Consider the following 144,179-nt stretch of genomic DNA (forward strand, 5'->3'; position numbering starts at 1 on the left):
GTCACAGCTCCACGCTGGATGCCCAACAGAACTGGGTAGTTCTCCCAGTAGAAAGTGGCCCTTGCCCGCAGGGTCTATAACTTCTTTTTCCCTCAGTCTTTCATACCAGCGGATACAGTGCACAGAGGTTCCTGCCTATAACATTTTTTCCTTAGATTATATAACCACCATTTAGTATTAGAAACATACTCCTGAGAGAGGTAAAGAGTATTTAATCCAGGATTTAGTAACAAAAAAAATTGAAAGCTAGAACAAATACACTGATTGACTTAGGTGACCTAGAAAGTTAGAGACAAACTAAGACCAAAAGTCCGGGTCTCTCAAATTTATACCCAAGTGTCCTCCTCCTTCTGTCTCATGGCCACACTTCATCATCTAAGGGTCTACATGCATTGGACTTTATATTAAGTGCTATCAGTTCTCTGTTCTCGAGCAAGGAGCGTTGCAAGCCTGCCCATGGGGAAGAGTCATTTCAGTTGTACTCAACTGCAATGTAAACCCCTAAAGCAGGATCCATGCCTTCCTGTTCTCTTTTTCTGTGACCCCTAGTAACCTGCTGGGAACACAAGGACAACCAATAAAAGATCTGTTCAGTGCGTGTATTATGGGCTTCATCCTGCCAACTAAAGCGTTGAGGAAGGGCATGCCCATTAAATTCAACATACATAACTCAGAAACTTTTTAAAGGGGATTCCTCTGGACTTTCAGAGCAAAAGATTTGAGGACAGACCTTTGATCTATTTTCCTCCCACATCAGCTGACTCTTCACATCTGGTACCATCTTCTCACTTCCCCAAATCTCTGTATATCACATGGAAATATTGGTGTCCGGGTCTCAGTTCCCACCCAAGAGAGGCATCTTTGGGTCTTGCACTTTGCAATTTATAAATGAAAATCTCATAATTGGGTGAAATTGCATACAAATCCACTCAGGCTTGCCAAAATACTTAGAAAACAAAGATGTGGCTGGTTAAAAATATCACCTAACACATTTTCCTGATTAAAAATCAAGTTATTCCCATGCCTTGGCATTTAGGAGGGAGCCATGTTTTTTAGAAAAACATACTTTTTAGAGATGTCTGACACATATTTAATCAACACATACAGCTAAGAGCTTTTATGTTTTGGTGGTCTGGCTGAAGAAGAAAAGGTATAGAATACTGTGTAACTGACTATTTTGAAAACGGGTAAATAAAGCAAAAGGATCAAACATGCATCCTGATTTTCCTATAGAACTTCTGTCACTGTACAACCACATCATAGGTAAGGGGAGCTGCACTTTGTAGATATACAGCCAGGGTTGAGAATCACAATGCAGAAAACCTCCTTCTCAAAAATAACTAATGGGTTAGATCACAATTTCACTGCAGTACTTCAAATGGGTTAAGAAAGTTTAGGATAAGATTGCATCAGCCCTCTGCATTGCTGGAGCCCCTGAGCCTCTGTTTATGTACTGCAATGTGTTGTCGATATATTAGCATTTTCTGTGTGTGCCCACAGAGAAGGGGAAGCACAAGAGTAAATAAGAGCAGAGCCTTGTTTTCGGAGAGCACTGGGAAATGCCCAATTGTTACCAGGGCAGGGAGAGAAACACTAATGGGGCACTTCTAAGTTCTTTCCCTGTGGCGGTCATGGTCATAAAAACACACCACTCAGATCCTCTGCAAAGAACATAATTGACTGACAGATGCAGCTGCTGCTCCCTCACTTCATGCACCCGCTGTTCCCCTCAAGGCCTATCTTCCCCTTCCAGGCCGTCAGTGGCTGAGCGCCACAGCCATTCGCACCTAACTTGAGTCTCCTGTAATGTGTAACTTTGTCTCAAGGACTCTCCATTGGCCTGGCTGAAATCTTCTCAGAACTGTGCTGTAGTCTGAGAACTCCTCCCCAGTCCTGGTTCCTTTACCCTCTCCTTCACAGATGTCGGAACTGCGTTGCAGACGGAAGGATTCCTCGTCCTCTCCTATTCCCTTCTCTTTAAATTTCATGAGCATTACCCCCCAGAACTCTCTTACCCTCCTAATCCCATCTACTTCTTGGAGATCTAAAATTAACACACTCCTATTAGCACATGGGTAAGAATGAGTGCATCAGATATAGTAACTGTTTCCTTGGAAGATAGAAAAATCTGGCTTTGAGAAATAAGATAGGAAAACAAGTAAATTTCTGGAGAAACTAAGGGAAGTCATTTTTCAATCGGTTCAGTAAAGAATTCTTCAACTATGGATAGAGAGAACAGAGCTTCAGGAGATATCCATCTGGGAAATTAAGGAGTGAGTTTAAAAACAAAGAATTAGAGTCACAAGCTCGAGAGAAGAGTATCCTAGGTGAGTTCCTGGCAGGGATGTGGGCTTAGGGTGGGGGACATACATTCAGTCAATAATTAATTCAATAAATAAGTGTCTAGTCTATACTAGATCTTTTAAAAATATTGCTGAAAAGAAAAAAAATATCAATATCCCTTCCCCGTGGAGGTTCAGTGTCATGGTGTATACTAAAGATGACCTGGCTACTTTTCAGTCTGGTGTGCCAGAGTCCTAAATTTTACTTCTCTGACTTTGAGCAGTTGGGATCTTTATTCTCCACTGCACTGTTAAAGCAAAAGCTTGTTCTTCCTTATCTTATAGTATCTTTCTAACCCAGAGCCAACCTTGAACTGAGTCTAAAACAATTTGTTTGCATATCTGCTTTTCCAACTAGCCTTTGAACTTCATGAGGTCTCTAGCCTCCACCATAGTACAAGGTCCAGAGCAGGAATGCAATAAACAAATGTGTACTGAGTAAAAGGCAAGACAGGACATTGAAAGACATAGGTTTCAGGGGCAGAAGTCCTCAACGTGTTTTCCTGGAACCACTTATTGAGTTAGAGAGCCTGAATAAAATGGAGGATCACACAGTCATGTATAGTAATGCCCTCTCTTGAAGAATAATTAATCTGATTAACAAAATAAAGGCTCTGAGAAGTCCTGTAATAAAGAAACGTTTAAATTTGTTTAATCTGGGTCTTCCCTGGTGGCGCAGTGGTTAAGAATCCGCCTGCCAATGCAGGGGACATGGGTTTGATACCTGGTCTGGGAAGATCCCACAAGCCACTGAGCAACTAAGCCCATGCACCACAACTACTGAGCCTATGTGCCATAACTACTGAAGCCCACACGCCTAGAGCCCTGCTCCGCAACAAGAGAAGCCCATGCACTGCCCCCACTCGCCACAACTAGAGAAAGCCCACACACAGCAACGAAGATCCAAAGCAGCCAAAAATAAAATAATAATAATAAATAATTAATTAAATTTGTTTAATCTGTAATTTTGCAAAGTTTACCACTATTACTATTTAGCTGGAACTATGAGTTTAGTAAGCAGCGATGAAGGTGGTCTTTTTTTAGATATGGCCATTTTCTGGTACGAAGTCACCCTTACATTGATATCTTCAGCTTTTTCATGACAATCCTCTGACTGCTCTGTCACATTTCATTGATCAAAATTTTGTTCTAAATTCAAAATTTTCTTTGTTAGCTCTTCTCCTTGACAGATGTACTTCATGGGAGAACAGGACACTATTTGCAAGATTGAACATTCTTACACATTCTTCTCATACACTCTTATACATGAAGAATGTCAAGATGGGGCTGGTCTTCTCAGTCAGTTGAACAGAAGAGAATATGGCTCTATTATTTAGAGTCATATGAGGAAATGTTTTTATCTAACATTTTAGAGTATTTCTTTTTAAAAATTTCATTATACTTTTTAGTAGTCAAGAAGGGAGGTTGACCTGGGAACTTCACGCTCACACAAAATAAACTTGAGTACAAAATTTTAACAAAAAAATGGTATCTTTGAATGTACTCATCTTTCCTGTTTACAACACAAAATTAGATCAAAGTGAGCCCATGCCTGTACACTTTATCAAGACTATGGGCAAGAACAATCACTATAAATTGACAAAGGAGAACAAAGACAATCACCTATTTTCAAAAACTGTGATGTATCTTTTCAATGATATTTCTCATTTGATCCCTTTCTACATTAGGAATAAGGAAAGTAAGAGAGTGTTTCTTAGTGTTTATTAGTAAGAATTAGAAACAAGATAAACCTGGACTCAGTTATCAATTTCACTATTTATTAGTTGCTGCTTAAGTCCTCCAGTTAGTTATGTGAATATTTAGTTGTAAGAATAAAAATTCCTACCTCATATTTTTGCTAAATCTATAGAGATTTTGTCAAATATACTTAGAGATGAAAATGTAAGTACAGATATGAACTATTTTGTTAATATATGGCAATAGTTATTTTATTCTTATTCACTGTCCTATATTTTAAAAGAACAAACTTTTGTCCTCAATTTTTTCTATGGCAATTATCAGAGATAATTGTACATAATCTTTTAAGTATGGGCATATTTTGGTAGACTAATGTAATTTGTCCTACAATATAGTATAGTATAGAGTAGAAGAGTATTCTGTTTAAAAACAATAAATATGGATTACTTTCCATTACAAAATAATGTTGAATTTTTTCAATTACCTGTAAAAGTGTCTAAAGATATCTGGTACCTTATAATCTGATTTTGGACAGCAAGAATTTTGCCTATCAACTATTTCCAAAAGTCTGCCCCAGACTGATGACAAAGCTTTAATTTCATTAACAATAAATAAATTTTCAATTTTGAAAATTTTATAATTTTAATTTGAAACACAGAGAAGAGCACAGAAAATAATATAATATAATATAATAATATAATATACATACATTGGGTATGTATATTATACATACATACATACATACATTGGGTAAATATACATTTACCCAACACATTAGTATTTTGCCATTTTTGTTTCAGATCTGTAAACTAAAATTTCCCTCACCCCCGTTCCTTTTCCCAGCATACTTATTGAGGTAACCATTATCTTTAAGTTGGGAGTTTTTATACATGTAGTGCTTTTGTAAGTCTTCACGAGCAGTATGTATTATTGTTTTTTATATTTCAAAATGTTGGATAAATGGTGGCTTGCCAAACGTACTCTTTTGCAACTTGATCTGTTTCTCAACTTTATATTTTTTAGTTTCTTTATGTTGATCTATACAGACGTTTATTTAATTTAATGCAGTATAAATTATATTAAATGAAGAAACACCATTTATATGTAGCCATTTTCCTACTGCATTTTCCCACATTTTGGACATTACAAACTGTGCTTCAAATGAACATCCTACAACTTCCTCTTTTGCAAATGTGAGAGTCCATTTAAATGAGGAATTACTGTGCTATAGGGAATAGAATCTTCAATTTTACTTGATAGCTAAATTACTTTCCAGATTGCTTCTATCAATTTAAGCTGTCAACCACATGGTTTAAAAATGGTTCCCTACAATCTTGCTAACTTTATATTCTCAGGTCTTTTTATATTTTTTTAAAAGCCATATTTAGTGTAAAAGTTGATATGTCTTGTTGTTTAATTGATAATTTCTTGATGAATGCTGAGGTTAAGTTTGTTTTATTTGTTTCAAGACCTTTCCAGTTTTTTCTGTCACTAGCCAGTTCATAACCTGTGGCAGAGGGCACTGCCAAAGATTCATGCTCCCCTATGCTTTTGTGGACCTGTTGCTGATAAATGATATCATCCAGAAATATTTCTAGGCACCCCTGTCATCTCATTTGGACCAGATGACTTGCTCTTACCAGTGGAATAGGAGCAGAAATGATGTGTTATACCTGGATCAAGGTGGATAAGAAGTGAGTGTGCCTTCTCTACTCTTTTTTCTCTTTTATCTGTTTGCAGAAGTCTCTGAAGCCCTGGGAGATGGAGAGCTTTCCAAGATGGAAGGAATCTGAATCCCTGAGGACCATGTGGAGGAAAGCTGGCCATTAACCAGGAATACTTTCTTTGAACTGTTAAATGAATGGAAAATGAACTTTTGTGTTAATCCAATGAAACTTGGAGGTTTAATTTTAGAGATACTAGCAGCATTGCCTTAAGTAATGCAAATCCTTTACTTGTTTGTTGGGTTGTCCTTTTGTATTAATATTTAATAGTTTTCTTATATTTGATGCATATATAAAGTTTCCAATACCTCCTCCCAATCTGTGGCCTATTTTTCTCCACTCCTAATTACCTCTTGGTGTATAGAAGTGTCAAATTAAAAATAGCCATTTTTGTTAAATTTTTTCCTTTATGGATTGTGCTTTTTTTTTAAAAGAAATCTTTCCCCAGATATGGTAACTATTTTCCTATGTTCATGCAAAAATTTTATCTAAAAATTAAAAAAAAAATTTTCTCAAAACTTTCCAGGCATTTTATTAGTATTTGACGTACACTACAGATCTAATTTCACCTTTTTCTCCCATAGCTAACTGTCCCAAACCATTTATTAAATATCCACTGTTTCCCTACTGATCTCTAATGCCTACTCTAATGCCTTTCTGAGCTGTAATTCATCAAGTTCCCATTTATACTAGAATATAGGACTAGAAGAGTGAGCTGAGAAATTGACCTTTCTTTCCCTCTATGTACATAATATAAATACACCTGCAGAAGGATTTTTAAAAAATCACTGTTTTATAAAAATGAGATTATATTAAATATATTTTATGTATCTTGTTTTTTCTGTTCAACATTACTTCTGGGAATATTTCCAAGTAAATTAGTAGAGCAGTAATTTTTTATTGGTTGAATAATACAAGGGCTCATGATTATGAATAAGTGTTCATAAAATGCTGAAAAAGTGTCCTATAATTTCTTCATCTACTCCTCTATTAATGGATGTAAATATTTTGCTTGTTTTCTTGCAGCTAAAACATGGCTGCAACAAATAGCTTTTTACATATGTCCCTACATGTTTGTACTTATATTTCATTGGGTTAGAGCCCCAGAAGAGGAATGGCCCATCAAAGGATGTGTTTATTTTTAATTTTAGTGTATCTTGCCAGATTGCCTTCCAAGTGGCTGTAACACATCATATTTCCACAGAAAATATATGAAAGTAATATTTCCCCTCATTGTGCCAACAATAGGTCTTATAGATCTTGTTAAATTTTACTAGTCTGGTGGGTATAAAGTGATATCTTTCTGGGTTTTTTGAGCTTTTTTTTTTTTTTTCAAATAACCATTTCTTTCAAGTGTTTCTTGCCCATTTAGATTAACTCCTCTGTGATTTTTTTTTACTCTTAGGCTGTGCTATTGGATACTTTGATTGTCTGTCATTTTCTTGTAAATTTTTGTATCTTTGTATACCATATATACTAATTCTTTAGCATCTACATTACAAATTACATTACAAATATTTTCCCATTATATGGTTGTTACCTCCTGATTTTATTTGTAACATTTTTTGCCATCTAAAAACTTTTAATTTTGAGATTGTTAAACCATTTGGAATTTTCAATATTAAGACGATTTTCTCTCCCCCTATGCTTTACACAGACTCCTCTGGATTGTCCTACAAAGCTATACTCATTTCACATTTTGCCTCTGTGTCTCAATTGTTAATCTGGAAAAAGTACAATAAGCACACAGTTTTTCTTGTGTTTCCATGGACTTTTTGGACAGTCCATGCAGTAATCAAAATTTAAGTCATTGCTTTAAATCTAGAGGTACCTCACTTGAAAACCTGTCTGAACGATTTTTGTTTTAAAGAATATTGAAGATAATTTTCAAATTATAACGAACATACTGCTTAACAAGAAGTTTATCCTATGTTTCCCAACTTTTTGGAGACCTTGTAAAATGTAACCTGATATTCTTTCTTTTATAAGTCCATTTATTTCTATTTATTCCTTCCATTAAATGTGTTACTTAACTTTAGATTCTTAATCTCGTTCTTGCATGTTATTTTTACAGTTTGATCAAATTTTTATTCATTTCATTTTTCACTACCTTGTTGTGGAGTTTCTACTGTGTTTTTACATGTTATCAATGATCAGATTTCCTTTCTCTGTTCATGTAATGAGTCACAAACAGCACAAACATATGTCCAGTGAATTTCAGTTTCCCCTTCAAGATACTCTATTTCCCCCCTGCTTCTCTGCCATCTTAATATCAGAAGAATATTAGAAAACTTTCACTATCCCCTTCCATTTAATGTTCCTTCCTACGTCCATGAGAACTCTGGCATGTTTCACTTCTCCCACCCATTTCCCATTCCACTCCTAATTCCTTGGGGAATTTTGCCATACTTTTATCCTCTGGAACAGTTTTTTTTTTTTTTCAGATAGATATAATAAGTAGATTGAAGAGTGCACATAATTTGCTAAGTAAAACATTGTGACCTGATGTTTTTCAGGAACTCTTTTCTTTTTTACCTTTAAATACAAATTCAAATTTCTCAATTAATATTAATGTTGTATTTTTCCAAGAAATTGTTCGTTTTATTGGTGTTCAAATTTACCAAATATAAAGTTATTCATGTAATTTTCTTTGATTAAAAAAACTCTATTACATATAGTCCACCCCTACACACTTTTATATTGTTTATTCTTGATCACTCTTATCAGAGGTTTGTTGATTTTCGTAGACAATTTTTGGTTTTGTTGATCCTAAATATGTTGTTTTCAATTATATTAAATTTACTCTCGTCAGTATTTGAAATATACTACCAGAGGTCAAGCCGCGGTGCAAGACGTTTTGTTAATGACTCTGTGGTGTGTTGTGAAGGGCAGCCAGATATACTCTTTGCTGTTACAAATGGTCACACCATCACTTCTATTCAAGTCTTGTTGTTACTTTCATTTTTCCCTCCCTTTTATTTTTCTTTCTTTTCTTTTTTTTTCTGAAAGTCTTTCACTCTTCTATCAAAATGTATGCCAAGACTCTCTGAGACCGTTATCAGAATAAAACAGAAAGGTATTTACTTGCCTATTTTTAAAATGGTTGACCCATAGTATCACTAAAAATATAAAACTGATTTGAGGATTGCTACAAGACCGAAATATCCCTAACTAGTTATTTAACTAGGAATTATTTAACTAGATGAACCCATTTTCAATGCATATTGTCAACTTAAAAAAGTACTACTGTTCAGAAATTGATGTGGTCACTTCCCCATCCTCCCATTCTGGAATAAGGTAAGGACTGGAGGCAAAGAACAGTTCTCAAGAGTTAATAGAGGGGGAGGTGCTTCCCTCAACTCTCCTCCAAAGGCAGTCCCCCACCAGCTTCCACGGGGTTACCCATGGGGAGAGATGGCCTTCTTGTACTTCTCCCTGCAGCATGGAGGGTGGTGTGTGGTGCCCCAGGTCCCTGTATATCCTAACTCCCTGTATATCCACAGGAATGATCAATAATATTTAAATGGTCTTCTTAGGGTCCAAGGGGTTTCCATTAACAGTGGTTTACTTGATCTTACTCTATCAGATATGCTGAATGAAGCCAAGTAGATTGTATTTCCTCGTGTATTACCACTTGTGCTTTATAAATGAAACAAACAAACAAATAAACAAAAAACAGTGACTCAGAGATACAAGGCAACATTTTTTTAGCTTTGAGTGCAGAGCCAAGATGCAAAGTCAGATCTCCTGATTCCAGGTGCTGTACTCTTTCCACTATACTTTGCTGCCTTCCTAATAAGAGATACAAGAATTCTATGAGCTTTATCTATTTGTGTGGACCCTGGACTGTAGAAGAGAAGTAGGACAGATGACAGCCAGAGTCGTCTCCTGAGAAATTCTTCTTCAACATTATCTGACGGTGACATAGAGAATGACAGGCATTCCAAAACCACATTTTGGCATGGCCTCGCCTCCTACACTTCCCAGGGAATGAGTTTTTACAGTGAGCCTTAACCACATTCTGTCCTGTCTTTCCATCCTCCTTTTCTCGGTATTCCTTACCTTTATCCTCTAACTTTTCACTCATCAGTCATTTACACTAGAACTGCACTGACCTATAATAGAGAAGCCATTGGGCACATGTAGGTATTTACATGTAAATTAGTTAAAATTAAAAACTCAGTTGCTGGGACTTCCCTCGTGGTGCAGTGGTTAAGAATCCGCCCGCCAATATAGGATACACAAGTTTGATCCCTGGTCCGGGAAGATCCCACATGCCGCGGAGCAACTAAGCCCGTGCGCCACAACTACTGAGTCTGCACTCTAGAAACTGCAAACCACAACTACTGAGCCTGAGTGCCACAACTACTGAAGCCTGTGTGCCCTAGAGCCTGTGTTCCACAACAAGAGAAGCCACCACAATGAGAAGCCTGTGCACCGCAACGAAGAGTAACCCCCCTCACCGCAACTAGAGAAAGCCCGCGCGCAGCAACGAAGACCCAACACAGCCAAAAATAAATAAATAAAATAAAATAAATTCATAAAAACTCAGTTGATCAGTTTTTCTACCCCCATTTCAAGCGTTCAACAGCCACATGTGGCTACTGGGCTACGAGTCAGACAGCACACTATATATAGAACATTTCCATCATCACAGAAAGTTCCATTTATTGGACAGAACTGCACTAAAGTGTAAGTGACTAATGACAGCTTAAAATATTTTTCTTTTAGGGAGACCTATATTTAATTAAGTTCTTTTACTAAATGAATCCAACTCTGATTTTAGTCTGATATTAGTCTTTGTGCAGCCGGGCAGAAGCAGGCTGGCACACAGCTCTGCTCACTCCCAGCCAGAGCTCCATCCAGTATACGTTGCTGTCTCTTCAAGTAAACATTCATATAAAGCAACATCAGACAACTTGAAATCCATATAACAAAGGCAATGCCTTCATCCAAAAGAGAATGGCTTTAAAAAATAATAGGCTGGAAATGAGGACAGATACAAGTTTTGTGGGTCCCTAATCTTATACAATGTGTGGGACTCTCTTTAATGAGAAGAATGCATTAGATATTAAAACAAATATTTATTAAAATTATTATTTATGTTATTAGTTATTAAATTATTATTTTAAAATCATAACTACAATTTGCAAAAACTGACACCGCAAACCAGAAAATACAGAAGAAAGAATTTTATTAATTAACTGCTGACACACATTATAATGTGTGTATAACACATTATATATATATAATATATATAATGTTGGTATATATAACAACTGTTATAATATTACTCTTGTGAGAATGAAAAGAAAATTCAGTGTTTCCACTATTATGAAGACTAAAATTGTTACTCAATAATTATAGTTATTAATATTTTAGAAAACTTTCAGCTTCAAAGCTGAAATGATAATGTCATAAATTTTTAGGGTTCTTGTCAAATCTGGGGAAACTTTATCAGGTTTCCTTTTTCACATACAAGCTGTGGGATTTCTGACATTTAAAGTTTTCTTGTCTAGTGACTTATTTTAAATGCTCACTAAATCGCTAACACTCATTAACCAGTTTGTCATTGATTTTGCTTAGTGGTTTATTAGGAACTTGTGTTATTTTTGCTAATGTCAGGCTCTGGGTCAAACAAAATCACTGAAGGAAAGGCCGAGGTCTTATTTGACACCAAATCTCCCATGTGACAATGACACATGTGCTGTTTATATGTGTAAATTTCTTAAAGGACTAGAATTTATGGCCACCATCTAGCTTCATTTGTAAACTCTGTAGATGATTCTTCAAGACACAGAAATATAAACTTCTCTAGACAGAGCCAGGGTGAGAATTGTTTGCAGTTCTCATTATTTTCCTAAAGAATGAGGCACCCTTCTACATTGTGGGGAAAACAAATAAATCTTCTGATTATATTAAAGCATGGGAACCACTCATAATTAAAAAAATTTTTTTTAAATCTTCCTTTTAACTGAAGCCAATGGAAAGAGACAGAGGTTTGCATGCTAAAACTCAGGCCATCTCCATCTCTTTTGTTGGCCTTTTTCTAATAATTGGAATTTCCTTTGGAAATCATTTATTGTAGGTAGTTTCCCTCCTCCAGAATACTATTCTTAGAACACGCTTATTGGTTGTAATTTCTTGCCAGCTTGCGAGTTATTTATAATGTTTTCCACCATCAAGAATTCCTGTTGTGGTTTATTTTAAATGGACTTATTGCCTAGTCCCACTGGGAAAATTTCATGATGGAATTTATAGCTACTCAATTACTTTTTTCACATGTTTTATATTTGTAAGCCTCCTGGGTGAATAGTATATAGAAGACACGTAGATTTGGCTTCGTTTCTGATTTTTCCTCTGTTCCACTGCAGGACTCTTTCAGCCTACACAGTGGCCAACCTCACCCCCTCCCTCTTTCAACTGTGCTGCAGCCTCATCCATCAGGAATTCGAATAAAAGTAAAACTGGAAAGTTCTCCTTTACCATCAACATTATTCTCAGTTCATTTCAGTCTTATTCCGATTGCAGGTTTGAAGCACCTCAGCTGCGTGGGAGAAAGCAAACTGAACTGGGACTCTTTTAAGACTTGAGCAGATTAGAAATTTTTTCAAGTATGGATTTTCCTTGTCTTAAAAAAACAATCAAAAACACTTTCATCCTTTTGAAAAAACTCTTGCAGATTTTCATACTGAATAATGTTGACGTAAAACAAATAGACTGCCATTTATTTCTCCAGCAAAAAAAAGAAAAGAAAAGAAAAAAAAAGGGTGTTATTCTGGATCAGCATAGTGTTGCAATTCACTGTATGCAACCCTGGCAAGCCACATGCATGTCTTGCAGGACAAGGGAAGAAGTACTCTTTTATAGAGGAGAAAAGGAAGTTGGGAGGACTACTGTAAACAAAGAGTCCGTGGCTTTTCATTGGCTGAATTATTGCCAGGAAAGAAGAGGAGTCATACTTCTTCCTGTTGGGCTCTGCTGTCTTCTCAGGGCCTGAGAGCTCCCCCTTCTGGTCTCCCAACTCTAATTGAAGTTTCTGTTTAATAATTTTTTACAATAATAATAAAAATATGCAACTGCTTTTCAAACTAAGAAAACTTGTGACAACATGGATGGACCTGGAGGGCATTATGCTAAGTAAAATGAGTCAGACAGAGAAAGACAAATGTGTACCTCAATTATATATGGAATCTGAAAAATAAAACCAAAACACCAAAACCAACCAAACAAAAACCCCAAACTCATAGACGCCGTCGGCCGTCTATATCTTTGGGCTCCTCATCTGCAGGTTCAAACAACCACAGCTTGAAAATACTTGAAAAAAAAATCCCAGAATGCTCTAAAAAGCAAAACTTGAATTTGCTGTGTTAGCAACTATTTACACAGCATTTATTGTTATTTTATTTATTTATTTATGTTAACATCTTTATTGTATTATAATTGCTTTACAATGGTGTGTTAGTTTCTGCTGTATAACGAAGTGAGTCAGCTATATGTATACATATATCCCCATATTCCCTCCGTCTTGCGTCTCCCTCTCACCCTCCCTATCTCATCCCTCTAGGTGGTCACAAAGAACCTAGATGATCTCCCTGTGCTATGCGGCTGCTTCTCACTACCTATTTTGCATTTGGTAGTGTATATAGGTCAAAGCCACTCTCTCACTTCGTCCCACTTTACCCCTCCCCCTCCCCATGTCCTCAAGTCCATGCCTGCTTGTTTATTCCTGTCCTGCCCCTAGGTTCTTCAGAACTATTTTTTTTTTTTTAGATTCCATATATATGTGTTAGCATACAGTATTTCTCTTTCTGACCTACTTCACTCTGTATGACAGACTCTAGGCCTATCCACCTCACTACAAATAACTCAATTTTGCTTCTTTTTATGGCTGAGTAATATTCCATTGTATATATGTGCCACATCTTCATTATCCATTCATCTGTCGACGGACACTTAGGTTGCTTCTGTGTCCTGGCTATTGTAAATACAGCTGCAATGAACACTGTGGTACATGACTCTTTTTGAATTATGGTTTTCTCAGGGTATATGCCCAGTAGTGGGATTGCTGGGTCATATGGTAGTTCTATTTTTAGTTTTTTAAAGAACCTCCATACTGTTCTCCATAGTGGCTGTATCAGTTTACATTCCCACCAATGGTGCAAGAGGGTTCCCTTTTCTCCACACCTTTCCAGCATTTATTGTTTGTAGATATTTTGGTGATAGCCGTTCTGACCAGTATGAGGTGATATCTCATTGTAGTTTTGATTTGCATTTCTCTAATGATTAGTGATGTTGAGCATCCTTTCATGTGTTTCTTGGCCATCTGTATATCTTCTTTGGAGAAACATCTATTTAGGTCTTCTGCCCATTTTTGGATTGGGTTGTTTGTTTTTTGATACTGAGCTGCATGAGCTGCTTCTATATTTTGGAGATTAATCCTTTGTCATTTGCTTCGTTTGCAAATATTTCTCCTATTCTGAGGGTTGTCTTTTCATCTTGTCTATGGTTTCCTTTGCTGTGCAAAAGCTTTTAAGTTTCATTAGGTCCCATTTGTTTATTTTTGTTTTTATTTCCATTTCTCTAGGAGGTGGGTCAAAAAGGATCTTGCTGTGATTTATGTCATAAAGTGTTCTATGTTTTCCTCTAAGGGTTTTATAGTGTCTGGCCTTACATTTAGGTCTTTAATCCATTTTGAGTTTATTTTTGTGTGTGATGTTAGGAAGTGAACTAATTTCATTCTTTTACATGTAGATGTCCAGTTTTCCCAGCACCACTTATTGAAGAAGCTGTGTTTCCTCCATTGTATAGCCTTACCTACTTTATCAAAGATAAGGTGACCAGATGTGCATGGGTTTATCTCAGGGCTTTCTATCCTGTTCCATTGATCTATATTTTTGTTTTTGTGCCAGTGCCATACTGTCTTGATTTGTAGTATAGTCTGAAGTCAAGAAGCCTGATTCCTCCAGCTCCAGTTTTCTTTCTCAAGATTGTTTTAGCTATTCAGGGTCTTTTGTGTTTCCATACAAATTGTGAAATTTTTTGTTCTAGCTCTGTGACAAATGCCACTAGTAGTTAGATAGGGATTGCATTGAATCTGTAGACTGCCTTGGGTAGTATAGTCATTTTCACAATGTTGATTCTTCCAATCCGAGAACATGGTATATCTCTCCATCTGTTTGTATTATCTTTAATTTCTTTCATCAGTGTCTTATAGTTTTCTGCATACAGGTCTTTTGTCTCCTTAGGTAGGTTTATTCCTAGGTATTTTAATCATTTTGTTGCAACTGTAAATGGGAGTGTTTCATTCATTTCTGTTTCAGATTTTTCAACATTATTGTGTCAGAATGCAAGAGATTTCTGTGCGTTAGTTTTGTATCCTGCTATTTTACCAAATTCATTGATTAGCTCTAGTAGTTTTCTGGTAGCATCTTTAGTATTCTCTACATATAGTATCATGTCATCTGCAAACAGTGACAGCTTTACTTCTTCTTTTCCAATTTGGATTCCTTTTATTTCCTTTTCTTCTCTGATTGCTGTGGCTAAAACTTCCAAAACTATATTGAATAATAGTGGTGAGAGTGGACAACCTTGTCTTGTTCCTGATCTTAGAGGAAATGGTTTCAGTTTTTCACCATTGAGAACGATGTGGTCTGTGGGTTTGTCATATATGGTCTTTATTATGTTGAGGTAAGTTCCCTCTATGCCTACTTTCTGGAGGGTTTTTATCATAAATGAGTGGTGAATTTTGTCGAAAGCTTTTTCTGCATCTATTGAGATCATATGGTTTTTATCTTTCAATTTGTTAATATGGTTTATCACATTGACTGATTTGCATATATTGAAGAATCCTTGCATTCCTGGGATAAACCCCACTTGATCAGGGTGTATGATCCTTTTAATGAGCTGTTGGATTCTGTTTGCTAGTATTTGGTTGAGGATTTCTGCATCTATATTCATCAGTGATATTGGCCTGTAGTTTTCTTTCTTTGTGACATTTTTGTCTGGTTTTGGTATCAGGGTGATGGTGGCCTCACCTCTTAGAATGTGTTTGGGAGTGTTCCTCCCTGTGCTATATTTTGGAAGAGTTTGGCAAGGATACGTGTTAGCTCTTCTCTAAATGTTTGTTAGAATTCACCTGTGAAACCACCTTGTCCTGAGCTTTTGTTTGTTGGAAGATTTTAAATCACAGTTTCAATTTCAGTGCTTGTGATTGGTCGGTTTATATTTTCTATCTTTTCCTGATTCAGTCTCAGAAGGTAATGCTTTTCTAAGAATTTGTCCATTTCTTCCAGGTAGTCCATTTTATTGGCATATAGTTGCTTGTAGTAATCTCTCATGATCCTTTGTATTTCTGCAGTGTCAGTTACTTCTCCTTTTGCATTTCTAATTCTATTGATTTGAGTCTTCTCCCTTTTTTTCTTGATGAGTCTGACTAATGGTTTATCAATTTTATTTATCTTCTCAAAGAACCAGCTTTTATTTTATTGATCCTTGCTATTGCTTCCTTCATTTCTTTTTCATTTATTTCTGATCTGATCTTTATGATTTCTTTCCTTCTGATAACTTTGGGGCTTTTTTGTTCTTCCTTCTCTAATTGCTTTAGGTGTAAGGTTAGATGGTTTGTTTCAGATGTTTCTTGTTTATTGAGGTAGGATTATATTACTATAAACTTCCCTCTTAGAACTGCTTTTGCTGCATCCCATAGGTTTTGGGTGGTTGTGTTTTCTTTGTCATTTTTTTCTAGGTATTTTTTGTTTCTTCTTGGATTTCTGCAGTGATCTCTTGGTTATTGAATAGTGTATTGTTTAGCCTGCATGTGTTTGTATTTTTTACAGATATTTTCCTGTAGTTGATATCTAGTCTCATAACGTTGTGGTCAGAAAATATACTTGAAACAATTTCAATATTCTTAAATTTACCAGGGCTTGATTTTTTGACCCAAGATATGATCTATCCTGGAGAATGTTCCATGAGCACTTGAGAAAAATGTGTATTCTGTTGTTTTTGGATGGAATGTCCTATAAATATCAATTACGTCTATCTTGTTTAATGTGTCATTTAAAGCCTTTTTTTCCTTATTTATTTTCATTTTGGATGATTTGTCCATTGGTGAAAGTGGGGTGTTTAAAGTCCCTTACTGTTATTGTGTTCCTTTTGATTTCCCCTTTTATGGCTGTTAGCATTTGCCTTATGTACTGATGTGCTCCTACGTTGGGTGCATAAATATTTACAATTGTTATATCTTCTTCTTGGATTGATCCCTTGATCATTATGTTACGTTCTGCTTTGTCTCTTTTAATAGTCTTTATTTTAAAGTCTATTTTGTGTGATATGAGAATTGCTACTCCAGCTTTCTTTTGATTTCCATTTGCATCGAATATGTTTTTCCATCCCCTCACTTTCAGTCTGTATGTGTCTGAAGTGCATCTCTTGTAGACAGCATATATATGGTTCTTGTTTTTGTATCCACTCAGCCAGTCTATGACTTTTGGCTGGAGTGTTTAATCCATTTAAATTTAAGGTAATTATCAATATGTATGTTTCTATTACCATTTTCTTAATTGTTTTGGATTTGTTATTGTAGGTCTTTTCCTTCTCTTGTGTTTCCTGCCTAGAGAAGTTCCTGTAGCTTTTGTTGTAAAGCTGGTTTGGTGGTGCTGAATTCTCTTACCTTTTGCTTGTCTGTAAAGGTTTTAACTTCTCTGTAGAATCTCAGTGAGATCCTTGCTAGGTAGAGTAATCTTGGTTGTAGGTTTTTCCCTTTCATCACTTTAAATATGTCCTGCCACTCCCTTCCAGCTTGCAGTTTCTGCTGAAAGATAGGCTGTTAACCTTATGGGGTATCCCTTGTATGTCATCTGTTGCTTTTCCCTTGCTGCTTTTAATATTTTTTATTTGTATTTAATTTTTGATAGTTTGATTAATATATGTCTTGGCATGTTTCTCTTCGGATTTAACCCATAGGGTACTCTTTGTGCTTCCTGGACTTGATTATTTCCTTTCCCATATTATGGAAGTTTTCAACTATAATCTCTTCAAATATTTTCTCAGTCCCTTTCTTTTTCTCCTCTTCTGGGACCCCTATAATTAAAATGTTGGTGTGTTTAATGTTGTCCCAGAGGTCTCAGAAACTGTCTTCAATTGTTTTCATTCTTTTTTCTTTATTCTGCTCTGTGGTAGTTATTTCCACGATTTTTTTCCTCCAGTTCAGTTATCTGTTATTCTGCTTCAGTTATTTTGCTATTGAATCCTTCTAGAGGATTTTACATTTCATTTATTGTGTTCTCATCATTGTTTTTTTAGTCTTTATTTCTTCTAGGTCCTTGTTATGTGTTTCTTATATTTTCTCTATTCTATTTCCAAGATTTTGGATCATCTTTACTATCATTACTCTGAATTCTTTTTCAGATAGACTGTGTATTTCCTCTTCCTTTGTTTGGTCTGGTGGGTTTTTACCTTGCTCCTTCATCTGCTGTGTGTTTCACTGTCTTCTCACTTTGCTTAACTTACTGTGTTTGGGGTCTCCTTTCTGCAGGCTGCAGGTTTATAGTTCCCATTGTTTTTGGTGTCTGCCCCTAGTGGTTAAGTTTGGTTCAGTGGTTTGTGTCGGCTTCCTGGTGGAGGGAACTGGTGCCTGTGTTCTAGTGGATGAGTCTGGATCTTGTCTTTCTGGTGGGAAGGACCGCATCTGGTGGTGTGTTTTGTGGTGTCTGTGAACTTATTATGATTTTAGGCAGCCCCTTTGCTAATGGGTGGGGTTGTTTTCCTGCCTTGCTAGTTGTTTGGCATGGGGTTTCCAGCAGTGGAGCTTGCTGGTCGTTGAGTGGAGTTGGGTCTTAGCATTGAGACTGAGATCTCTGGGAGAGCTTTCACTGATTGATATTACATGGGGCCAGGAGGTCTCTGGTGGACCAATGTCCTGAACTCGGCTCTCCCACCTAGAGGCTCAGGCCTGACATCCGGCTGGAGCACCAAGAACCTGTCAGCCACACAGCTCAGAAGAAAAGGGAGAAAAGAAAAAAAGAAAGAAAGAAAATAAAGTTATTAAAAAATATTGTTAACATAAAGAAAATAAAAAAGTAAGTAAAAATAAAAGAAACAAGAGAGCAAGCAAACCAATAAACAAATCCACCAATGATAACAAGTGATAAAATCTATACTAAAATAAACGGACAGACAGAACCTAGGACAAGTGGTAAAAGCAAACCTATACAGACAAAATCACTGAAAGAAGCATACCCATACACACTCAAAAGGAGAAAAAGAAAAAAAATATATATATAAAAGGAAGAGAGAAACCAAATCAATAAACAAATCTACCAATGATAATAAGCTCTAAATAGTAAACTAAGATAAACATAAAACTAGAAACAAATTAGATGCAGAAAGCAAACCCCAAGTCTACCGTTGCTTCCAAAGTCCACTGCCTCAGTTTTGGGATGATTTGTTGTCTATTCAGGTATTCTACAGATGTAGGGTACGTCAAGTTGATAGTGGAGATATAATCTGCTGTTCCTGAGGCTGCTGGGAGAAATTTCCCTTTTTCTTCTTTGTTCGCACAGCCCTTGGGGGTTCAGCTTTGTGTTTGGCCCTGGCTCTACATGTAGGTTGCCCTCTGGTGTCTGTTCTTCACCCAGACAGGAGGGTTTTAAAGGAGTGGCTGATCCATGGGCTCTGGCTCACTGAGGCCAGGGAGTGGGAGGGGTACAGGTTATGGGGCCAGCCTGCAGTGGCAGAGGCCAGTTTGACATTGCACCAGCTTGAGGCGTGCTGTGTGTTCTCCCGGGGAATTTGTCCCTGGATCACGTGACCCTGGCAGTAGTGAGCTGCACAGACTCCTGGGAGGGGAGGTGTGGATGGTGACCTGTGCTTGCACACAGGCTTCTTGGTGGCTGTAGCAGCAGCCTTAGTGCTTCATACCTGTCTCTGGTGTCCGCACTGATCGCCTCAGCTCACACCCATCTCTGGAGCTTGTTTAGGCAGTGCTCTGACTCCTCTCTCCTCACACACCCCAAAACAATGGTGTCTTGCCTCTTAGGCAGTTCCAGATTTTTTCCTGGGCTCCCTCCCAGCTAGCTGTGGTGCACTAGCTCCCTTCAGGCTTTGTTCACGCAGCCAACCCCAGTCCTCTCCCTGGGATCTGACCTCTGAAGCGGGAACCTCAGCTCCCAGCCCACACCCGCCCCAGCAGACAAGCCTCTCAAGCTGGTGAGTGCTGGTTGGCACTGATCCTCTGTGCGGGAATCTCTCTGCTTTGCCCTCCGCACCCCTATTGCTGTGCTCTCCTTGGTGGCTCTGAAGCTCTCCCTGCCCACCCCCCGTCTCCACCAGTGAAGGGGCTTCCTAGTGTGTAGAAACTTTTCCTCCTTCACAGCTCCCTTCCAGAGGTGCAGGTCCCATCCATATACTTTTGTCTCTGTTTTTCCTTTTTTCTTTTGCTCTACGCAGGTACATGGGGAGGTTCTTGCCTTTTGGGAAGTCTGAGGTCTTCTGCCAGCGTTCAGTAGGTGTTCTGTAGGAGTTGTTTCACATGTAGATGTCTTTTTGATGTATTTGTGGGGAGGAAGCTGATCTCCATGTCTTACTCCTCTGCCATCTTGAAGGTCCTTCTAGGTTCTTTTTTACCATCATCTTTATTAAATAAATGTGGCATTACAGTAATACAAAAGCTCTATTCTATTTCATAACTAAATTCTTGATCAATTCAAAGAAAATAATCAGCTAAACTGGACGTTTGCCTTTTTGTTAACAAACAGCAAATTTAGTGAACGTTTCCCAGCCTTGACAATGTTTCCCTGGGACTAATTTAATAAACTAGCTTATTAGCCTTAGTCTCTCTTTTCACAGATGTTTGTTGCTAAAGCAGCATGAAGAGTGAGCACTGGGGTTTTCTACTTTGTTCTGTTGTTGGGATTCAACTGAGTTTGAATATCCGAAATAAAAAATCTGTTGTAGTGAATATTTTTATAAGCCTCAGTTGTAGAAGGCTTTCTAAGCATTTCACAAAACCTAAAAGCAATGAAAGAGAAAGAGAAATCAAATTTGACTCATCTAAAATTTAAATTTTTTCTTACTATATACATATGAAAGCACAGATAAGGATGAAATACAAACTGGAAACATACTTGCAATATACATGAAAAACAAAGAATTGATATCCCTATGCAAAGAGCATGTGCAAATTAATGTAATAAAACTAAACCTCCATAGAAAGATTGGCAATGAACATGAAAGACAATGGGCTCCCAAAGAACTGAAAATAGTCAGTTTCACTAATAATAAAAGAAATGCCAATTAAAAATGAAATAGGGAGTTCCCTGGAGGTCCAGTTGTTGGGACCCTGGGCTTCCACTGCTGGGGTCCCGGATTTGATCCCTGGTCAGGAAGCTAGCATCCCACAAGATGTGGGGTGCAGCCAAAAAGAAAAAAGAAAAGAAAGGAAATATACTTTGCAAAGGTAAAAATATGAATAATACCAAATGCTGCAATGTAGAGGACATTGGGAAAAGGGCTCTATTACATATCCTTGATGGGGCTGTGACTTGACATAACCTTTCTGGGAGCAGATAGAAAATATATTTAAGAATGTAAAATATGCAAATTCTTTGATCCAGCAATCCCACTCACATAAATATCTACCTCCCAAATAAACACCTAAATGGCAAAAGATATACCCACATTTATGTTTGTTGAATAATTGTCAATTATAACAGCAGACAGGGAAGATATTAAATTATGACAAACATAAAATTGAGTACTATGTTGCACTACAATTGATGACATATACTTTTATTGTGGTGATGTGAAAAAATATAATAGATATTGCTAAATAAAAAGAATCAGGATATAGAATTACGAGTGGTATTACATGATATAAAGATCTTACAAATATATAATCGTGTAGAAAGGGAGCATATTTATCAAAATGTTTACAGTGATTATCTCTGGGGCTTGAGGTGGTTTTTCACTTACTACTTTGTTCTTTCCTAATATGTTGGATTATTTTTCCCACTGAGAATGAGTTATTTTTCCAAAATAAGAAGCTATACATCTCATATCTGTGAAAATCAACCTACGATGATTTGAATACTAGAGTTTGTTCACAAAGTCTGATTCCTCTTCCTCCTGGGCACATAGCTATACTGCATTTGTCATCCTCCTTTGCAGTTAGGTGTGGTCATGTGACAAATTCTTTCAATAGAATTTGAGTGGAAATGATGTGTACAGCTTCTGGGGAAAAACTTTTAAGAAGAGGGTGTATCACCTCCAAGTTCTTTTCCCCATTCCTCCAGCTGTATATTGATGATAAAAAGTCTCTGGGGGATGAGAGAGCCACAAGACAGAAGCAGCCTGGGCCCATCACTCACCACTTGCAATACTATGCTGAAAAAAAGTGGCTAGAGTGGGCATCCTTGTTTTGTTCCTGATCTTAGAAGAACAGGTTTCAACTTTTTTACCATTGATTGTGATGTTGGCTCTGGGCTTGTTATATATGGCCTTTATTATGTGGAGGTACATTGTCTCTATACCTTCTTTGTTGAGAGTTTTTTTCATAAATGGATATTGAATTTTGTCAAATGCTTTCTCTGCACCTATAGAGATGATCATATGATTTTTGTCCTTCATTTTGTTAACGTTGTGTATCACATTGACTGATTTGTGAATATTGAACCATTCTTGCATCCCTGGAATAAATCCCACTTGATCAAGGTGTATGATATTTTTAATTGAATTCAGTTTGTTGATATTTTGATGAGAATTTTTGCATCCATGTTTATCAGTGATATTGGCCTGTATTTTTTTTTCTTGAGGCTCCTTGTCTGCTTTTCGTAGTATGCTATTTTCTATTATATTAAAATTAATTTAAAAAATCAGAACGGTCAAGTGCTGTTTGCATCTCCAATAGGTATTTCCTCTCTTTTGTCACCACTTACCATACAATGCCCAGCATTTAGGAAGTTTTTAGTTATATGACAATACCAATAAAATGCTGGTCTCAGTTGAGGGTTGCTATTAAAGACGTGAGATATTTTTCAGGTGTGAGAATATACAATTGCTTTAGTGAAAAAGTAAGTCCAAACTTTAGGAAGCACAACTTAAATGTTTATTGATTTTTCAGCTGCATTTTAGCATCACTTTACTTTTTCTACATTTTAGAAAACTCCCTGCAAGACATTCTGAAAATCTCCCATGTGATAATAGATGTCATTTAACACAACTTTCTGTACCTGAGGCAGAATGTGCATCTCTATTAATGAGAAATATTAGTTTTGAATTCCTGAAAATGCATCAAGGTTCATAAAGTACGGAAAGAAGATGTATCACTTAACTTAGACCTTGCGCAGTGGAAAGCTGGCAACATTACAGTTTTGGCATTCCATTTTGTCCAAGGTCCAGATATTATACTTTATTATACACTGTATGTTCTTGACTTCAACAAAACTAGCATGTCTGTCTTTCATTACCCAAAGAAGTGAGTCCTGGGAAATAATGATTAGATTACTCTATGTATATTTTCAAAAGCAAATTGATCAGTGATTTACAATTTTATAATGTTTGCATTGACAGTTTTAATTTAAAAAAATTTTTCAATACCCACAAGTACACATTTAACAAGACTGCTTGTTACAAGAGCATATGGAGGTTGTGCTGATAAGTGTTTTGTAAGTTTTAACCAGCAGCAGACAAACGATGCTGCTGTTGACATAGGTATACTTGTTGCTTTTTACATGGTGTAGTTTTACGTAAGGGAAGAAACAAGTCTTTTGGAATAAGAATTTCTTTTTTTTCTGATAGACTCCAAAGCAACAGATAAGAATGGCACCAGTAAAATTGTATCAGCCATTTCCCTAGAACTTTACAGAACACAAATATCATTATCAATTTTAATTAACAAGATAATTCAAAAGGTGCTTATTTACACTTAACAAGTAGGAAAATGGAAACACTTTTTAAAGTCATTTTGGCATCAACATTTTATACCAGGATTAGAAACAGACCCCCAGAATTCCAACAAAGGAATCATCAGAGACCCTATCACTACTGGGAATGGGAAACACATCTCCTTTGGCACATGTCCTCTTTATTGGATTTTCATTTTTTTACAACAATTCCCTGCATGATATTTTAGTAGCTGCTGGGTTCATTTGGAAGCCTGTAAAGTAACAATGTCAATTAAAGGAATTAAAATCACTCTTCCCTTGGCTCTCATTCCTGCATGAATGAGTTTCATATGTGAATGTAATCCAGACACGGAAATGGTGGAAGCCAGAAAAAATAAGAACCACTGAGAAAGAAAAGTACTGAGAAAAAGCCAAGTCTGAAGGAGAACTGTGCTTGTGATTTTGCTACAAAAATATTTACTGGAACATTTGGACCATTGTCAAAAATATATATATATATTTACCTTTGGGGTCCCAGTAGACATTGACTGATGTCAATGTCAGATTACCTAAGGTTTTCCTTTTAACTGTAGCAACAGACACTACTACTAGGCAAGGTTTTTAACCTGTACTTGTGCATGAACATCTTTGGTGAAGTTCTCAGAATAATATTTTAAATGAATAATATAAATAATATACTAGATTTCTATTGCTGCTATAACTACTTACCACAAACTTAGTGGCTTAAACAGCACAAATTTATTATCCAACAGTTCTGAAGATCAGAAGTCTGATAGAAGTCTTACTGGGCTAAAATTAAGGTGCTAACAGGGCTGTGTTCCTCTTTGGAGTATCTAGGGCAGAATCTGTTTCGTAGCCTCTTCCAGTTGCTAGAGGCCATCCACATTCCTTGGCTCATGGCTCCCTTTTCTCATCTTCCCTTTCCTCATCTTTCAATTTGCCTGCAAAGGCAAATCAAGTTCTTTTCATGTCCCCCTTTTTCACTACTACTGGGAAAGATTCTCTTTTTTTATTTTTATTTATTTATTTTACTTTGTTTTGTTGTTTTTTTCGGTATGCGGGCCTCACTGTTGTGGCCTCTCCAGTTGCGGAGCACAGGCTCAGCGTCCATGGCTCACGGGCCCAGCTGCTCTGCAGCATGTGGGATCTTCGCGGACCGGGGCACGAACCCGTGTCCCCCGCATTGGCAGGCGGACTCTCAACCACTGAGCCACTAGGGAAGTCCGGCATTTCAATTCTTAAACTACTTGAGGAAGCTGAATAATACTAGAAACTTGAATTCAGTCCTAATGAAGTGTTAAAAGCTTTAATAATGTTGATGAAGGTGATACAAACTCTTTGATTCACAAACTCTTAAAGACGGTAGAGGTCCCCTAGAGGTGATCTAATCCAATCCTTCCATTTTTACTAAGGATGGAATTGAGACCCAGGAGAGATGCATTTACTTGATCAGTATCACAAAACTGATTAGTGAAAGAGGAAAAAAGAAACTCCAACTTTCAGAGCAAGAATCTTTTCATATAATAGATCTTGTTCTGAGGACTAGCTCAAAAAGACTAAGCACAATTCTTGAAATTTGTCATTTTCACCTAAATATGTATGTAAATACAGTGTGAATCATTAATTGATTAACTGGTCAATCACTTCATACATATTCACCCATTACTACTCTTAAAAGCTCTCAAAGCTCCACTGAGGAACAGAGATGTGTATTACTTTATTTATAGAGATCCAAGCTCATCAGGGTGGTAAGAAACATACGCATGAAAGATATATAACATCTCAAGGCAATGTATGATAAAATGCCAAATCAGTGAGAGAGAAAAACGTCTCTTGATTGAGAAAAAAAACATATTTACTGTTTTAACTTCTAGCTGAAATTTACCATTCTTTGTAAATATAAACAACAAACCACAGTGGTATGAGCAATTCCAGTGACTCTGTTACCAATAAAAATTACAGATATTTTCATACCTCATCACAGTCATTGCAGTTGTTACTGATACATTGAAAAATCATCTACACTCACCGCTATTTTGAATTTATGGACATTAGTAGACCTGTTCTAGATCTTGTTATTAAATACACATTATTATAGGACAAGTTTGGCTTTTTAATATATTTTTATTACTGATTTCCACATAATTATTTCATCCATAATCCTAATTATGTAGAATAATGGTCCCCAGAGATCCCCAAGCTCTAATCCCCAGAACCTGTGAATATGTTACCTTACAGGGCAAAAAGGACTTTGCAGATGTGATTAAACTTAAGGACCTTGAGGTGGGGAGGGGATCCTGGGTTATCTAGGTGGTCTCCATCTACTCACATGCATTCTTTAAAAAAAGAGAATCTAGGGCTTCCCTGGTGGCGCAGTGGTTGAGAGTCCGCCTGCCGATGCGGGGGACACGGGTTCGTGCCCGTGTCCGCGAAGATCCCACATGCTGCAGAGCGGGCACAGGCTCCGGGCACGGCTCACGGACCTAGCCGCTCCGCGGCATGTGAGATCTTCCCGGACTGGGGCACGAACCCGTGTCCCCTGCATCGGCAAGTGGACTCTCAACCACTGCGCCACCAGGGAAGACCACTTTGCAACTTCTTAAGCAAAGTTTGTTGAACTGAAGTAGATTGAAAACCTACAGTATCTGTTCATCAGCTCAAAGATCATTCATTAGAAATGTTTGGATCATCTCTTGCACTCCATTTTGAGGAGAAATAACTACCCAGTACGGTAGGAACGAAAATGCACCTCCAGTCATAGCAGATGAGGAAATTATAGTAGAAAATAAATTATTTATGATTTTCTTTGCTTTTTGTTCCACATAATTCTAAAAATAATTTTCAAAAGGATTACTGTCATTCATGAAGCAATTTCATTCTTTTTCCAGTATTGTCTTAAGACACTGTTTATAAACATCTCCTGACTTTCTAAGTGTTTTCAGAAGTCTGCCAAACAAGCAGCTTGGAAAAAATTTATTCCAAGTCACTATAGTAGAAGCTCTCAGATTAATTATATATACATATGTAATATATGTAATTTATATAATATAAATATAATTACATATACACAAACACAACACATTTATTTAACAGGATCTTCTATGTTATTCTACCTGTGACATTGAGAGTTTTCTCATAAATGGTACCAATAAATAAAGAATTAGAGAGCTTTTGTAATAGTGACTTGGAAGAAATACTTTCTATGCTGCTTGGCTGGCAGACATTTGGAAATACATAGAAAATCAGGGGATGTTTATAGACAGTATCTCAAGACAATATTACAAAAAGAATAAGTATATATATATACACACTCTCAGTAAGTATATATACTCATTTGTAAATAACTTAGCACACCCATGCGTTTCCCTTTAAATTCAGCATCAAAAAAAGCAGACATATTGCTTGCAGTCTTCACACATGTAGAAATAAAACCTCCAATTTTGACAAACAGGGTCAGAAGATTATTCTCATATCATCCTATGTAGGAGTCATTACAAAAGAAGAAGAGCAAACAAAACCCACTGCAAAAAGAAAAAAAGATACATTTGTTTTATTCAGGGTCATAGACCAATTTTAAGGGTCATATTTTCTTATTGTTCCATCAATTAATAAGATGGCTATTAAAGTCCCCAATTATAATTCTGAATTTTTCTATTTCTCCTTGAAATTATACTAGTTTTTGCTTCATGTATTTTGAAACTCTGTTAGTAAGTACATAAACCTTTAGGATTGTTATGCCCTCTCGATTAACTGACCACTTTTTCATTATGAAATGACTCTCTTTGTCCCTGGTAATATTCTTTGTCAGATTTTTGCTCACTGGCAATCTTTGTATTGGCAGTAGAAAATTCCCTGCCCAAAGGAACAACAATTATTTTGCTGTCTTGGTCCTTGGTTTCAACTTTGTTCAAAAGTATTTATTTACTGAATTCTTGGCATATTAATATAAGATATTCAGGGGATATTTATTCATTAAATAGGATGGATGTCAGAATTTAAGTTTTGAAAACATGGTATAATGTGTCTAGTTCAAATGAAGACTGATTCAAGGACCACTGACCTAACCTCAAAATTTGCCTACAGAAATCTATGGAGTAGTTAGAGACTTAAGGAATCTTAGATCTTTAAAGGACATTAGATATCTAAACCAAGCTGCTTATGTTATATGTGGGACGACTAATGCTCAGAGGAAGGTCAGGGAGGGTAAATTTTCTCTAGTCAATGGGCAGAAAAGATTACAGCAACAAGGGTACTGGAACCACGGTTACCTGACTCAGAATAGAACACTTTGCATTATATCACCCTTTGCCCGTGGTTTTATAATCTCCACACCTTTTCTTCAGTTGCTTGTCTTTGGAGCAGTGGGTAGAATAAAGTAGTATATACTGAGAAAAAAAATTCAAATGAGTTCTGACTTTTCTCAAAATGTTCAGGTCTCAGTGGCTGCTTCTAAAATTTTAAACTTTTATTTGCCCATTCATCTGTAAAAACAATCTTTCAGTTACAATTTCCTCAGACACCACAATTATTTCCAATTTTCACTGTGGCCTGAGTATTTTTTTCCCCCTACTTTTAAGACAGAGGTTTTTTTGTCAAATAACTCCAATGGGCTTGAACATGTTAATTTCTGCTAGAGTACAGATAGACTGAGAACCTATAAGCTGCCAGCAGGGAACATGTATGTTGTTACAAAGATGTTATTAGTATATATGATAAGAATGTTCTGAGCATATCTAAGTCACTGTTATCCTTCATGTTTTCAACAGATAAAGAACCATGTATTTGAATTAGTAATCAAGACTTACTGGGTGGTATAGATGGATTCTACCAATATTCCAATATTCTGATATTGTGGAATGAGGGTTTCTTAGATAGCAATGATTAACAAATGATTTCAGAACATTTGGATGTAATTATCCTTATAAATTTATCTTACACTTCAATATTTGAGAACTTTGAACACAATATTTGAGGTTTCTGAACACAATTAACATTTATTTTATGAGTTCAGTATAATATCTTTATTCTTCCACCCATTCATCTATTAATTTTGCCAGTTAGGGATACTTAATATGCAACAGACATCATGTGAAATACTAGGGATTCACAGATGTATAAACAGCTCTCACCATACTTAGCATCTAATGATCTATCTATATATATATTTAACTTACATGATATATAAGGTGAAGATGTAAATAGTAATTTTGCCAAGTTATGGTTGTTAGAGGGGTATTATTAGTTTTATATAAAATAGTATAGGGACTCCATTGGTGGTGCAGTGGTTAAGAATCCACCTGCCAATTTAGGGAACACGGGTTCGATCCCTGGTCCAGGAAGATCCCACATGCCACGGAGCAACTAAGCCCGTGTGCCACAACTACTGAGCATGTGCTCTAGGGTCTGCAACTACTGAGCCTGCGTGCTGCAACTACTGAAGCCCGTGCGTCCTAGAGCCCGTGTTCCGCAACAGGAGAAGCCACCGCAATGAGAAGCCCGTGCACCACAACAAAGAGTAGACCCTGCTCGCTGCAACTAGAGAAAGCCCGCACGCAGCAACGAAGACCCAACACAGCCAAAAAAAAAAAAAAAAGTATAAAAGCACAGCACAATAGACAAATCTAAATTCTTCTTCTTTCTCAAGGGACTTTGAATGGCTCCTTTATCACAACACAAAATAACACAGCTGAGGGGTCAAAAAGACAAAACCAACTTGATGGTTTACCAATATAAAGCCAGCAACCAATATGTTAGGAGCATATCTGAGGCGATCAAAGCCTTAAACTGTGAGAAATTTAGGTTGGAAGTCCAAGATCAAGGTGCCAACAGGGTGGGGTTCTGGTGAATTCATTTTTTCTGGCTTGTAGGTGGCCGCCTTCTCATTGTGCCCTCGCGTGACCATGGAGACAACTCTGGCATCTCTTATTTCCAATAACACCAGCCCTATGGACTTAGGGTCCCACCCTTATGACCTCATTTAACCTTAATTACCTCCCCAAAGGCCCTATATCCAAATATAGTCACATTGGGAGGTAGGGCTTCAACCTGTGAAGTTTCGGGGGGAGACTATTTAGTCCATAACATCTTCCCACGTATGCAATCTCACATTTATAACTCTTGGTCTTGATAAGCCATCTGCCACAGCAACACTAAATTCCTCAAATTCCCTGAATTTCTAACATTTTTTTCTCCATGTTTTTGATCACGTTTTATTTTTGCTAAGTTCTCCCTGCTTCTCTCTCTGGCAAACCTGCAGGTCGATCTCTTTTCCCAGGCCTTCCCTGACTTTCTGCAGGAAGAATGACTGTGTCTCCTACATAACCTCTCATACGGTACAGCACTATCACGTTAAACTTTAATTTATGGTAGACGCTCAATACATATTCATATTTTTCAACAAATGGATGATACTAACATTTTTACAAAATCTCCCAATATTGCTCACTATGAAGATAGTTCTCCAGGAAGTTATATTCATGGATTATTGTTATGCAATCATTTCTTTTCCCCGCAATTTTAAGGGATATCTAAAGTTAAGGGATAGGTGTTCTTGTCTCATACTTTTGGGCAAAAATTTAATTTAAAGAAATAACTAATTATAAACATTACTGTTATTTTGAAGTCCTGTGACAGCTACGTAATTAGGAAAAACTGTTATGTTGTTTAAAATAAAGAGAAAAAGACAGGTGTGTCTGGGAAACCCAGGACTCCGTAGTGATGTGGAACTCTCTCCAGATGACATATTAATCCATTGCACCAGTCATTCAAATCTGCCTATTTTCTCTCTGGACACAAACTCCATTTGCTATCAGGCCATGGCTCCAGCGTGTGTGATCATGCCCTGTATTCACTGCCTAGCACCCACAGTTAATTGGAACATATTGTCCAGATAACAAAAAAATCTAGTTGCTACACGTCCCACTAATAAAAGGAATTGTCCAGTGACCTTGATAACACCTCATTCTCATAATAATTTAACTGATCCTTTACCTACATGGGTGATAATATTATTGCCTGAAATAGGCAGCCTGAGCTTAGAAAATTTCAATATTAGCTGTGTAGCCTCAGGCAAATTTATTACCCTGTGGTTGTCTCATCTGTAAACGGGGACCAATGGTAGGACCCACCTCTCAGGATCGCTGGCAAGATTAAATGAATACATGTAAAATACTCAGAATAGTGCCTGACATTTAGTAAATACTCAAATGTTAGTTATTATATTTACTATTATTAAAGTATCACTTAGTTGAAATTAGTCCTACTTAAGTATACTCCATTAAATGAGCTTTTAGTCTCAGAATCCCACACGGACATCAAAGATTACAACCAACCAGGTGAGCATATTTCCATATGAGGGGTGCCTTAAAATTCTGTGATCTCTTGAAAATAGAACTTTTCTACTGGTGGAGGTTTATGTACTGTCCAAACTAGATGATCTGATCCAATTGCTTTGGAACATAAAATGAGTAAAGTTAAAAAAAAATGGGGATGGGTAGAGAAAGCCGTGCAGATCACCAAAAACATTCAACCCTGAGTCAATTATTGTTGTTTTCAAGTTGAAGATAATTGTAACAATGCTATTAGGATTTAAGTTTCTTTAGAAAGGACAGTATATAACCATTTCTTAACCCATACACAGTGACGTCACATTTCTAGAAGTACAAGTTACATATAAATAAATTCTATGAATACTAGGATGTTAATTTTCAAGACCTGTAACTGGGGTCTTTTTCATGGGTGTAATCTTGAAGCCTGCAAACTTCCTTGACCATAACCTTGGGAACCGTTCTTGGCTTCTAGGTCCAGTTCAGCAGTGATTTGGTGAGATGTCTGTGACAATCACTGTAGACAGAACTTATCTTTTCTTCTTCCTCCTCTGTCTGTATTGACAAAACAATATTATCAAATAGTTTTACTGGGATGCTCACAAGAACTTGGGAACACTGTACTTCAGCCTAAATGTCAGCAGAATTCCGCGACTTTCCCCACTGCAATTAATGACTACTTGCTCCTTCTAAGCGTTCAAGTTAAATTTGGGGAGTCGACCTTCACTCCTTCTATGCTCATACCTCAGATCCGGTTTATCAGAAATACTGTGGCTCTACAGAAACCCACTACACTGTATAACCTCCACTTCTACTCCTGATCTAAGCCATCATTAACACTGCACCTTGAATTGTTGCAATACTCTTTTTAACTCCTCTCCTAGCTTCCACCCTTGCCCACCTTACGGTCTTGTCTCAACACAGTAGCCAATATGATCCTTTTAAAAGTTGTGGCTACTCTTTTGTTCAAAACCTTTGAGTGGCTCCCTATCTTGCTCAGAGGAAAAGCTTAGTGTTTTACAAAAAGCCTGTGTAATCTTGAGCTTCTCGCTCCTTCACCAGCGTTCCTCACTTATCCCCTCTTCCCTCCTCTGTCGACCTCCCTCTGCCACAAATACTCTTCCTCCCTTTCCCTTTTCACTCAACTGTCACCTCAGTGAGGCTTACCCCATCCTATTTAAACGTGCACAGGCCCACACACACCCAAGCATTTCCTATCCCATACTGTGGTTTTCTCCAGAGCATTTATCTCTGTCTAATACAGAAGTTCCTCAAGTGTGATTCCCATCCCACGTGACACTGATGCTGGGCGTCCAGGCACACTTCAGGCGAATCTTCCTCCCAGACTCTCAATCTTTCCGATGGGAGTAGGGCTAAACCACTGACTTGAGGGACCACCAGATTACAAGAAGTGTTTTGTAAAGTGTTTCTTAAATCTCAGAAGGCTGGGCCCCACCCTTGGAATTTCTGATTGGGTAGGACTGGGGTAGGGTCTGAGATTTACATTTCTAACAATTACATGTTCAAAACCACTGGTTGAATAGAATATATGATATACTTTTTATTAAGTTTGTCCATTTCCTTCCCATTAGAATAAAACTCTATGAGGCAGGGATTTCTTTTTCTTGTTTTCTGCTGTTTCCTCATGCAAAGGACAATACCAGGCACATAGTAGCTGCTCAATAAATACATGTTGACTGACCAAATGAAAACTATTTACCCTAGTGTTACATCAGAAAATTTCTAACTTTCTCCTGTCAGATTTTATATGCAGATGAAAGCTAAAAAATCTTTATAGTTCAATCCCTTTATGCAAGAAAGCATTTTAAAGTAATGGGCCACAAAACAACTGGGATTTCTGCTACATCACAGCTCACTTCTCAGTGGACTCCGTGGTTTCCACAGCATCTTCTCCCCTCCATGTGCTCTCCCAACTGGGAGCAACAGGTAGGGTGTGAAATGAGAGGTGACAGTTTTCTTCCTAGTGGCCAGACATGTTAGGATTTGAATTAAAATTTGCTGAACTGTATTTTACATTTATCTTTTATAACATGAAATATCACCCTAGTCATTTTTCTACTTCAATAAACTTCTATAGAACTATATCAGAGTCCTGGAATTCCAGATGCAAATGTTGAACCCTGCAAATGTTTTAAGAATTCAGCTGTGAAAGATATGAAAATGTTTTTCAGGAGGCATGTTTTTGGGGGGCTTGTTTTTGCAATAATTTAGAACAGTTTATTCTGTCAATATTCATTCTATCGAACTCTATATAAATAACATTACACTTATACAAAGAAAAATAGGAGGACATAAGAGATTATGAGATAATGATTCATTTTCTTTCAAACAGACTGTCAGAACAGGGGTCAGCAAACTTTTCCTTAAAGGGCCAAGTAGTACATATTTTAGACTTGCAGGCCATATAATTCTGCTATCGTGGAAAGCAACCAAACACAAAACATAAATAAATGGCTATTATTTGGTTTCAATAAAACTTTATTTACACAAATGGCCAGCCCATGGACCATAGTTTGCTGACCCCTATGTTAAAAGATTCCCAATATTAGTGGAATGAATGAAATGGACCAGATAATTTAGGTAAATCTGCCAAATTTCTCTCTCTTTATATTCTTATAACTAAAAATAATGACTTTAGAAAAGTGACAATTTTAGCATGCAAAACAGACATTTGGCTCTGTGATAAACTGAATTAGTTAAAAGAATCCTTGTATTTATTTTTTAAACAGCACAAATGCAGGTGACATAGGAAGTCCATAATTCCCACATAACTTATAAACTTAACAACTGAGAGTCTATGTTTTTATAATCTTCTGCATCATTCATAACTATTCACTCTATGGAATCCATTCCATAGCAGCAGAGGAGAACCTTAACTCAAAGCACCAAGTTTCCAGGCATTATTACAAATGTCTTGTTTTCATTCTCTAACACATGCAGTCAAACTGCCTAGGAAGCAAATACCAATTCACCTTAAGCATCAATGAATAAGGAAAAACAGTTGAGCAACCAACATTACTCTTACGTCTAAAACTGATTCTACCTCTTTACCTTATTACATTTCCTTCCATGAACATTTTAACTTTTAATGTAGCTATATTTAATATGAATATAAATTGAAATTTGAACATAATCTCTTTCAGATTCAACAGTTTAGGATGTTCGTATCTGTTTCAGAAGTCCTGAGGAAAACAAAAACATTTCTAGAATATTCTGGCAATCTTTATTAAAAGTTAAATTTAGAATTTTATAGCAAAGTAATATGGTCTGTTTGTCCAAATTATAGATTAAAAAATTCCTTAATTTACGTAGATTAAGATACAAAGCTAATTCCCAATACATTTTATAGAAGTGTGTTCTCATTTTTTGAACAAGCAGGGTTCAAATGGGCATTTTTAGGACCTTGCTCACATCAGCCTTATATACCCAGAGACTACTGAATCCACTAAATGGACAATGAAAACTGGTTGAGGCTGCTGATGAATGCTTCAACAGGAATCTGATACACAGACACAGATTCCATTGTTATAGTCAATGGAACTGAAGTCTTCCTTAAAATATGCTCCTGATAGGCTGAAGATAGAGTAGTGGACTGTTAGTTCTTTAAGCCAAAAATGCATGGATGTTGTACAAAGGCTTCATTCTCTGCCTGTAGTCAGTAACTTGAGGGCCTTCTGTAGATTCTGCACTGCAGTGCTGACATCTTCATACTGCAAAGCACTGCCAGCATATTTGCAGTATTTCTGAGCTCTAGCAAAGTCCTCTGGTGTTAGTCGGATATCTCCTAAGAGAAATACAGAGTAATTAAGATATTTATAAAGAATATAGGAAGCGTTCTTTTAGGCTAGGTAAATGCTTATAGTCAAGATTACAGAAAATGTTTAAGGTTATATTAAAAACTGAAGGTTGTTTTCCCCAATCCCCAGTTGTATTTGAATAGTTTCTTTATGCTTTTAAATTTTTAAATTACTAATATAAACCATACAGATGTCAATACATAACAACTTATATGAGCAAGATTTTCCTACCAGAAGTCATAAACTGGAAGCCTTTATATTTTGGCAAATTAACTGCAAAAAAAATCATATTCTGTATAAAACAAGGAAAACTGCTTTGGTGTGTATGTTAGAATTGCTGAGACTCTCTTCATGGAACAATAAATACACACAGACTAAACCATTCAACCCTCATTTGAACTAGAATATAAATATAACTCAAAAAAAAATTAAATAACAAACTTTATGTTAAAAAATTACATAAGTCATCTAACTCTTTTTAAGCAAGAAAATAGTTTGCATTTTTGTGCTGTCCATATACAAAACTCTAAGGTTTAACTAAGACATATCATTACACTACACAATTTTTAAACATGTAAACAACCCTTACCAATTATTTGTCCAAAATTTTTTCCAGCAAGTTTTCTAGTTACACTATGATTGATAAGGATGAGCCCAACTAAATAATTTGGGTAAAAAAAACACACTGAAAACATTTCATTTAATCTAAGATTTGAATATACTTGAATATATATTTCTAAAGGTGAAATTAAAGCTGACTTTGTGTCTTATCTTTGGAAATAAATACAATTTTCTTTAGAAATTTTTATGAGGACTCTAAGGAGAACTGGTCAGAAGGCTGGGGGCATACAATATAACGAAAAGATAATATATTTCGATTCTGTTTCTAAATGAACATATATTTTGATCCTGTTTATAAGCTTGTAGTTATAAATATAATTACTTTTTTTAGTTGCTTTTAATTTTGCCAGATAGTACAGCATTAAATGAAAACTTTGACATTCCCTAGGCAAGGACTTCAAAGTATTTAGCAATTCCAGGTACTCTGATAAATTCTTATCCAAATTATTATTTTCTAAAAATTTTCAAAAAAGAATACTGAAACAATGTATCCTGAAGTTTCTAGCCCAGTGTAAGTGCTGAATAACTTCAACAAAGGAATATAAAAAAGCTGTCTGTACTTTAAATTCTTTCCCACATTTTAAAAGGAATAAAAGTTCACATAGAATTAAACATTAATTAAATTTCAGATTTTAAGATAATGCACTTATACATCTACGCATAGTAACTAGCCCAGTGTGTTACACATACAAAGCCTTCAAATATTTGTTGAATTAATATTATTAAAGCTTATATTAAGAGTTGGTCCTTACTGTTGTGAATCAGAGATTACACATTCCAATTTTAACAGAACTTATTTTAATTTCCCTGAATTCTGGTCTTGCCTAAACGTAAGAAATACAAATGAATAAACTAGTAAAATGTAATTATATATTTAAAAAACAAAAAACAGTTTCTCCACAGTTCTATTTTTAGTATTTTAGTGACTTGGCATTTCTTACCCATTAAACCTAAAAAACAACTGTCCTGCAGTTCTTTTGACAATTTAGTCAGGCACACTTCTTATTTTTTTTTACTGAAAGATTCATCAATGTTTTTTCAAAGTATATTGAGAGGCTCTAGTCACCTAGATGTATACTATTATCTAGGTGAGTGAGACATATTATCTAGGTGAGTGAGACATCTATGAAAATTAAGTTTACCTTAATACTACTCATTTTGTGCTTTAATAGTCTATTCTTCTATCTCCAGGCAATGTTTAAATATGTAAGACATCTATCCAGAATTTACTGGACTTGCTGGAGGAAAGCCCTAATGCTCAGGACTAATTTTATTTTTTACAGCATCAGCTTTAACACTGTTTTGCTGACATATCACTTATTTATTAATAAGATAAAAATGTGTATAGTAGTAAGAACTCCGTTACTATTTTAGTTTTTATAAACTAAACGTATCTACTAGTGATAAAACTATTTAAAAACACAAATATTGCAATTTTTTATGGTATAACAATTTCAATATTTATAAAATGAATATCTTAGAAAACTATAATTACAGATACATAATATATAGCTTACAGCATGTATGACAAATTATGTAACTATCTTATAAAATGTAATAACTAGATGATAAGAACCAACTTAGATTTAGATGCAAAATGTAATTTACAAATTTATATAGATGTTAAGATTTATTTTTACCAATTAAATATATAAATATTTATAAGTAAATATATATTTATGTAGAATATATAAAAATATTCTATATAAATATATAATATATATAAATATATAAAGAACTTAAAAAGCCATGTCAAATACTTTTGCTATTTTGTAGTATTTCAAGCTTTCTTTCCTTTAAAAATATTACCTATAAGTCATTAATAATAAAACACATGAATTAAAATTTTAAATTAAATAAAAATAAAATCTGCTTCCTAGTTAGGATTCTTTTAAATTAGCATTTAAAAACTAAATAGAGAAAGTAAAAAAGACATAACAAAGGAAAACACATTTCAGGAAGAGAACAACTATTCAATTTCAGTTTATCTGATTTTATATTCAAAATAGTAACTATTACTTAATGCACCTAAATGAAAGCTGTTTTTTTTCCTATCATTAAAATTTACCAGAAGCCATAATCAGAACCAGAGAGAGCACACTGTGGACCTAAAAGGTGTTTAAAGAATTAGAAAAAAGAAAGATCACATACAGCTAATCCAACCGTTAAAAAAAAAAAAAAAGAATTAGAGAAGTTGTCTAATTTAATATAATATCTCTTTTTTGAAATCTGTGCTTATAAGTTCCAGATGCCTTCAAGAAGACTGTCTTTATCACAGAGCTGCTTCTCCCCTTCATAGGGCAGGACAAGAACCGGGCAGAGGAGAGGTACAGCCATCAGTTAAGTTCTCTATTCCGGGGGAAAGAGCCTGGGTCAGCACTGGATCAAAGGTAACATTATTTGGTATAAAGAGAAATCCCTGCATGCTCAGTTGCCAGAAGCATCTATTTCCAAGGTTGATTTATCTAACCTTGGCAGAAGATGGAATACTTAATTGTAAATATTTCCGAAATGGGTCTTTAGAGATTTTTTCCTACTTAACTAGAAATGCATGTGAAGGACCTTGGATAATCTGATCCTAGTGTACTCAATTATCCCCTGACTTAATGGAAAGCATAGGCAAAAATCATGTGGGAATCATCTGATTCCCTGAAGTAAATCTTGGAGGTAAATATAAAGTACAGTACTGATCCCTTAAATCCAGGCATCGCCAGGACACATCACTTAATAATGGCAACAGCAATGATTAGAGGCAGAATATTATTATGTCACGAACCATGCTAAATATTTTTTATATATTCTATTTAATTTTTAAAAAACCTTTAAGAAGTAAGTTGTTATTCGCACTCTAATACTATCAGGTATACACAAGTTAAAAAAGTAAATACTGAACTTCAAATACCTACCTTCCCAATTCCATTCTTCTCTTCAGAGTGAGCCACAAATTCACTATAAAAGTATCTAACCTTTTTTAATATGTGCACAGTATTCCATAGGACAGATGAGCCATAATTTCTCATTAATAGACATTTAAAATTGTTTTCTACTAATACAAGTGATGCTGAAATAAAATACCCTTGTAAATACATTTTGTGCTCATGTCTAAATATTTCTCTAAGATAGATTCCCAAAAGTGGAATAGCTGAGTCAAAAAAAATTTGCAATTCTGACAGTGACAGAATGCTACTGAAGAAGGCTTCACCAATTTATATTCCCATCAACAGCATACAAATCATTCCCTATGTTTATTTCTCTGTTTTTTTCCCCTATTAAGTTTTATTTATTTATTTGCAGGAGCTCTTTATATATGCTCTGAACAGTAATTCTTTATTTTTTTAAGTATTGATTTCCTCCTTGTCTATTAGCTGCATTTTAACAATATAATGGGGAGAGGAAATCTTTTGCTGTATGCAATTTATTACTTTTCATTAGTCTAACCTGTTAAGATACAACCAAATGAGATACAGGAATTGGGGGATAGTATCTAATATATATTTTTTCTAACATCAGTTTTGATGTTTTGTTTTTCTTGCCACACTGTTCCAAATGCCACTTTTGTCATAATTTTAATTCCCATACTGTGTGGCCTGATTTCTGGATTCTTCATTCTGTTTCACTGTTCTGTCTAGTCTGCTTCTGATATTTTCACATCATATTTTAGGGAGAGCTTTTACAGGTACATGGGACTGTAGAGAGGAATCTGGAAAACAAGTTTAACAGAGGAATATAGTATTTACTGGGCAGGTTATCTGTCTACTAATAGACATTTTCCACTATGTTCTTGGGTAATTTGCTAGTTTATTATAGTTTCTTTACTCTTCTTACCTTAGCACTGTGTTCCCCCATGAAACATACACAGACTCTTTTTTTTTTTTTTTTTTTTGCGGTACGCGGGCTTCTCAATGCTGTGGCCTCTCCCGTTGCGGAGCACAGGCTCCGGATGTGCAGGCTCAGCGGCCATGGCTCACAGGCCTAGCCACTCCGTGGCACGTGGGATCTTCCCGGACCGCGGCACAAACCTGTATCCCCTGCATCAGCAGGCGGACTCTCAACCACTGTGCCACCAGGGAAGCCCCATACATATACTCTTAAACTAGGCCTTTCAGGATTCAAAGGCCATTGCAGCTCTTGATTTTAGGTTTTATAACTTATCTGCTTTTAATAAAACCAGGAAAAGTAGAATAAACTTAACGTAACTCATACACTTAAATAAGTCATCTACCTTGCCCCTGCCCACTTCACTTTTGAATTATTTCTATCTTTTGTTTTCTCTAGGTTACTTCCCTAACCCCAGTTGATAAGCTTATACCACCATTTCTTGATTTATCAGTCTTTAGGCTTTATCTACTGACACTCTGCTATGAAAGGTAAAGAATTTATCTCACTATCCTCCTCTCCTGCACTGTCTCCTTCTAAATTTATTAGTGCTTTTAAATTTCTTAGTTGCTTACTTTTGTCTTCCACTTCTCATTCCATCAACTCTAGAAAAAAATCACAACATTTCACTTCTGGACACTCATCCTAATAACAGCTTTCTTTTATTCCACCTTTCAACTTCCAGAAGTATCTCTCTACCTTCACTTGTCAGTGTTGATTTATATTCTGCCCTGAATAAAGTATTCTGTTTGTGATAAGCCTATGCCATTGCAAGGAGAATGTTCTTTGTGTCCAAGTCAAACAAAATCCCTTTTCTTATATTTCATAATTCTATTATTGCTCAAAATCATGGCATATTTCAGTTTGCTTCTTACTTGAAACTACTTGTACAATTTAAAATGTTTTCTTGGATCTTTTCGTTCTTCTTGGGAAAGGAATTCTACAGCTTCTTATCCATTTCTTTCCCATTCCCATTCTTCTTATTCTATGTATTGCATAGAATCCACTTGATTTTTCTTAAAGGAGGGGAGCTCTGATTTTCTGTTCTAATTTTAGAGCAATTGCTTTTCAAGCCTATGGAAAAGCTGTCAATGGACTTTTTCTTTAGGTGACCTAAGATTAATTTCACCAATTCTTATATCTCATATTTCTTTTCTTGGTTATCATTCTTTTCTTGATGGAGTAACTTCTTCTGATAACTTCCTTAGAAATGGTGTATGGTAGGCAAAACTTCAGAATCCTTACATATTTAATAATATTTATTTTGCCTTCATACCTGACAGTTTGGTTGGGTAAAGAATTCCAGGGTTCTAGTTCTAGATGGTAGACTAAGCATACATAATTGACTATTTTTCCTTCTGAAACTATATTAAAATGATAAGGTAAAACAAACGAAATAAAATTCTAAAACTGAAGGAAAAGCAGAGAAAAGACTGTAAAAACTGGAAAGGATAATTGACAAGAGATTTAAAGAAACTTCTAGAAAAGTAGAAATTAAGTGAAGGTATGCTGTTAGATAAAACAGTGTCAAAAAAAATCCCAACTCAGAACATGTAATATAGGAGGCAACTGGGGAGCCTATCCAGAGAAACTTCAGAGAGGGTCTAGCTGTATGAGGAGTGGGACTGGGGGGATCTTTACTGAGTCAGTCTAAAACAATTATCTGCGCTAGTTTCACATCCTTCCCCCCTCTATCAACCTCTGCATACCTGTACACCCTCAGCCTTAATGGCTTTCCATCTCTCACATAAGACCCTAGACAAAAAAGATAGAGAATGTCTCTCTAAAATTGTGGAATTAACTTCCTGGACAGAGCTAGGATGGACAAGGTATGTGTGGTACACCCTTTGCCATCCCTCTCCCAGGAAAGATCTCCTCATCCATGGCTGAGATGCAGGAGGAAGCTGAATGGCCTGTTCCCACTCACAGGGGAGAACAGAAAAATCAAGTGAGAAACAGACCTGCAGACATAGTATCGGGGGAAATTCAATAACATCTACTGAAAATAATCAATCAACATCTTCATTCTAAATATAAAAGGACTAATCTCAGCAGACACATGAAGAAAACTCTGAATAAGAATGACCAAATTAAACAAACAGAACAACCAAGTGGGGGAAAAAAAAAGAAGTTGAAAAGATTAAAAAAAGAGAGAGAATGCCTTTGGATTTAGGTATTTTTGATAATAAGAAACAATCTTGGTTTACTGGAGAATCTAGTGAATAAAGGCATTCAAAGAAATGTGTTTCAAATTACCTAGACATTCAAATACACTGCACTCCTAAGATAAAAGTACAAAACAACGCCCCCAAACAGCAGAAACACTATATCTCATAAAACAGCTGACTTACCCTGGGAAACTGTATTGAAAAGTGCAGGATCAATGGCCGGAATAGTCTGTGGAGTAGGCTGGATAGTGTTACTTGCTACACCTGCAAATCAGAAAACCATAAATGGGTATAAAAGTGTTACACCTCTCAATTACATTCTAGGAAAGTGCTCAAAGGATCATGGAGGAATTTCATTACTTCACTTAATTACTTTCTTGAAACCTTAATGAACTGAAATTTGATATACTTATTTGACGGTGGAGGCTGCTATAGGAAATATGCAGAAAAATACATTTTGAGTGTTTACACACATGTATTGGCCACACATTTCTTATTATGTATTTTGCATTTTCTATCATGTCTAATACTTCAAGTTGCTTCTCAAGTAAAGCTTACCTAATATCTGTAGAAGTAACAGACTCCCTTCCTACCTTTTAATTTCTTAAATAAATAATTAATTTTGGGGACAAGGTGGGCTATAATTATGATTTAGTTTAACTTATGGGATGAGTCCCATTTCATCACTATGAATGAAATTATAAATTATATATTCCAGTTTTCCAGTTTATGTTTCTAAGATAATATTTTTATATATCCAATAAGCAATTAGTTTTGACTTCCTATTAGAACCTGTCATGACTGTCATATTCAGTGGATAACTAGCATTCTTGACTAATACTAAGTAATATACTAGAGTTGAAGATTATTAATCATCTAAAAAATTAACATAAATTGTTGAAACTTCCCAAAAGAGACTTAGGTGATTCAATTAACAAGAAAGCAAATGAACAGGAAAAGTTGATTGCTCTTGATTAATGGACTGCCCTAAGCTAAGAGGTTAAATCTGAATAGGCAATCTGTAGTAACGGTAAAGTAGGACAGACACTAGGACAAGAAGACAGGAACAGAAGAGAGGGAGAAAACAAATTGTGAAGTTTTCAGGGTCACGGATACATAGCCAATGAGAGTTCTAGAGCTATGGTTTCACAAAGGTTGACTGAAGTTCTGAAATATATTCTGCAGCTATGAAGTCTTGAGTGTGAAGGATCTTCTCAATCCCTATCCAAAGGAAAAAAAATGGTTTAAATATATACTATTTTATCTCATTTAATTTTGTCTTAGGACAAACTAGTTTCACTTTACAGGCTTGGTGCTATTAAGTCATGAAAGTCTTACTTTTTAAACTAAAAATTGAACTAACAAAAATTTTAACAGTACAAAGGGGTATGGATGAAAAGTCAAGTACAAATTTTAAATAGTACAAAAAAAAAAAAAAGAGAGGCAGAGAAAAAAAAACGGTGAAAAGCCTGCCTCTCATTCCTATTCCAGGTCACTTGAGGGCTATCACTAGTTTTAGAATACCCTTCTATGCACATACAAACATGTGTGTGTCCAGGCGTGTGTGTGTGTGCAAGGAAATAAATGTACTTTGCTAAGAAATTTGTGTTCTAGCCTAAATCAAAACCCTCCGGACAAACTCCTTTCTCTATGGAGAATGCATTATTTGGTATGTATGTTTTGCCAGTGGTAATATGTCTGCATACTGTACTATTCTGTGCATTTTTCACTTAATATGCCTTAGCAATAATTCCAGATTAAATATATTTAAATCCACCTTTTTTTTTAAGATTTTTTTTTGTGTGTGGACCATTTTAAAATCTTTATTGAATTTGTTAAAACACTGCTTCTGTTTCATGTTTTGGCTTTTTGGCCATGAGGCATGTGGGATCTTAGCTCCCCAACCAGGGATTGACCCTGCACCCCCTGCACTACAAGGCAAAGTCTTAACCCATGGACCGCCAGGGAAGTCCCTAATCCTCCTTGTTGTTTTTAATGGCTACATAGTGTTCCATTCCATGCATGAACCACAATTTATAATGCTATCCATTACTGACGAACATTTATGTTGTTTCCAAACTTTTGTTGCTAAAGCTAATACTACATGAATATTTTTATACACTGTATACATATATATGCATGAATATATTTACAGGAAAAAAATTACAGAAGTATAACTGCAAAGTCAGGAGACATACAAATTTAAACTGACCAATTCAATGTCTATCTTTTGCTTGATTTTGATAAATACTAACAAACTATATTAAACTGTAAACATACGACATAATTCTCCCCATAAAACTTGAACTTTCAAAGGCACATAATTTACATAACATATATATTTTAAAGTTAGAATGCAAGATTTGAGAGGGCTCTTGAGACTACCTGGTGAAGTCCAGTGATTTGAAGCAGCTGAGCATAAAAACACAGGTAGGTGACTATATATATTCTTCACACAGATCTTTAGAAAAGAGGATAAGTTGACAACCATCTCACAATCTGGATATCAGTGCCATTCCTTACTAAGTAATTTGTGCTTCTGCCTAAATTAAAATTCTCCTAACAAACCCTTTTCTCTATGGAGAAGGCATACTTTCTTTGGTCAGCCTCCTGCATTAATTTTTAAATGCTTATTTGTACATCTCCAGATGATTAATTAAGTAGGTAATATTATTTAACAAGAACAAAACAGAATTTACAGAGAAATAATTTACTTACGTAGTAAAATTTTACTTGAGCGATATTAAAAGAACAACACAGGTAATCTGCATTTTATTAAGAACTCTGGTCACAGTCATTCAACCAAGACTTGAACAGACAGCACAGGCTGCTCAACACGCCTCATGCAGCAGTCAGAAGATGCTGCTTCTCATTTGTTCCACGCCCAGGGACCAAGGCCTGTGTTCTTGGCAGCCATCATGACATGTTCCCACTGGGGCCTAGCATACAGGTTCAACTAAGTGCATAAATATCTGTTAAATCAGTAAAGATGGTTTTTAGTTTATGTTATTTATTTTTTGAAATGCCCAAATCTAGTTAATTTTCCTTCTTTCTTGATTTGGAAAGATTTCAACTGTCAGTTATTGAATGGATTGCAGCCCCCTGGACTACAGTATGTTGGAATGATGTCACCATAAAAACATTCCTGGGGGAAAGCAGAACTGTGTTAGAAATTTCTTTCTTTCTATTACTTAACAAAAAGCAATGTTAACAAGTAACTTCTGGTTAATTTTTTAGTGGATGGTTGTTACACAGGCTATTTGATGAGATTAATATATATTCAAGAATTAAATGCTGTATGATTTCTAATTATTAAATTGTTCTCCTGACTATGTGGTGTGGGGATTCTGAAAAGGGAGAAATGGGTGTTAGTTAGAAAACTCTAGAAGATGTTGTAAAAAGTATTAATTAAACAGAACCCTGAAGGTCAGTAGCATTTGAAGAGGCAGAGAAAGAGAAAGACATGCTAACTATGAGGAACACTGTAAGCAAATGTGAGAAGATTGGGTTAAATACACCTCAGAATAGTCATGGAAAATAGCACTGATAGAAATGGTTAGGCCAGAATATTAACCACTTTGAAAGCTGTACAGCAGAATTCAAATGCAGTACTTCTGTCACTTAAAAGAACAACAATAAAAGAGCTAAGCTTTGGATTTACTTATGAGGTGAGCTGCATTTATAATTAAAAGGCTAGCATTAATTCTAAAATAACTCTTTTAATCTATTTAGATTTATCACTGACATCTTCAATATTTACAGACTGTGAAAAGCATGTTTCAAGAGAAAGAAAAAACCATAGGCTGTATTGCCTCTATCTGATATTACACAGTGGTAAAAGCACAAAGAGGTAAACACTTGGCTGTTCAAACAATCTCTATCCCGGCCCTCCTTGCACCCTCTGCTTTTCTGTGGAAGAACTAAAAACTGTATATTAGTACATTCTATTCTTTTCAGCTATCTTAAGGATTTCCCTTTGATAAAAGTGCATCCTGGACCTTTATATGAGAGAAAGTAAATCATTCTTAAAGTGAGTAAAAGGGGAAACATCTGCTATATTTATAAACTAAAAATGTTATTTCACTTTCTATTAGGCAACTATGAACTATTTTTTTTTTTTACTGTTTTAAATATAATAGAAAAAAAAATCTGCCAGCAAAGAGGAGATTCCCATATCTCAAGCCAACCTTAAGAGGAAAAATATTATGAGAAATGTAGGTTTTGATTTGATAGAACTTTAGTTCCTTGGAAGGGAAACAGAAGGGAGGTGCCAAAAACATGAAATCCAAAAGACTTGGATTCAAATTCTAGTACTGTTACTTATTAGGTATGTTTCTATGTGTATTTTTTTTGGATAACTGCTTAATTTCTTTAGTTTGTAAAGTAGGGATAGCAATATCTAATATAGCTCTGTTAGAATAAGTTTATGAAATAGCTATGATAATTATTTAAATGCTAAGTCTATAAGAATGTACACCTGATGCCCTAAAGCAGTTCCAAGGTTTTTAGTTTTATGTCTCACTCTGAAGAACATAAGAGAGTGAAAAAAAAAAATAAGGCTCATGCCAGATTTAAATGGATCAAAATGAACTGTTCATGCCAGAAAACTTCCTAACAGAAATAGAAGACTACCTCCTGATACCTATCTTTATGTGTGGATATTCTGCGCAGGAGTCTATTAGCTTGAACATATGAAACTACTAATATTTTATCACTTTTGTTGTACAAAAAGACACTTTGTTTGGTTCAACCTATTATAACCCTCCTACTACAACCATACTTTCCCTCTCATATATACACACAGTATGCCTACATATAAAATATATGTATATGGGCCTATACCACAACTCTGCCCTAAGATACACTGCCTGAGCAATACCCCTTAGGCAATCTTTTTGTAAGGTCAATGTCCTACCCCAACAGTGACACTTTTCTTGATTCACAAAATGATTTTAAGTGTTCATTAACTTCCTATTAAATACCCTTTCTTTGGCACAGAAATAGGAAGGAACATTAAAAAAAAGGAAGCACAACTAAGGCACGTACCAGGCACCTGTGGAGGACCACGGACACCTAAGGGGACGGCAGGAACCCCCAGCGACCGGGTAGGACGTGGGGCGTGGGGGGTAGTGAAGGGGGAGGAGAAGTGGAGGTGGGAGGGACTGGCGCCCCTGGGGGGGGGGCTGGGGGAGGGGAAGGGATCCCACGCCAGAAGGGGGAAACTGGGGAACCACTGGGAGGGCAGAGGATCAAAAGGGAGCGTGGCCAGGTTTCTCCTGCCCACTTGGGCCCCCAGGAACCTGCTGAGATCCTGGGCCTGATCCTCTGCCCACCGAGGCCCCCTCCAGCCATGCGGGTCCTGACAGAGCGGGAGGGAGGGAAGGGGGAGGAAAAGTAAAGGCTGGACCTCTGGAACCAGCACCCCTGAGGGGTGGCTGGGGGAAGGGAGGAGTTCCTAAACCCAGTGACCCACACACGGTTAGGGGTCCCGTGGGGATGGGGGAGACCCTGGGGAGGAACGGTGGGGGGGGGTACTCAGAGGAACAGAAGGGAATGGGGCCAGAGCTTTCCCTGTCCACTTAGCTACGGGGGAGCCTGCTGGGCTCTTGGGTCTAATCCTCTGCCCTCGGAGCCAACCTCCTGCCGTGCAGAGCCCAAGCCCCACTCCCACACGCTCACCCACGCCCTACCTCCAAACTCCGGAACTCCACACTCCAGAGGCCCTCCTTTGTACATGCTGCCTCTCGCCTTCCCTTCAGGTCCTAAGCAGAGGCCCCGTCCCCAGGGCCTTTTCCAGCTGGGTCCTGAGCCTAGGCCCCGCCCCACGCTCAAACGTCACCCCCCCACCCGCCTAGGCCCCGCCCTGCCCTAAACCCCGCCCCTGCCTAAGTTCTACCCCCGCCTAAATTCTGCCCCATACAAAGGCTTTTTTTTCCTCCTCTTTTAGATTGGGGTTCTGTTTTATCTTGTGGATTCACTGTTGTTGATTCATTTACATTTCTATTTTTCCTAATAAAGCTTTTATTTTTCTAAATTTATTTTATTCTTTATAGTTTGTTATTGTTCTCTCTCTTTGGCTTGTTCCCCTGACCTCCCTTTTTTTTTCTTTCTTTTTTTTTTTTTTTGCTGTGCCATGCAGCTTGCCAGATCTTCACTCCCAGGCTGGAGGTCAGGCCCCAGCTCCTGTGGTGGGGGCTCCAAGTCCAACCCACTGGACTAACAGAGAACCTCAGATCCCAAGAAATATTCATCAGAGTAAGGCCTCCCAGAGGTCCTCCTCTGAACACCAAGACCCAGCTCTATCCAACTGCCTGCAAACTCCAGTGCTGGACGCCTCAGGCCAAACAACCAGTAAGACAGGAATAAAGCCTCACCCATCAAAAAAAATTTTTTTAAATGGAAATGACAAAAAAATATGTTACAGATGAAGAAGCAAGGTAAAAACCTACAAGACCAAATAAATGAAGATGATTAGCCAACCTACCTGAAAAAGAATTCAGAGTAAGCAGAGTAAACATGACCCAAAATCTGGGAAACAGAATGGAGAAAATACAAGAAACATTTAACAAAGATCTAGAAGAACTAAAGAGCAAAACAAACAGTGATGAACAACACAATAACTGAAACTGAAAATACTCTAGAACGAATGAACAGCAGAATAACTGAGGCAGAAGAACGGATAAGTGAGCTGGAAGATAAAATGGTGGAAATAACTGCCAGGGAGCAGAAAAAAGAAAAAAGAATGAAGAGAATTGAGGACAGTCTCAGAGACCTCTGGGACAACACTGAACAAACCAACATTCGAATTATAGGGGTCCCAGAAGAAGAAGAGAAAAAGAAATGGTCTGAGAAAATATTTGAAGAGATTATAGTTGAAAACTTCCCTAGCATGGGAAAGGAGATAGTCAATCAAATCCAGGAAGCGCAGAGAGTGCCATATATGATAAACCCAAAGAGAAACATGCCAGACACATGTTACTCAAACTATCAAAAATTAAATACAAATAAAAAATATTAAAAGCAGCAAGAGTAAAGCAACAAATAACATACAAGGGAATCCCCATAAAGGTAACAGCTGATCTTTCAGGAGAAATTCTGCAAGCCAGAAGGGAGTGGCAGGACATATTTAGAGTGAAGAAAGGGATAAACCTACAACCAAGATTACTCTACCCGGCAAGGATCTCATTCAGATCCGATGGAGAAATTAAAACCTTTACAGCAAGCAAAAGCTAAGAGAATTCAGCACCACCAAACCAGCTTTACAACAAACGCTAAAGGAACTTCTCTAGGCAGGAAACACAAGAGAAGGAAAAGACCTATACTAACAAACCCCCCCAAATTAAGAAAATGGTAATAGGAACATACATATCGATAATTACCTTAAATTGAAATGGATTAAATGCTCCAACCAAAAGACACAGACTGGCTCAATGGATACAAAAACAAGACCCGTATATATGCTGTCTACAAGAGACCCATTTCAGACCTAGGGAACATACAGACAGAAAGTGAGGGGATGGAAAAAGATATTCCATGCAAATGGAAATCAAAAGAAAGCTGGAGTAGCAATTCTCATATCACACAAAATAGACTTTAAAATAAACACTATTACAAGAGACAAAGAAGGACAGTACATAACGATCAAGGGATCAATCCAAGAAGAAGATATAACAATGGTAAATATTTATGCATCCAACATAGGAGCACCTCAATACATAAGGCAAATGCTAACAGCCATAAAAGGGGAAATCGACAGTAACACAATAATAGTAGGGGACTTTAACACACCACTTTCACCAATGGACAGATCATCCAAAATGAAAATAAGGAAACACAAGCTTTAAATGACACATTAAACAAGATGGACTTAATTGATATTTATAGGACATTCCCATCCAAAAGCAACAGAATACACTTTCTTCTCAAGTGCTCATGCAACATTCTCCAGAATAGACCATATCTTGGGTCACAAATCAAACCTTGGTAAATATAAGAAAATTGAAATCATATCAGGTATCTTTTCTGACCACAACCCTATAAGACTAGATAGCAATTACAGGAAAAAATCTGTAAAAAATACAAACACATGGAGGCTAAACAATACACTACTCAATAACGAAGAGATCACTGAAGAAATCAAAGAGGAAATGAAAAAATACCTAGAAATGAATGACAAAGAAAACACAACCACCCAAAACCTATGAGATGCAGCAAAAGCAGTTCTCAGAGAGAAGTCAACAGAAATACAATCCTACCTCAAAACAAGAAAAATCTCAAATAAACAACCTAATCTTACAACTAAAGCAATTAGAGAAAGAAGGACAAACCAAAGTTAGCAGAAGGAAACAAATCATAAAGATCAGATCAGAAATAAATAAAAAAGAAATGAAGAAAACAATAGCAAAGATCAATAAAACTAAAATAAAACGCTGGTTCTTTGAGAAGATAAACAAAATTGATAAACCATTAGCCAGACTAATCAAGAAAAAAAGCGAGAAGACTCAAATCAACAGAATTAGAAATGAAAAAGGAGAAGTAACAACTGACACTGCAGAAATAGAGGATCATGAGAGACTACTACAAGCAATTATATGCCAATAAAATGGACAACCTGGAAGAAATAGACAAATTCTTAGAAAAGCACAACCTTCCAAGACTGAACCAGGAAGAGATAGAAAATATAAACAGACCAATCACAAGCACTGAAATTGAAACTGTGATGAAAAATCTTCCAACAAACAAAAGCCCAGGACCAGATGGCTTCACAGGCGAATTCTATCAAACATTTAGAGAAGGGCTAACACCTATGCTTTTCAAACTCTTCCAAAATACAGCAGAGAGATGAACGCTCCCAAACTCATTCTATGAGGCCACCTGATACCAAAACCAGACAAAGATGTCACAAAAAAATTACAGACCAACATCACTGATGAACATAGATGCAAAAATGGAAATAAAAACAAAACTAAACAAATGGGACCTAATGAAATTTAAAAGCTTTTGTACAGCAAAGGAAACCATAAACAACACAAAGACAACCCTCACAATGGGAGAAAATATTTGCAAACGAAGCAAATGACAAAGGATTAATCTCCAAAATATACACGCAGCTCATGCAGCTCAATATCAAAAAAACAATCAACCCGATCCAAAAATGGGCAGAAGACCTAAAGAGACATTTCTCCAAAGAAGATATACAGACTGCCAACAAACACATGAAAGAATGCTCAACATCACTATCATTAGAGAAATGCAAATCAAAACTACAATGAGGTATCACCTCACACCAGTCAGAATGGCCATCATCAAAAATTCTACAAACAATAAATGCTGAAGAGGTGTGGAGAAAAAGGAACCCTCTTGCACTGTTGGTGGGAATGTAAATTGATACAGCCACTATGGAGAAGAGTATGGAGGTTCCTTAAAAAACTAAAAATAGAACTACCATACGACCCAGCAATCCCACTTCTGGGTACATACCCTGAGAAAACCATAATTCAAAATGAGTCATGTACCACAATGTTCACTGCAGCACTATTTACTATAGCCAGGACATGGAAGCAACCTAAGTGTCCATCGACAGATGAATGGATAAAGAAAACGTGGCACATACATACAATGGACTATTACTCAGCCATAAAAAGAAACGAAATTGAGTTATTTGTAGTGAGGTGGATGGACACTGAGTCTGTCATACAGAGTGAAGTGAGAAAGAGAAAAACAAATACTGTATGTTAATACATATATATGGAATCTAAGAAAAAAATAATGGTTCTGATGAACCTAGGGGCAGGAAAGTAATAAAGATGTGGACGTAGAGAACGAACCTGAGGACACAGGGAGGGGGAAGGGTAAGCTGGGACGAAGTGAGAGAGCAGCACTGACATATATACACTACCAAACGTAAAATAGATAGCTAGTGGGAAGCAGCCGCATATCACAGGGAGATCAGCTCAGTGCTTTGTGACCACCTAGAGGGGTGGGATAGGGAGGGTGTGAGGGAGACGCAAGAGGGAGGGGATATGGGGATGTATATATATATACATATAGCTGATTCACTTTGTTATAAAGCAGAAACTAACACAACACTGTAAAGCAATTATACTCCAATAAAGATGTCAAAAAAAAAAAAAAGATAACCAACAAGAACCTACTGTATAGCAAAGGAAACTCTACTCAGTATTCTGTAATAGGGGCTTCCCTGGTGGCACACTGGTTGAGAATCTGCCTGCAAATGCAGGGGACACGGGTTCGAGCTCTGGTCTGGGAGGATCCCAGATGCCACGGAGCAACTAGGCCCGTGAGCCACAACTACTGAGCCTGCGCATCTGGAGCCTGTGCTCCGCAACAAGAGAGGCTGTGATAGTGAGAGGCCCGCGCACCGCGATGAAGAGTGGCCCCCACTTGCCGCAACTAGAGAAAGCCCTCACACAGAAACGAAGACCCAACACAACCCAAAATAAATAAATAAACTCCTACCCCCAACATCTTAAAAAAAAAAAAAAATTCTGTAATAAAATATATGGGAAAAGAAAAAGGAAAAAAAAAGGAAAAGGAAGCTAATTTGCTGAACACTGATTTTGTGTTAGGCATAGTAGTCAACTTTCATACTTCTTCCCCTTTAATAATTGAAACAACTATGAGAAGTATGATTAATTTCATTTTAAAAGAGAGAATAACCTCAGTCGGGAACTGAGTAACAGTTGAGTTTGTGGTTTAGCAAGGAGTAGAAACTAATTACTAATACTATGTGACTCCCAAGTGTATTTTATTCTCACTTCACCCTTCTGTAAAGATGCTTGTGTTGGAGGCTCTTGGTCAGTTTTTAAACTTACTACCAATAGTGTAACTTGAGCAGTATTTATCAAAGGCAAATACATCTAAATATGTAGCTGGTTTTGCTTACTTCATTCTACCCTGGAAATACTGAATATTCCCAAAAGATAATAAAATATTTAAAACAGTGTTCCATGAAATTTTACTTACAAAACTAATGGAAATTGGTCTATTAATTCTATCACATAGACCTTAAAGCAATGAAAAGTCAGGCAGGGTAAAATATACAGAATGATGATACTAAAGAGATCAGTGTTGAAATTATCATGTTCATCAATATGCTTACAAAAATGTTTGCATTATTTGTAGATGATATGAAGTTGAAAGCTGTAAAACAGGAGGAAAGAAACTAATCGTAATTGCTGCTACAAGGGTCAAAACAGAAAACTCTTAAATGTTGTTCAACTCATGCAAAATAACCTAAATGGTTTGGGTAAACTGAGGCTGAAAATTTGAAAGTCAATGAAGTAATGGTGAATAACCGCAATAGTAGAAATCAAGGCGCAAAGGCAACTTTTATTCTATTAATTAAATATTTTGAAATATATAGGTTACTACCATAGATTACCCTTATGCTGAGATAAAAGTTTAAAAACAATTTTTGGAAAAAAAATTAATTAAATATAAGATTTATTTAAACTATGGTTTTAAATGCCCCTCTATTTGGAAGTAAGGGTTATACTCTGTCAACAATACAAGTAAATAAGAGTATCTGCAACTTTCAAAAGTTTATATTATGACATTGACTTATTCCTGGAGACTAGTTTTGTCAGATCTTTTTTCTATGAAAACACAGACATATAGTACTAATTTATTCAAAGATAGCAGGCATCACTTCTGTGGTTTATTTTTAGGCACGTTTGTAATATTAAAAAACCAAACCACCAAACCCCAACCCCCCTCCTTTCACTTGTCTGTGAATCCACGGCTATTGAGATTCTGTGCTCAAAGCTTGCTCCTTCATCAGTAATACCCATGTTGAGGGAGGAGGCAGAGTCCTAAGGGAATAAGTCAAGAAAAATGAATCTTGCGATCACAGTGGGAACCTGACAGACACATCCTATAATAAGCCCCACTCACCTCAGTGCTATTCTTGAACAGTGAAGGGGAAAGAAAGGGAGGGGAAGAAAAAGAAAACAGCCACACACACGAAAAGCACAGGAACTTTACTTATTAATAAAACATAAGGTCAATAGTAATCAATTGCACATAAATATATTTTGTCATTTCTTAAAAAATTAAAATACAACTAATATTAAAACTTCAACGAAAAGGATGTAACTTTTTGGTGGGTTCAAGTGGAACTTAAAAATCTTATCATGCTTTAGGACCATCATTATGAGGCAGAAATATGAGAAGCACAGTTGTTATTTATGAAAGGAGAGTTCAAATTCGTTAAGCTTCAATTTCCTACCTGTGCTATGAGGCACTTCTGCTGGGGTATTAGCTGGAGCGTGGGCACCGGGAGGAATCTGTATTCCAGTATAGCTGCTTGATGGCATGTTGCTTGGGTCATACGCTGAAGATGACGGCTGAGGTGGCTGACTGGGCAGAGAGGCTGTTCCAGCATCTTCATTTTCCTCAACATCTATTATATAATATACATGCAATGTTAAATGAGGTCCACACAGTCCCTGATTCATGGGGTTTTTGTACAATGGTGCAAAAGTGATAGGGACTCAGTAGAAACCATACTTTGAATTTTGATCTTTTCCCAGGCTAGCGATATGCAGTATAGTACTCTCTGTGATGCTGGGCAGCTGCAGCCACAGCTCCCAGTCAGCCACGCAACCACAAGGGTAAAAAACCGATACACTTACAACCATTTTATTTTTCACTTTCAGTACACTATTCAGTAAATTACATGAGATATTCAACACTTTATTATAAAATAGGCTTTGTGTTAGATGACTCTGCCCAACTGTGGGCTACTGTAAGTGTTCTGAGCACTTTTAAGGTAGGCTGGGCTAAGCTATGATGTTCAGTAGGGTAGGTGTATTAAATGTATTTTCAAATTATATTTCCAGTTTATGATGGGTTATTAGGATATAACCCCATTGTAAGTTGAGGAAGATCTGTATTTTGAAATAGAAATGCCAAATATTCTTATTTTGCTATACGGACATGACAGACATTTGAATGTAATTCTATTTAATGCAATTGATAAGCAGCTTCTCTTAAAATAATTGTTTAAATTTTTTTCCTTTTCTTGAAACACTTAGTTGTGCCTGGCAGTATGATCAACATTTCTTTAAATTAATACTTTCCAACTCTGTAAAATCTTTGCATATATTATATTTTTCTTAAAAATAAATTTTCTTTAAATTTATGAAAAATGGAGGACATTTTTGGCAAAACATGTCACATTTATGCTCTCCATAAGAACTCTACTTTCTGACAGCTGCCTTTTACTCAATATTTATTGTTTACTAGCTATTAAATGATTACCTGTGTGTTGTTCAACAAATTAATCAACAAAAACAAAGGAATAAAATTTCACATTGAGCTGTCTATGTAGAAAGGAGTAATAAGAGAGCCACTTTGTTGTTCCATATCCAAGTGGATATGGAAACTTAGAGTTTGAATGTTAACAGATATTCCTTCAGTTGAGCCTAAATTTTTTCTAGAACACTTTTTTGTACCAATCATATGGCTTCCTTAAGTATTTTCTGACAATATGGTGACATAGTACTGTTTTCAAAAATTAAGTATACTTCTTTTTCTCTTACTCTAAATTAACTAAGGTATAGTATCTATTATTTTTTACTAGCTTTACTAGAATTCAATTCCAGAATGACAGAAAATTAGACTTTTATTAAACATAATACCTTTTACACCTAGAATATCTTATAAAATTTAAAAACACAAGAGAATATAATGCTACACTGAGAAAAAGAAAAACCAGTTTTAAAGAAGAGTTTTTGCATACATATTCAGATTTAATAACATCCTCTTTTAGAGCCGTAAGCCATTTCTGAGCAGACACTGTTAGATGTTATGACATTAACACCTAATGACACCAGGGTATTTTTTAAATTAACAGGTTGAAAAGTATACAATGAAAATATTCTCCTTTATATCTAAAAGGATTATTAGTATTCTATAGCTAACAATTTTTACTATCCAGAAGCTCTATAAAAACTGAATGAAAATAATGAATAAAAATTACAAGCTCAATTTAAGCCAATTTTGGGAAAGCAAAATAAAAATTACATAGATTTAATAATTTATAGTATTATAGAGGGCTTAAAACAACCATTTCAGAACAAAAGAGATCAAGATAATAATCAACACTTTCAAGAGAAAAAGGTTAAAAAGTTTAAGATTAGAGAAAGTTACTGATGCTGAAAGAGTGCCTGAAAAACAAAATTGATCATTTATAGGTATTTCAGTGTATCTAGAATGATACCTCAGAAATACTACTGAAAAGTAAAATGATATGTTTAAAAAAACAAAGATTTTTTTCATGGTGTATTTTCATACATAAGCATATATAAGCAGTGAAGTATCTTTCAAATCAAATGTTTGAGAGTAATTAGGAATATTACATGTATTTTTACATTTACTACACATATGTGTATGTACCTTATATGTAATAACGAAAGTGTCTCTGCTTCAGACTCCAATTTAATATGATTACTAAAGGTGAAAAAAGGTTGGTTCCACCTTTGGTTTTAATTCTTAAGCAACCCATTCCCCCTGGGTGATCCAGCATTTTACTTTGGCTTCACTTCTTCCTTTCAAACTGACAACTCCAAAATTCTACTTTCAGCCTTGACCTTTCTTCTGAAATCTTGGGTAGAATATCTAATCGCTATTGAACTTCTTCAAGTAGTAATCACATTAGCATCTCAATGCCTTCCCTTGACTTTTCCCACCAACCTGCTCATCTTGTATTTAGCCATTTCTTTGAATGGAATCACCATGCCTCTGAGCACAAAAGCCCAAAACAGGAATCATTTTCTGTTTTCTCCCTCTTGTCTCATATTAAACTGTTCCTTGATCCTATTGATTACACTTCCTTAACTATACTTCCTTCTCTTTATTCCCCCCTGGCCAATAACTTACCCAGATTTTCATTATTTATAATTTGGATTACTGCTCCTGGATTCACATTACAACCTGCAGAATTATCTTTCTCCAATTCACTTTCAAAAACATTTTTCTTCTTTTTTTTCCCTTTCTTTCAGTTCTTACAGTTGGCCAGTTCTCAATCCGCCTCCCTGCCTTTGAAGATGCTATTCTCTTCAGTTGTAGCATCCTTCCCTTTTTTCTTTACCTGACTTAATTAGTTCAATTTATCTTTTAAGACTCAGCTCAGGCACCACTTCTTACCAACATGTACTATAACTACTTATTAACCTATAGCTCCCCATGAGAATGTAAGCTCTTACAGTACAGGACCATGTCTTATCCAACCCTAGTACCCAGGTAACGCCAACAAAATGACTTTAAAAAAGAAAAAAAAAGTTTCTTAAAAAATGAATGAAAAAAATGTATAAGATTTAAAAAATGCAAGCACAAGGGTATGCCCTAGGAAATGGGAGGTCATTACAAATTTGGGGCTCTATACCATGGCTAAAGCACAGAAGTGTTTCTCATCATGTTGGTACTATGTTCTCAAGGGAAGACTAGATTATGTTAAGTTGATTGGTTGATTGGGACATTTTCCTGGAAGGCTCAATGGGGAAAATATATACGTGTTAAGTCTTGTTATCTGGTTGAGGAAAAAATACATCCACTTAAATGTAGAATAAGAGCATAGACGTTAGAATGATAAAGATTTGGGTTCAAATCCTAGGTTCCATTAACTAGTCATTAGAGCTTAAATAGGGATGCCCAGCTACCAACAGAATTATATGGGGACTAAATTAGATAATATATGTAAAACATCTGTCACAGTGCCTAACACCTAGCATGTGCTCTATAAATTATAAACATTCTCATAAATTATAAAAATACTCACTTTATTAAATATATATTTTATAAGAAACTATAAATACATACATAAAATAGCTCTGCAGAAATTCACATGAAGGCTTTTACAGAAAGGCAGGATTCAGACAGGTAAAGAAAGATGAACATTTTAGGAGGGAGAAATGGTTTTAATTAAAGAAAGAGACAAAGGTACTTTCTTGCCGTTAACTTCTATGGATATAATAAAGGGTTTATATAGGTGTTATGGACTGAACTGTCCCCCCAAAATTCGTATGATGAAGCCGTAACCCCCAATGTGACGGTATATGGAGACAGGGTTTTTAGAGGTAACTACAGGTTAAGTGAGGTCATAAGGGAGGAGCCCTAATCCAACAGGAATGATCTGCGCCTCTCCCCCTCCTTTGCCCCCTCTCCTTGACACTCCACCATATGAGAACAGAAGGAAGGTGGTCCTCTGAAAGCCAGGAAGTAGATTTTCACCAGAAACCAAACTCTGCTGGACCTTGATCTTGGATTTTCCAGCCTCCAGAACTGTGAGAAAATAAATGCCTTTTGTTTAAGCCACCCCGTCTATGGTATTTTGCTCTGGCAGCCCTAGTGGACAAAGACAACAGGAGACAGGAGTAGGAAATAAAACTGGTCAGTGCCAGATCGTGGTGAGTCTTGCTTGGTAGGCTAAGGATCTTGGATCTTTTCTTCTGGAAAACTGGAAGTGACTAATGGTTTTGTAAACAGTAGAACTAACATAAAACATGCCTGACTGTGGTCAGTATTAAAGCAGCGAAGGAAGTATGTAAAACATTCCGAAATATTAAATGAAAAAGTGAGAAATAAGGTTGTAGCAATACACTTGAAAAAAATCCAATTTCACCGCCATGCTGTAAATAACTCCAAAACTTAACCATGTCTTAGAATAGTTAACTTTAAACACTTAATAACAACTTAATATTACAGTATTCATGCTATAGTGTTAGTAAAAAGAACAAAGGACTTTGAGTAATAATTCAACTTCTGGTTCTCCTTCTCTGTGGTTCCATGACATTAGGCAGGCCAAAACCCAGAACCTCAATTTCCTCTTCTGTAAAACAGAAATAACACCAACTATCTCTTGGAGATTTTTGAGGGTATGAGATACATGAAAATGATCTGCAAGCTTTAAGGCATTATATGAATGCAAGGCATTTATTATATGACTGCAAGAAGCATTCTATGTGAAAAAGGCTACCTCAAGATTAAACAAGGATATATCATGAAGTGTCCTTCAGGAATAGATAGCAAAAAATTCACTTGAAATGATGCATAAAAGCTTGCTCCTCTAGGAGAAGAGCTGCAAAAATAGTTTACACATAGTATTTATAGGTAGAACTGTAGTGTTGCTTTTTTACTGAGTGGCATTATAAAATTCTAAATAGTCCTCCAAATGAATGAATAAATAAACCAACCAACCAGATGTAGAACAGTGTGTGTATTACCAATTGTGTGAAAAAAGTGAGGGTATATATTCCTATTTACTAGTAATTTATAAAAAATAATCTCTGTAAAAATACACAAAACACTAAAAACATTATTTACTTATTTGGGTTTCAGTAGAATCTGGGAAGATAAAGGGTATGGTGGAAAGGAGAATTTCACTTCATATTTCTTATATACTGTATAAATTTTTAACCATGTGAAAGTATTACCTGCCCCTCTCCCCCCAAAAAACCCACCTCAGGTATATACAAAATAAATTCAGTGTTCTTTGTGGTTTGGAAACATTTTATAGATTAAAAAAGGACTGCCTGTCCCACGTAGGAAAGAAATCTGATTAGAGGCCGGAGACAGATATTAGAGCAGTTGACACAGACAGATATTAGAACAGTTTGGCCTTAATTTTTCACTTGTCCCTAAGTTTATAATTTTACACCTGATTTTGGACCTGATGAAGGAAACAAAATTGTATCACTCCTTCTAAAAACTCTGAATAATAATATATTGAGCAATTATGATTCTACTAAATCATTTTACTTAGATAAATACATACCATTATCTTCTTCAATCCCAACAGGCCCTGCTTGAGGAGTCTCTCCATTCTTTAAACAATTGTGAATATATGTTGCCTTCCACCTTGCATACTTTCTGTGTTTCACATTCTAAAAGAAATATTTTTATGTCAATGTTAGACTGCAGTAAAAAAGTCAAATAAAAATATACATTATGATGACAATCATACTTCTGTGATAAAACCTATTTTTGCATGGTACAGCTCTGATATATTCTGGCAATCTCCCCACTTTATCATGGGATTCTACCAACTGCCTAGGGCTTGACAGACTTCATGAAAAGCCATCTTCCTCAAGACACATAACTAGTTCTCTTTTGTGGTTTTGTGTTTCAGAAAAGGTCTATAATGGAATTACAGGAGTGTCCTTTCAGCAAAACTGGCAACTTTTATGCACAGGACAGAAATAGGCTAAATTGAATTTAAAATTAAACGTAAAATAACAACATACTAAACGATTTTCACTAAAGAGGGAAAAATTAATCTGTACAAATATATGAAAACAAACAAAGAACTAAGATGCTATAGTGGTTACAGCAAACACATGAACATTAGACCGACAGCTACGCAAACTTGACCTTCTAACATTTTATTTACCAACTCTAAATCTCAGTTACCTCGGTTCTAAAAAGGGGAAAATAATACATCACTAGGTTGCTGTAAAGAGAAATGCAAAATCAGTGAAGAACCTGCTAGTTGCCTCTTCTTCTTTCCTGGCTTAAAATTTATGCTACATGCTATAAAATAAGACAAAAATTTGCTTTAAAAATACAAGAGTAAAATCTGGAATTTCAGATGGACTACTGATTTTCAGTTTATATTTTCATTTGACCTTTATTATAATCATGGACCAGTGGCACTGCTAACACCTGGGAGCTTGTTAGAAATGCAGACTCTTCTAGCCTACCCCAGACTTCCTGAACCACAATCTGCACTGCATCAAGGCCCCCCAGGTGATCTGTATGCACATTAAAGTTGGAGAGAACACATGACTTAATTATGTTGAAAACAACTGTAATTTGCCTTTTGTAAAGATCCACTAAGTCATCAATAACTACAAGTACTGCATACAGTCCAGATACTTAGTTGAGTATTCTGTAATGTGAGATTCTCTACATACTACTATAGATAAGTAGTACAACATACAGAAACCTAAAGAAAAGTAACCCTTCAAATTACTGAATTTGTATATTTAACTTCTCTTCTCTTATAAAACAATCCTCTCATATATTCCATTTTTTAAAAAGTTCCATACGTTGATTTTCATTTTCTTCCAGGTACAATTATATTTTGCTCCACTTCCCCTTACCTGGTCCTTACCACAACCTTGAAATTTAGGCAGGTCATGTTTTACTCACACTAAGGCTCTGAGACATTAAAAGACTGACTCAATGTAAATACAGATTAACCTGGCATTCAAGGCCTTCTACATTGTGGACATGGCTTCAGTCTCATTTCCTACCATTTCCCTCAAACCAGCTGGGATTCTGCCTCACCTGCAGTCTTTCTCATGCTATTCTCCCTGTCTCATATGGCTTCCTCTTCTGCCAAAAGTCTCCTCTTCTCTTAAGTTCAGTTCAAATGTTTATTCCCGTAATGAGCTACCCTGACTCCCAGCAAGTCAACAGCTATTTATCATTTACTCAAGTCAGGCACCATGCTAAGCGCTAGAGGTAATGGGATGAACAAATTAGGCATGAGCTTTGGAGTCCAATGTAGGCAATAACTTCCATCACTAAATGTGACACCTGTATTATCTGAAGTCCATAATATTTTCTTCATCTTTTTCTCTTAGGATTCTATAATGCCAACATTATAGAGATGAGGAAGTGGCATTACTAAAGTAAAATGACTTATCCCATGTCACACTAGTAGTCAACCCAGCCATTCAATTTAGGGCTGTTCTGGTAAGCTACAATTAGCAAACTGCAATTTGTAATTTAGATAGGAATATATACAATAAGGGAAAGTGTGCTTTTTTTATTATTTTTTTAACACCTTTATTGGAGCATAATTGCTTTACAATGGTGTGTTAGTTTCTGCTGTACAACAAAGGGAAACAGATATACGTATACATATATCTCCATATCCCCTCCCTCTTGCGTCTCCCTCCCACCCTCCATATCCCACCCCTCTAGGCGGTCGCAAAGAAATGAGCTGATCTCCGTGTGCTATGTGGCTGCTTCCCACTAGCTATCTATTTTATATTTGGTAGTGTATATATGTCCATGCCACTCTCTCACTTCGTCCCAGCTTACCCTTCCCCCTCCCCGTGTCCTCAAGTCCATTCTCTACATCTGTGTCTTTATTCCTGTCCTGCCCCTAGGTTCTTCAGAACCAGAAAACGGGCTTTTAAATGTTACTTTAAATATAAAGAGAATCATTTTGAAAGTAAATGAATAAATTGCTTAGGAAAGTTTAAGTTACTTTCTTTTGGAGTCTTTTAAAAATGAGACAGACTTTCTTTGGTCTGAAATAATTTAACATCGCCTAAAGCCTTAATTGGGTAAGTCGTATTGTAATGACTTTAGAAGGTTCCTTCATTCCTAATTTCATAGTATAAACAGTGTAGAGACATTTAAACCACGTTGGGTTCCTTCATTAGTATGTGAAGTTTAAAAAACATTACTCTAACCTGAAATGGGTTCATTTTAATAAATAACATTTAAAAAAATTTCCCCAAAGCAGATAAATCAACACAACAGTTTGATTTTTATTCCACACTATTTCCAAGACATCGCTAGAAACTGGTGCTTAAATTCTGAGCAGATTTTGGCAGTTGTAACTCAAAACTAATTCACCTTTTCATTGTTTTCTTTAAAATAAAGGATGCTAAATATTAAACAATATTTGAAGAGGAGAATTTCAAGATGTCAATATTTTTGAAATTTTTCAACTTATTTTGGCTGATTAGACATCCTTTCTGGGAAACAGGAATTACAAAAAGAACTTTTACTTTTGTCCCTGGCCTCTATGTTCCTGTTTTGTAACTGGATTGATGAGAGTCACTGACAACTGCAAATTTTAGCCACTGAGTCAGCAGTTAAATAAGAATTTTCATTTAATTTTTAAATCATTTGCACTTGCTACACTGAAGAATGACTGGCCAGCAAACACCAATCATACATTAAAACAGGGGTTCTCAAACCTGGTGCATGTAAGAATCATATTAGGGTGTAATAAAAAAATAAATTCCTGGGACTTCCCTGGTAATCCAGTGGTTAAGACTTCCCCTTCCAATGCAGGGGGTGTGGGTTTGATCCCTGGTTGGGAAGCTAAGATCCCACATGCCTCACGGCCAAAAAACCAAAACATAAAACAGAAGCAATATTGTAACAAATTCAATAAAGACTTTAAAAAAATGGTCCACATGAAAAAAAAAAATTCCTGGCCCAAATTATAGAAAACCTGATATAAATCATTTTCCATTAGCATTTTCCATTAGCCACCTTGAAAGAGAATGCTTTATTTTTTATAACATCTTTATTGGAGTATAATTGCTTTACAATGGTGTGTTAGAAAATGCTTTATATTAGCTGTCTCCAATTCTTCCTCTTGAACCCATCCTAGTCAAGTTTTTATCCCTAGCATGCACTGCAACTGCTTTTGTCAAGGTTAAGGATTACTTCTCTTGCTAAATCCAAAGTTTACATGTCATCTTACTTGTCCCCATTAACGTGGAAAGTTGAGTACTCCCTCCTCCTCGCAACCCCCTTTTCACTTGCTTTCCTGGTCTTCTGGTTTTGCCTCACTGGGTGTTCCTTTTCAGACCTTCATAGTGATTCTTTCTCATCTCCAGGGTGGGGAGTGCCACAGACTTCAGTTCTTAGACTTCTTTTCTTGTTTTCAACACTTTACCTTGACGACCTCTTCCAGTCTAATGGCTTTAAATACTGTGCGGTCAACTCCCAAATTCATATTCTCTGCTCAGACCTCTCTTCTGAACTTCAAGATGTATACATTCAACTCAGCATTTCACTTGTACATCTGATAGCTCAAAACATCCAAAGTTCACAACCGATTTCAGATCTTCCCGCTACTCAATTCGTTCCTCCACGTCAGTAAATGTCTTGTAGTTGTTCAAGCCCCAACCTTTGAAGTCATTTTTGAGCCCTCTATTTCTCTCATATTCTACCAATGAATCTTAAATTCTGTCAGTTCTACATTCAAAATGTATCCAGTTTCTCACCATGTCTTCTATTGCAATTTCTGGTCTGAGTCACCACTGCCCTCACTTTGATTATTAATAATATACTAACGGTGCCCCTATTTCCACCGTTGTCCATTATAATGCAAGTAATAACACTTTAAAGATAGCAGTCAAATCCTGTCAACTCTATTTGAACTCCCCTTCCCCACGGTCACCTGCCAGCACTTTCCTCACTCTAGATTCAGCCACGTTGTATTCCTTGCTGTATCTTGAACTTTAACAGGTACCTGTGCTGTTCACAAATCTTTGCACTTTCTCTTGTCTCTTCCTGGAACATCTGAATGATTCACTCCGTTATTTCTTCAGGGCTTTGCTAAAATGTTGCCTTCTTAGTGAGACATTCCCCAAATACCTTATTTAAATTGACCTTCCTATCCCTACCATGGGATCCCTACCACAATACTTACCATATGACATACTATACATTTTATGTGTTTATTTGCTTATTGTCTGTCTTCACCAGAGGAATGTGATAACCACGAGGGCAGGGATTTAATCCACTGTTGTATTACTACTGCCTAAAACAGTGTTTGGCATGTAGTAGACATTAACAAATATTTGGTGAATGAATGAATGGACAGTAGATTCTGGAATCCATTTTTTTTTTTAAATCAAGTACCACAAACGATTCTGAAGCTGGCTGTCCTAGAACGGCACTAAGAAAAATACTGAACTGGAGTGAAACACTTCTTGCTAACGAATAAATGTGAACATTAAACTTCAGTACACAGTTTCACTTAAGCTTGCAGGGAGGGGTCAGTGGATAGGGTGAAGGGTGTCCGTGAAACCCCCTGCATTATATGAAAAAAAAGCAATACACATATGCATGGGAGAGAAGCCACAGCTTTCATAACATTTCAAAGTAGTTAGTGACACAAAAGAAAATAAGAATCTCTAAGCTGGTGGTAACATCACAGATAACACATTTATACTCTTAGGCCCTCAATTCTCCCAAGTATATTACACAAACAAGGGCTCTATATAACTCCCAGGAACACTAGACACAGCACAATGAGAAACACTAAAAATACATATTCAACAAACTTACTATCATGATTCAAATATTAAAGTGTTATCACAAATAATATGTATTTCCTGGAGACTTATTCAAAATTTTTATACCTTTATATTTTTCAAAGCAACTAGAATTTTATAAAACAAATTTTAAAAATGAGAGTAAAACTGTACCAAAAAATCTTAACTATAATACACAAATACTTAAATTTACTCTATTTTTATAATATTTGAAAGGTACACTCCAATTAGCTGAAAGATATCCAAAGAAGGTATGAACATTAACTATTTAAAACCTAATCCACCAGGGCAAGAAAAGAAGCCAATGCTATCTTCTGGGGGAGAAAAAAAAAATATATATATATATATAGTTTTGTGAAGGAACTTTATATAATTTCATCAAGCTTGGAGAAAAGTTTTAAAACTAGTACACGATATCTTTCACTCAGATCACCCAATTGCTTACATTTTGTATTATCAATCTACTCATATATGCATGGACTTCCTATGCACATATTAATATGCAAAATGTTTACTGCATTTTTTTCTGTACCAATTAAGAGTAAGTTGGAAGTCACTCTGCCCCCTTACCCTTTCATTAATCATTTTCTAAGATCAAGGACAATCTCACACACAATGGTTAATAAAATCAGGAAATTTAACACTTACACAAGAATACTGTTTGATCCACAGTCCCAATAAATTCTGTCAATTGGCCCAATGATGTCCTTGGTAGTTCCTCCCCTGGGTCTATTTAACTTAAAAAGCATATATTATTTAGTTGTCATTATCTTTTTAGCCCTTAATCTGGAACAGCCTTTGTTAGTGTTTCTTGACCTTGACATTTCAGTTTGGATTTGTCTGATGTTTCCTCATGATTAGGTTCAGATTATGCATTTTCCACAGGATTTGCACTGAAGTGATATTTGCCTTTCTCACTTCATCTTATTAGGAGCCACAGAATATCAGCTGGTCCCAATATTGAATGTGTTAGGTTTGACGACTTGGTTAAAGTGGTGTCAGACAGGTTTTTCCATTACTGGCTTACTATTTTCCCCTTTAAAATTAATAAGCAATCTGAGGGGAGACATTTAGAGACTAATGTAAATATCCTGCTCGTCACCAAATTTTCTACCCACTAGTTTTAAATCCCATTAATGATTTCTAACTTCATTGTCATTTCTCTATTTATTAGTTAGAACGCTACTGTAAGGAGCTTTCTCCATCCTTCCATTATTTATTTATTCATTCATTTATTTATTCCATTGTATGTTTCAGTAGGGACGAATGAATTCTTATTTTATTCAATGCATTACCTATTAATATCATTCATATTTCGATAGTCAAATTGTCCCTGATGCCGACAGTGGGAACCCTTTCAAGTTGGCTTCTGGATCCTTCTGACATGTTCCTGTGATTATGTGAACCATTTCTTTACTTTCTGGCACAGTAAGAAGATCCAGCTTCATTTAGTACTTTCCCTTACCCAGCCCTAGATTCAGTCCTTTCTATGAGAGTCCTGGTTCCTTTTATAGACGAAGGGTATTTAGAACCCAAAATCAGGCACTAGAGGTGCTCACTGTTATTGATGCATCATTGCTTCTAGGTTCTTTCAGTACAGAGATATAGGAACTATGTTTTATGTGCATGTGTACACACACCTATGTATATATGCTGTATATACAAATACATGCATATACTGTATATGCACCCATTTATAGTACACATACATACTGTTTATAGAAATATATCTATTTTGCCTTATTTGTATATTTAAAAGCATGAGTTAATATGGACATCTCCAATGCCAATCCAACAATATAATACAATATAGTCTTCTCCCACCCCCCACTGTAACTTCTTTCCCCAGAAGTGAGAAATCTGGCTTCCTCAATATATTTACTCATTTGCACAATCCTCGAATATAGAGTAAGCAGTTTTAGAATTGCCAACTCAATATCATCAAGAAAAAAAACCCTACAAACAATAGTTCAATATTTAACTTTTTTTGCAGTAAAACTGATATACCTTGAGATGTATACATCTTAAGTGTATAGTTTGAGTTTTGACAAAAAGATCTACCTGTGTAAAACATACTCCTATCAAAATACAACATTTCTAGTTCCCCAGGAAGCTCCTTTATATCCCTTTCCGGATCAATTTCCCCTTTCCATACACCAAAAACTCCTAATTTTCTTCACTAGAATCAAGTTGTCTATTGTAGTACTTTACATGAAGGGAATCATACAGTTTGTATTCTTTTGGGTCTTTTTTTGCTCAACATAATGTCTACAAAATTGATGCATGTTTTAGGGTATATCAGTAGCCTCTTTTTATACCTTAGTAACAGCACAATTTATTTATCAGTTCCTCTGCTGGTGGACATCTAGGTTGTTTACACAGCTTTGGGATATCATGAATAAAGTTCCTATGAACACTCCTGAACAAGTCTTTTCTGGACATATGTTTTCATTTCTCTTGGATAAACACCAAGGAATTGCTGGGTAAAAAGGTAGGTGTATGTTTAACTTTGTAAAAATCTGCCAAATCTCTTCCCAAACTGGTTATGACATCTAACATTTTCACCAAGCAATGTACGAAAGCTCTTGTTTTCACACGTTCTAGCCAATATTTGATGTGGGCAGCCTTTATTCATTTTAGATAATTTTACTGCTTTTAAACTATTTATCCTACCAATGACTGAGAGGGGGGTGTTAACATCTCCAACCACTATTATGACTTTTTTCCTGTATTTTCTTTTATTTTTATCACGTTTTGTTTCATAAAGTTTAAAACTGCTATTAGGTACACAGACATTTATAACTGTGGTACCTTCTTAATGAACTGTAATATCTTCTTGATAACAAAATGTCCCATTTTACCTCTGGTAAAACATCATCTTAAAGTTTACTTTATCTAATATTAATATGGCCACCTCAGATTTTGCTAACTTAGCATTTGCATTGAATATTTTTTCATCCTTTCAGTTTCAAAATATGTGTCTCTGTATTTAAAGGATGTCTCTTATAAATAGTATACAGTTAGGACTTGCTTTCTACTTTTAAATTGGAGTGTTACTCCATTTACATTTATAGTATGTACTGATACAGCTGTATGCAGGCCTAAAATTTGTTATTTGTTTTATATTAGTCCTATCTGCTTCTGTTTCCCTCTGTTCCCTTTCCCTGCCTTTTTTTTTAGAGGGGGGGTTACCAAATATATATGTATAGTTACAATAAGTTTTAGTTAAGTGGCATATATATATTTTTAAAGAAACGAATAAAAGAGGAAATACATAGTTTTTAATGTATTTACTTATACACTGTATCAGTGTACTTTATTCCTTCCTATAAATCCAAGTTGTCATCTGGTATCATTTTCTTTCAGCCTGAAAAACATCCTTTCTGCTGTTCTTTAGTTCTTTAGATCTTTAGTGCAGATCTGCTAGTAATGAACTAATTTATCTAAAAATGTCTTTTATTTTACCTTCATTATTTGAAGGGTAGCTTTGCTCTACATAGAAGTCTGAGCTGTCAGGTTCTTTTGCTTGTTTGCTTTTTCTTTCAGTACTTTAAATATGCCAATTTCATTATCTTCTTGCCACAACTTTTTTAAAAAATGAGAAGCCATCCATCCTTCAAAGCATTGTTACCTTGTGCGTAATGTGTCGTTTCCCAAGACAGCTCCTTCAAGATTTCCTCTTCCATCACTGAACTTTACTGGTTGGACTATCACAACCAGTAAATGCTCTCAGGTATGGTTTCTTTGTATTTATTTTACTTGAGGTTCACTGAGCTTCTTGGCTCCATAACTATTTTTTTCACTCAATTTAGAAAATCTATGGTCATTATTTCTTCAACATTTTCTTTCTAGTCTCTTTTTTGGGACTCCAATTGTACATGCTAGACCTCCAAATATAGTAGTAATAATACACAATATGCCTGTTTCTGAATAAATTTATCTTAATATATAAGATTGAGTAGATGAGGATAGTTTCCATTAAAATTTTCATGTATTTTACGTGGATGTCCTCTCTAAATACAGGATATTAGAACATTATCCATCAACTAATAAAAGCAAAATTAATGTTTTTTAAGCGTTTACTATATGCTAGGTACTTTGTTAAAGGCTTTACATGTATTTTCTCATTTAAAATCCAAGACACCTTGAAGAAGTAGGTGTTACAATTTTCTTCATCTTACAGATGTGGGAACAGGCTTACATAAGTCAAATAACTTACCCAAAGTCACACAGTTATGAAGTGGCATATGGGATTTTGAGGCCAATGCCTGCAGTATTCTGAACCACATTATACTAACATTGTATGCAAAAATACTTCATTAATTTACAACTATTTGAAGATCATGTACAAGACACTGTTCTTGGCAATTATTATACAGAAGTGAATACAAGATACATGAAATTCCTACTCTAATAAGAGAGACAATACTACCCTCATATCTTTCTATTTATTATTACAATTACTGAGACCTTCAGTGTACAGTGAGAGCATGAAAACTTAAGGTATGGTGTATGTACAAAACACAGTTTTGTAAGTAGATGAATTTCTCCTGATCTACCATGGTTTTCTAGGCTAGCAAGAAGATGTTGCTTAATTCTGAACCTTACAGTGCAAATGAATACCTTAAATAGACTACCTCCTTTGCAGACAGCTATTCATGTATATTATTATTCCAGTTATGTTGCAGCCCTGTTTTTCGAGTAGGGAGAGTCCATGATTGAGATACAAACAGGATTCTCTGGGAGCTCCCATAGAGGGATGTAGATCAGTGTCAATCAAAATATGGTCCCAGAACCAGAGCTGGCCTGCAAACTGTTTACCACTTTTGTGACAAGACAATACAGAAATTGAGAGCATTTAGGAAACTTATAGCAAATTAGGTTTGTATTTTATATGTCTTTTTAAGGTTTTATTTTTCTAGTTAATCATTATTTATATTTTACAAAACAATCAGCTTGCAACAGAATGGAAATTAAGAAGAAAAAAATGCTAGACCTTTATTACACAGAGTTTGTTAATACTGTTCTGGGCCATAGCATCTGGGGACAAGGAACTTTTATTTTCTGATTCTGTTTTCTCACTGTAATTCAGGGTTGTGAAAGTGAAACAAGATATATCTAAAGTGTCTAAGCACAGTGCCAGGCAAATGGTAGGACTGGATCGCATCACTGTATTTTGTCATTACTACACCATATATCATCATACTCAGTTATTCTGCTTCCCTTTCCAAGTTGGAACACAAACCTTGTGAGGGCAGGAAAACATACCATATTCATTTGATTCCCCCAAACTAGCAGAAACTCAACAGATAAAGGCAAAATGGTATCTGCTCCTCAAACATTGCTAGAAGTGAAATAAATCTAAAATACAATAAAAGAAAGCCTATCAATACTGGCCAGAAGTAGTTAACAAAAGATGTTAAAGAAAAATAACTTATTTATATTTTGAACATCGCTTGCTTTAAAATACAAAATTAAAAATTTTAATATATACTTTTGGTGACTTTATACCTAAAACTGGGACACTGATTCCAAGACAGTTATAACTGGAATGGTAGAAGTTTACAATGACAACAAATTTAATCAAATTCTGAGATGGAATTGTATATATAAAGCACAGTTAAAAGAGTTAAATACATATAACTAAACAGATAGGAGTGTTCAGAAACAGAATAGCAACAAAGTATTTTTTTTTAAGTTGAAGATTAAAGAAAATACTGACTTTAAAAATTTTTGTGAATACTGCGAACTATGAAAAATGACATGAAATTAAAAGGAAAAAATGTCAGGAAATAGACCAAGAAAAATGAGATCTATTACATTTTAGATGAGTTATGAAAGAAGTTCCATGTAAACAAGTCTGAACATTATCTTCAACTATAGATTGAAAAATGAAAAGCTAAACTATAGCAACTTTTGAAATATCTATAGCTAAATAGCTACTAAATAGCTACTGTTTTTACTCTGAGATTTTACCCAATGTGCAAATTTACAGCTACTGCCCGAGAAGACGTAAGAGTAGAATGAGACAGTCTCCCCTTTGAGGACTTGCAGTATAATTTACTCCAAAATACGATATATAACACTTAAGTCAGGGACTTCCCTGGTGGTGCAGTGGTTAAGAATCTGCCTGCCACCCTGAGAAAACCATAATTCAAAAAGAGTCATGTACCAAAATGTTCATTGCAGCTCTATTTACAATAGCCAGGAGATGGACACAACCTAAGTGTCCATCATCGGATGAATGGATAAAGAAGATGTGGCACATATATACAATGGAGTATTACTCAGCCATAAAAAGAAACGAAACTGAGCTATTTGTAATGAGGTGGATGGACCTAGAGCCTGTCATACAGAGTGAAGTAAGTCAGAAAGAGAAAGACAAATACCGTATGCTAACACATATATATGGAATCTAAGGAAAGAAAAAAAAAAGGTCATGAAGAACCTAGGGGTAAGACAGGAATAAAGACACAGACCTACTAGAGAATGGACTTGAGGATATGGGGAGGGGGAAGGGTAAGCTGTGACAAAGTGAGAGAGTGGCATGGACATATATACACTACCAAACGTAAAATAGATAGCTAGTGGGAACCAGCCGCATAGCACAGGGAGATCAGCTCAGTGTTTTGTGACCACCTAGAGGGGTGGGATAGGGAGGGTGGGAGGGAGACGCAAGAGGGAAGAGATATGGAAACATACGTATATGTATAACTGATTCACTTTGTTATAAAGCAGAAAGTAACACACCATTGTAAAGCAATTATACTCCAATAAAGATGTAAAAAAAAAAAAAAAAAAAAGAATCTGCCTGCCAATGAAGGAGACACAGGTTCAATCCCCGGTCTGGGAAGATCCCACATGGCGTGGAGCAACTAAGCCCGTGTGCCACAACTACTGAGCCTGTGCCCTAGAGCATGTGCGCTGCAACTACTGAGCCCATGCGCCGCAAATACTGAAGCCTGCGTGCCTAGAGCCCATGTTCCACAACAAGAGAAGCCAATGCAATGAGAAGTCCACACACAGCAATGACGTGTAGCCCCCGCTTGCCGCAACTAGAGAAAGCCCGTGCGCAGCAACAAAGACCCAATGCAGCCAAAAAAATAATTTTAAAAAAACAAAAATCTTAAGTCAACACATTTATAGTGTAACATTCATAAAGTTAAGATCCTAAATGAGTTGAGAGAATGGAGAAATGCATATAAGGGCTAGAATAATGGAGCTACGACTCGAAGAGAAGGTAACACTTAGACAAAGCAGGCTAAAAAACCAACGTTTACAACGGTGAAAGCTGAGCGCGGGAGGTAAGCAGAATGGTCTGACAAACATACAATGGGACTGGTAAGAAGTAGCATAGGAAGGAGTCTGGACTTGCAATGCCAGGAAAGGAAAAGTCCCTGTTAGGTTCTTCAATAAAACAATGACAGAGGAGAATAGGTTCCAGGGTAAAAGAGCCTATAATAGGAAAATTAATTAGGTAAACTGCAGTAGTGTAGCTTGTGAACCAACGACCTTTAAAAAAAAAAGGCTGGAATGTTAAATAAAAGGAATTTAATTAGAAGACGCAACATCTTTACGTACAAATGCCATAAGAAGGCCCCAGATGTTCGTCTTGCTCCCTCCCTACACTGACAACCTCTACATTGCCATGTCATGTTTCTTCTCCTTTCTTCCTACTAGAAATTAGTTCTCTGCTGTCATAATTTCTGGTGGCTCTACTTTTCATTATCATTTATATAACTTAAATGGGTAATTTTTCATCCCTCCTTTTGGAGCTTCTAATCTAAAACTATTTTTGCTTCTCTCTTTTTCTTTTTTTGTCTGCTTTTTCATCTTTGCTTTTTATTCTCCTTTTCCTATCTCTTCTTGCATGTTTGGAACACATAATCATAGACTGGTAGAGCTGCACAGGATCTCAGAGATCTGCTTGACCAGGCTTCCCATTTTATTGAAGAAAAACCAAGTCCTAAGAGGTAAAATGACCTCTTGGCTTGGAGTTTAGGCTTGGCTCTGACAACCACTGTTGCTATTCTTTTAAATAAATTTTCAGAACTGACAGGAAAAAACCATACCATTTTTTAAACTTTAAAAAATATAATTAAAAAACCCCCATTATCTTGATTATAAAGATGATAAAATTAAAAGATAATTTTAAAATACACAAATAAAGGGCTTCCCTGGTGGCGCAGTGGTTGAGAGTCTGCCTGCCGATGCAGGGGCACACGGGTTCGTGCCCCGGTCCGGGAAGGTCCCACATGCCGCGGAGCGGCTGGGCCCGTGAGCCATGGCCGCTGAGCCTGCGCGTCCGGAGCCTGTGCTCCGCAACGGGAGAGACCACAGCAGTGAGAGGCCCGCGTACCGCAAAAAAACAAACAGAAACAAAAAAACAAAATCTGCCTACCTGAAATCCTTAAACTTATTCTTTTCCCACCTTTCTGTTTCCTGTCTTTGTCTCTGCTAGTGTTTTCAAAGTATAGGATGAAACTAAAGTGAAAGTGGAAAGGAGGAATGAGTTACAATGCTTTGAGTAACCAGTTATACCCAGCTTTTAAAACATGTCATATTTTTAATAGTTATTGTGAAATAAGAAATGTTCTGCTAGTTTGTGTCTTATTTTAGGCACAGAGTGCTTAAATCACAAGTAAATAAATACAAGCCTTAGATTTCCTCAGACAACAATGAGGACCTACCAGAGAGGGTTGATGCCGATGATACTCTGCTTATCTGTTTTGGTAGGAGCTGCGAAAGTCACAGCTAGAGCGTATTCCTCCCTATTCCACTCAAGTGGAGCATTATTTAAAGTTATGACATTTTAAATCATTATTTTGAAAAATCTGTATCTCAGTGATAATGATGAATATGCCACTTCTAGAAATGAAAAATGATGGAACAAAAACCAACATTAAAAGTAAGGGAAAATAGAATTTGAAACTAGGCTGATCAAACTGGCTGGCTGGGGGATTATGTTATTGCTGTATGAACAGTCTTGCCAGTATTTCACTTTCCTTGTCGGCTGCCTTTATTTAGTCAACCTTAGTTCATGGCCAAAAACCAGTTCACTAGTCATATAAGGATAAGATCACTGTATAATAATGGATATGAGAAATGTCAGTATTGTACGCCAAACAAATTATAACTTTTTTATTTTTTTGCGGTACGCGGGCCTCTCCCTGTTGTGGCCTCTCCCGTTGCGGAGCACAGGCTCCGGACGCACAGGCTCAGCGGCCATGGCTCACGGGCCCAGCCGCTCCGCGGCATGTGGGATCTTCCCGGACCGGGGCACGAACCCGAGTCCCCTGCATCGGCAGGCGGACTCTCAACCACTGTGCCACCAGGGAAGCCCATAACTTTTGATATATACAACTTTCACTGGATGTATAAACTTTGCATGTTATAACAAGCATATGTAAGTTAGTGAAGAGCACCCACATATAATTACATACTAAATGTGTGTACATACATTTGCTAATTTAAAATGCAGGATTTACATAAAGGCCCAAAGAATAAACCTCAGCCCAATCAAATAATTATAGGGACGTCCTTTCCATGCTGGCCTTACAATGCCTAATTTCTTTTTTCCATACCATTTCAGACCCCTCCTGCTCTCTGGATCCTTTAACCACCAACACAGATGTTATTTCCTACTTTAATGCCAATGCAAGGCAGAAAAACTTAGGTAGCAGGTTGGGTGATTAGACAGGGAAAGAAAAGAGTGTAAACATTTTGGAAAAATGTCCCTTTCACTCTTGGGCTACATGTAGTCTTTAGTATCCTCAGTATCTAAGCATCTCTCCCCCAACTCCTTTTGAAGCCCTCTCATTTGTCCCATTAAGAGTCCCTGCCTTAGCTACTACATTCAAATAACTAAGAAAGCTGTTCTTTGTTAAGGATACCTGTATGTAAACTTAGATTTTTTTTCCTTCTGAAATGCAGATGAATTACATGCTAATTATGTGTGGAGGTATTTATGTGTCCCTTAAGTAAAACAAAAACAAAACAAAACCTACATTACTCACTTAAGACTTCTGGACATTTTGTTCTTTTTCCTGTATCTATTACTTTACCTTTTATCTGGGTTCCCCACTGTTAGCAGTTATAACTTCAAAGAACTGTGTGCTTGCTTCTGAGATACATGGGCAAAAGCAGCTCCTCTAAGTAAGAAGTAGGAGAGGCAAGAAAAGCCATCTCAGAAGTATCTGGCAAACTGATCTGCTACTGTGCTTTACCATGACCTTCTCTTCTGATATCTTACATTTCTATCTACTTCTCTACTTGTGTTTCTTTATTCACTTCTTCCTCTAGTCTTTTAAATACAGGTGTTTATCAGGATGTTTATCTGACCATTTTCTCTCTCTTTCAAAACTATCTTCTTACCTGAGGGTTTGTCTAATCTCCTAACTTGAACTTTTATCTCTATTTTGCATATTTCTTGTCTTTTTATTTCTAAGAGTCTTGTGGTGATTTATTTTTGTATGCTACACCTGCACCTCACACTTTAAAATTTAAGTCTAAACATATTATTTCTCCTCAGGTCAACGACAACCCACTTTGTACGAAGTTCCACAGTAATCATTAACTAGTTCTTTTGCCAAATGACTTGTAGTTCTTTCCTACCCCAGTTCATTCTATAGAGTCTTATCATACCAAGCACCCCAAAGTAGAATTCTTTATTCAATAAATATAATAAATATAAATCCCCTAATTGAAGATGCCAGGCCTTTCATCATCTGTCTGATCTGGCTTATGACTTACTTTTCTAATCTGGTCTCATTATTCTCCTTCAGCCACCTGGTACTCGCCAAAACCCTACTACCTATCTACAGCTTTCCATAATATCATGCTTAAATCACCTCTATGTCCTCTGTGTGCCCTGTTTAGTATAGAGCCCCATACTAGTAAAACAGGAAAAAAAATCCAGATCAGTAGTAACAGGAGACAGGAGTAGAAAGGGAGCTAAACAGTGGATCCACAGGGCCTCTAAAATGCAAAAAAGTGAGAAGCATTTGTGGTTTTCACACTCCAGGCCTCAGTTTTCTCTGATGTTGCTCTATTTCAAGAAAAGTTAACAGCAGTGGCTCTCAATGGGCATTGCCCCATACCCTCGCGGGTGTTTGGAAATATCTGTTGGTGGTTTCTAGTCATCTGACTGGGGAATGCTGTGTGGGCAAGAGACAGGATGCTTGATGTTTTGAAAGAAAAGGGACAGTCACACACAATAAAGAAGTGTCCCTCATTTAGCACAACTTTGAAATGTCCTGCACATCTCTGCCAACTCAAAAACTCAGCTTATGATCGTCAGGCCTCGAGCTTAACTACATTTTACATATAAACAAAGCATTTATTGCACAGTTTTGATGTACTGTTTTACGAACATGTAAAATATCGCATAGATAGATTGTACTTTGTTTTGTTTGGAATGATACACTGAGCTGCTCACCATTTTGAAAAAATCATTTCATAGAAAGCAATGTTCTTCATAGATCTCAAATCACTAATATGACATGCCTCTATCAGTCTCATTTGTAACTCTCTTTTCTCCTCCCTTCCTCCTTCCCTCCTTCCCTCCCTCCCTTCCTTCCTCTCTCTCTCTCTCTTTTGTTCTTTCTAGATTAACATCTCTCCTTCCAGGTCAATGGTAAAGCCTGCTACAGTGAAAACAACACTGAACTCACGGCAACAAGTTTGTCACTTAGCCTCAGTTTGCTCATATATAAAATGAATATGTGCTCTACTTATCTTAGAGTGGTTATGAGAAACAAACTGATAAAATGGATAGGAAGTATCTTGTAAAATATCAAGTTCTATATGTATTTTACAATAGAGACAAATCTTTAACAATAATATTTCTGGCTAGAAACAAAATAGGAAAAAAGCAGTACTAAAAAGTCTCTGCCTCCAGTAATGTTTACCAAATAACAGTACAGAAATTTAACAGCATCCAGGATCAGTAATATTTAAACACTTAATAAAATCAAACTCTGAACCTGGGGTTCAGAGACCAATACAGTAGCTATGTACTCACTAAAGTATAAAATACATGCTGGATTTAAAGAACTTACTACAAAAAATAACATTTATCATTAAAAATAATTCCATCTTTTGTTTTCACTTTTTAAAATGTGTCTAGTAGACAATTTAAAATTACACATTTTGCTTATACTACATTTTTGATGGACATGCTGCTCTAACTAAACAATGCAATAATAAAACTAATAAAAAGCAACAATACTGATCTCCAGCTAATAAGACAATAAAGAATGTACACTCACTTCATCAGTGAGTTCTCCAAACACTGTTATGACATCTATTAAAAGACTTGCAGTATAGAAGGACTTGATCATGTTTCTGGAAGAGAAAAGAAAAGTTCATCTAATTCAAATGAAAAAATGTAAGAATTAGTCTTGTAGCTACAAGACAAAAGCTTCCAATGTTTATAAAAGCACTCTGAAATTGTTTTAAATAAAATCAGATTTCAAGAACACAATGGAGCTCCTTCTGTAATCTGTTATTAGGAGGAAGTTACAACACATATAACAGGTGAATATGCTACAACAAGGTTTCATAGTATGCGTCTGATTTTAGAAAATGTAATGACAGTACTATCTGAATCCATATCAAGCCATGTGTATTTCTTTGTATTTAAGTCTTATTATAATAATGACAAATCATTTGAATCGGTAGGGGTGGGAATTTTTAAAATCAGTATCATTGGACCAGGCTGTTTTTGGCTAAAATCAACACAGATCTTACTAAATGGCTAGTTAGGGTATATTTATGAAGAAAATGAATCTGCCCTGGGTATTCTTCGTTTAGCCATTTTCTCTAAAAAGCCAGGATCACTCTTGTAACCCAAACTCATTCTGAGATTCAAAAAAAAAAAATCTGAATCGTTAATCAGGAAGTCTGAGAGTAATCAAGAGAAAACTGGATAAATTCTGGTTATACAGTAACTAAATTTAATTTTATCTATCTTTACTTACTTGTGAAATCGCCCAGCACGATCTTCATTATCTGCATACAAAAACATTTTCAAAGCATAATTCTCCAAATGGGCACAACCAACTATTTCTTGAGTAACAGCTTCATTATCACCCAACTGTTTCTTAAGCTAAAATAAAATGAGATACAGAACTTATGATTCTGGGCTCACAGAAGTGTATACTTAAGTATAAAAATTCCCAATAATCAAATCCAACGTTCACAAAATTTTGAAGAAAGACACTTATGATAACGTGAACGTTTAATTTAGCTCTAAATATCAAAATAATCAAGAAAAAAAACCATCCAACTATCTATGTAAAGCATCAGACAAATATTTCAAATGTACTAACAAGTATCCTAAAAATGGGATTAAGAAATTCTTTCCTAACCATACATAATTTAAATCTTTAATTTATTCCTATTTCAATTTCTTCTATCAAATACAGAAAAATACAATGAGAAGGATCATTATATCCTAAAAAAGTATCTCTCAGAGCACACTGCATTAGAGATCTAATTCTAAGTAACGTATAAGAAAACAAACTTAGAATAGGATTACGGAAGTTTTAAAAATTTAGACAAATATATACCTCAAATCAACACAATTTACAACCATGTAAATTTCCAGTCAGTACATCCCTTTCCTACACATACAATAATTTAAAGTGTTTTAAAAACAACAAACTAAATTCCTACATTTTACTCAGACTGTCATATTGGAGTAAAATGACCTTCTGGAATATTAGATCTGAGCACCACACTACTGTTTAAAAATTGCTTTTTTCAAAGAACATTATAAAGTAACAAATTAAATTTAGAAAAAGCGAGAGGATTTTTCATAAAATCAGCAAAGTACATATTCTCATAATTAAGGCCCAGAAGAGTTTGAGTACTGGAATTTAAGGACATCTGAGCATGCTTATCCTGAACAAAAACAGAAAAAAAGCCCCACATATAACACTGGTTTACTGTATCCACACTGCGAAATGCTTTAATTGTAGAGGCAATTTATTTCTAGAAAAATTTAGTGGGAGCATGTCATTTCATCTCACCTTCAGCATAAAAAACTGGCAGCAAAAACATAATATACTTGAAGTGTTCCAACTATAAATATAAACATTATAGGACAAGCAGATATGTTCTCACCATGGAATGAACTTGTTATTTAATGTAGATAATAAAAAATTCCTGGTAAGTCTCTTTATAAATGTGATTTTACATTTTGCATACTATAAAGACAGTTTGAGTTTTGTCTTATCCATAAGCTATTGTTATTTTAGCTATTATTGTTAAGCTGTAAAATTAATAAAGAGATATATTCTATATAAAATGTCTGTAAGAGACTGTATTGTACAAATGTATTGCTACGTGTCAGACACATTCTTCCTCCCACCTCCTAACCCCACCCTCCAAAAGAAGAGTACTCAAATTCTTCCTGCATCCACAGAAGCAGTATTAGAAGTAGAAGGCCAGACAGGCTCCAAGGGCAGCTGAGTTGTCATCAGTGATGCCACCAGGCTACCTTGGATGGTTAATAGTAGCAGATGACAGGATTCTGGGTCAGAAGGCCAGGCACCCATACAAAGTTAGAGAGAACACTATTGCCCATGGCTGCTTAATACAAGTAGGCTTTGATCTGAATAACTTTCAACTTTTAAAAAAAGTTCTGGGCCGACTGGTATAAGTGCATTGATTTTTAATATGTCTGAATTTTGTTTCTCTAAACAAAATAATGCAACTGATCAAATAAATATTTAGGTTTCTAATTCTCTTGAGCAGGTCACATAACTAAATAAGCAAATAAAAAGTAAGCCACAGCTATGACTATAACTGCCTTGGAGGAGATGCATTAATGAGAAGTAAACCTTGACATTGTTAAAAAAGAAACTGGGATGGCTGGGCATGGGAGGCACAGGGTGGAGCCCTGCTTACTAAGTAAGGTTACTATGGTTTAATAATGCCTTCCTGATGCACTGACACCCAATCAAATCCTTCAATTTTCCCTGGATTCGTGCTTCTACATAACCTGTGAAGTTCTATCACAGTTCAAGATGACTTACTGGTCACCTCCCACATTTCTGCTAGCAGAGGAAAATGCCTAGACCATAAGAGTATCTTGTTATGGGACCAAGAGTAGGAGGAAGAAACAATAGGCAACTTCCTTCATGGTCCTTTTCACTAAATAAATAGCCCGTTTCTTTCTTTTTTTTGCCCGTGCCTCACAGCATGTGGGATTGCAGTTCCCCAACCAGGGATCGAACATGCACCCCCTGCAGTGGAAATGCGAAGTCTTAACCACTGGACCACCAAGGAAGTCCCCGATTTCATTATTACAAGAGCCATTTAAGAATTCCCAAATCAATCATCGGTGTGACTGCATGAAGGAAGGTTAGAAAGGGTTTGTCACTTACAAAAGAATGACTCAACGGTCATCTACAATAACCTGGAACAAAATATAATGTATATGTAAAGATACTGAAACCGACGTATACCTACTTACAACTCCCTAAGCAGTATGATGTAAATGAAAAAAAAATGTGTCTCATTTTTCCTCAGCTATGACATTGCTGATTGCTGCCAACAGGAAGAACTAAAATGACAACACACACACAAATGAAATAAAATGGCATTTTAAACATTAAGCAGAAAATAAATTTTCAGTGTTCAACTTACAGCTTCTAACTGATCCATTAGCTTTGATAAAAATTTACGACATTCAGGAGTTTTACTGTCAATCTTCATTCCCGTTTGCATCGCATACAAACGACCTACAAAGAAAAATACGATTTGAACAATTTCCAGGACTGAATGTTTAAAATATGTTTTGTCTAATTAATAATTCAAGTTTTAAGTGAATTGAGAAATAAAATAAAACTTTGATTTACTATGGCTCTTATTCACAAATATAAAGAACACAAAAATATTATCCGAAGAATGCAAGATGAATGATGATAAGTTTCTATGAAGTAAGGCCTTCTCTTTTGGCATTATGTTTAAAAAATAAAAGGACTAGGTCCTAAGCTGTCAAAGGGACCTGCAATTTAATAGGTAAGTGAGGGCATTCAGAAAAACAACCACGTGTACAAGAGCACTTGCCAAGGGCGAGATAAGTAATACTGATAAAATACACAATATGGGCTGGGACAAGGGGAAATGCCACTCAAGCTGAGGCTAACAGGGAGAATTTTTTTGGTCATTTTTATATATACAAATAAAAATAAGTATACCATCTCTTTAAAAAAATAGAAATATTAGAGATAAGGCTGAAGCTAAAAACCTCTCTGCTACCACAATCCTAAATAGCTTTCCCAGTGATAAGAGCTGTAAAGTTTGGTGGTAATTGTTGTTACCACTGGTATGTACATATACTGCCTATAATTTACCTCTTACATTCAACAATATGCTCAGGAGATCTGCGTAGCACTACAGTGCTCCACACTATGGCCACAACAAACTAAAGCACATTTGGGTAGTTCTCAGATTTTCATCGTTACAAACCATGTTGCGCTACCAGACCTTCTTGAGCACACATTCAAGAGTTCCCTGACGGAGATACCAAGAATGAGAATTGCTGGCTCATAGTATATGTAGTACCTTTCTCACTTTAAGGGCTACTCTTAAAACTGTCTTCCAAAACGAATTACCACTATGCAGTTATATCTATAACACATGCAAGCACCCATTTCTCCTAAACTCACAAAAAGTTGATATTAAATTAAAAATTGATATTAAACTTATCAATCTCAGAACTGTGTTACCTCACTGTCTGATTTTGCATTTTCACTGTTCAAAGGTATTAGAGATTTACTGGATAGCTCTATATCCTCCTTTATGAATTAGGAATAGCTATCAAAATAAAAGGAAAAAATCTGCCAAATTTTCTGTTGGGTTGTTTCCTTTTTAACAAATTGCCGTGTGGCAGTTCTTTGTACAGTAGAAAGGAGGGAGATCATGTTTCCCCACCAAATGGAATCTTGTGAACACTATCCCCCTTCCCTGCTTTATTTTCTCCTCAGCAGGTAATCATCTTCAATTTTTTTATCCTCTGATTCTACTACAACTCCAACTTAAGCTCCATGAAAATGGCGATTGTAGTCTACTTGGTTTGATGTATCCCTGGCATCTGGGATAGTGCCTGGCCTTCGATAAACATTTTCTGAATAGATAAATACATGAATGAAAGAATAGCGCATTCTGCCCCACTGATTTAAATGCCACTTTTATCATTCATTAGCATACATTAAGTTTTCATGGGATAAAAGGGCCTAATTCTTTATATTGTCTATCTTGCTTTGTTATTTGTTAGTCTACTGGTCTATCATTGCTTTATTTACTGCAGCTTTAGAACATGGCTTGGTATGTTAGCTACTCTCAGGATTTCCAATTCAATTATGTCAACCCAATCATATCTTCTTTAAAGATGTATTAATATACAAATAATACAGTTATGTATTCTGCATGTATTTTTAATTTCAATAGCTGTATCTGAGGGAACTACTTTTGAAGGCTTAGGCTTTTACAGCTATCTCATGTTATAGAGCTTTAAGCTTAATTAATTAACACATTTATTTCTATATCAAATTTAAGGGTTTGATCCATCTAGGTATTAATGAGAGGAAAAAAATGGAGTTCTAAAAGTACTGTAGAGATTTACACTGACTTACAGTGTAAAAAGCATGATGCTTTCATTTTCACTGCACAGTAACCAGCACTGGATATCACTCTGACAAAAAAAAAATCTGAGAAGCAAAAAAAGCCCTTATTATCCATTGCTTTAATCACAAGTGTGACTAAATTTTGCCTTTTCCTCTTTCTTTTAACCAGTCATATTTAACAACATGTCCAGGTCGTTTACCCATTTGAGTACCAGGTTCTTATCACCTCTCCCCACTCCACGCCTTTTAAAGCATGCCTGAACCCCCTCCCCTCTTCAAACCAGTCATATCTCTTGAGTTGTTCAAGCTCTCTACCTGTTTTAGTCAGCTTTTGTTGTTATAATTGTGACTGAACTCCCCAACACCTCCTCTCTGTGAATTGTTCTGGTCTTCCAGCATTTTTGTTGCATTTTTTTTTTATTATTAAAAGTGCATCACATGAGCTCTTTGGAAAATAAATATTGGCTGAAAATATTGTGCCATCTTCCAATTTTTGAATATTGTTTTAAAACACAGAAGCTTAAAATATTTATGTACCCAAAGCAATTTTTTCCCCCAATCAATTCTAAGCTTGGAAAGCTCTTTTATCTCTAAGAAACTGGATATTCAGTTATGATTTTTCCAGTTAAATTCCTTTTTGAATTTAACTTTTAATAACATGCATCCACCTCAGTTACTGGCATCTGTCTCAAATACACTCAAGAAATAATCCTTTCTTTCTCTAATGATTTGTGGTTCCTTAATATGTTTTTGCTTTTTATATGTCTTGGCTATTTGATTTCACTGAGATCACAGATTAAATGTCATCTCACATGATAATACCTATAACTGATAATATGCTTTTTCTTCCTCCAAATTTAATCTTACTATGTCTTATGGTGTTACAAATTTTTTTCTGAAGAATTTTAAGTGTTCTTGCTCTTATTTTTAAGGGGAAGGCTTTTAGTTGAGAGTAGGGATCAATTCTGTGTTAGGTTGCTCCTATTTCCCCTAATAGTCCCCATCCTAAGCTATACTGAGGCTGCAGCCTTTGAGACCTATAAGATCCCAGGGATTGGCAGGAGTGTGGGGAAGAAGATATCAGCATTTCTATTAATACATGTATCTCATTCTTTATAAGTTCCTATTTTTACATATCTTTTATAACACATATAGTATTTTTCTAATACATATATAGTATTAGTACATCAATACAGAAATGTTATTTATAAATAATTACGTATTATTGGAGATTTGTGTTTAATTATTTTTAACTCGTGGGTAGATGGGCAAAAGGTTAAGAATCACTGCTCACTGCATCCTTACTCTTCTCAACTGTAAACTGTATTTTCTCCACACAGCCCTGTTCCTTCTACCATATTCCCTGGAACTACTGTTTCAGAATCAGCAAACTCCCCTTACCTCTCCTCAGATTCCTTCTTCCTCTTTGTCTTAATTAAAACCTGAATGTCACTTGAAGAAATAATTTTATTTGCAATCCTCTCAAGTAATGAGTTTTAATTCTCTTACATTCCTTCTAGTGTGTAAAAGAATTGAAAAAGAGAATTGGCAGGTATGATTGGTTTTCTCTTTGCATCCCACTATTACAGTATTCTCTCAATGTTTTCTAAATACGCTGGTCTAGGGCTCATCCACTCTCTTCCATTGGATTGTTATGCTTGTAATTGCCCATGGACCTCAGGGTCTCTCCTTGTCTTTCCACCATCTTGAAACTTTCGCTGTTCACATGGATAATCAATACTTCTGGCAAAGACCGCTAGCTGTCTACCTGCATCCTTTCTCCCCGTGTTCTTTACAAACTAGATCCCTACACATTATTAGGGAGCTGTAATGTAGCTAGCCAAAATAGTATATTTCCCAGTATTCCTCAAAGTAAAATACGGCCATGTTATTACCGAAGACAAATATCATATAACCAGAAATTGTTGGGAGAGACTTCTGGACCTTAAAAGGGGGAATGACAGCAGGAAAGGACCTTACTAACTCCTTCCCCTTTCTCTTCCCTGCTGCCAAGAATAGAAATGGGATGACTGAAACTCTAGCAGATATCTTGGACCACAAGGCAACCTTGGTAATCGTGCTAGTTTGTAGACTTGAAATTAGAAAGAGCTTGAGTCCCTGATGACTTCATGGAATTGGCACACTAGCGCTGGGTACTGCCAACATCAGACTTTCCTTTAAATGAGGGAATAAATCCTTATTTTACTTAGCAATTGTAATTTTGAATTTTCTGTGATGAAAAAGCAAATCTATTTCTTATGCATACAGTGAGTGCTGTGTTCTCAATTCTTATCAACAATGATCTCCAATAACTGTACATACTCTCCTTTACATGCCAGTCACCCCATAACTAAATTACCATCTCAAAGTGCCATACTGTCAATATCAGTATATCAATCACTCACTCTAAGCATAATTCCTTTTCTTCCAATTTTAAACTCTGCTTGTTACAACAGGCTTCCAGTTCACTGGTGTTGCCCTACTTCTTCATTACAACCAGTCTTTTCTCCTTTAACTTCCCTCTGCAACCAGCTTTGATTTTATGACAGATTTTTCTTGAACTTTATTGTCCTATCTCCTATCCCTGAATCTTTTTATTACATTCCTCTGGCAAAAGCACACTCATATATAAGCCCAACTATCCTCTCTTCCTATGCCTACATACTAGCAACAGAGACCACTGGCAGATCAGCATCACTATAAATACCATAATTATCAACCTCAAATGAGCTTAATACCTTTTTTTATAATTGAATATTTCAGTATTATTTATTCGACCAAAGTAAAATACACTTTCTATCACTATAAACTGAGCACAAGCTACAGTTGTTTAAACATCCATATTTTTATGATGTGCCAACATTTTGCATCCAATGTGAAACAGTTGGTTTGAAAATATTAAAGTTCTCTATTTTGTTTACCATCTTCTCTCCTGTTTTCTCCATTCTCTGAAGACATTTTATATTAATTGTGTAAGACGGATTTCCTTATCTTCCCAACCTCTCAAATGACTTTTTCAAACATCTTTCAAACAAAACCTCACCCAAACACACACACAGAAAATTTAGTAGACATTAATTAATTACTCGCTATCTATATATACTATTAGTCAACACAATAACACAATAATGTGAGGAAATACAGTACTGACAGTTTCATTCCCCTAGGAGGTCTTTCTCCTTACTTTATCAAAGTAGTGAACAATATATGAATCCTACCATCTATGGAGTGTAGTTAGCTACCTAGTGGACCAACTATGGGCATAAATGGCTATCCAGCATAGGTAAGAGCCCATTAAGCAAACATGCATAAAATTAATCAGCACTTTCTTGCTACCAAGCAATGAAGATTATCTGTATCTCCTTTGAAACAAAAATCAAATTATTCCCAATTCACTATCACCACAACCATCATCAATCTCCCTCACAACACAAATATAAACAAATGTCAGCTTCTTGTTCTTTAAAAGTTAACCTTAATACAAATGGCTAGTACTCAAAATATAGTTTAATGACAATATAGTTTAATGGTTTCACTTACATGCATTTTTTTCTTGGCTTACATGCATATTCAGTTTTCGCAATTATAGGACATTATTATAAAGCAACACCTTTAAATGAAGGACTGGAAAGAATCATCTCAGACCCGGAAAGATTTAGGATAAAAGTTGGCCTCTTACATTTTTGAATATCTTACATGGTTTACAATTCTTAAGTTGTATCACAAGATACACTTTCTAATATTAATAAAAGTGAAAAGACATTAAACCTACTTATGAAAATTAATAAATACACCAAAAGATCTTTTTCATAATGGATGGAAAAAAGCATCACTTTCATACAGAACTCTGTTCAGGACAAGTAATTCATTGTAGCAGCAGCAGTACGACGAAAAATTAATGTCTAACATGGAAAGTTGCCGACTGAAACAGAATAAATATGTAGCTAGAATCATGTATAAGAAAATATATTTGATTTATTTCATCAAGGAAATTTTTATGAATAAATATTATTTGAAGATGAGTAATGAGACATATTTGCAAAAGGATTAAATACTTTCCAACCTAACTTTAATGTGAAACATTTAGAAGACAAACATTTACTCATCCTGAAGGTATGAACATTAAATCTAAACATTAACATTCTAACACACCCTTGCTTATACATGAGAAATCTAAAAATATGAAATGCATGATATAAGCACACAAAAGGTATATAAAAGCAATTGTGAAGAGTTATGAGTTAATAGGTTAAATTAATGTAGCACTCAAATAGGAATCATTATGCTATACATTGATGTATAAAAGCAAATTTTATTCCAATACATAGAACTAAATATATTACTGTACTCATAAGTATATTATAAATCCCTGCTTTTGTGAAAGCAGGGATTTTATTATCTTTTGTGAATGGACTTCCAAATCAAGGAATAAAAACAAAGTATGAATGAATATATATTAATAAAGGGTATTTACTTCACTCATTCCTTCTTAAACAAATTTTTTAGAGCTTCTGTCATAATACAGTAGCTTTAAGAAAAAGTTAGCTATTTCTGAATTCCTACTAAAAGACCATGCTGGTACTTAGTGAACACTAAGTGATGATTTGATTACTAAAATGAGAACACAGATTCTAATTCTGACCACATGGAGTAGTGAGATTTGCTATCCCACTATAAACAACAAAAAAACTAGACAAAATATACAAAACAAGTTTTCAGACAATGGAAACAAACATGGTAAGACCAAGACATCTGAAGAAAGGAAACATATGAGGTGACACCAATATCAGCCTAACATTCTGCCTGGAGGTACATCCCAGTCTAAGGAGTAGGAGGGGAGTCCAAAGCAGAGCACAGTCTTCTAGCTGAGTTGAGAAAACAGACTGGAGTTCACGGAGACTGAGGCAGCTGTAAGTTGAGGGGCAGAGTTCTGAAGAGGATGAAGCTATGAAGAAAAGAAATCCAGAAATCTGTATAGGGGTAAACTTGAGGCTCAGGAGAACCCTACCATAGTGCATGTGAAGGAGAAAACTCCACACGGCCAAAGAATGAGCAGAAACTGTGAGCTGGACTGTCCCCAGAGCACACACAGGGCTGGGATGTATTCAATTTCCAACCAGAAGGAGTGGAGAGCCCCAGATGCTTACCCAGGATATTCAGTAGAGACCCCCAAAGGGATATGCTTTAGTGATAGGGTTAACCTGTCCCTAAAGCAAAGGCTACTTTAGACCTGCTCCCCAAAGCTAAAAACAAACAAAATAAAGCACAAAAGAATCTAACTGAACAGCAATTAACTTAGCTGTTGGTCACATTAAATCCCTTCAAGAACAGACATTCAAGAACTTAAAATTCACTCTGCCCTGCAACCAATCAAGAATGACTAATGATGGCAATAGCAGAAGAATGTGAACGTAAGATAAAACAATAAGCTAAGATAAAACAATGACAAAATAATGGAAATAGCAGACGATGACATTAAAATACTGGGGAACTATTATAAAGTATATTTAATGGAAACCATGAATAAAATGCGGAGAGAAACAGAACATACACAAAGGAACACAAATGGACCATCCAGAGATGAAAAATACACTATCTGAAATAAAAAATTTACTGGACAGGATTAACAGTAGTTTAGACACCATAAAAGAAAAAATTAGTGAAATTCAGAACATAGCAATAGGAACTACTTAAAGCAGGGAGAAAAAGGATTGAAAAGAGAAACAAAAACAAACACAAAACCGGAGTTTCAGTGAGGTGTGGGAAAACACCAAGTGCTCTAACATACATGTAATTGGAATCCTCCCCTCCAAAGGTGGGGAGGTGTGGCAAATACAATTGACAAATTAAAATTTTTAACCAGCAAAAATATCTTTCAAAAATGAGAATGAAATAAAAGCTTGTTTCACAAAAGAGAAGCTGAAAGAATTGGTGGCAATCCTACAAATGAAATGATAAACTTTTCAACAGGAAAGAAAATGATACCAGATTTAAAACAATCTACACAAAGGAATGACGAGTGCTAAAAATGGTAATTATGTGGGAATATATTAAAAATTATATTTCCTCATTTTATGAATCTTTTTAAAAAGGATGGTTAAAAAATATATTCTAGGGTTTATGGTATATGTATAAATAAAACACATAACAACTACAGGCGAAGGACAGGAGAAAAGAAAGTGAAGTTCTTAACTTATATGTGAGGTGTTATATGATAGTAGACTGTTATAAGTTACTGTAAATGCTAGAGCAACCATTAAAAATACTAAAACAAAGAGGAATATCTAATAAGCCCACAGTGGAGGTACAATGGACTCCAAAGTGTTTCCAAAGAGAAACAACTGGGATTAAAAAACACCTAAAAACCAAAAAACCTGGACAAGTCACAGAAAAATACATGATGAATTGAATGAAAGTGAGAATTTATCAAGCACTGAAACCTGTGCTGCTGAAGAGGATGTAAGCTTTCACTTTGAACAATCATAATTGTCATTAAAAAAAAAAAGAATCTTATCAAAGATGATTTAAACTTGCATGGGTGCCAAACATAAGACAATGACAGATAAGGACAAGTTACTTGATCACACTGATCCTGTCCCCTCAACCTTAGAAACAGGTTGAAAGAGTCTAAAACCAAACTGATTTACTTTACTCAAAAAAGGAGTAATTATTGGGCTTCCCTGGTGGTGCAGTGGTTGAGAGTCCACTTGCCGATGCAGGGGACACGGGTTCGTGCCCCGGGTCCGGGAAGATCCCACATGCCGCGGAGCGGCTGGGCCCGTGAGCCATGGCCGCTGAGCCTGCGCATCCGGAGCCTGTGCTCCGCAACAGGAGAGGCCACAACAGTGACAGGCGTACCACAAAAAAAAAAAAAAAAAAAAAAGGAGTAATTATTAAAATGACTATTTTACGATATAAAATGCATGTCTGCATATATGTTTGCAAAAACAAAAAGAATGGAGTGCTAATGGATAAGCCAGTAGTCCAACTTTCTGTGCGTATTTATTAACCTGTCATTGCTACAGTAAAGTATCCCGAGTCAGCTTATAATAAAAAATGATAAGTACTTAGATAAGAGGACTATGGGCTCAAATTAATTGTTACAGGTTCAGAAATCAGCAAACAGAAAAAAAAAGAAAAGAAAAAAAAGCCACTGCTTATCTTCACTGGCTTAGTTAAGCTTATCTGTCATTAAAAAAATCCGATTTCTGTGTAACAACAAAAAAATAACAGGCAACTGATTATTAATCCTAATATCCACCATGAAGCAAAAAATCCAATATTTTTCGGCCTTTAAACTAAAGTAAAAATTTACACTTGTGCATCTTATAACATCTTGTATATGAAATATACCATATGTATTTACAACTTCCTGAAAACTATATTTAATTTTCCTATGATCATATAAACATGACTCTGAAAGAACACTTGTACACTTTCACTGAATGTCTATTAACTGTACAATATCACCCCCTAGAGGAAACTTTAAAAAAACAAACTTGAAACTTTATGTATTTAGTTACTTAAGCAAATTTAAAAGGAAGGAATCTTTCTACTTTTAGCTTTATCCACAACACCAAACTTCACAGAATCAAAATAGTTATCATATGGTGCCCATGTTTAGTAGAGACTCAAGTATTTTCTGGCTTCATTAAGGAAAAAAAAGAAGAGACATAACAGAGCTCAGAGATATGTTAATAGCATCAAGCCTGTCCTCCATTTCTACCTTCCACTTATTAGGAATCTTCCAGATTACTGCATTGGCTCCCCCTTTCTTTTTCACCAATTTAACTAGTCCCTTTACCTTCACTCTGTAAGTGGTATTCTAATTACTACCTACTATCAACAATTTTACATATAACCATTTCTCATCTAGAATCTGTCATTCAGGTCCTGGCTCCATCACTTACTAATAAAAGGACCAGGATAACTATAAGGTTCAAATCCGATGCTCTGAAGAAAAGTATTGTTATTAATGCCAAGAGCTACATAAATGTTAGTCATCTGGCCTCTTTATTCAGTGACAGCTATAAGGCCATAGTTCCCTGTAGGGACCATAGCTGCCTTAAAATTCAGATCAATTTAACATTTTTGGAGCACCTATTCTTTACTGTGTAAATATGTCTAGTGGCCTAGCACTACCTGGTACAGTAAATGAATAAAGAGCTCCCAGCAGCGTGCAGCCTTCTTAAGTTTACCACCTAGAAGACAAAATAGGCAAATGAAAAGCAATTAGGTAAAGCCATACAAGGCATAATGAGGACACAGAGATGATGCACCTTAAAACTAGGGAGTTTAAGAGAAGGTCTCCCAGAAAAAGTGACATTCAAGCTAGTATCCAAAGGATAAAAATGAAGCGGGGATGGCAGGGAAGGGAAGAGGTACCAAGGGAGAGAGAACAATGTTGGAAAGCTTGGAGACAACAGAAAGCCAGTGAGGTTCTAGAAACGGAATGAAATTCAGTTTGATTAAAACTACAAAAGATGATGCCATGTTCAAATCATAAGTGGTTCCTAAAGGCACTTATATTTTTTCTGATAGTCAGATGGAGCTACCACAAGTACCTTTACAAAAATTTTTGCTTTCAATAAAGCTTTTGTTTTTTAGTATTTATGGGACATGCCCACTTACAGAATAGAAAACATTAAAAAAAAGACAATCAAAAGAAAACCATATATAAACCTAAAAGCCACAATTTCTTCTCCAAGTGTATGTATGTATGTACATATAAGAAAGTTCAAATCATAGTATATATATATAATTTTATATCCTGTACTTTTATATCAATTTTCTCCCATGTTTCAAAAGATGCTAATTTTTAAATGATTCCATCACTTTCTATCTAATGGATATACCATAACTTACTTAACCATTTCCACAATGATATATATTTAGGTTGTTTTGAGCTTGCCACAAATGTATAAATAATCATTCAGAGAATTCTGCATAAAGTTCTTAATATATTAGTGATTATTTCCTAAGCACAAGCTTTTCAAAACTGGAATTACTGAACATCAGATAGTTTTACAATTCCATACACTCTGACAAAATGCTTTCTAAAACTATGAATCAACTCACACAGCCACATCAATGAAAATTTCACCATATACTCATTTGCACTGAGTTATAACTTTATAGTCCAAAAAAGGTATGCCATTTTAACTTACCTGAATGTTAATAACTAGTATTCTCTCCTTTAGTAGTATATACATATTCTTTGTCCATTTATCTATGGGGATCTTAGTTTTGTTTTTTTTTTAAATGGATTTATATGAGTGTTTCATATATCAGGGATATTGGCTCTCATCTATTGGATCTTGGATCTCTCATCTTTGTCTCTCATCTAGTGGAAATATTTTTTCCTAATGCAATGTTTTTATAAATTAACTGTACTGTTTGTGTCACATACAATTCCTAAATGTTTAGTTAACTTTATCATTCTTTTATTCTGCATTTTTTCCCCTAAGCATTTAAAGCAGAACTTTTTAGTAGCAACAGGGATTACCTGCTTGAAGTAGAAGGTAGGAAGCTATGTCAATAGCTTAGATGTAAGGTGAGGGGATGATATCAGAGAAACTAAGGAGATTAGTAAAATTTTAAATGTTCGATGACTGGCTGATTGTGACAGGTACGAGGAAAGGATGGGAAGGTTAAATTTGTAATTTTTAACTAATAAATTTGAAAATCTGACAGATATGAAAGATATTCTAGAAAACTTTAATACATCAACATTAGCTCAAGTCGAATTTTTTAAAATGTAAATTGACAAATATAAAAAATAACTTCCCCCCAAAACATAAAGTTCTGGCTGTAACAGGGTAACATGAAGGATTCTTCTTAGGAAACTGCTCTCTATCTTCACTACGGTGATGGATACATGAACCTACACCTGACAAAACTATTTAGAACTAAAAACACACGCACACGTAAATGAATACGTGGAAAACTACGGAAGTCTGAATCAGATTAGTGGATTGTGTCAATGTCAATATTCTGGTTGTGATACTGTACTATAATTTTGCAAGATATTACCATTGGGGCACAATGGGTAAAAGGCACACAGGATCTTCTGTATTATTTCTCACAACTGTATGTGGATCTACAATTATCTCAAAATAAAAAGTTTAATGAAAAAAAATCTAATAGGATTCTTTCCAGGAATGAGGAGGTGTTCCAAATATGAGTAAATTTAATAATTTGTTATTAGTTACTACATTAAAAGGTTCAGAGAAGTAAACACTAAGCATATTAGTCAAAAAATAATTTGATCTATGGTGTTTCAACACTCATTCCTGACTTAAAAATAAAAGATCAAACAATTTAGAAATGTTTAATTCCCATTAAGGCCAGATATAAATCATTTTTGGAAATCACAAAATACTGAAAAGGAGGAGGCACAATGGGCACATCCTATGACATATCTATGACTTAATCTAATACCCACAAGTCATAAAATACTGTGTTTTGAAATTCTTTTCATTACGTTTCCTTACTGTAGTAAGAGCATGTAAAAAACCTAAGAATTACCGTATAGTTCATTTATTCAATCAACAGATATTACATGTAAATTACATAATTTACAATTATCCACCATGGCTTAGGTACCGTATTAGGAGTTAAGAGATTCAACTAAGACATACTTCTTGCTCTCACAGAGCTTACATTCTAGTAAGAACGGAATATTCGTAATATTTAGAACAATGGCATTCATTAAATATTTATGAATGCCAATTATGTGCCAGGTGAAAAAAAGGTATCAATCCCTGTCCTCCAGGAGAATCCAGGAGACAGAAAGATAACAGTGTTATAACACAATGTGATCAAGATGAGGGACATATGTGAAACAATTTCTAGACCATTCTATGAGGTCAGGAAAACCAATCTGCAAAAAGTACTGAGTCCGTAAGCATAAATTAGATTAAGAGGAAGTCAGAGGGGATTCCAAGCAGAGAGCAACATATATAAAGCCTCAGAAATAAGAGAATATGGAACTTTTATAAATCAGCAAGTACTTTAGCAAAATAATCTTGAATTTTTTTCTCACAAAAAATTCTTCGTTGCTCTAGGAATTTAGAATATTTTTGTTTGCTCTAAGTTTACAGAAATGTATCCCTTCACACATTTTTCAGTTGACATCTACCACTTTTCATCAGAAGTTTAAACAGGTAAAAAAATGTAATTTCTGTACGACATCAAATACTGACATCTAAAAATTATATCACTCTTTCAACTGTAAATACCATAGTAATTTGATACCTATTATAATCTATTTTAAGATACAAAAAGCTTTTTTAAGAGTCAGAAATAATACTGTGTATTTTCTTTTAACCCATATTTCTATTTACTTATCTTATAGAATTTTATTATAAAAAAATGTATTTGTATGCTCAAAAGTCCTACTTGATTATCCTATCATACTGCTCTGCAACAGAAAGGATATAAAAATTGAAATTTTGACAAAATTTCCTGTGAGAGAAGCTACTATGTGTTAAAATATTTCTTCTGGAATTGAGTTTTGGCAATTATTATTATGTATAATTGATCAAGACAACATGATTATTTATTTTAATAATCATTAAGTATAAATATTACAATTTTCTTGGAAATGCATCAAATAATGAGTTAAACTGCCTATCTATGAATTAATATGATTTATCCTCATAATGAACCAGGGTAGAGTATTGGTTCTATTCCTACGTTCATTTTTATGAATTTAACAAGGGAGAAAATTCATTCATATAAAGCAGCAGATGTGAATGGAAGCTCTGTCACAGCAAAATCACTGAATTCTTTAAATTCCTTCTGGGTTATAGGCTAAAAACCACATCATCACTTATCATCAAATAATATTGTTAATAATCTCTCTTAGCTGACATTTTAATTAGGTCTGCCTGAAAATTTGTTTTAAGACTAGAAAAGAATCTGTCACCCCATCATTAGAGTATTCATTCTCTCAATTCCTGTGAAGTATTCAGAAAAGATCTTATAAAGAAAGACTCATCATTTTCTTTCAAAGGCTTCTTTTTATCCTAAGACAGTGACACAGGATTGGGAAAACGGAAATACTGTTCATTTCAACATCTGCTGGCAGGAAAAAAAATTTTTTAGTATTTTAATTTTGTCACTTGTTTTAAATGTATTTCTGAAAAAACAAAACACTTCAGAGCTGAAGATTTACCTCATTTAAGGAGAATGTCCACCATTTTACATAAATGGCAAAACCAGCTGTTAAAGCCAAACCAATCAGCCACTGGAGGTTTACTTTTTTCAGAAAAATATGACTTCTCTAATTCGAATAAATATGTTAACATGTCCCCGCAAGCCCCATCTCATTTCTGAATTCTAATTCTAAAATTTTGATATCCTACAGACCTTTACATGAGCTTGTGACTTGGATGAAATAAGGCACTGCCCCACTTCAGCATTTCCCTTTTGTTTCTTACCTCTGGAATGACACTTTAGTGAGGAACAGAGAACAAAAAGGTAAGGTCATATAATGAAAACTCTTACCATTTTGAAACTTCAGAACACCTCAACACAGGCCAATTTTGAACATGAGATGTTACCCTTAATATATATACATACAAGTGTAAGAGACTCTGAAATACAGAGAAGTTTCCACTGTGGTACGTTCATGTCCTTGTTCCCACAGCTAACCCTCTCCACACCATCTTGCACTTGATCTTGGTCGCACACTGTCCCTCTGCACTCCTCTGGATAAAATCCAAAATGACCAAACAATGGCTGCTAATAGCTAAGAACAATTCCTTCTTCTTCTGAGTTTCACTCCTGACCGCTCCCCTTATAAAAAGTTATATGTTAGAATGTTCCTTTGACATCCTTTCTTTCTCATGCCCAGCATTTTAAAATAAAAGCTTACTCTTTGCTCTGACTGGTGTTCTTCCAAATAAGACAGAGAAAGATAGGAAGCTCTACCTAATACCTTAATTGAGGTTTCACTAATACCAGTAATTTATTTTACCTGTCCCTTTTTTCTGGACACCCTGGAGTATTTTCCACCTTCTTCTCCAGGGCAATACACCATAAAAATGCTAATGAGGCATCAGAGTATGTCCTTCTTCTTTAAAGTAGGAGAAGGGCAACTGAGAACAGGATATGATTTAAAAAAAAGGAAGAAGCATACTACTTTGCTACCTTGACCAAAGGAACTTTGTCAGGAAAGAAACATACAGAAGTTGAGAACTGTGAAAATGATTCCCATAGAATTATTTGCATACTGAAGTTTGAAGAGCACTGGTTTAGTACATCTAGAGCATAAATTACAAGGGAAAAAGTCATCATGAGCCATCTTCTGTTAGACAGCAGAATCACACCTAAAATATAACATGCACAGGAATTATCAGACAGCAAATATAAACGTAAATATTTTTTAAAGCATTTAAAGAAGAGTGTTTTAAAAACACAGTTAACAAAACATTATCAGAAATGGCTAGCTGATTTAAAAACAAAATGAGAACATCTAGAAATAAAAAATGGAAATAGAAACTCAACAGATGGGTTCTACAATAGGATATGTGGAGGTGAACACAGACCTAAAGAAATTATACAGAATGTAGCACAGAAAGAAAATGGATACAAACTATGAAAGCATTAAGAGACAAAGAAGCTAAAGGAGAAAAATGCAACACATACCTAATTAAAACTGCAGGAGAGAATAGAGATAGCAGAGAAGCAGTACTTGAACAGATGATAGTAGAAAATTTTCTAAATTTAATGAAAGACACCAACCTACAAACTCAGGAAGCCAAAGTGCCAAATAAGGTACACAAAAAGAAATCAAGGCCTAGAAAATCAGAACATGAACCATAAGGAAGAGATTAATAAATTGGCCATATTTTAAAATTAAAAACTTTTGCACATCAAAGGATTTCATAAATCAAGTGAAAAATCAAACTATAAACTTGGAGAAGACAATCACAACGCATATACCAATGGATCAGTAGCTAGATTATTAAGAAAAGACAATGAAATAGAAAAACTGTCAAAAGCAATAAATAGGTATTTCAAAAGGAAATCACAAATGGTTAATTAAAATATGAAAAGATGCTCAACTTTATTAAGGCTCAGTGAATTGCAAATTTCACTCGAATGAGACATCATTTCACACTCGTCAGATCAGCAAAAATATAAGTCTAATAGCAGCAAATATGGTGAGTACATTAGCATTCATTTTACTGTTCCTTACATACATTATATATGTTCTTTAACATGCATATGTTTCATAACAAAAATATTTTTCAAGTGTCACCTGGATTTAGCAATAAAAATGTTTGTTCATGACCCTGCTGAGAGCAATTACAGTGAAATAATGGGCATGAAAACCAGACCACAATGGGCTGAAAAAGTTCTATTAGATAAGGATGTAAAGACAACTACAGACAATTATTTCAAGCTTATCTTTGAGGCTGGGCAGACAGGACTGCAACTTTAGGGGAATGTCACAGTGAGAGCTCCTTTTAGTTTTTAAATAAAGGAAACTAGGGCAAGTTTAGAAAGAAACAGCAAAAGAGGGAAGATAATGACACAGGAAATAAAGGGTCTCTGGGCAGTCACAAAGGTATATAATACAGAACCCATAAACAGGGATTAGTTTTACACAGAATCAAGGGTTCCTATTTCATTGTTATAAGAGATAACCTCTTTGACTTTAATCACATCGTTTTTCTCCTTGCTCTATCACTCCAGTTACAATGGTCACCTTGATCCTCTTTCAAGCAAGACTTTTGTGCTTTTTTTGTGTACCCCCTCTATGGAGAGTACTCTTTCCCCAGTGATGCAAAGCCTGCCTTTCACGCCTTTCAAGTCTTGCTCAGATGTGAACCCAGTGAAGCTCTCCCTGACCAATCTAAAAATGAAATCCCTTCCTCACTTCCTACCACCCTACTCCTGGTACTCCCTATACTTTCCCTGCTTTATTTTTCTTTGTAACCTTCTAATATTCTATATAATATACTCATTTTATTGCTTAATCTCCCCACCCCATAGTACGTAAGTTCCATGAATGCAGGAACTGTAGTCACAGTTCCTGGTAATGCTCATACAGGTAGAATCTTAATAAATACAAGCTGAATGAAAGACTAATGGTCCCTACTTAAGGAACCTCAAAAACAAGTATAATGGAAAAATGCTGCTACGATTTGAACAAGCTGAGGTAAAGCCTTGAGAGTAATCAACTTACTGCCCACAGAAGTGGTGACATTTGAGTTAGACCCTGAATCATAAGGAGTTTGCCAATTGGAGAATAAAGGAAGAAGGTCCAAGACAGTGAAGAACGTGGAGGTTTGAAAGAGGCTTGCAATTTGAGAAATGAAAATGGGGTCACCTGGAGTATGGCAGGGATGACAGTGGACCATTTTTTGGCTAATCTTATAACGTCCACAATAGAGGACACATTATATTGAGCTTCTCAAGGCTAAAAATCCTTTTCAGAGGCTTTATAGTTGCTTAGTCACGTGTTTTATTTGCAGTAACATTAGAGTATGGAATATGAAATAAAGTTTACCGGATCTACTCTCTTCACTGCAAAGGAAAAAGTGTCAACAAATTTAATCTGTGTTTTTCATCACCTGTAGATTATAAGCATCACAGTCAACCAAAGCAAGACTATTGCTACCAAATGTCTCAACCCCAGGTATTATTCAAAATCAAGACTATAAATTCTCATTGGTGGGACAGGGTAGTTTGAATGCAGAAGGGGGAATGGACAAATCCAAGTGCTTGTTTTGTAGCAGCTACTCTCCATTTATGAATTTTTGAATGCGCTTGCATGTTGTCCTAATTCACGTGCACTTATTACTACAGTTTCAACTAGTCAATCTTCCTTTTGTCCACATCACTACTGTCTTTGGGACACTTACCTTCGTTTTAGCTCCAACTCAATTACTTAGCTACCCAGGTTATTATCAGGATTCCCTGCTGGCGATAGGAGCCTCTTGTGTGTACACGCAGAAAAAAACCCTTAGAACAGTGTGTTCCAGAGTTCATGAGCCCAAATATTGTTTAAAAATATTTAAGCACAAGACTGGGTAGGTCGTGGACACCATGGTCCTTTTGAAGTTTTGCCTTTCTGGGGCCTTCGAGGGGGCGGAGAGAAGGTGGAGATCCCTGAGGAGGGAGGGGCCCCAAGGGATTCCCAGGGCAGGTCAGAGGTCAAAGCTCAGATCTAAAGCTAGGGGAGCGGGGCCTGCCTTAAGAACCAGGGGGTGGTGTGTGGGCCCCGGAGGGTAAGTAGGGCCGCGGCGACTCGGAAAGACTCACAGTAATAGGCCACCACAGGGTCCCGCTTGTCATGCTCCTGAGCCGTCCTCAGATGATGCTGTATGCTCTTAAACTGTGGAGGCAGCGGGGGCAGCGGGGGGAGCGGAGCAAGGGCCGCCATCTCCACTCCAGGAACAAGCCCTTCTTACTCGCCGGCCACCGACACTTCCGCTTCCGTCTGGGAGGGTGCGCGCACTAACGCGCAGGCAAATCCCGCCCATTTTCCCGTTGCTCAGCAACGTCGAGGCAACTACGGGTTCCCAGCAGGGACAACCTCAGTGCGCCTGGCTTGTAGCAGTTATAGAGCCCAGAGGAGGTGGAGCAGCTTGGCTGTGATACCGCCTATGGCACTAGCGCTCCCTGCTGGCCGCTGGCCGGAGGGAGAAGAGATTTTGTTTTATTTCTCTTCTGTTTCCAGCCTCTACCCGCCTTTTGTGGCTGAAGGATGGGTAGAAAGGGAAACACAAAAAGAAAATAATGTTTGTTGATTGGGAGAAAAGGTAAAGACATGAATTGCCTTTGGCATCCTTCAGGAACTATCGTTTGCAGTACCTCAGATTATATTAATAGCGTCCATAGAAGCTTTTCTAATTTTAGAAACTTTAAATTCAATTCTTGTAAGATGAGAGATGATGTGTTTCCATTTTAAATTACACTCTTCTGTATGGGCACATTGGATAAAATAATCAGTTACTTTTTCAACATAAATACTAACACATTAAGCTTGAAGAAAATTGAGCTTTTGTTCTGAGCTGGAGAGCATATACACTAGTGAATGAATAATTTGTAGATCGTTTGTTTCTGGAGAGTAATGAGAGATTTGCAAAGTCATTTGACAGCTACTATCTTGTCAATGCACAGATAAGGCGTTCAGGTAGTAGTTCTTGCTCAATGCTGCCGACTCATACCACTGTAGGTAGGCATCAACTTTTCCTTCTACCATCAGTGACGTCATCAGTTCTTTTTCTCTCCTCTCCAGCCCATGCTATCAGGACTTTACACTTTATTTACCTCCTCCAGTAACCTTAATCTTTATTTCTTTATTTTATCTCACTCCCCAGTTTTGAGAGTTCATCTTAAAACTGGTTTTCATTGGAATCACACCATCTCCAAGAAACAAGATCTCAAGCTCTGAAATTTCCCTCTGCCTACTATTTTCTGATCAACACTCCACCCTATCCCCACCCCCAAGCTCAGCAGAACCTACTCTGTGTCCTTGTGTTGTCTCCAGTCCACATTTTTGTCTATCCCTTTTTGCAGAGTACATCACCTTAGTTAGCGGGCTACCTGTTTTACAAGAAACTTGAGTTCTGTATTCTCCCCAATTTCAGCAACACATTCATTACCAGTTGAGAACGTATGTACTATGGACTGAATATTTGTGTCTCCCCAAAATTCATATGTTGAAACTGAATGCCCAAGGTGATGATATTAGGAGGTGGGGCCCTTGGCATATGATTAGGTCATGCAGACAGAACCCTCATGAATCAGATTAATTAATACCCTTGTAAAAGAGACCCCAGAGAGCTAGCTTGCCCTTCCACCATTTGCAGATACAATGAGAAATCAGCAGTCCTCAGCTTGGAAGAGGGCTCCCACCAGAACCTGACCATGCTGGCACCTGAACTTGACCATCCAGCTTTCAGAACTGTGAGAAATAGATTTCTGTTGTTTATAAGCTGCCCAGTCTGTGGTGTTTTGTTATAGCAGCTGGAACAGACAAAGATAGTATGGTTTCTTTCTCCTGCTCTATTCCCACTATCCAGTCAGAAGTTGCTAGATTGGTAGAGAAATTAATGAAGCAAAGCAGAATCATCTCTCTGTCCTTATGATGTCTCATTTATGCTTTCCTATTAGTTCTTGATTCTCAACTGTGGTTGTCCTTAAAGTTCACCCCAGAAAAATTTTTTTAATTAATTAATTTATTTATTTTTGGTTGTGTTGGGTCTTCGTTGCTGTGCGAGAGCTTTCTCTAGTTGCAGCGAGCGGGGGCCACTCTTCATCGAGGTGCGCGGGCCTCTCGCTGTCGCGGCAGAGCACAGGCTCCAGACGCGCAGGCTCAGTAGTTGTGGCTCACGGGCCCAGTTGCTCCGCGGCATGTGGAATCTTCCCAGACCAGGGCTCGAACCCCTGTCCCCTGCATTGGCAGGCAGATTCTCAACCATTGTGCCACCAGGGAAGCCCCAACCCAGAAATTTTTTTAAAGCTCATGTCTAGGTACCCCCGCCCAGGCTTACGGATTTAACTGTTCTGAGTTGGATCCTAAATACCAGTATTTTTAAAAGGTCTTTAGTAAATTGGCACACTCAAGTTTGAGGGCCAGTGCCCTAGTGAATCATCAGTACATGGCTGATGTTTTAAGCCTTCTCCACTCTCTTCAAGTCAGATCCTCTAGCCTGATTGCCTTGGTCAGAAACTGCACTTCCTGCTACTGAAATTAAGTTCACCAAATATGAATTGTTCCACCTCTTCCGTGCCACAACAAAGCAAGAATAACTAGCTAGCAGTTTGCCAAGTATCTACTGTGTATCGGGCATGTTTCTAGTTACTGTAAATCATTTAATCTTTACTACAACCCTGCAAAGAAGGTGTTATCATTTTCATTATTTTACAAGTGAGAAAAATGAGACACATAGAATTTGTTTAACTTGCACCAGGTCACAGCTAGTAAGTATGAGTGTAAACAACGTAAATATTAACAACATGAAGATGATTTTTCCGGTTGATGATTTACAATTAAGAATTTACTGATATTTTACTATGAAGAAGGACCTAACTCTCTTCCATCCAACTCTGATCAGTTGCTGAAGGACCTGATGTCACCCTCCAGGTTGGGGCTAGAATCTTGGCAAGTTAGGGGAGGGCAGAGATAGGGGATAGGAGCAACCACAGGAAGAAGAAAAGGGAGAGAGACCAGAACTGACTGGTGTTTTGGTGGGAAAAGGTAAATGTTCTGCACCATTCCCTGGACTCCAGTGTACTCGTGGTCTTCTCACAGCAAAACTTTCTATTCTGATTGTGGTCACCAATATTTTGATGGGAAATGACAGGTCTCAACCAATGTAATGAGGGTAGTATATACCTATAGCTGTCTCTTTTGGGTACACTCTCTATGGTAGAAATTTGTCTTCCAGTATATGAGACTCACATTCTGATTGTTTAGCATCCCCTAAAATAGAGTTGTTTTTTTCCCCTACAGTTGCTATCAGAAGACTGAAAGAGATGACCAATGACTTGGCCAGGTCCATTTACACATGCATGGCTGAGACAGGGGTAAAGGTAAAAAAATGCTTTTTATTTTTTTCAACATGGATATCTGGTTGTTCCAGCACCATTGAATTAAATTGGAGAATTAAAAGAAACAACAACTATATATGTGCTGAACTATTTTTGGTCTCTATTGTTCCTGTAATCAATATGCCTATCTGCATACCAACCCTACTCTGTTTTGATTATTGTACCTTTGTAGTAAGTTTTGAGAATACATAATGTAAGTCGTCTACTTTTACTTTTTCAAAATCATGTTGGCTATTCTAGGTCTTTTGTATCCCATATAAAATTTAAAAGCAGCTTATGAATTTCTACAAAAGCTTTCTGGGATTTTGACTGGGATTGTATTGGATTTACACATCAATTTTGAGTGACCGAAGTTATAAAAGATTAAGGTCTCTAAACCATGAACTTGGTTTATTGTTCCACTTATTTAAAACATCTTTAATTTCTTGTTTTAAATAAATTATTTTATTTTATTTTATTTATTTTTGGCTGCGTTGGGTCTTCATTGCTGTGCATGGGTTTTTCTCTATTTTCAGTGAGCGGGGGCTACTCTTCGTTACTGTGCATGGGCCTCTCATTGCGATGGCTTCTCTTGTTGCAGAGCATGGGCTCTAGGCATGCAGGCTTCAGTAGCTCTGGCTCATGGACTCTAGAGCGCAGGCTCAGTAGTTGTGGCACATGGGCTTAGTTGCTCCACGGCATGTGGGATCTTCCTGGACCAGGGCTCGAACCCGTGTCCCCTGCATTGGCAGGTGATTCTTAATCACTGCGCCACCAGGGAAGCCCTAACATCTTTAATTTCTCTCAACACCATTTTGTAGTTTTCATTGTACAGGTTTAGCATATCTGTTGTAAAATTTATCTCTACCCGTTTCATACTTAATGAATAATATTGTAAATCTTATTTTAAAATTTAAATTTCATTTTTTATTGCTCTACAGAACTTTCAATCTTGATAACTTAATTACAAATTCTAGTAACTTTTAGCACATCCTTTAGAATTTTTTATTTACATGATTATGTCTGTGACTAAAGATGATATTTCTTCGTTTCTAATCTGTATATCTTCTATTTTTTGTCTTACTGCATTTATTGAATAAGTATATATTAAATATACATGTAATTTTTGTTTTGTTTAGTCTTATTGGCCTTCAGTTCAATGTTAAACAAAAGTGGTAAAAGTACACATCCTTACCTTTTTTCCCGATTATATGGGAAATTATTCATTCTTCCACTATTAAATAGGATATTTCCTGTAGGTATTTTTAGATGCTTTTCATCAAGTTTAGCTAGTTCCATTTTACAGTGAGAGATTTGGGGTTTTGTTTGTTTGTTTCATTATAAATGGGTGTTATGTAATCAAATGCTTTTATCCGCATCTATTAGGATGACTAGGTGATTTTTTTCCTTTATTCCATTAATCTAGTTGAATTACATTAATTGGTTTTCGACAGTTAAAAAAAACTTTTCATTCCTGGGGTAAACCCCACTTGAACATGATGTATTATCTTTATATATATTGCTGGATTACATATGCTAGACTATTTTTGCTAAGAGTTTGTGATATCAAGGTTATGCTGGCTTCATTAAATGACATGGGAAATAGTCCCTCCTAGTTCCTGAAAGAGGTTGTGAAGTATTATTTCTTAAACGTTTGAAGGAATTCACCAACGAAGCTATCTGGGCCTGATTTTTTTTTCTGGGAAAGCTTCTATTTTAAATTCAATTTCTTTAATAGGTGTAGAGATATTCATATTTTCTGTTTATTGTTGAGTCAGTTTTTAGTAATATGTGTCTTTCAAGGAATTTTTCCATTTCATCTAACTATCAAACTTATTGGTATAATATCATTCATGGTGTTTCCTTATAATCATTTAAATGTTCTGTTGTGATGTTTCTTTCTTTTTTCATTTATGATATGAGTAATTTTCATTTTCTCTTTTATTATCTCAATCTGTCTAGCTAGAAATTGGTCAGTTTTACTAATCTTTTCAAAGACCATCTTCTCCTTTCATTGATTTTTCTATTGTCTTTCAGTTTTCTATTTCAATGTTTCATGCTCTTATTTTTATTTCCCTACTATGTAATTTGTATTTAAACTGTTTTTTAAAATAATTTCTTGAGGTGGAAGCTAAAAATTCTTTTTTCTAACATAATATATAGAACTTTTAAAATGCTGTCGAGAACCATTTTAATTGTTTTCCACAAATTTTGATAAATTGTGTTTAAAGTAGTTTAAAATTTTCCATGTAATCTCTTCTTTGATCAATGGGTTAATAAAAATGTATATTGTTATTTTCTCAAATATTTGGGCATATTTCAGATATCTTATTTTTATTAATTTCTAGTTTAATTCTATTGTGAATTAAACAAAGTCATTGAGACTTTATCATGACCCAGAAAATGAACTTTCTTGGTGAATGTTACACTTGCACTTGAAAAACATGTATATTCTGCTGTTGTCTAGTAAGAGTGTTCTCTAAATATCAGTTAGTTCAAGTTGCTTATTGGTAATGTTTGTGTTCTGTTTCCTTCCTGATGTTCTACTTTGTCAATTGATTACTGATGAGGAATGTTGAAATCTTTAATTATAATTGGATTTATTTCTCTTTTCAGTTCTAGCAGGCTTTGCTTCTTCTATTTTGGCACTGGTGGCATACACATTTATAACTGTTATGCTTCCTAATGAAATTATACTTTAATCATTATGAAATGTCTCTTTCATCCCCGTCATTATTCTTTGCCCTGAAATCTGCTTGAGTTTTCTCATATTAATACAGCTAATTCAGCTCTCTGATGCTTACTGTTTGCATGATATATCTTTTTCCACTTTTATTATTATTTATTTGTAAAAATATTAAAATGTTTTAAATATTTAAAGTGGGGTCTTGTTAATAATTTGATCTGGATTTTTTTTTTTAAATGTGGGGCTTCCCTGGTGGCGCAGTGGTTGAGAGTCCGCCTGCCGATGCAGGGGACACGGGTTCATGCCCCAGTCTGGGAAGATCCCACATGCCGCGAAGCGGCTGGGCCCGTGAGCCATGGCTGCTGAGCCTGCGCGTCCGGATCCTGTGCCCCGCAACGGGAGAGGCCACAACAGTGAGAGGCCCGCGTACCACAAAAAAAAAAAAAAAATGCAGTCAGAAATCCCTGTTTTGGTTTGGAGTGCTAAGACCTTTATATTTATTGTAACTGTTGATTATTTTTAGGTTTAGTTCTACTACCTTGTTATTGTTTTCAATTTGTCCCATCTGTTTTTTTCCCTTTTTGTCTTTTTGGTCATCTTTTGGATTAATTGAATGTTTTAATTTCCTTTGTTGGTTTAGTAGCTAAAATTCTGTTGTTTTTCTGGTTGTCTTGTATTTAATAGTATACATCTTTAAATTATCACAGTGTACTTCAAGTGATATATAACTTCATATATATTATAAAATCTTATAAGGATATACTTCCACACTTGATTTGATATGCCACACATAGTTTTTTCAAGAACAATTTTGGATTTATCCATCGTATGCTGTTTTTTTTCTGATTTATTACTTTCTGTCTTTATTCTTATTAAATTATTTTTGTTTTCCTTAGTTTTATTTTAAAGTTCTTACATTTGCTGTTTGAATTACATTTATTGTTTATTTTTTAAAAAGAAATGTATCTTCCACTGTCAATTGGCCATGCACTACAATTTTGACAATATCTCATAGGTTTTAATATGTAATATTCTGACTGTTGTTCATTTATAAACAAACTGAAAAGCTTCAGTTTGAATTACCTTATTTGACCCAACAACTTTTTCTGGAATAACTTTAAATATATTTTCAAGTGGTTAGTTATTTGTTTAACTTTGACATTCTTATTAATTTTTGCTACATTTGCAGTTTAGTTAGAAAAATCAGTTTTTATATTTTAAACTGTATTACATATATTTAAATATCTTATATTTTATAAATGCTATATTTTTATGTAGCATTTATTATCCAGGAGTATACAGCTGTGTGCTAACAATCCTGATATACTTACTAACAAAATGAAATCATAGAATGGTATAGATCATTAAGGAATTGAAAAGACTGTCCAAACCAACTCTCACAGGATCTGTATCTTTACACATAACAATATGGACTGTTTACTTAAAAGAAGCAGAGGTGACCAGGGTTCCTCTAGTGGCTTAGAAATGCTATCCTTCCTCCTTGTGAGTTGAGGAGAGAGAGTCCAGGGCTAAAGAGGCCAGTTTTCATAGGACAGACTACCTTAGAGGGAGAAGCTACAAAGCATGAGAGCTCCAGAAATCTGTAAAGGGTCTTCGACTGAGTCCTGATCAATGTAACGTCTTTAAACATCTTTGCAGAAAAAGAGCTACCTGAAAGGATTAAAAGGAACAATACCCAAGATTCGCACAGAACTGAGAACAGTTACTTTTTCCAACAGCTAGGGTAGAAATCCTCTTAAAAAGGAGCATACTTTGACAATGTCCTAGGATGAATCAGCATAAGAATAAATCAAATTGTTCGCCTGTGAATGGGCAGTGATATTAAGGGGAGGTCTGTTGGTTTTTTTAAAAAATGATCTTCCCTTAGAAAAATCCTGAGGGGCAAACAAGAAGAACGTCTTTTTGCCCCTTCTCCCTTCTTTCCCTGGGCACAGCAAAAACCTGCTCCCTGTAGCTACAGCAATTTCTATTGTAACCATAAGTGCAATGGGCCGAATGTTGTGTCTCCCCAAAATTCATATTTTGGAAATCCTAACCTCCAATGTGATGGTATTAGAAGGTGGGACCTTTGGGAAGTAAGTAGGTCATGGGGAGGGAGCCCTCATGAATGAGATTAGTGTCCTTATAAAAGGAACCCTAGGGAGCTCTCTGGCCTTCTTTCCACCATGTGAGGATACAATAAGTCTGTAACACAGAAGATGGCTCTCATCAGAACCTGAACATGCCAGCACCTTGATCTCAGACTTCCATCCTCCAGAACTATGAGAAATAAATTTCTTTTGTTTATAAACTATCCAGTCTAGGTATTTTGTAATAGCAGCCCAAATGGACTAAGACAATGAGTCAACCAGCTTGAGGAAGGAATTCAAGAATTTGAGAATGGTGGAAAGATAACATTTCCAAAGCACCAAAGAGGCATCTCATAGAGCACTCAGAAACGTTTTGCCTTAGTAACGGGGCAAAATTAGCCCTTCAGTAAGGGCTACACTGGTCCCATCTAACAAAGCTTAAAAGGAAGTACAAAGGATCAACTGTTTCCAAGTAATTTAACTGTGCCCCAGAATAAAATTTAAGAATTATTTATGGGAAGACAAAAATATTCAGCATCCGACAAGGTAAAACACACAATGTCTGGTATCCAATAAAAAATTACATGCCTTCTAAAGATGCAGGAAAATATGAACCATATTGAAGATGTATGTGTTTGTGGGAGAATTGGTTGGAGGAGTCCACCCTAGGTACAGGCAATAAAGTGTATATTATCTACAGATAATTTAAAAATAAGAATAAAACATACTAGACATTGTTGCTGCTTATTATCGCTAAGGGCCAGTGATTCTAAACAAAATCAATGAGCAAATAGTCTTTCCCTTCAGAGGGGGCTATTTCCAACAGCCCCCAGCCTCTTGTCATATCACTGTGCCCCTCACTAGAATATGATCTTATAAAGGTACTACATCTTGTTTATCTTTGTATTTGAACTTTTAATGTGGTACATGTTTAATAATCGATACTATGCAGCTATTTGTTGAATGAAGGTAAATTGGATTTTTTCTTGTGCTTTTCTGTGGAGAAAGCCTCAATGATTTAAAAATTAATGTAGAAATTCATGATATCAACCATAGGTTGAATAATGCTTAAGAAAAAATTGAAAACCTCAGTTTTTGACTGACTATACTTATTTCCCTAATAAAGCACCAGTATAACGCAGTCATACATAAAGTTTTTAAATGATATCAAATGGACATGATTCTTGGTAAGATAAGCAGATAAAAAGAAATGCACTGAATTAATATAAAATTACCTTTGACAATGTTATGTGGCAGCCTGAATGGGAGGGGAGTCTGGGGGAGAATGGACACATGTATATGTATGGCTGAGTCGCTTTGCTGTGCACCTGGAACTATCACAACATTGTTAATCGGCTATACTCCTTTATAAAATAAAAAGTTTAAAAAATTGCCTTTGAAATCATTTCATAGTTATTTAGGAAGTCTAGCTTAATATAAATATAACTTACTATCTCAATAATCTTGAATATAGAAACTATTGTTGTAGGATATCTATGAGCACAGAGGGGTTTTTTTTTCCAACAAGCAACAAGGAAACCATGCACACTATTTTCCATAGCATTTTTTATTTATTTGGTGGCCACATTACCATATCATTTAATATTTAAAATTTCAAGACAACAATATGAGTATAATATTAAAAATGTAAGTGCTCCATTTCTTCAAGTTAGTCATCAAATTATAGAATGACTCTTTTAATAATTGACAACTTTTGCACTTAAATAAGTTATATTTTACATGAATACAACAATAATTACATCCTCAAAGTTTATGCTGCATAGTTAAGTGGAAAGGGAAATAGCTTTATAGTTAGGAAAGCTGAATCCTAGGATTGCATATATTAATCTCCCTGAGCCTCATTTTTCTACTCTGTGTAAAAGAGTTAATAAAAGTTTCTCTGGCCATAAAATACTGTGATTGATTAAGATGTTGTATATGAAAGAACTCTGTAAAAGTACTATTTAAAAATGAGTTAACATTAGTTCCATGTATGTTTCCTAATGTGTGACAAAATTAAAACGGAACAAAGGTTTTGTTCAAGAATCCCTTTCTTTGGGGCTTCACTGGTGGCGCAGTGGTTGAGAGTCCGCCTGCCGATGCAGCAGACACGGATTCGTGCCCCGGTCCGGGAAGATCCCACATGCCACGTAGCAGCTGGGCCCGTGAGCCATGGCCGCTGAGCCTGCGCGTCCGGAGCCTGTGCTCCGCAGCAGGAGAGGCCACAACAGTGAGAGGCCCGCGTACCGCAAAAAAAAAAAAAAAAAAAAGAATCCCTGCCTTAGAACTGAGTATTGTACTTTATACTAGACATAAATTTTAGACACACTGAGGTTAGTTTGAAGAACAGATATTTATGTTTGAAATTGAGATACTCACTGAATGAGATAAAACTAAATAAAAATGGTTGATAAATAATTGTGGCATGACAGTAGGTAATCAACCTTTTGGTCATTGCTTAATTAGAAAGCATAATCTTCTAAATATTATCTCAAAAATCTCAGCGACACATAAGACTATTGTAATTACAGTAAATGTATACATTGCAATGAGAAAAATGGTCTTCTCAAAGTGTTCTGGCACCATGCATCTTATGGTAGTAAATTTTTTCCGAAGAGACACAGCATCACACAGGTAGAGAGGTTTTACTTGGAAACCAAAGAGGTGAATCTGAAGCCAAAATGCTACCACTTCTAGACTAATTCTTAATAAAACAGAGAGGATATAAATCACAGTGTAGATGGGCTTTTGAAGAATGCATTCTTGATTGATGCTTTTACATGCAGCATAAAGATGAAAAATAGCTCCAGGAACCAGGACAATCACTAGTTGTAATGCCCAGAACACCTAAAGTATGTCAGAAATATCTTAGTCAAATCAGTCAACACGTAATGAAAAAACACACTAAAAAAAACCATAATTCACTGACCCTCAATAGAGGCTAATTTAAAAATTCTAAGTTTTGTAAGTCTTATGAGGATAAAAATAATATAATGAAGGTGGTAATGCTGGACATAATCTCATTTAATTACCAAGATGTTTAGAGTTTAAAATTTTAAACACTTAGTAATTGTAAAAATGTAGTCATATTTTACTGTCATCACCTACCAATTACTACTAATGATGGAATACGTTATTTTAGTATCTACTCAATTTCCATTTCTAATTACAAGCCTGGAGTATAATTCTAACATCAATAGATAATAGGATGCTGGACTTGGAAGAAACTCTTGACCAACTCAAATTAATTTACCTGAAATATACAGCTAATATTTTAAAAAGGTAATTATTCTAGAAATAATACCTGTTAGAATATTCTTCATCTTATTATGACATTATTTTACATTTAAAAAGAAAACAATTTTATCTGGTGTGGAGTAAGGTTTACATTTGTGCACACAGAAACACTTACTTGTGGAGTGATTGGCCTGAACTGATTGTAACAGATAAGGTTTATTTCTCTCTTGTCTGGATCACAACTGAAGTGCAAAGCCTCATTCCCATAAACTGCAAAGCCTAACACCCCAAGGAAGAACATTCTGACCGATCCAAAGAAAAGGGTGTGGAATTGACCGATCACGGTGGGAGGCTTCATCTGTTACAGTTTTAGGAGAAAAAAAAAACTTTTGAAAACAAACATTAAAGGGGGATATTTTAAAGGATGATTTCATTATCACATTTAAAAAAATTTAAGATTCATAAAGTTTCAAAGAAAGACAGGAACTTAGAGATCATCAAGCCCAATTCAAATCCTGCATTTTGAGATTTCTTACCCTTTTCACTTTGAAAATCTGAAGTGCAACAGTCAAATAGGAACTTGTTGCCAATGACATAAATAATTTTGGAAACTTGTAAAAAGCTTTGAATTTAATTAATATCCCTTACCCCTGTAAACCTTTTGCAATAAAATCAAGGTAATTTTAGTATATCTAGTACCTTTTTAAAAAATTGGATAATAAATCCAACATTAAATTCATTAGTATACACACTATCTTAATAAGCAAATAATGTTTATTTAGTTGTCATTACAGCTTCTCTTCTCAATTATCAAATTGAGAGAGCGATCAGCTTTAAAGCACCAACAGCTAAAAGTAATTCCTGAATTATTCTAGTTACAGTTATTTAAATTCAGAATATGTTGAAGCAAACGGTTGATATTTATATCATTCTCCATACATGTAGAGGACCTTATTCATCAGCACTCATGCAAATCATGTTAAAATAACAGATAGGACTCATACAATTGTTGCTGCTGCTTGTATAATACTTACACATCCTTCATAGAAGTTTTTGATGTAATTTAGAGACATGTCTCAGGAGATGTTATCCCAGCATCCCTGTGGGTTAATCCTTGACCCACATTGCCAGTTTGTTTCTGCCAGAATCAAACTCTTATTTTCTGTCATAACTTTTACAACAGAAAGCACTTATCACTGCACATTTCTCTCCCCTCCTCCTTTTCTTTTTTTTTTTTTTTTCATAGATCTCTGGGGCTCCAGTCAACTTTCCTCTCTCCCTCCCCAAACAAAACAAAAACAAAGAAACAAAAGACTAGGGCATGTGGTCAATCTGATAATCCCTTGATTTACACTGTCAGCATAGCCAGCCAGCCAGACAGGAGTGCCAGTAGAGCAGGAGGCCAGGCCAGCAAGGGTTCTGACACTCAGTGCCTCTCAGTTACCTAAGAATTTCCTGCGCGTAAAGCAGCGGACTCTCTAGCTTAGAGTTTTCTCTGAAATGTCAAGTGATCTTTTTTTTTTTTTTTGACTTCCTTTTAGGTATGTCTGAAAAGATAAGTATGTGGGAAATATTCCTGATTCTTTCTTGTTTACTTCCATGGAATAAAACTGATTTCTGGGAAGTTTAAGAAACTGTAAAGCAGGTTATGATAGCTATTGCATCACTGAATATTACTAATGTGTTACTATCTTTGTCTTTTTGATGAATGCTTACCACAGCCATGGAAAAATCTGCAGTTAGATCTTGATTCTAAGGAAAAAGATAGAATACTGCTAACCAAGATAAGACCTGGATCTAGCATAAATCATGTGAATAATCCCACCCTCCCTTTCTTTTGTCCTCAGTAGACACATCATCTGCTAGACATGGTTATGGGTACTGAGAATGAGCAGGGGCCAAGAACAAGTGGCTGCCTTCTAACTGATAATACATCTGCTTGCTATCTTCCAGCCGCCTATAACACTATTCAGCCAATGGTTGATCAAACTTGATTTCTTCACTTGCTTTTCTCATCTTTGTTTTGTTTGCAATCTGTGAAAGTGATAACTCCAATTGACTTCATTGCTCTTGTCAGCAAGTGGAGAAGTGATTGCATAACACATGTAGTTATAACCAATGAGCAAGAGGCAGTGGCCTTTTGAACCAGACTGTTGTATTGGATAGGAAAAAATAAAAATGGGCAATGTAATCACCCCTCAGAACTGTTGAGTAAGAGAAATTGGTATATATTCTCATCTTCTGTGAAACAGAATTCCAGGTTCACTGTGTGTTGATTCCTTCGAAGGGGTATCCAAAAGCCAAAACAATCATTGGCATGAGAGGAATCCTGCTTTGACTTCTACCATTGTACAGTAGTAAATGTTTTTGTTTAGACAAATATATTCAAGTGTCAGACTTGTAAAAATCATCAAAGTTCTTCCTGTGTTTTTCCGGAGATGAATGAAATTGTCTTGAACCTTAGTTGCATGTGTAGAAGAGGAAAATGCAGCATCATTTCATTGTTGGGATCTATGAGAGGCAAAATAAATAATACTGGTCTTCCTCTTATGGGTTATGACCCGACTGAATCATAAGACAAAGGAATAAGGCAGATGGGTACCAAAATATCACCTTTGTTACACTCTTACTACCATAAAGATTTGGTTGGAAAAGGGACATAGCTTAACTCTTTGGGAAAGTGTGACTTTCAGGCAGACACAGGTGCAGGCCAGGTCAATGCTGTATCATGGCTGCCTTTCCAGCATGGAGCGTCCCCCTCCTGTATAAGATTTATGCATGAAAAGAGCAGAATAGAACTATTGATCTCTGTGGGCAACCTGCTCCCAAGGGGAAGATGCTAAGAAATGAATGATGTATGCCAAGTTTTACTTTCCAAATGTAAGGTGAACTCACCAGATGAGATAGTGAGGTTGGCCTCACATGTATGATACTTGGTAGGGCTGTTAATTAGGGTGACAACCTGAGCTTCCTTACATGTTAATAGTTGCAAGTTTCCAAAAGCAGCAAAAGAGGGCAATCTCCAGTGTGCAAGCATTGTTTAGGCCTCTGCTTGCTTCATGTTTGCTGATGTTACATTAGACAAGATGAATTACAATCCCAACCCAGGTTCGAGAAATAGATTCTATGTCTTGATGGACCTGCAAAGTCATGTTGCAGAGCTGTGGGTACAAGGATAGAAAAAAATCTGTGGCCAACTTTATATTCTACCACAGTGTGCCCTATGATCACATATATTCATCTCTCCTACATGTCTTCACCTTAATCCCAGGATGTCAGAACTCTCATCTAATTATAGCATTAAAGTTTGAGTCCAGGGTTCTGTGACTTGTCTCATGTGCAGATCTGGATGTGGCTCAGAGGTGACTCTTGGTGATCCAGAATCTAATGAAACAAAAGGAAAAGTTATTTTCCACACAAAGTCAATATACAATGATGATAAGGGGTAGGATGATTCCAGTAGGTGCTTCCACTCCAACAGGAGGCACATCACTGTCACTGGTCCATGACAATTTTGAAATCTTGCAGGGGAAATGTTGCCAGTTCTTCCTATTCTGGAGTCAGAAAATGTCCGTGATTAAGGTATAGTACTATTCCCCGAAAGCTGCTCCCTAATTTACTGTACTCTACTGCTTAATGGAAGTGGGTCCTTGGCTGAAAATATCTTCCCTTTTGCATTTAAAAGAATGGCTATATTCGCAGCTGATTATCTTCCTCAAACTGCTTCTTGTTAGAAGAAAGTTGGGGCACCAGAAGTCATTTCTACAATTTCACCACTATTTTATTTTAAGTAAAATTAGTAGTTCTTTTACTTGTACAAGTCTCTTAATCACTTTTTGAGTTTTCTATATATTACATTTAATGCAATTAATTTGGAAAAAAAAGGTATACCCACAATTATTTTACAGATATTTATTTATTTATTTACTGCTATTTTTGGATTAAGCTTCTCTGAGACCATGCTTTTAAGATTTTTAGAAAACTTTTGTCTAATTGATTGAGATGATCATTAGTCATGCCTTAAGTATTTGAGTCTTATCAAGGCTGTTATAGTCACATGAATGATTTGTTTTTTACCCTCAAACCATGTTTTACATGAGAAAGTTTTACTGGCCAACACTAGGGATAAAAAAAAAGAAAGAAAGAAATTCCTGTGTAGCAAGTCCTGATCCCTCTATATTTTCCCCAAATTTTCTTTGCAAACTCATCTCTAGGCTTCTTCACTAGGTAATCTCTCTCTTCTTATACCTTATAAAATGTGGCCAGTAGTACCAAACTGTTACCTTTAGTATTCTCTCTGGGATGTTCCTTAGTCAAATCCAACATTTAATTAATACATTTTCTACCTTCCAAGTTATTTCAGGTGACTGTTGTGCTAATTGTCTCACTACATATAATAAAGGTTACCATATTTCCAGCCTGTCACAGTAGTTTCCTCACTGCTTTTCCAGGCTTCACTAATAGTTTCTCATTGCTTTCCCTGACATTAGTAATAGTTTCTTTGTTACTTTTCTACCTTCTGCCTCCTGCCTGGTCCCAAAGATGATGTCATGTTTTTTTAACGTATTTGTTATAGTAGCTCCTGATCCTTGGTACCAATATCTATATCAGTTAAGAATTGTTTTCATAGCAAGCCACTCAATTAATGGTCGAACAGCAAACACTTACTTAGCTTATGGTTTGGGTGATTATTTTTCCTTGTCTGGGCTGGCTCAGTTGACCTCTGCTGGATTCTCATGTGCATGTGTGGTCAGTATGCAGATAAGCTGCCAGAAGTGTTATCTAGAATGACTTCACTCGTGTCAGGTGGTTGGCAGGCTTTGGGTGGAGTGATAAGGGTGACTATGGCACATGTTTCTTGTCGTTTGGGGGACTAGCCCAGGCTTATTATGGTGGTGATTGCAGAGTTCCCAAAGCAGCAAGTAATGGAAAAGCCCAAATGTGCAAAAGCTTTTCAAGTTTCTGCTTGATTCATGATTGCTAACGTTCCACTGGCCAAAGCAAGTGTCACCGCAAACTTGGATTCCAGCTCTTAGTGGGAAGATCTGAAGTCACATTCCAGTGGCATGGATGTGGAAAGATGAAGAATTTGCAGTAATTTTACAATCTATCACATGACTGGGGGCATAAATCGAGTAAATCTAATATTCAAGAATCTTGGCTGTTTCAAAATGCAATTTGAGAATCATGGATATGTACTTTCTTTCGTAGAGAATCCTAGAATCGATTTATGAGAACTAAAGTTTGAGGTCAGGCTTGTGTGCTGTTACATTGAGCCCCTACTTCCTGGTGTGAAAGGAACATGAGAAGGACTAGAACAGATGGGAAAAGAACTCTCTTGCAGTTAAAAGCTAATAATAATGTATTACACTTATTGAACGGTTTCTATTTGCTACTAAGTGTTTTAAACAAATTATCTTTCTAAATTCTTACAACTCCGTAAAGTATGTACTCTTATAGATCTATTTTGCAGATGAGGCTTAGAGGGTTTAAGCAATTTATCCAAAGTTACAGTTAGTAAGTGGCAAAACCAGGTAGGGACAGACAGTGAATGAGTTACTTGTTGTTAAATGACAAGCTAAAGGATATTATTGAGGATATTAATAGGTTGATTGCTAGGATCCTGAAACACAGGGAATGAAGGGGAAATAAGCTCAGACGTTCTTATTTTCTCTGAGAAGAGCTCAGAGAGTTATCAGGACACACAGCAGCTGGATGGTTCTGCAGAGCTTGGCCCTTATCCCATGCTCCTGGCCAGATCTCATTGTGAATATGAAAGGCCATGAAGAGAGCTAACCAAGTATAATATGTGCTGGGGGAGTACTTGAGAAACATGAAAGACTCCACAGAAATGAATTTAGCTAATGTTTCTTTCCCAATTGACCTCAGTGTAAGGTGAAATGACCACGTGGTATCTGGGATCAGGGGCTCTGGAGTCAGAAAATCTACACTGTTTTCACCATTTGGCTAGATTTGAGATCTCAGGAAAATTTACTATCTTAATCTCAGCTTCTTTACCTGGGGATGACAATAGTATTTACCTCACAGGGTTGTTGCATGTGGATTATTAAAGCACTTGGAGGACTATTCCTCCTGTCTTTAATGAGAGCTTGAACCATCAGTTGTTTTCTATTCATTTTTCCTTGTTGTGGAGACTATAGGATATTAACATATTAATAATCTTTCTTAAACAAGGAAGAACCACTACTTTCTTCAATGTAAAGAAACTTTGAGTTGGCCAGAGTAAGAATGTTTCAGGGAAGGATAAATAACATGCAAATGCCATGTCTATTTTCAGTGTCTCTCTCTTCATCTCTGTTTAATCTATTTGGGAGGCGTGTCTCTTCTGTTAGGGTCTATTACTAAGATGGCAAGATATGGACTTTTGCTCAGCAAGGACTAGTAGGATTGAACCCTGGTGGGCTTTGAGTAAATTTAATCACTAAAAGCTACCTCTGCTCTCCAAGCCTCAAAGATTTAAAAAAATGACCAGGACACCTCTATCAATTTCCTGACTAAATGGCCAAAAATTTGAGGCAACCATACCAGCTTACTTGCTCAAACTTGCTTAAAGCTTTTAACTTCAGATAGCTGGGTGAAGACAAGCTCAGGTTTAGCACTACTACTGCTGCTACTACTACTATACACATACACACAAATTGCTGGCATTTATGGATCGCTGCTACCTTCCAGTACTAATCTAAACCCTGGAAGTCACATATAATCTTTGACAGATATTCTTGATGTCCTAAAATTTCTGAGATTAAAAACATTTAAGACCTTTGTGGTCTAACCCGGAAGGGGGATAAACTTTAATTCTGTGCAGAGCCCAAGACAGTATTGAATAAATTAAAAGTGTAGAAAAGCACTATTCATGACAGCTTACACATGAAAATCAATCCATACGTTAGTTATTATTACTATTTATTAATCTGCTCTAAATTAGTACTTTAAAATTGAGTTATATGTATTGCTCTAGATCTATGCTTTTCTATGCGTTTGTGCTTATTCACCCATTTTTCTCATTCATACAATAAATATTGAGCGCCTACAGTATCAACTGCTGTGTAAGGTATTGGTAATATGTAAGAACGTTGTGGCCCCTGCCTTCATGGGGCTTACATAAGAGCATGTGTGCTTGTGTTGTATGTATGTATGTACATATGTACATGTGTATACATGCATGTCGTTGATGTGTATACTCCTGAGAACTTGCTTAAAATGAGGCATGACATATTAAATCCTTCAGAGTAGTGTCGTAAACTATCTTGGGTTATTTTATATCTGGCAAACAAGAAGAAATGATCTCTATATAAGTTTTGCACCGTTACAGTATTTACCCTCCTCCACATGAGCTATCCAATGACTGTTGAATGGGATGGAATAGAGGTCAATTTAGGTGCTCACAATAGTGTGCTTCACAGAAGGGCAGCTGAGATAAGGCAATCTGGATAGCTGCCTCACTTCATAAATCACAGTCCTTAACCAATTCACATCTCATTGAAATCTCTGACCTGCCAAAGTTGGGTTTGTCCTTCTGCATGAATAATTTATATTTTCTGGAATGGAACTGGGGATGGCTTAGAATAAAGGGTCAGTAACCAATGATGTTATTTTAGGCAAGTTATTTAACCTTCTGGGGTGTGTTTCCATTTCTCCAAAATGAAAAGACTGGATTCTATGATTTGTAAATAATTTCACAATCTATGTTTTTTTTTATTCTAAGTCTTATAACCATACTTGGAGCTATTTTACTAGCTCTGAGATTTATTGTCAGTAATTTTTATGATGCCAGTAATGACTTGACCTAATGGTTAAATTGAAGCCCTGTTTTCCATCTTTATCAATGAGTTTGTATTTTAAATATTCCTAAACTACATGGTTTCTAGTTATATAATACGTATGCTTTATTTCTTTTTTCAGATACTCCATCCATATAGCCAAGCTCTCTAGGAGAACACAGCCTGTAAATCCAGAAGACCTGAGTTCATGTCTTTTTCTACCACTACTGGTTGTTATTTAAACATTCTGTCTTAACTGTGAGTTTTAGTTTTTTCATCTGTAAAATGGGGGAAATTATTCTTATCTTAATAGAGATACTGTATCTCTATCTTAATAGAGATACTGTAATTAGATGAGAGAATATACGCGATAACATGGAGCACAGCGCTTGATGCATATTTGGCTTCTCAACAAATACGACCTTTGCTCTTATTATGGAGACTAGAGTCATTCTATCAAGTTTGAGAGGAAGCCTACCAAATAAGTAAAAACTTGGGTTCTTTAAACAGCAAACATGTATTTGAATCATAGCTTGTAATGGAAATACATTGGCAAAATTATCTAACAACTCTAAACCTGTTTCTTCATTTGCTTGGAATTTGTTGAGCTCTCTGTATCTGTAGACTTGTTTTCAACACATTTAGAAAAACAAATCAGCCATTATTTCTTCAAATATTTTTTTCTTTCTCTTTCACCTCTTGTTCTCGGACTAAGAATATGTATATATAACAAGACTGCTTGATATGTTGCCAAATATACCTGATTCTCTCTATAAATCATTATTCTCATGGTGTTTCATTGTGAATAGTCACTATGTTAATTTCCCTGATCTTGTACAGAATCTTATCTGAAGCTAATCCTATTCAGGGCATTTTTCATTTCTGATATTTTTATCTCTAGGACAGGGGTCAGTGAACTATTTATTGTCCATAGATCAGCCCATTCTTTTTGTAAAATAAGGTTTTATTGCAATGTAGTCATGCTCATTCATTTATGTGTTGTCTGTGGTTGCTTTTGTGAGAGCTGAATATTTGCAATAAAGATCATATTGCCCATAAGCCCCAAATATTTACTATCTGTCCCTTTAAGAAAAAATTTGCCAATCTTTCCAGAGCCAACCATGCTCTAGACGTTTGTTTTTTTTTTTTAATGTATTTATTTTACTTTATTTTATTTATTTTTGGCTGTGTTGGGTCTTTGTTGCTGCACATGGGCTTTCTCTAGTTGTGGTGAGCAGGGGCTACTCTTCGTTGCGGTGCACAGGCTTCCCATTGCAGTGGCTTCTCTTGTTGCGGAACACGGGCTTTTGGTGCACGCGCTTCAGTAGTTGTGGCTCGCGGGCTCTAGAGCGCGGGCTCAGTGGTTGTGGAGCACGGGTTTAGTTGCTCCGCGGCATGTGGGATCTTCCCGGACCAGGGATCGAACTCGTGTCCCCTGCACTGGCAAGCGGATTCTTAACCACTGCGCCACCAGGGAAGCCCTGCTGTAGAGGTTTAATTTGGGTCTTTTTTTAGTCTTCCATTTCTCTGAGCATAATGTTCATATTTTTCTCTACCTTTGTAAATGTAGATGGAATATATGTATTTATTTCACTTTTTGTCTTAATTGACAAATAACATTACATTATTTTAGTTTCAGGCATACAGCAGAGTGATTTGATATTTTTGTATATTGTGAAATGATCACCACAGCAAGTCTCGTCAACATCCATCACCACACATAGTTACAAATTTTTTTCCGTTGTGATGAAAACTTTTGAGATTTACTGTCGTAGCCACTTTCAGATATACAATACATTATTATTAACTACAGTCACCATTCTGTACATTAAATCCCCATGACTAGTTTACTTTATAACTGGAATTTGTACATTTTGACCCCATTCACCCATTTCACTTACCCCCCATGTCCCACTTCTGGCAATAACAATCTGTTTTCTGTATCTATGAACTCAGTTTTTTAAAAAAAATTTAGATTCCAGTTATAGGTGAGATTATATCATATTTGTCTTTCTCAGTGACTTATTTCACTTAGTGTAATGCCCTCAAGGTCCATCCATGTTACAAATTTCAAGATTTCCTTCTTTTTTTATGGCTGAATAATTTTCTATTGCATATATATTCTGCATTTTCTTTATTCATTCATCCACTGATGGACACTGAGGTTGTTTCCATGTTTGACTATTGTAAACACAGATGCAATGAACATAAGGGTGCATATATCTTTTCAAGTTAGTGTTTTTGTTTCCTTCAGATAAATACCCAGACATGAAATTGCTGGATCACGTGGTAGTTCTATTTTTAATTTCCTGAAGAACTTCCATACTGTTTTCCATAGAGGCTGCACCAATTTTCCCACCAACAGTGCACAGGCATTCCTTTTTCTCCACATCCTTGCCAACACTTGTTACTTCTTGTCTTTTTATGATGGCCCTTCTAACAGGTGTGAGGTGACTTCTAATTCTGGTTATGATTTGCATTTCCCTGATGATGAGTGATGTTGAGGATGGAGTATATTTTAATAGCTGTTTAATGTCCTTATTTTCTAGTTACATCATTTCTGTCATTTTTATGTCTCTTTTTAATGATTGATTTTCTCCTCATTATGGGTTATATTTTCCTGGTATTTATATAACTCATAATTTTTAATACTGGATGCTTGACTTGTTGGTTGCTGTATTGTATTGTCATACTTTCAATAGTGTTAGAATTTGTTCTGGCATGCAGGTAGGTCACCAGAATCAGTTGGATACCCTTGAGGCCTGATCAAAGCATTGCAAAGCTGAGTTTAGATTAACTTGTAGTATATGGCGTATTTAGGCTCACAACTCAAATAATATGTTTCTAAGTATTCTACAGGGTACACATTGCTTTACAAGGTCTTTCCACTCTCCTGTGGAGACACAAATTACTCTCAGCCCGGTTTGTACTTTAAATCTTAGTGGGTGGTTCTTTCTCTAGCCATGGGAAGTTTCTTCTCATGCATAAGCATATCAGTACTCAGTCAAAGCCTTAAGTGGAACCCCCTGCAGAGCTCTGAAGTTCTCTCTGTTTAGCTCCCACCTCAGTAGTACGCTGCCCTCCAAATTCTAGCCATCTCTGCCTCCTCAGATGCTGCCTCTGGTTCCTAAATTCAGTGAGGACTTTGGGCTCTATTAGGGTTTCCACTTCCTGATCAGTGGCCTGAAAACTACCTCGAGGAAGTAAGTTCTTGTGTTCAAGGCTCCCATGGTTTGCTTCCCTCTTCTCGGTGATTATAGTCCTGTGCTGCTTGTTTTCCAATGGCTGTCTCATATTTTACAATGATGGTTACCTTTTTTGATCCAGTTTTCTAGTTGTTGTTATGCAGAAAGTAGAAGAGAATATCCAATCCTCATTACTCCATTTCTACCAGAACATAAAACCTTTTACACTGGTTTCATGGTTCTTGACAATGTTCCAAAGAGTTAAGATCATATGAGCTTTGAATAAGTATAATGTCAACTTTGCAATCTTTGTAACGCAGTAGATCTAACTTTACATTTAAAATTAAGAAGCCGGGCTTCCCTGATGGCGCAGTGGTTGAGAGTCCGCCTGCTGATGCAGAGGACATGGGTTCGTGCCCCGGTCCGGGAAGGTCCCACATGCCACGGAGCGGCTGGGCCCGTGAGCCATGGCCACTGAGCCTACGCGTTCAGAGCCTGTGCTCCACAACGGGAGAGGCCACAGCAGTGAGAGGCCTGCGTACCAGAAAAAAAAAAAAAATTAAGACGTCAACAGAGTTCTTTTCAAGTGTCAAGTAGTATATGGTTAGTAATAAGTCAAGTTGTGTAGATAGTTTAGTAAAGTTCTTACAATGATGGAGTGTGAAACCCTAAGTTCCATGACTTATCAGTCATGTGATATTAAATACATTTGTCAGTTTTTTTTTCTGGGTTTCAATTTTCCATCTGTAATATAAAAATAACAGTACACATCTCATAGGGTTGCTATTAAGATTAAGTAAGATAGATTAAATAGAAGTATTTAACATGGTACCTAGCACTGTATGTACCAAATTAACGTAAAATACTATTTTATTATTGTTGTTGATGTGATTGTTATTGAGAAGTTGTACTGAAGATGAGTCTATAAACATTTAAATACCCATTTTGCTAGAGTCCTTGCTTTATGTCTTGGGTGAAAGCAGGCCAATTTACTTGGCTTCAACAGACCGAACAAGCTCTTAGGGCACCAGCTGAAACTGGCCATGAGTAGGTATAGTAGAGAAGGCCATGCCTAATGGCGTGTTCTCATTTAGTGGAAGGAACCTGATTGAGCCAGAGCTCTCTTCTTGGGGTGGTGAACGCTATGGCACTTTGCCTTTGCACCATACCCCCGCTGCTGGGAATATTGGCTGGTGGCAATGCATATATTCTTCACCAAACACAGCCCTCCATTGCAGGGAAATGCCTCACCCAAGCTTGTGTCCCTTCCCAGAGCAAAGGGATATGTGGCCAGAAACTGGCTGATGCAGAGCTAAAAGGCCTGCTCCTGTGCTATTTCAGAACAACTCTAAAGGGCCATTCCAGCTCTGGAGCAACCCTTGGGATTGATGGAGACTTCAGTTGCAGCCACATTGCAAGTGTTTCTTCATCTGCTCAGTCCTACTTTCCTCATTTCCTTACAGTGTCAACTCCTGAGAGCACTCTTCAATAAACCTTCTTCACACATGTCATCATCTCAAAGTCCATTCTTGTGGAACCCAATCTAAGACACTTGGGGAGCATGAATATGAGACATACCCAAGTGAGAGAATGGTAATTTGGCATACAGATGATCCATTGCTCTGGCTCTCTCTGAGACCAGACATAGGCCTCTGAATCAGGAGTATGGAGATCAAGAGTTATTGAACATCTGCTAAGATGGTTTCCTATGCCTTCCTTCCCTGTGGTTCTTAAACACAACCTTCAGCAGCCCAAGTGAATCTGGGAATGTTTTTTCTTTTTAATTGGAAACCTTTATAATACATGTGTTCCTGAGTACATTTCAATCTTAAAGAGGAAAGAAGGGGCTTCCCTGGTGGTGCAGTGGTTGAGAGTCCGCCTGCCGATGCAGGGGACACGGGTTCGTGCCCCGGTCCGGGAAGATCCCACATGCCGCGCAGCGGCTGCGCCCGTGAGCCCTGGCCACTGAGCCTACGCGTTCAGAGCCTGTGCTCCGCTACGGGAGAGGCCACAGCAGTGAGAGGCCCGGGTACCGCAAAAAAAAAAAAAAAAAAAAAGTCGCTTTTGGAAAAAAAAAAAGATAGCTCTAGGTAGCTGAGGTGTTTATCTTTCAGATGTGCCGGAAGATGGAATATTTCTTAACTCACAGATTCACATTAACTTCCCCAAAACTTCCATGCTTCCTGACACTTTTTGAATAGTCCACATATTCCAAAAGACTTTCAGACATGGCCATTTCTCCTAAAAGTGATTCCTAGATAAACCTGAAGGTGTGTTAGTGTAATTCTTCAATTAACAGATTCTCCCAATATGAGACAATCTGTATCAATAGACCTGACTTTGGAGGGCTCTTATCTGAAGTTATTACAAATTGCCATTAGCAAATGAGAAACTTAGGTATTAGGGTTGGCTATGTGCACAGGATTAATATTCTTAGTAATAACTTAGTGATGACTACCGATATGAGTGTATTAGCATATACCTTTAACATGCCCAAGTTTTCATATTATTTCAAATTACTTCGATACCGAAGGAGTTAGTGAGCATCATGGCGCTGTAACGGGACCCTTTAGATTTATTGATTGGAAGCTTTACTCATCTTCCTGAGAAATACTAAATTTTACAATTCATTCATGCTCAGTTTTATTAAATTATTTTCTGTGAACCAAGTATCTGCAGGGAACTAAACATCTGACAGTCAATGGTTTTTGTGAAATTATTTGCTACAGAGTCAAACTCCGAAGCCCAATCTTAATATTACTCATTTGTCAGTGCTTATGCTTGATTTCACCCCAATTTTCATCAGTATAGGTTCTATAAATGATCAATTTGCTGTAATTTTCCAATGTTGGACATAATGAGAAATTGTAAGTGCTTTTGTTGCATGCTTTAGTGTGGAGAAAAGTATGATTCTTTTATATTTGGCAAAGCAGTATACTCCAACAGTTTCTTAATTTCAGTATATACTGAATCATATTTTGCATTGTTGAAATACATAGCATTCCTTTAATTTATGAAATGCTTGTAGTATCAAACTTTGGTGTATATAATCAGTCTTATGTGCATAAACTCCAGATTACTGAATTAAAACCCTGTTCTAAATTGCTGGGCTATCATTAGAACTTCCATTCTTTATTCCCTTTGTGACATGTTACCAGGGAAAATTCATTGCTTTGAATAATAATGAGCTTGAGACAAATTTAGCTTTTGAAAGCTGATTAATGACTTTCCTGCTATGAACACTTAATATATAAACCATATTTTCTCCCTTTTAGAAGCAAATTTTAACATCCATTTTTCTATGAATTCCTACTTATTAAGTATTAGGATATGCTAATTTACCTTTAAAATGTTAATATAGATCTCAGGATGCAAATGTACTGGAGCTGGTAAAATATGAAACCATATGTGAGATGATTATATAAATATGCTACTGACTATAATTATTTGAGTTTTATGAGTCAGATGAACTAAAACCATCATGTAGTCTCTGATAGTTTTAGAAGGAATGATTTATCCAGCTTTATATGTTCAGGGTACATACTTTTCAAGATGTAGTGAAAGGTTTTGTGAATGTCTAGTGACCTTTAGTGACCTTATCATCACAAGATCCTTGTACACTGCAACGAATGGAAACCAGTCCCATCATTTATGTTTTTGAGGTACAAAGAATTTAAGGTGAGTTTATGGGCTGTAAGTTCCTAATAACACTTTTTATCTATAAAACGTACGTAAGGGTTTCCCTGGTGATGCAGTGGTTGAGAGTCCGCCTGCTGATGCAGGGGACACGGGTTCGTGCCCCGGTCCGGGAAGATCCCACATGCCACGGAGCGGCTGGGCCCGTGAGCCATGGCCTCTGAGCCTGCGCCTATGGAGCCTGTGCTCCGTAACGGGAGAGGCCACAACAGTGAGAGGCCTGCATACCGCAAAAAAAAAGAAAAAAAACGTATGTAAGACTTAACTTATTTTGGGTGAGGTGGCAGGTTTCTAATGATGATGTTATAAGTTAATTTGTTTAAAGCAATTATGTTAACTACAAAGATAATAATTATGGGGTTATTTGCCTCACTGGATAAAATTTACAATAACAATAATCTGAAAAATGTTTTTATGCCCATAGATCTTAAATCTATTGAGATATGTAACAGTTATGAATGGAGATTTGATGGATAAGAAAATAAAAGAATGCCTAAGTCACACCTGGCTGAAAATTGCTTATCAATTGTCAAATGACACAAGGAGATCTTGTGAAAAAGCAAGACCCTGGAGTTGGTAGACAGAGTAATTTGGAATCAAGTGGTATCACAGATATGATATAGAGACCTTCCCCTGATTCCTGCTATGTCACAACTCAAAAGCATCAACAACTTTCTAGAATTTCAAGACTGTTAGTGAAAGTACCTCATGCTCATGTTAGTGACATGAGTTCTTCATAAAAGGTTCTAAAAATAGAACCCCTTGAAGAACTTTATCTGCATTCAAACAAGGTTTTAATAATGCTACACACTCCCTTTGAGCCAAATATTCTGTGCACAGCTTCCTATAGTAATTGTAGGCTGAAGATATATTTTGGTGTGGGTGTGGGTGTATGTGTTTGGGTAGGTATATGTTTTTGTGAGATTAATAGAATACACAGAACAATGGGTGGATCCTTTGCATTTTCCAAAAAAAGTCCTACTTTACCTTCCCACTCTTCATCTTCCTAGTTAAAATTCTATACTTTTTGTCAGGCTAAGTTTAAATTTTATGTGTATGATCCTATTTCTGATCAACTGAGCTAAAAGCAAACTTCTCCCTGAAGTTGTAGAACATTTGTCACCACACGGGGTTGGTACTAGATCCCTGGACATTTTTGTATAAATGAGAAAGAATCACTTAATTTGGGCAGACAGTCGCACAGGTGCACAGCTGGGTGAACTGACTCTGATTCTAAGTGAATTAGAAAAAAGTATTTCTTAATCCTGTCACATGTAGCTTCTTGCCAGGATGCATTTTTCCTAGTGAATGGAGATTCACTAGACTTCAGTTCTCTCTTCTGTCACTGTCTAGCTGGATGACCTTGGATATGTTAGTTTACCTCTATAAATTTAGTTTTCTTCCTGGTAAAACAAGCATAATAATATGGAGTTCATAATGTTGGTAAGAATACGACTTGAGATAATGAATGTAAACTGTCTAGCAAGTTATTTGGCATAGAAACCCTAATCAGTAAGTTGTACTGACCTTTACAAATATTATGTTTTGTGCCACCATCCTAGTCTCAGGACTAGTTTATTTTCTCCTTGAATTAAAGTTTCTGCTATAGAAATTAAATGTATTTGTAGACACAAGTACATTTTTGGATTTTTTTGACTGAAATGTTTTCTGATGATCAAGTCAGTACCTCTTAAATAAATATTAACAAGACTGCATTTCTTGAAGCATGATGTTATTTTCTTCTGCTGTTGACATTAGCTAGACACAGACTGACATAAAACCTAGAGAGAGAAAATAAATATGAGGAAGGTAGAAGTCCTATTCATACCCTGACCTTAATTTAAAGTCATGATGGATTTTGAGAAAGACATTTGTTATCATGATCAATCATTTCCATTTAACTAATGAGAACCCTTTCCATTTTTTGAAAGACAATTTGTGAAAAAGTAGCAGATTACTGACCACAAACCACCTAGTTATGTGGAGAAAAAAAAGTGATAAAGATAATTCTCCACACAACACCAAAGAAAAAGGTCTTAGCCTTGACCCAAGGAGATTGCCTTCAAGGCAACGAGGTAATTTATTTTTCCAACCTACGTGCATTCAAATTCTTGTCTTCTCTAGCAATATCACTGCAGGTTATATTCAGTGGACCAAATTCTTATCAGTTTTTTAACCTCTCCAGAGCACTTTGTAACTGCATGTATAGGCTTTGAGTGAGCTTTTCCCATTTCATAATTGGGCTCTTCATGCTGAGAAACCTCTGGGGCATCACCAGAGGTTTACAGCCAGGAAAATGTGAATGTAGGAAGGAATTGAGCCAAAGGAAGATTTCTGCTAAATATTCATGTATTTGCATTTGGAGACTACTAGTGACTTCAATATTTTGGCTATGTTTATATTTTCAAAACATCAAAGGCTCTACGTGAAAAGGAAATGTTCAGACAAAAGTGTTGAATATCAATAAACTTGATACTTAACCACTTTAAGTTCTTCATGTGCTTCCTGACTCTTTCAGTTGTTTCAGAGAAGTCAGAAGTTTGAATTACCACTCCATTTTCATCAATTGAGTCTTAATACACCATGTTCAGTGTGTATGATTCAATGCATTTTCAAAACTGAAAAATAAAATATGACTTTAGGCTATAAAAATACCCCCCCCTTTATTTTTAGATATGAGAAAATACTAAGAAAGGGGTTTAAACATCAAATATGGAAAATCTCTTTCCAGTGAAATGCAATATTTCAGCTTTCCCAAATTTTTGATTAATCAAAGTTAAAGTAACAGCCTAGCTTAGATCATAAGTTCAGTTGTAGCATTTTAAAGTTTTTTGAAAAAAATTAAAACTGAAAATGGCATTCCATTATGGGTTAAATTGTATAGAATGTTTTAAATTTTTTAGTGTTTTGCAAAGATTTTTCACATGGATTTTTTATATAATTTTTATTATAATTCTGATGAGTAAGGCTGGTATGGCTTAATATTTGCTTTTGTCAAATATTTTAATCAAATTAAGTGTCATACTTATATAAATGAAATTTAAAGATAATACTTATTTTTTTTGACCTGACGGTCACTGCTCTGGCTACTGCATGTCTACTCAAATAGCATGGATTAAAAGAAATGCTGAGATACAATCATTCTATTGTCATCCTTCTGTTACTTTGATTTGGCTCCTTTTGCATTTACTTGTAACTATTTCTGAAATGTGACCAGCACTCAGTAGGTGGAGCTAATGAGACACAAAATATTGAATTGTCAACTCCTATTGCCCATGAAGATACGTTGTAGTTTAGTAATAAGAATTAAGGGGGTAAAGACATGCTAGTCATCCTGTCTCTTATTTGAGGAGTGCTGATGCCACATCCAATGATTTTCGAGATTTATTCAATTCTTACTTTATATTGAGTTTGAAGATAATATTTATTCTTTCATGTTTACTTCATAATATTTGAAAAACATAAAGCACCTTCTACTGAAAACTAAGTCAAGTTGTTTGCCTCTATGAACTACTTTCCAGTCATATGCTGCAAGAGGGGAAAATGTTGAACCACAGTGTGGTGATTCCTTTAAGCACAAAATTCAGAATTCAAATGAAATTCTTGGGAGCTACTAACTCCCAAGAAACTATAATCCTGCCTATTTTTGAAAGACATGAGGTTACCATGAGGTTTGTGTAAACTGTCTCATAGATAAAATAGTCCTTTTTCTGCTAATGGCATCTTAGCTTCATTTGCTTATATGCGTTCCATGCTTTTCCTCTTTCCCATTTTTGATTTTTTTGTCTCAAATTATCCCTTTTCTTGTTGTGAGTTTGTTACCAAATTGAAGTAGTTATAGTACTATCACTGCTTTTTTCCCTTTAACCTTTGTGCTACAATTAAGTTTTTAACAAACTATCCCAACAGAGTTGCATTTTTCCTGTATGTCTATTTATCATCTTACTCAAAGTTTTGTGTGCTTTTCCCTTTTCATTTCAGATAGAAGAGCTTTTTTCATTATTTCCTGTAAGGCAAGTCTAGTGTTGATGAACTCCCTCAGCTTTTGTTTGTCTAGGAAATCCTTTATTTCTCCTTCATATCTTAAGTATAATTTTGCTGTGTGGAGTATTCCTGGCTGAGAGTTTTTATCTTTCAATACTTTCAATACTTTGAGTGTGTCATTCCACTCTCTCCTGGCCTGTAGAGTTTCTGCTGAAAAAAATCTGCTGATAGCCTAATGGAGGTTCCTCTGTAGATTACCATTCTTTTTTCCTTGGCTGCTTTTAAAATTCTTTCTTTGTCACTAACTTTTGACAGCTTTAATATAATATGTCTTGGAGAAGTCCTTTTTGCTTTTAGGTAATTTGATGTTCTCTTAGTTCTATGGACTTGTATATTCATTTCCTTCCCCAGGTTTGGGAAGTTCTCTGATTATATATCTTTACATAAACTCTCTGCTCTTTTCTCCCTCTTTTCTCCTTCTGGGATACCCATTATTCTAACATTGCCCTTCCTAACGGAGTCAGATAACTGTCATAGAATTTCTTCATTTTTTAACATCTTAATTGTGTCTCCTCTTCTACTTGTCTCATTTCTATATTTCTATCTTCGAGCTCGCTAATACTCTCTATCATATGGTCTTCTCTATTTCCAGTGCTTTCTAATGTGTTCTTCATCTCATTTATTGAGTTCTTCAACTCCAGAATTTCTGTTTGGTTTGTTTTTAGAATTTCAATCTCTTTGATAAAGTATTCCTTCTGTTCATTAATTTTATTCCTGAATAAAATTATTTTATTTTATTATATCTTGAATTCTTTATCAGCTAGATCATAATATTCCATGACTTTAAGTTTGGTTTCTGGAGAATTGTCTTTTTCATGTGTCTGTGATATCACATTACCATGGTTCTTCATGGTGCTTAATGATTGGTTTCTCTGATGGGTGCAGAAGGAGTCTTGTGTTCGTTGTTGCACCCACACAGAGAGGAGATTTTGTCATGCAGAGCTAGCAGTGTGGGGGATAGAAAAAGAAGATCAAGTCTCAAATGTCAGACTTTGGATGTTTTCACTTAGATTTAGTAGATAATATTGAATAATATTTCTTCAGTTGCTGTATGTACTTTGGACAATTTCTAGAGACATTAAATGATTATTTATGTTTACTTATAATTTTCACCAATTATGGTTGTTTCACTAGGGAGAATGTATGTGGACTCTTTGCACTGCCATTCTAGACATTGTCCTCCCATCCTGGGCTACTTCTGCTTCTATCTGTAGTAATATATCTAACAGCTCTTTTCGATTCAGAGTACAAGCTCCTTCCTACCATTTTGTTCATTTCTTCCCTTTGGAAGAAATTTAGTTAAAGCTTCTTTACCAGACTAAGAAGCTTACTCTCATTTGCCTTCTCCCTAGAATAAGATGTCATGGGGCACCACACTCTTGCAAGAAGGTTTTATCCTCTGAATGTTTCTTTGCATTAAAGGTGAATTCTGTTTGTGTTGATTTACCTATGTCTAGTCTCATTTCCCCTGATGGTCTCTTTGACCTGGTAGTCCAGTTTTGTTTTATCTACCATATATGTTGTGTCCATTGTATTGTAACTGCCTGAGTGAAATTAGGAAACACATTTGCACAGAAAATTTTTCCATTTCCCAAGACAAACTCATGTGGGAGTGGTTACCCCTAAATATACCTTTATATACCCAATATACCTATGTGGATCTCCCATAGGCCACCTTGATTGAAAGTAATGTGATCTCCAGTATCTGAGCCCAGTTATGTTCTCCATGGATTCATCTGCATAAATAATCTCAGATCTAGTACATACCTTGTCAGATTTATACCTAAGTATTTTATTTTGGTGGGTGCTAGTGTAAATGGTACTGTGTTTTTAATTTCAAATTCCACTTGCTTATTGTCGGTATATAAGAAAGCAATCGACTTTTATAAATTAACCTTATATTCTGCAACCTTGCTGTAATTGCTTATTAGTTACAGGAGCTCTTTTGTTGTTGTTGATTTTTTTGGATTTTCTACATAGACAATCATGTCATTCCCTAACAAGGAGTGTTTTATTTCTTCCTTCCTAATCAATATACCTTTCATTTTCTTTTTTTTTCCCTATTGCAATCCTAGAACTTGCAGTACAATGTTGGATAAAAGTGGTGAAGGAGGACACCCTTTCCTTTTTCCTGACCTTAGTGGGAAAGCTGCTAGTTTTCAATCTTGGTAGAGTTTTCTTCTTGTTTCTTCTGCCTGGGATTTGCTTTCATCAAATTTGAAAAACTGGGGGCCATTTTTTCTTCAAATATTTAAAAACCTCTTCCTTTCTTTCCTGTCCTTCAGGGACCTAGTTACAGACATAGTGCGCTGATACTCTGTTCATTATTTTCAGTCTTTTTCTCTCTGTATTTCATTTCAGATAGCTCCTCTTACTATATTATCAAATTCTCTACCTTTTTTTCTGCAGTGTTTGATCTGCTGCTAATCCTGTAAAGTTTATTTTTCATCACAGACATTGTTTTTATCTCAATATAAATTCAATATATTTATTTTTATATGCTCCATGTCTCTCCTTACATGCTAATGTTTTCCTCTTCCGCCTCAAAATAATGAAATAATGTTTTGCTAACATTTTTAATATCCTTATCTACTTATTATATCATCTGTGCCATTATTGGCTTAGTTTAAATTGACTGATTTTGTCCTTATTTTTGGTTGTGGTTTCCAACTTATTTGCATGAATTTGAAACAGCAAGAAATGTTTATATATAGTTCTGAAAAGCATTTGTTCAGTTTAAGGCAATGAAATGTATAATGTATATTTTATAAACATTGAATGCCTTAGTACTAAAAATATATCCTTCAATTACATAGAAATCACATTTTCCCAGGCACTTTTATTCTCTGGGAACAGTGAGATACAATAGACTTTGAAGTCAAATATAATAAGCTTTAAAATGCAATTTTTCTGATGTCTTTATAAAATTAAGAAAGTTATCTTGTCTCTCTATGAGTTTTGATTGTCTCATATGTAAAATTAAGATTCAAATACCTACTTCATAGAATATTTATAAATGTTAAATTAGACATGATGCTAAGGAATCTAATGTAGTGTATGACACATTGATTTAAAAAAAAAGTTTGTTCCTTCAACAGATATTTATCTCTGATGTATATTGCTCCTATACAAATGTGACAACACTCGTGTACCTATATGTAACTTGGTGATGTGTCTAAATAACACATACATAGTGCCAATAACTTTATGACATATTTTAATAAAATATCAGGAAGGCCATCACTATTAACACATTTATTATACTCTCCACTCCTACGAGCCCAAGCCTTTCAGTAAATGCATATGGATTCACTTGAAATGGAAAAAAATCAATAATACAGATGCCCTATTTCTACAACGCTAGGCAATTGGGTATTTATTAATCCAGTTTTAGAGGAGACATTTTTCTTATCTAAGTCCTTAGCATCATCCAGACACAATCAGAAGAGAATACAGCTATGCATACAGCAATTTAGATTAAAATATGTTTTCATATAAAATAGGTTAAAAGGTATAGTTGCAGTTTGAAAGGCTGAGAGATTTCAGAATTTAGAAGATTGCTTTGTAGTTAATTTAGCTTGCATAATGAGATAGGATGCTAAAAGTGAAAACTTAAATAACTTTGAAGATAAAATTCCTAGAGACATTTTCAACTTATATGTAATATTAATTGCCTTGATATCTATGATATATAAATTTCATTAACACATATTCAAATGTATTATATAAGCATTCTATTTAGCCAACCTCAATAACAGACTATTTTAAGTAATGAAATCCAAGAAGAGTATAATTAGCACTTGTAATTGTGTTAGAAAAACATAAAATTGATTACAATGCAAATGTTTACTTTGTCTAATTAAACTATGATAATTAAATGCTGTTCTTGGTCAGCAGCATCTGAAAAAATTACTTAAATTTTACAAATGGCCTGGCACTTTTCATCAGCTTATGACTAGATCATTGTAGGCAGTCCTTGACCAATTTTCTTGTTATCATACAATTTTATCCTTTAACCAAGAATTAGCCAGATGTTTTTTCCTAATGTAAAAAGTGTTATTTGGCTAACTTCAGAACTGTGCCACTCCTGAGAGGTTTATATTAGACTCAAATGGTGTTAATTTGGAGAGTTATTTCGTTCTTAGGGACATTCTATTTAAAACAATGTATCAGATATATATTGAGAATATACTTAGGGGTGGCATTGCTCAGTCATAGACATGCATATGTTCAGCCTTAATAGGTATTGTCAAGCAAGTTTCCAAAAGAAAAAAACTTGGAATTCACTTTGAAAAATTGTTAATTTCTGCTCAAGTTTAACATAATCATTGTGACCTAGCAAATCCACGTCTGGAATTCCAATGTGCACCAGAAGACAGGCACATGGCTATTTACAGAAACATTACTCAAATTAGCTAAAGTTATAAAGAATCCAAATGTCAATCAACATTAGAAGGGATACCCGAACAGTGGTATATTTATACTGGAATAGTATACAGCAATGAAAAATACTACACACAAAAATGTGGGTGGATCTCACAGCTATAATGTTGAGTAAAAGAAGCTGGACACAAGATTAAACATTTTATAATTTCATTTATATGATTCTCAAAAGCAGGCAAACTAACTTTAGATGATAAAAGGCAGAATGAATAGTGGTGACATTAGGGGATAGTGGTTAGACTGTAGATTCTGAATGGTGGTTACACTGAACTTACTTTTAAGAATTGTATACCTTATGCATGCTATATTTCAATAAACTGTAAGTTAAAAAATAATATGCCAGCAGTAGGAAAGTTTCTATATTTGGGGTGAGAAAAGTGGATCAAGGAAGAAAAGTAGGGAGGGAATTCCATTCATTTACTTCCTCTTTTGTCACTCCTTTTCTTTCCTAAATTCAGTGCGAGAGCCTCAGGGACTCACCAGCTCAGCCCCCAAATCTTCAGAGGTTCACAGACTTCTGTCTGGGGCGTCTCCTACTCGGAGGTGAGTAAGAATAGATCTATATAGGGAGGCAGTGTGCGAGAGAGGACTCAGCCCCTCCAATCCCACAAAATACAGCAGGAACTGCAGAAACAAGAGCAAAGCTGTGGGACGTTGCGGAGCACAGGCTCCGGACGCACAGGCTCAGCGGCCATGGCTCACGGGGGTGCCCAGCAGCTCCGCGGCACGTCAGATCTTCCCGGACCGGGGCACGAACCCGTATCCCCTGCATCGGCAGACAGACTCTCAACCACTGCGCCATCAGGGAAGCCCTGGCAGGTATTTTAATTAATTCCAGAGGGATAAATCTTTGTTCACAAAAAGGCTGTTCTCCGCTATCTATAAGCGAGAACAAACCATTGAGGACTGGAACAAAGACTCAACTTCTTCCTTTTTTTTTTTTTTTTTTTTAAATTCGGAGCCAGCAGGAGCCAATGTGCGTGCCCCTTCTAAAAGTGAAAGGCTGGAGCCTGTGGCCAGTCTTCTCACCCGGCCCGGTCCTCCTCGGGACAAGGCGGTGTGACGCGATCCCCGCGGGAGGTAAACTTGGCAAGAGGGAAATCCATTAAGCCCAAGAGTGCGTTGCACTTTTCAAGGCACCTGGGTGCATGAAAACTCCAGCGGACTCTCCTGGGAAAGAGACCATGCCCCCCGAGTCTCTTTCCAACCTCTCCCGGACCGCGGGCGTGAATCAGAGAGGTTTCGTTCCAGAGGTCTTGGAAAGGGATTTCCTACCCGCCCCGGACGGGACCACTGCGGAGTTCGTGATCCGCTGTGTGATCCCGTCCCTCTACCTGCTCATCATCACAGTGGGCTTGCTGGGCAACATCATGCTGGTGAAGATCTTCATCACCAACAGCGCCATGAGTCCCCAGCATCTTCATCTCTAACCTGGCCGTTGGGGACGTGCTGCTGCTGATCGCCTGCGGCCCTGTGGATGCTTCCTGCTACTTCTTCTTCTTTTTAATTTTTTTAACATCGTTATTGGAGTATAATTGCTTTACAATGGTGTGTTAGTTTCTGCTTTATAATAAAGTGAATCAGTTATACATATACATTATGTCCCCATATCCCTTCCCTCTTGCGTCTCCCTCCCTCCCACCTTCCCTATCCCACCCCTCTAGGTGGTCACAAACCACCGAGCTGATCTCCCTGTGCTATGCGGCTGGTTCCCACTAGCTATCTACCTTACGTTTGGTAGTGTATATATGTCCATGCCACTCTCTCACTTTGTCACAGCTTACCCTTCCCCCTCCCCATATCCTCAAGTCCATTCTCTAGTAGGTCTATCTTTATTCCCGTCTTACCCCTAGGTTCTTCATGACCTTTTGTTTTTTTTTTCTTAGATTCCATATATATGTGTTAGCATACGGTAACAAATCCCGCTACTTCTTTGACGAGTAGATGTTCAGAAAGGTGGGCTGCAAACTCATCCGGGTGATCCAGCTCACCTCCGTGGGGGTGTCCGTGTTCACTCTCACTGCCCTCAGCACCCACAGGTAAGGGCATAGGTAACTGTGGGTGGCCTAGAAAAGCAGTGAAGAGGGGCAGGGAGTGTACCTGGGGAGAGGAGGGAGAAAGGAAGGGCTGAGAGGAGGAGAGGAGAAGGAGAGAGACTGTATCTGGGAATTAGAGTAAAAGGAGTTAAAATTGACTGATGTGACGCTTGAAAAAAATATAAGAAAATCATTATTTTAAAAATAATTAAAATTGCATTAGAGGCTCCCCTTGGAAAGGTATTGAGGCTGGGGGCTGCTCCTCTCCCGTGGGCAATGAGACACATCTTTAGAGAACCTCAGAAGGAGACTTTATCCGCTTGTTATGTAGCTTGAAATATTATGAAGTTTTAGAATATCAGACTAATTCAAATGTAAATAAGGAGAAGGTACAGGGTCATGGCATGGTTAATATCTGCTAGGTGCCAGGCATTGTAATAGGTGTTCTATGCAGTTTTTCTAATCACAAAACTTTGAGGGTGGTGTTTTTATCCCCACCTTACAGAAGAAGAAAAAGATCTTAAGTGATTTTCCAAAGGATATCAGAGATGAGATAACAGTGCAGACTTGTCTGACTAAAATCGCTTTCTGCTGTATCTTGTTAACCTCCTAGGTATACTGTAACCTGAAATACTTTTAAAGACAGATATAAGTAATTTGAGGTTTATATACAATTTTGCTCGGTTTGTATTTTTATTACCTTGCTTAATAGTCATGTGTAATTGAATGAGGTACAGAGGCTTGGATTGTTTAAGCCATTGCATCCTGGAGTGTGGTTCATTTACCACTACGATGGTGTTAGGTGGGAGGAGAGAAGACTGCATGAGGTCTTGACATTAAAGAAATTTGAACTGTAAAGACAGAATGTTATTCCATTTTCAGTTCTTTTCGTCCTTATGACTGAATTAGGGAGAAAATCCCAGTCTGGATTAGCCTCTAAGATTTCTTAATGTCCTTAAGAAAAAAAAGTAGGAGACCCAGCCTCAGAAGCTCTAGAAGAGTATCCAGGTAAATTTTAATAATACTATTTTGTGAACATTTTATATTTTATGGTTATTGTATATTATATCAATTTCAGTAGTAATAGATTTTTTGGAAATAAAAGTATTTAAATAAAAATATTCAATATACAATGATACTTGTAGTACGTGTAGATTTAGAAAATACTTGTGAAGGAGGTAAGCAAATTACTGCAATTTGGGAAATGACAATTTAAAATATTTGCTTTTCTCTTCATGTCTTCTGTGCTAATAAGCAGTAGAATGACTTGTAGACAGAGAGACACCAAGGATCTTAGTTATTCCTCACACTACGTAACAGCCTGGGAATAATGGGGCGTTGGCACCTCTCTTTTTAGTAAGATCTCTCTCTCTCTTTTCCTTTCTCTCTTTAATTTTCTTTCTTAGGAGAGTAATTTGAAATGTATTATCTGCCCAGGTACAGAGCCACTGTAAAACCCATGGGTATCCAGACATCAGGGGCAGTGCTGTGGACCTGTGTGAAGGCAGTGGGTATCTGGGTGGTCTCGGTGCTGTTGGCTGTTCCAGAAGCCGTGTTTTCCCAAGTGGCGCACATCGGTGGCTTGGATAATGGCAGTTTCACGGCGTGTATACCCTATCGTCAGACTGATGAATTACATCCAAAGATTCATTCAGTGCTCCTCTTCTCGGTCTACTTCCTTATACCACTTGTTATTATTAGTATTTATTATTATCATATTGCAAGGACTTAATTAAAAGTGCACATAATCTTCTGGGAGAATACAATGAACATTACCAAAAAACAGGTAAGCTTGGTAGGTGTGTGTGTTGGGGGCAAGCTGGGCAGAAGCATTAGGTGCTATTTTGAGTTCTATTTCATGGGCTTTCACTATCAGGAATGATTAGAACAGTCAGAAGGGCACTGGAACATGCACTAGCCTGAACTGGAAGGGATGTTGGGGGTTCTCTAATATGTGGCCATGTGTTAGCTCTAAAAGCCCACTGAGGTCCAGCTTATCTGACATCTGGGCCTAGGCTCATTTGAAATTAATGTCTCTGGTGGCTTTTCTTTATGTGCAAATGTTTATGCAAAGAAACACATAACAAACCAGAAAAGAATTTCACATTATAAGTATATATTTATTCAATTATTTTTTCTTCTCCCATTAGCTCACTAAAGATGACAGAAAGTCTGGGGGAAGGACGCATCAGGAAAGGACTGTAGGACACTGCTGGGGTCCGGGAATGAGGTTTGGCTAAGATGCCAAAATGAGAGACTGGGAACAGAGGGCAGCAGAGCAATAGTGAGAGTGATCAGAAGGTGGGCTGGTGCTGAAATAGGACTTGATCTAATTCAACTTTATAGCTTTTCCGATAAATAAATATTACATACTAATTTTAAAACTATGACCTGCACCTTATGTACTTTTTCTTCTCTAAAGAATACATAGTACTAATGTAAGGTAAAACCAGTTGCGTTAAGATGGAAATACTGCAGTTATGGGACAGTTTCAAGTTGTACATTTGTGCATTCCTAGTGAGGAACTTCTTCCAAAGGGCTCTGTAGGTACGGGGAGTTGAATCACAGATGATTAAAATTTGATGGGCTGTAGCTGGAGGCACAGGCTGGGGCTTTGGGCACTAAATCTGGTTAAGGTTTTCCTGTGCAGATGGTGACCTCTATTTATTGATGTCCATAAACATCAGTGATCCACATCTGCTTTAAGGCTTAAAAAATACCAGTCATTAAAGTAATTATTAGAAAAAGTAATATATTTATTACCTCAATACCTGGCATCATTGAAGCAAAAATGTCTGGGTCACAGGCTCACTGTACTTTTCCCTTTATATACAATCCTTTTATTCAGAGCCCTGTGATCCAATTTGTGTCTCAGTTTGGGTATCTGAGTTTTTGCTTTGGTTTCTAAAGTTGAGTTCCTCTGACCTTCCCCACCTCCACTTTTTTGTTTTTCAGTGGTCTTAGTTCTGACTTTTGTGTGTGTGTGTGTGTATGTGAATTTCCCTATTGGGACTTATAAACTCTGGCTGGGTAACTGGGCTTGACATCTGCCAAGAAGTAATCTCAAAGCTAACAGCCTGCCTATACATTTGAATCTCCAAGTATAGACTGCTGCGAAATTCTTGCACCTATGCTCCACCTGCTAGGGAGGACTGTGCTTAGTAATGTAAATTTCACATCCACCTCATTTATAAGGCCAAGTTGCCTAATTTATGCCACTGGTATACATCTGGAGTACCACATTCTGCTTCTTGAACTAGATTCCTTTTCACTTGCACCTTTGTTTACTGTCACCATTCACTACTACTTACTCCCCAGTGTCAGATCTGTTTCAATTCTAAACCTTTCCAGACTTCTCTGGTATATTCTAGTTAACTACCAATAGTTTTAGCTCAGAAAATATGTTGTCTACTATAAATATCTTAATAAATTATGCTTTCACTTTCATGTTGCCTTATTTAAATATTCAAACAAATTAGACAAATGTGAGCTAAGCTTTGGACTCTAGATGTTAGAAAATGATTTTTAGATTTAAAACGATTAAAGTCCCATATTTGAATTTTGTCTATTTATCACAGTCCTGAAGACCTTCTTATAAAACAGTAAACATAGGAGGTGAATTTTATGAAAAGATAGAAAATGTTTTTATTTTTATTTTAAGGTTAGGCAGCCGAACGTAGTAATGTTTATAGAAATGACAATTATGTCAGGTTATTCTGATTTATGAGAGTCAGGGGTTTAAATTAAATCTCAAGGTTTTTTTTTTTTTTTTTGTGGATAAGAGTTTTAAAAAAGTCATGCCCTTTTTCAATAGATCAGTATTTCTTATTTAAAATAGTCTGATTTAAAAATTTTCTAAACTTGAATATATTCTGTGGTTTATTAATTCAATGGATTTAATACAAACAAATGATTTATATTTATAGTGATCACAATAAGACGTTAAGCAAAGGAAAAAGAGTTAAAAATAAGAAAATTTTCAAGATCACAGTTTTAACATGAAGACATACCCATTTATAAACTATCAAATATTTTAAAGTGAAATTAGTATAGTGACCAAAATAGGCTTCATCAAATTGTTAAAATCATTACTTTGACTAGGAAAATCCTTTTTGTGCTTTTGGATGCATTTGCATGTTAAGTTTTACATCTTTTGCACCATGATGTGTTTTAGAATGTGGCTGCCTCCATTTTCATTTTAATCAGTGGGACTATTTCCTTATATTTGCAGATGGAAACACAGAAAGGCCTGGCCAAAATTGTGCTGGTCTTCGTGTGTTGCTTTGTCTTCTGCTGGTTTCCAAATCACATCCTTTACATGTATAGGTCTTTCAACTATAATGAGATTGACCCATCTCTAGGCCACATGATTGTCACCTTAGTGGCCCGGGTTCTGAGCTTTTGCAGTTCTTGTGTCAATCCATTTACTCTTTATCTGCTCAGTGAAAGCTTCAGGAGGCACTTCAATAGCCAGCTGTGTTGTGGAAGGAAGTCCTATCGAGAGAGATCAAGCACCTACCTACTCAGCTCCTCCGCAGTGCGTGTGACATCCCTGAAAAAAAATGCTAAGAACATGGTGACCAAATCTGTATTACTTAGTGGGCACAATGTGAAGTAGGAAATGGCACATGTGATTTTGTGCCATCACATTAGTGATTTTGGCCATTCAACTCACTACCTGAAAAGAACTTACTCTCGTATCTCTACTGAGTAAAGCAAAACTAAACAACGTTTTCTTTCTTACTATATCTCAGCTAATTCATTAAACAGTTTCATGATTGACTCAGAAAAGGCAAGTCAAACAGAGTTGCCATTTTTCACTGAACAAGACTTTAAATGCCATTAAAAATATATGTATTACTCACATTAAAAGTGATTCAAAAAGCAATATATGTGTATTGCTATATGCATATAAGTCAATATTGCTTCAATATTGAAGTTGTTCCTAGAGCCAACCTAGCACATTTATCTTAAATTTGTTTTATTCGGGAGCATGAAATAAATTTCTTTATTGACTCAGTGATTCAATGAGTATAATATTCAAACTCCAAATATCTGAAATACAAGTCATATTTTCCTGGTGAATTTTATTCATAACTAGTGCCTGTATATATCTCCTTTGTTTGAATAAACTAATAGAAGATTCAAAAGGTGGAGCAAATCGTTTTATGATTAATCATAATTTATAGAAATAGTTTATATCTGTAACTTCTCAGTATGTGATTAAAATGTATGATGACATTTGTATTATGCATAGTGAAATAGATATCATCTGAATATGATCTGAATGTAAAATAGGTATCATATGTCCTAAACTGTAAAACTATGACTCAGAAATTGTCATGACCATCTTTGTATACATTGCTAAATCTCTGGATATTTGGGTCATTCTGTGTAGCTGTGATGAGATATACGTAATTCTGCTGAGTCCAACCATTTAATGAGTTCAACCATCCTTTTTTCGCAATAGCACCTGACATGTGTATATAAAATCTACTTGGGAAGTTTACTCTGCATAGTATCACAGTCATCTCTGAATAATTTTGGATTAAAATTTTTAAACAAGGAACATTTAAAATATTTACGATGGTCTTTCAAAAAATATGCAAGGTAATATGTCGTACTTATACAGTGTAACATTAGTAGCATTTGTCAAACATTAGTAGTAGTCCTAGTTCATCCACTATTACTCACCTAACAATTACATGGAAGGAAAGACTTAAACAAAACATGAATCCCTAATGTTTTCATGTCACCTGTAATTTGATGAATAAGTTATAGTTTATTAATATATTGTCAATATTTAATATTACATTAATGAGTCCTTATCTGCAATATTGCAAGATTTGGAATCCAAATAATTAACAAAACATTTTCCATTTTAATAAACATCAATTGTTATTAAAATTAAACAAAAAATAAAGAAACCTAAAGAGGATTCCACAGCCATGTGGGAGAGGTAGGATTTAAAAACCAGACACCATACCATGGTGCATGCACCCACTATTCCATCATCTCTCAATTTCTTTCTTTCTCTATTGACTTTCTTCTAACTCTGATAGTTGTTCTTAACCTTTAGGAAAGTTGGAAAGCCACTCATCAGAGAGGTGTAAAATATCGCACACAAATTTTATATTGACTCTGGGTATTTTATAAATCTTTCAAGTCTCATCCATTAAAATCTAAAGAACCATGGGTTTCTGGGTGAGAATCCTTGGTCAATGCAGAACGATTCTCCTTGTTAATAATGTGATGGTAGAAATAGGTATATATGAAAAACTACAAGATACATGCATATCAGATTACATAACAATATTATTCTTTCAAGCTCTAAATTACCAGGACCTTATAGTTAAGATGTGCCTATGTCCCTTTAGTTTCAGATATATGGAATACATATTATACAGTATATATTCACTATATATATAAATATATACTATATTAGACTGTATATATGAATACATACACAATACATTGCATATGTATTTAGTTTCACATATGTTATATATATGAGAAACTAAAAGGACATACATACATCTTAACTATAAGGGTACAATAATTTAAAGTTTAAGAGAATAACATTGCCATATACTCTGATATCTGATTTGTTTTTTAAGAATGAAAAAATATTTATTTATAAAATATCTTAGAAAATTTTTATTTTATTAAAAAACATTAAAAATTTTTGTTTATAATGTTTTTCTGTAATGATACTAATGGAGTAATAATGGCACCACAAATTTCAATTTTCCTTTTTTTTAAAAAAAGAATTTTAACAATAGCTACATATCTGATTACATAATGTTATCAATATTATCAAAATTTTGACTGCATTTTAGAATTTTCTTTCTGGTTACTATTTATATTAATGCTGAAAATCAGACTGTCTCTTAATGTTGAGCCCTGCTCTTTGGAGACATGCTCAATACTTAGAGCTCTCTTCATGAATTAAGCAGTTTGAGGATTATCTGTACAGACATTTTTGTGAATCTGACTGTTGCATTCTACAACTGGATTCTAATTTTAATTCACTCACTAAACTTTTATGATTTCTCATTTTCAAGGAGTTCTGTGAATCGCACAATTTTTTCAAATATTTCCTTTCTTTGGAATAGAAACCTGAGAGTTACTATATCAGTATATATTCTATGATATATGATCATACTATATATAGCATGATGAAGTAAATATTTAATGTTTACTTTTATCATATATTTTCCAAGTCAAACAAAACTTCATGCCTTATACACACACACATATACTCACACACGTGAGATTTGGTTCATATTAAAATTAGAGTTTTAACTTTGGCCTTGATCAGATCTTATGTATACTTAGCTTATTTATAGTTATTGTACATATATTGTGAAATATTTCTATTTATTTCTGGACATTTAAATTTTTTATTATTATTATTAAGGAATGAAGTTAGAGGACATAAGCTTCAAATTTATTATCTATGAAATCATACAACAGAAGCAAATCAAACCGATTATTAGCCAGAAATGGAACAAAAATGCCAGATTCCAAATCTGTTTAAAAATGTAGGGTGGGGCTTCCCTGGTGGCGCAGTGGTTGAGAGTCTGCCTGCTGATGCAGGAGACATGGGTTCGTGCCCCGGTCTGGGAGGATCCCACATGCCGCAGAGCGGCTGGCCCCGTGAGCCAAGGCCGCTGATCCTGTGTGTCCGGAGGCTTGCTCCGCAATGGGAGAGGCCACAACAGCGAGAGGCCCGCGTACCGCAAAAAAAAAAAAAAAAAAAAAAAAAAAAAAAAGTAGGGTGAAATAGATCTTTAAAAAACACAATCAATGAATTGATTTATATAATTTCATCTAGTAGTATTGTAATTCATGGAAGTATTAGGAAAAAAGCTATGTCTAATGTGGTAATATCTGCCATAATGGAGGGAAATTTCTCACCAAATTATTATTTTTAACGTAGATATAGGCTACGTCTTTTTCTCTGAATCTCCTCTTTAAGCCTAGAGTAGTTCAAAGGAGATAAAAAAATATATAGTATCTTTGAAATGCTTGGAACTAGAGAATGTCTCCCCTTAATTGTTTTGTCTGTAAAATGGGTTAAAACGTTGTAAGGGTCAAGTTAGATAATGCATGTAAAGTACTCACATGGTGCCTGGCATAACAGTACATGTTCAGGAAATATAGTTTCTATCATCATGTTTTAAAGTCATCTTTCCGCATGTAGTAAAATAATAATAAAATTTGTTAAACATTTACTATGTGGCAGATCTTGTAGTATATCCTTTGCAGGAATGCCTCATGTCAGCTCATAAGGAAGGCATGATTCTGGTTCCCATTCTATGGGTGAAGGAACTGAGGATTAGTAAGCAGATAAGTAAAGGATGGAAGAGCTTGGTGTTGAACTCTCATCTATCTAACTTTAAATTTGTGTAATTTATTTATAGTCAATACTGTTAGGAAACTGGAAATCAGATAATTCACCGGAAGAAGAAATAAGCATGCAAATTTTCCTCCCTGGAATGTAGAGCTTCCCTGATAATAAAGGACAAAAAAGAATAGTTCTCTGAGCTTACCTTTCTCATTCTGGGGTAAGGATAATAGCTTAAATTCTGGTCACCCATGTGAATACTTTTACAGAAATAAATTTCATATATAACAATGTGGGAGCATAGTTTCTGCCCCCGCATTTCTTTCTCCGTTTTGTGCATGTTATGCAAAAAAGGGAGAAGAGAAATAATAAAAATTAATGGAACACCTTTTGATAGCAAAACATATATTTTATTGGACTATTTGCTTGTTAGAACATATCTTAAATGTTTGTAATTCTATAGAGGTGTAAAATAGTTAGTGGATTTTGAACAAGTACAATTTTCCACTTACTCATATTTTATTACTGTCTTCATTGCACACTGAGGAACTATTTCCACTAAGTTTCTGAGAAATGAAATGCATGTGCATTTCAACTTCAAATAAATTAGCATGTGTGCATGTTTTCCTTAGACTTTTTTGAACAAGGAGCAAGGTGTGAGTGAATAGATATGAGCAAGGTGTGCCCAGTTTTAGTGCAGAAAGCCATTTTTGTAATGTTATAACAGAAGAAAATAAGAGTGCTAAAGAAAGTCCGATTATAACTGTATCTTTAATGGTTATTGGAGGAACCCTTACTTATATACTGTGGTTACATCATTTTACACCATTTCATTTTCTAAATTATTTTACCAAGTTACTTTAAGAGCTCTATTTTTTTCCATATGTTGTGTCTTCCCAAAAT

The 144,179-nt window shown here is 36.0% G+C and overlaps 3 protein-coding genes across 3 annotated transcripts; 1 reads left to right on the forward strand and 2 right to left on the reverse strand.

Moving 5' to 3' along the window:
• Positions 1-33,708: 33,708 nt before the first annotated feature.
• On the reverse strand, positions 33,709-98,633 carry VTA1 (vesicle trafficking 1). Its single transcript, XM_067701920.1, has 8 exons — positions 98,453-98,633; positions 80,193-80,287; positions 77,519-77,646; positions 76,808-76,883; positions 59,276-59,384; positions 53,729-53,902; positions 41,662-41,742; positions 33,709-34,800 (listed from the first exon to the last, which is right to left on the reverse strand). The coding sequence occupies exons 1-8, from the start codon at positions 98,571-98,573 to the stop codon at positions 34,655-34,657; spliced, it is 930 nt and encodes a 309-aa protein (XP_067558021.1). The 5' UTR covers positions 98,574-98,633; the 3' UTR covers positions 33,709-34,654.
• A 10,322-nt stretch (positions 98,634-108,955) lies between these two features.
• On the reverse strand, positions 108,956-110,814 carry GJE1 (gap junction protein epsilon 1). Its single transcript, XM_067702927.1, has 3 exons — positions 110,776-110,814; positions 109,917-110,099; positions 108,956-109,351 (listed from the first exon to the last, which is right to left on the reverse strand). The coding sequence occupies exons 1-3, from the start codon at positions 110,812-110,814 to the stop codon at positions 108,956-108,958; spliced, it is 618 nt and encodes a 205-aa protein (XP_067559028.1).
• A 23,260-nt stretch (positions 110,815-134,074) lies between these two features.
• Positions 134,075-139,640, forward strand: NMBR (neuromedin B receptor). Its single transcript, XM_067702992.1, is given in 6 exon segments — positions 134,075-134,295; positions 134,297-134,371; positions 134,810-134,929; positions 136,364-136,653; positions 136,656-136,707; positions 139,154-139,640. Coding segments are annotated over 6 exon segments (1,245 nt in total).
• The last annotated feature ends 4,539 nt before the right edge of the window (positions 139,641-144,179 follow it).

This window comes from Pseudorca crassidens, chromosome 13 (genome assembly GCF_039906515.1).
Source record: "Pseudorca crassidens isolate mPseCra1 chromosome 13, mPseCra1.hap1, whole genome shotgun sequence".
Classification (NCBI taxonomy): domain Eukaryota; kingdom Metazoa; phylum Chordata; class Mammalia; order Artiodactyla; family Delphinidae; genus Pseudorca; species Pseudorca crassidens.

Coding starts and splice junctions, on each gene's coding strand:
- VTA1 (XM_067701920.1), bottom strand. CDS start 98,573: ATGGCGGCCCTTGCTCCGCTCCCCCCGCTGCCCCCGCTGCCTCCACAG. Junction 59,385..76,807: donor TTGGAGAACTCACTGATGAA/GTGAGTGTACAT, acceptor TATTTCTTTTAG/AATGTGAAACACAGAAAGTA. Junction 53,903..59,275: donor TGGGATTGAAGAAGATAATG/GTATGTATTTAT, acceptor ATTATATAATAG/ATGTTGAGGAAAATGAAGAT.
- GJE1 (XM_067702927.1), bottom strand. CDS start 110,814: ATGTCTCTAAATTACATCAAAAACTTCTATGAAGGATGT. Junction 110,100..110,775: donor AAAACTTCTATGAAGGATGT/GTAAGTATTATA, acceptor AAACTGTAACAG/ATGAAGCCTCCCACCGTGAT. Junction 109,352..109,916: donor TCAGGCCAATCACTCCACAA/GTAAGTGTTTCT, acceptor GACATACTTTAG/GTGTTCTGGGCATTACAACT.